The sequence below is a fragment of the Notamacropus eugenii genome, chromosome 6 (assembly GCF_028372415.1).
Source record: "Notamacropus eugenii isolate mMacEug1 chromosome 6, mMacEug1.pri_v2, whole genome shotgun sequence".
In the NCBI taxonomy this organism is placed as follows: domain Eukaryota; kingdom Metazoa; phylum Chordata; class Mammalia; order Diprotodontia; family Macropodidae; genus Notamacropus; species Notamacropus eugenii.
The window spans coordinates 11,562,875-11,707,053 of record NC_092877.1 but is presented as its reverse complement, the minus strand read 5'-3'; the positions used below and the strand labels follow the sequence as shown (position 1 = coordinate 11,707,053).

The window sequence follows — 144,179 nt, the reverse complement described above, 5'->3', positions numbered from 1 at the left end:
AATGCTGTTGCTTCTTCCATGGCTGCCTCCACAGCTCCCGCCTAGATCCAGGACTAGGGGAGAGCCTGTTCCCTTCTTGCCCTTTGTAAAAGCCCTCTCATCGACCTTTGAAGTAGTGTTTGGCATTTGTGGGTTGAGGGATCTGAGAACTTTTGCTGCTGCTGGACATTCCACCCCCAAGGCCTGTTCTCATCCTGTTCCTGCTGCTGGCAAGTGGCCAAAGCTGAGCTGGGCTTAGTGAGCTGTGCTCTGCTCCATGCCCTGTTCAATAGACCTTTCCTGTTGGCCTTCCAATTTACTTTGGGTTGGAAATCTCTTTTACTGTGTCGTTCTGTGACTTCTGCTGCTCTAGAGTTCATTGAGAGTCATTTTATTACAGATATTTTACGGTCTGTGGGGGAAGAGCTAGAGTATGTGCGTCTTACTACTCCACCATATTGGCTCCACCTTGAAGATTTTTTTCTTAGTTTGATTAGGAAGCTGAAGAGTTTGGTTATGACATTTCTTGGAGCTTTCATCTTGGGGTTTCTTTCAGGAGTTGATCAGTGAAATCTTTTTATTTTCACTTTACCCTCTGGTTGTAAGAGAATTAGAAAGATGTCATTCATAATTTCTTGAAATATAGTAATGACACTATTAAGAAGCAAGTTTTCAGATAGTCTGATGATTCTTAGATCTATTCTCCTTGGCCTTTTTTCCAGATCAGTTGTTTTTGATAGGAGATATTTTTTATTTTCTTCTTTTTTTCTGTTTTTCAATTTGGTTCTAGCACTTCTTGGTGTATCAGGAGTCATTGTCCTCTTCTAATCTAATCTAATTTTCAAGGAGTCTAATATTTGGAAGGTTGGAACTACCTGTACTAACTATTTATTATTTTTCAGATTCTTCCCTCCACAGCTTTAATTTTCTTTTAAATAATGTTGTTCAGAGATATAATTTCATTTGCATGAAATTTAAAGAGAAATTTAAAAAATCTTCTTCATTTTTATCAGGATTTGAGTAGAACTTTGGTAAGATTTTTGGTTTTTTTCGAGGTTTTACTTACAGATGATGCTGAACTGATGTCTCCTGAGTTTTTGTCTTAAGTTGTCTTAATTTTTTTTGTGTTTTCTCCTGATATCATCATCATCATCATCATCATCATCACCATCATCATCATAATTATTTGTGTCCTGCTTCCTTAAATGACACTTTGTGTCCTGGGGGAATGCTAGGTCTTTCTTTCATACTGATCTATGATTCTGGCTAATAATTTTTTTAAACCACCTCAGAAGAAGCTGATTAGTAGACTGCTCTGGGACAATTTACATGGGAAAGTCTACATGGAAGTGATCCATGGAAAAAGGTGTGTTCTGTAGTGATGTAGTACAGAACACACCTTGATCACTCCCCTCATTGCCCATTCTCTGAAAGTTTCTAAGCTCTGATTTGTGAATAGAATACAGCTAAAGGCACTGCTGCCTTCCATAGCCTTATCTTTTTTTTCTCAGTTACCACTTAAATTCAACAAGTCAAAATCTCTTGGTATTAATCCTAATCATTCTCCTGGTCTCTAATGTTTCCCTTGCCAATCTATTCTCTACATAGATGCCAAGCTAAATTTCATAAAATCCAATTATGACCATATCATTGTTGTGGTTTTCACTAGAATGAACTCTCATTCCTTAATTATCTCCTTTTTTAAGTAGTATTTCCATTAATTTTATATTATAGCACAATGAATGTATACACTTCACAATGAAGTAAATATCCACTTACTGTTAGGTGCAAAAATGTAATTATTAGGGATGCAATTAAAAATATTGAAGAACCTGATCTAATCTGACTCATTTATTTTACCTATAAGGAAACTGAGGTCCAGATGAATTATTAGTATTTCTAAGACATAAAAAAACACAAATGACATTTATAAGATCTTCTAACTATGCAAAATGTTTACATATAAGTCTCCCAACTGAGACCCCCCCCACTGATATTAATAGCCCCACTTTAGAGAGAAAAAGAAAACAGAAGCTTGGCAAAGTTAGATAACTTGATAATAGTAAAATAAATAATAGATTTAAGTGGCATAATTTGAATCCAAGTCTTCCTGACTCCATATCCATTATTTGCACATTATATAAACTGTCTCTCAACTCTGTATGTAGATATGAACACATTTGGGAGAATGCAACCTCCTTGAAGATGGGTAATATTTGGATTTTGCCACTGTATCCTCAGTATCAAGCATATGCTTCACACTTAGTAAGCACATGATAAAGTGTGCCTTGATAAAATGTTGTCTTGGATTGTATCCTCCCAATTGCACCTCCTCTAAATCTACATATGTCGGCTCATTTCCTTCTGTCATTGCTTTTGTGTCCATGTTTCTAACACTTATGTTAATATTTCTGATTTTCCTGACTCCTCTATTAAACTGTAAACTCATTTGTAACAAGGATCATGCATTTTATTTGTAGCTTTGCACACACCAGATGCCCAATATGTTATTGGATTTCTTCAAGAGGGAAAACTATCTGACCTCCTCCTCAGGGACTTTAGCAAAGTTGCAGAATATAAAATAAACCCACATAAATAATCTGCATTGCTCTATATTACTAACAAAACCCAACAGCAAGAGATAAAGAAATTCCATGTAAAGTTACCATAGAAATTATAAAATATTTGGGAGTCTACAATAATGTTAATGGGATGTATGTTAATGGGAGTTAAAGATCTCCCTGCCCATTCATAGGTCTCAAGTGAAGCACATTAGAGGAAGAACTTGTTTAAAAGGAAAGTTTGCTTATGGGGAGGTTTGTTTGCTTGAAGACTTTCACACCTTTTGTTAATTAGGCACTGAAACACATGGGTTGTGATGCCTTCTGGCTCTCTATATATTCTGAGATTAGCATTTTGCCTTGGGGCATAATCTTTGGAAGAAGGTTCCTGTGCTAGATGAGATGCTGGGTAGCCCTTAAGGAGCTCCCTAGTTTTGAAAAGTCAGATGTTGGTGCTTCTCTCCCTTTGGTAACTATGTACGTATATAATGGTCAGACAGTTGGATCTGTGATGCATGTATTGCTTATGGTCAGACAGTTAGAAGCCCTGTCTATTGGGTCTTTATTTCTCTGCTTGTATTTTCTCTGTTGTGTGATTAAATGTGATTAAAGAAGATTGTTGATCCCTCAAAAGTTGCTTTCCTTTTAGAAAAGCAGATCTAAGAACCTGTGCTAACAGATCATTCTGGATGTCAGGGTGCTTGCTGTTTCATCCACCTGCCAAAACAAATCCAGGAAGTATATGAACATAATTACAAAATACTTTTAACAAAAATAAAGTCAAATCTAAATAATGGGAAAACATCAAGTTGATCATGGGTAGTCTGAGTGAATATAATAAAAAATGACAATTCTACCTAAATTAATTTACATATTCAGTGCCCTACCAAACTACTAGAAAATTATTTTCTGGAGCTAGAAAAAATATCAAAAACCTGGAATAAAAAAGGTCTAGAATATCAAGGCAATTAATGAAAAGATATGCCAGGGAAAGTGGCCTAGCCACAACAGATCTTAAATTATATTATTAAGCAGTAATCATCAAATCATCAAATCCACTTAGTACTGACGAAGAAACAGAGGGATAGATAAGTGGAGTAGGTGAGGAACACAGGACACAGCAGTCAAACGTTATAGCAATCTGCACTTTGGTAATACTCCAGCTTCTGAGACAAGAACTCACTATTTGAGAAAAATGCTGGCAAAAACCAACATCTCATACTATATACCAAATAAAGTCCAAATGGGCGCATGATTCACACATAAAGGTTGATATTTATTAAAAAAAAGAAAAAGAAACAAGGAAGCAAGGAATAGTTTATTTGTTAGATTTATGAAGAAGGGAGGAATTTATGACCAAACAAGAGATAGATAACATTATGAAATGCAAAATGGATAATTTTGATTACATTTAGGTGAAAAGTTTTTGTACAAACAAAGCCAATGAAACCAAAATTAGGAGGGAAGCAGAAAACTGGGAAAAAATTTTATACAACTAATGTCTGTGATAAATGCCTCATTTCTAAAACATATGGAGAACTGAGCCAAATTTACAAGAATACAAGTCATTCCCTAATTTATAAATGGTCAAAGGATATGAACAGGCAGTTTTCAGAGAAAGAAATTAAAGCTATCTATCTATCATAAAAAAAAGTATTCTAAATCACTTTATTAGAGAGATCCAAATCAAAATAACTCTGAGGTACCAAATCACACCTATCAGATTGACTAACACGACAAAATAGGAAAATGATAAATGTTGAAGAAGAGAGTTCAAACATTAATTCTTTATTGGTGGAGCAGTGAGCTGATCCAACCATTCTGGAGAGCAATTTGACACTATTCCTGAAGGGCTATAAAAAGGTGCACACCCTTTGATACAGTAATATGGCCTATTGGGCTATATCTTAAAGAAATCATAAAAATAGGGATAAGACCCACATGTACAAAATTATTTATAGCAGCTCTTTTGGTGGTGGAAAAAAACTAGAAATCAAGGGGATGCCTATCAACTGGTGTATGTGAATATAATGGAATACTACTGCACTATAAAAAGTGATGAATAGACAGACCAGAAAAACGTGAAAAGATTTATATGAACTGATATTGAATGAAAGGAGCAGAATTAGGAAAACATTGTACATAGTAACAACCACAGTGTGTGATGACTGATTTTGAAATACTTAGCCCTTCTCAGCAATGCAAGGACCTGAAACAATTGCAAAGAACACACGATGGAAAATACCTTCTACATCCAGAGAAAGAACTAAGGAGTCTGATTGTAGAATGAAGCAGAACATTTTCTGTTTTGTTTTGTTTTTTCTTTCTCATGGTTTCTTTCTCCCATTCATTATGATTCTTCTATACAACATGACTAATGTGAAAATATGTTTAATAGGAATGTATATGCAGAGCCTATATCATATTGCAGGCCATTTCAGGAAGGAAAGAGGGAGGGAGAGAAAATTTAAAACTTATGGAAGTTCAAAATTAAAAATAAATAAGTAAACAACAGAAAAGTCTTAGGATAAAAAAAAACAAAAAAAGAAGCTTCCTACTTCAATATATTTAATATGATTCTACATGAATAGCCCATATCAGCATGTTTGACATCTTGGGGAAGGAGAAAACTATGTGGCACTCAAAATCTTATAAATGTTGAAAACTATATGCATAATTAAAAAAATAAAATACTATTAAGTGGGAAAAAAGAGAAAAGAAATGAAAATATTAGAGAATAGATTCAATGGAGATAGACAAAAATAATATTATGAAGCCACTTGATCTAGTTGTCTGGAACAAATGTTATGCATCTAAGAAGGGGATAGGATGGTAGAAGAAAGTGTATTAGGTTGATAAAGATACCAATGCTAGCCTTTTTATAGTACTTTAAGACCTTTAAAGTGTTTTACAAATAATATCTCACCTGTTCCTTAAAATGACACTAAATACCATTATCCCTATTTTACAGATGAGGAAACTGAGGCAAATAGAGATGAATTGATGTGTCAAGTGTCAATCAGGTAGTAAGTATTTGAGGCAGGATTTGAAGTGAATTCTTCCTGATTTCAAATAAAGTACTCTCTCCACTGTGCCTAGGCTTTACTATCAGAAGGCCTGAATTAAAATCCTACCTTTGGCACTTTCTCTCTTTGAGATTCTAGGCAAGTCACTTAACGTCTTTCAGTCTCAGTATCCTTATCCATAAAAGGAAGCAGTTAAACACAATAGTCTCTATGGTCTTTTCAATGAAATTCATAATCCTATCAAAGCTATGATGGCACTGAATTGTGGAGGACCACAGATTCCAGGCAAAGAAATTTGAATTTTACTGGAAGACTTTGGGGAGCCATTAAACATTTTTAACTTGCTCTATTTATTTTTATTTTTAAAATATAATTAATTAATTTTTAGTTTTCAACATGAATTTTTATAAGATTTTGAGTTTTAAATTTTCTCCCCCTCCTTATCTATCCCTCTCCCAAAGACAGTGTGCAATCTGATATAGTGTCTAATTATATGTTCCTATTAAACATATTTTCATATTAGTCATGATATAAAGACTACTAAGCATTTTTGAACAGGAACGAACAGTTTCTTTTGGTGTGGGGGGCAAACTGGTGGCACGGTGGATAGAGTGCTAGGCCTGGACAGGAAACTCGAGTTCAAATCTGACTTTATATACTTATTAGCTGTGTGACCCTGTTTGCCTAAGTTTCCTCATCTGTAAAATGTGCTGGAGGAGGAAATGGCAAACTTCTCCAATGTCTGTGCCAAGAAAACCACAAATGGGTTCACAAAGATTCAGACATGATGGAACAACAATAACAAATAAGCAGCTGTATATTTTCTTAGCCACTAGATGAATAAATTATACTATTAATGGAATTTTCTGGTGTGCCAGTACAACAGTCAGATTTGAGGAACTTAAATCACTGCAGTGAAATAAGGAACAATCAGAACCTCTGCTCTGAGATTTATATTTTTCCTTGAAACAAACAAAACTATTACTTGTACTTTGCATTCATAGAGAAATTTCATCTCAGAAGATGGAAATAATGATAGTGGAGTGATGCTAGTGAAAAGGGCAATCTGTAGGAAAGAAGAACTATGTCTTTTTCTCACCCCTTTTTTTCCAACCTAAGTCCAAAATCTCAGCAGTGTAGACTCATAATAACTATGGTCTAGCTTGCTCCAAAATCCTTTCAAAGTCTTTAATTGAGCTGAGTCAAATTTTAGTTATCATAATGATTTTAGACTTCATTTCAAAAGAGCCTGTGGTCTACTAACAGGGCTTCTTAGACGGTAGGTCATGACCACACATGGGGCTTCAAACCACAGTTTAAGGAACAATGTAGGGGTGATCCTGGAGTGGAAAAAGTATAAGAAGCTCCCGTACTAGAATTTGTCATTTATCTTTTTCAACACACTCTGATATGAGCAAGTTACTCAAACTCCTTGAATTTCTCTCCCTTTTCCCCTTTAGTTTCCTCATCTGTAAAATGGGTATAATAGTAGCACCTGCCTCACAAGGCTGAGACTCAAATATGATAATGTATGCAAAACATTTTGCAAATTCCAATGGCTATATGGATGCCAACTATCTATTATTTCCATCACTATTAGTTTCTAGATATGTAAAGATGGGAGACAGCAAGCATGATGCAGTCAATAGAGAACTAGATATGGGGTTCAAAGACTCAGGTTAGATTTCTGGCATTGTCTATTTATGACCTTCCTCTGAGTTTCAGTTTCCCAATCTGTTGAGGAAAGCTATCTACACAATAATCTTGAGAGTTCCTTCAACCCTGAAATGTGCCCTTTGATAGGATTCGATGCAAAATGCCATCCACATCCAGAGAAATAACTAGAGAGTCAGAAGCCAGAATGAAATAGATTATTTACTCTTTTGTTGTTTTGTCTTGTTTCTTGGTTTCTCCTATTCATTTTAACTCTTCTGTGCAATACGACTAATATGAGAATGTGTTTAATAGGAATGTATGTGTAGAACTCATATAAGATTACATCCCATATTGGGGAGGGAAAGGGGACAGAAGGGGAGAAAATTTAACATTTATGATTAATAATAATTTAAATAATTAATAATAATTATACAACCCAAGGTGTGAAGCATCTTGACCAAAATTACAAAGGAGCTAGGTATAAATGTTGGGATTAAGGTTCTATGATGCCAAACCTGGGATTCATTCCACTATACCCTACTGCCTCCCAAACTGTCTCTAGGATATCTACTAATCAGGCAATATATTTAAATACTTCATAATCTCTAAATATCTCTATTTACTGTTACACTGCTACTATTACAGACCTATAATAGTAGTTAGCGATTGTTATTATTATTATTCATAGTAATTTAGTGATTGTTGAAACTGAAAACAAATAAATTAATTTCAAAAAATGGTTGTTGAATTGATTTGTCAAAGATAGACAGCAAGAGAGTCAGAATTTAGACCAAAATTCTCTCACTCCAACAATAATTGATAATTGATAATTGATGGTGATGATGATGCTAACACACAATTAGAAAACAATAGCAAAAAAAGAAATACCCTTTGATATTTTGTGGACTCATGGATAAAATTGAACATGAGTCTGTCAAGATTCCATGAATAATGTATAAATATGATAATACTATTGGTATTAAAAAATATTCACCACTTTTAAAAAGGCAAGGGTCTGAATATATGGGTGTTAAAGGTAAGCACTTCTTTTCTCCCATTGTTTTGACTTTTTTAATGAATGTACTGGTGTGATTCTTACTACAGAACAATTCTTACGTTATCTTGACAATAAAGATCAGAAATGCTTTTATTGTTTTCCTCAACCTGTTGTTCTTAGACTTTCATGAGGTCTGTGGATAAATTTAAGGGTGTTCATGAAATGTAACAGGAAAGAGATAATCATATTTTTATTTTCACAAAAATTGGTTTCCTTCACAATCCTCTATGTTCTGTTTCATTCATTAGAAATTTTACTTCAAAAAGTGGCCCTTAGATTTCATTGGACTGCCAAAGGCATCCATAAGACGAAAATGTTTTAAGAGACAGCTTGATGGTGCCACAGATATAGTGTCAAGAAGACTTGACTTCAAATCCAGCCTCAGACACTAACCAGCTGTGTGACTCTGGGCAAGTCATTTCATTTATTTCTCTCTCAGTTTCCTCATGTATAAAATTGGGATAATGATAGCACCTAACTCCCAAGTTTAATGCAAAGATGAAATTGAGATACTATTTGTAAAATCCTCTGTAAACCTTGAAGAACTATATAATTGTCACCTATTATTAGTATTATATAAAATGTGAAAATTTTAAAATTCCACTTAAATATTTAGGGGCATGTGGTGTGAAACCCTTATCCCCTGAAAAGACATAAAGATGAATAAGGTAAACACCTCTAGCCTGGCACTTCTTCATGCCCTGTGGAGTTTATTAAGTAAAAACAAACAAAAAAAAAAAACACTGATTTTCTACGAGTACCTTTTTCATGTATTAAATTTAGTAGTGTTTTTATTTTATTGTATTTTTGCTACAGCTGGGCTGATTTCATGTGACTACACCATTATTGCTCATTATGCTCAGCATTTGCTTTATTGAACAAATCAATAAATCAATTAGGACCACTGGGCATGGAATAGCAATTGCAAGACAATTCAGAGGTTTAAAGATTGTATCTAAATTCCATTAATCACTGTTGTACTAAAAACACTGTCTGGCTACAGCTTTGACATCCAGAAGTGTAGTTAAGTTTAAGTCAGAAATGGCATGTGGGGTTTGAGGTACATCTTTTTAAAAATCTAGTGCACATATCCACATGCACTTCCAAGATTGGTAATTAAAAATAGACATTGTAGGCCTATCTCATTCCCCTGAGGGCTGGTATGACCATGATTGGTGCCTTTAGAAAATCTGAATATTTAGAAATTATTTAGGGGAATCTGATGAGAAAGACTGGAAAGACTCTAGGCAAAATCAATGTATCAAAGGAGCCGAGGCTATAAGACTATTTTAGTCCAAATCTCTCATTTTACCAATAATGGTGAAAAATATCTATGTCCCAAGGTGTGAAGCATCTTGACCAAAATTACAAAGGAGCTAGGTATAAATGTTGGGATTAAGGTTCTGTGATGCTAAACCTGGGATTCATTCCACTATACCCTACTGCCTCCCAAACTGTCTCTAGGATATCTACTAATCAGGCAATATGTTTAAATACTTCATAAACCCTAAATATCTCTATTTAATGTTACACTGCTACTATTACAGACCTGTGGTACTGTAGACAACAGCTACCAAGATATTCATTGAGTGGTAGATATGAATAGCATAAATCTCAAAGGAAGACAGGTTACTGAGTGATAGAAGAAAGGTGAATATCTGGAAGCAGCAAATAGAGACAACTGTCCCAAATCTACCAATGAGTTGAAAAGAATGAGTGAAGGTATAACCAGTACAGAAAAGGGTGGCCAGGAAGATAATGTCATCAGGAGGCAGCCAGGTTTCAGTAAGGGATTCAGGTTCAGAATCTGTAGAATGTGAAGAGGATAAGTAGCTGTGATGACAATTATCATTTAGTGGAAGGCAGCACTTCTTTCCTCAAAGGAGGTTGGAGATCAGGCTGGAGAAAAGCAAATTATGAGATGGAAGGCAGAAGGTCAGATTGGAGCCCCCATTTCATTATTCCTCTGCCCTCTGAAGTCTGAAGATTAGGCAAGAAACTACATAGGAGTAGATGGAAGTCAATACCACAAAGAAAAAGGTAGAAATCTCATTCATATTATCTTTATTCATCCCTCAAAAGACAGGAATTGTAGATGATAGAAGGGCTAAAATCAAAGATGATGTTGCCCTTCTTTGCACCAAAGATTCTCCACTGCACTGAGAGAAAGAAGTTATTTTCTTGCAACATCCTCCATTCTCCAGCTGACTTTCCTCAGGGGGCACATGCAACAGGAGATAGAAAGTTCTTAGTGAGAAGTTCTTCCTCTGGATACAAGTGCCTATCTGCTTATTATTCTTTTATGTTTATCAGATTATTACATACATGTGTAAGTCAATCATTTCTGTAATTGGATAAGAGCATTAAGTATGTAAAAACATCTTCTAGGGGTTCACTGGTATGGTACAATAAAAAGAAGCTGAATTTGAAATCAAAAGATCTGGGAGAATTTACTGTTTGTGTAACCATGACACTTACTCTCTAAAACCCTGTTTCTTCAGCTGTAAGTAAGAGAGCTGTACTATGTAAGCTAAGTGGACTTCTCCAGTTCTCAATCTATGGTCCTAGAACCAATGGAATGATCTTCTGAACACTAGGAGACAGGATGATAGGTACTTCATCCCGTTTCTCTGTGACTTTAATTTCTTCTTCCTGATCTCTATATTTTGCAGTTTTCATTCTATGTGTCTGGGGTTAGACTTAGAATTCAGGAATTAATAAAAAGGTTTATTTAGCCACTGATCATTTAACAGTTAACAAAAAGAAATTTACTTAACCATAGCACAGAAAGTAGATTTACTGAGGATATTCAAGTATTTAGCTTGAGTATATGGTTCCTCTTAGTCTCTTATTTCTATATGAAAAGAATCTAGTCAGCAGATCTGATTGAGCTTACTTTTAGATTTAGAACATCTGCCAAGTCAGAAAAATCCTGACACTTGGATCAATCTTTTATGCCTTTAAATATTGTCATCGATATGACCAGAGACTATTAGAAAGCCTTGTTGCCTTAAAGAGAAAATTTAGCCTAACTCTTTTCAGTGGGGGAACCTTGATAAATATTGGTCTTATCAAGCCATATAACTTTGAAGTACAATGACATTTATTAAAAACATTACTTCTCCATGTATATTGGAATTATTTCTAGCCTTCACAAAAATTCTGTTGGTGATCACAGTCTAATTACACCATCCTCTTCACCGTAGTCATAACAGTCCTCATTGTTATTATATCATTTCTTTTTTATGAGTTGCTAAGGCCAAAGTATTCATCACCAAGTGGCCTGTCATGTGTTAATACTTATGATAATTAAGTTGGTCTTCAGAAGGCCTACACAATCCCTTGCTAGCATTATACTTGAAAGATTCACAGTATGACTCAATCTGTCATAAGTAGAACTAATGCGGCTAAAGTTTTCAAGAATCAAGGGTCATGTTCATGTCATGATAACATTATTAAATGAGCATGCATATACACATACATGTGTGTGTAGCATATATGTATGTATGTTTGTATACACACATATAGATAGGTATGTATTCTCATGTATTAGTACCCCTTGCTTTTGTTTTGTTTTTGTACATTTTTATTACATGTTTTATTACATATCCCATAATTCCTAAACTTTTATGGGTAAGGGCTGTGTTTACATTAATATCTCTTAGGCTTGTTATGCGAATGAAATGAGATAATATTTGCAAAGCACTTAGCACAATCTGTATTGTTTTATGTTGAATTGGCTCAGTCCTTTCTAATTCTTTATGACCCCATATGGGGTTTACTAGGCAAAGACACAGCCATTTCCTTCTTCAGTTCATTTTACAGGTGAGGAAACTGAGGTTAGCAGGGTTAAGTGATTTGCCCAGGCTCACACAGTTAATAAGTGTCAGAGATCAAATTTGAACTCGGGCCATCCAGATTCTAGAGGTGGAAACAATATCTGCGGAACCCCCTAGCTACCTATGTATTTAATGCAGACATTCATGTAGATGTAGGTGTCTACATCTATATAAACTTTTAATAAACACTTGTTTCCTTCCTTCTGCAATAAACAAGCTCTCAATGAGACAGAGACACACATCTGTTGTCTAGAAAGGTAAGATGATCTACAAAAGTAATTGATTTAGAGATGAAAGTGATGGCAAAAACAATTAAGAATTTAGCATGAAAAACTTCAAAATTTCATAATGATGACTATTTGTTAAATCTGCAACTCCAAGAATGAGAGTTTTGATTAGGGGATGAAAAGAACCAAGGGATTTGGAAACATAGAGACTTGCCCTCCACTAGCTTAAAGATAACAGTAAAGAAGGCAGACCAGCAACAAGATGGGGGAAAGTGCAGAAAGGAAAGCAGGAGAATGCCACAGAGAAGCTTCCCTGTTGACTCCGTAGAAGTACAGAAGCCTTTTGCTCTGAGTGTCCAGAAGTCTGTCTTGTGGTCTTAGTGTGGGCTATCTTCTGAGTTCTGTATCACTGGGAGATGCCAAATATTGTAAAGCATATTCCTCTAAATTCCGCTATAGTAAAGCATATACCTCTAAAGACGGTATAATATTAAATCACTTTGATATCACTTCCATCTACAAATTATATGATTCTACGATATTTTAAATCCAATAAATTCCTAAAGGGTTCGAAGGAGGCGTAGCCTATGAATCTAACCCATATTTATGACATCTTATGATTGGTATATCAAGTATTGGTATATCAGCCTAAAAACAGGTATAAAGTATTATGCATCCATTGGCAAATCAACCTCTCTGAACCTCAGTTACTTCATTTATGAAGTAGGGATGATTCATTTTTTACTGCTTGCCTCCCAGAGTAGTAGGGGGAAAAGTCACTTATCTTAGAACTCTACAGGAGGCATCAGCTATATGGGGGGCCATGAATGAGCTTCTCTCAGGGTGGGCAGACCAGCATGTGTGTCAATTTGCCTTATTTGAGGCAGTGCCTAAGTTAATGATCTACAGTAATCTGTATCAGTTGGAGACATGGAATTTCATATGCATTATCCCATTGAGACTCTGAAACAGCCCCTGCAATGTATTTGCATACATATTCAGTTTTTCAGATTAGAAAATCAAGGCTCCAAAAGGTTAAATCCCTTTCTAAACACACATTAAGGCTTATATAGCAAGGGCTGTACCCCACATATGGCATGGATGTGTTGTTTTGTGACTCAAAAGAAAACAGAATATACGCACACACACACACACACACACACACACACACACACACACATACAAATACATACATATGTATGTGTATGTACAGTTTCTTCTCTCCCTACCCTTCTCCAAGGGAGAGTTTCATTCTTGCCAGGAGGAAAAGCAAGGGGTTGGAGTCAGAAGCTTTCTCAAAGAAAGGAGGCACTAGGTTAGAATTACACTCGTATGATACTTTAAATATTGGTAATCTACATGGTGTAGTTTTTCATCTTAAACTAAATTTGTGGTCACTATTTCTTAAAGAGGAAAGGAGGACTCCAAGACTTAGTTATAAGATTTGACTTCCTTCCCCTAAATACCAGTTCCCAAAATGAGCACATTTAAAAAAGAACAAAGAAATTCACTTATCTAAATCAGTGGCAAAACAGAAATCAGAGAAAAGATGCATAAAATATATACCAGACAGGATGTTTTCAGGGAGCTTTCTCATTTAGATTGAGGCTGTTGTGAAGTCATTTCAGATTCTTCATGATGCCATTTGGAGTTTTCTTGCTAAAGATGCCAGAGTAGTTTACCATTTCATTCTCCAGCTCATTTTAGAGAAGAGGAAACTGAGGCAAACAAGGTTAAGAGATTTGCGCAAGGTCACAGAACGAGTATCTGAGGCAGGATTTGAACTCAGATTCTCTTGACTCCAGGTCCCACACTCTTGCTGCTGTTCCACCAAGTGCCACCCTGGATGTTAGGTACCTCAGAGACAGAGAGAGAGAGAGAGAGAGAGAGAGAGAGAGAGAGAGAGAGAGAGAGAGAGAGAGAGAGAGAGAGAGAGACAGACAGAGACAGACAGACAGAGACAGACAGACAGAGAGACAGACAGACAGACAGAGAGACAGACAGAGAGACAGAGAGAGAGAGTGAGAGAGACAGAGACAGAGAGACAGAGAGAGAAAGAGACAGAGAGAGACAGACAGAGAGAGACAGACAGAGAGTCTTTGCCAAGATTCCCCCAGTATCTCCAATATAACAATTTGAGGATTGAGAATTGATGGAGACTGCTATCTCCAATCATGACAGTATATTTTGCGTGTTTTGTTTTTGCTTTAGTTTTACTTCTTACCACCAGAGTCTTATTTGTTCTTCACCCCCCTAGAGGGAGTTTGGCACCTTCCATCTTCACTCTCATAGCTGGAAGCCAGAAGTATTTGAAGTGATTGCAGAGCTCAAAGAGACAAGAGACTCTATGAGAGTCTTTCCTCTTTCCTCTTTCAGCTTTCCTCTTTCTTGTTCTCACCAACTCCACCCTTCACCTTACTCAGTGCATTGATCCCCACCAATGAGGAGAGTCCCCATCCATGGTCTTTGGACTCAGATTACACTTGCAAATGCCCTCTTTCTGTCCTGATAAAATGCTCTTTCCACTGAAGCCTGAGCTGACATGTTCTCTTTTTCTATTAGTTTCAAGAACTCTGGGTGGAGTGGGGCTCAGGACTGATTAGAGGACAGAGTAGAGCCATTACTATTCCTTTTTTGTGTGTCCATGCACTCTTTAAGGGGAATGGACATAGAATCACAAAACTGGAGTGAGAAGCAAATTTCAAAACCATTTAGTCAATCTGCTCACTTTCCAGGTGAGGAGAGCAAGGCTCAGGGATGATTATGTGAGTTGCCCAACCTCTCACACATTCATTAAGAAGCAGCTCCAAGACCAGAACAGAGGTCCGGTGACTTAGGTCTCACCGCTCTTTCCTGGCCAGGTAGAGAGAAGAAGAGTAGGTGAACTTCTAGAATCCTCTTGGAAAGGAGGTAGATGGATCAGAAAGAAAAGGCAAGCAACAGTTGGAAAGAAATCATTGGCATGGAGGCAGGGGTCTCTCCCAGTGCTGAGTCAGGAAGAACAAAGAGTGGGCAGCTGTGGGGCAGGTACCCTGGAAGTCATTGTGTGTGCTGCTCTGAGCTGAGCATCCATTGCAGCGTTTTGCCTTACACTTTCCACAAAGCCAGGCCAGAGGGTCGATCATGGCTCCATACAAAGGCCAGGGCCATGCCCAGCACCTGCTGCATAAGTCATGATCGCTCTCCCAAGAAACAGCACCCTGAGAGTACCTTCTGCAGGGAGGGAATCGGAAGGGAGGGAAGGACTCTCGTGCTCTTTGGGCCAAATCAGGTGGAGAACCCCAGCAAAACCAGAGACTAAGCTTCAGAGGTTGATCACAACTGTGTAGGAATTCTGTGTAAAATTATCTCAGGAAGGAGGAAAGGGAAGGAAAAAATTTAACAAAGAAAAGAAACAGAAGCTGGCTCGAGAGAGGAGAAACCCAATTCGGAACAAAGGCAAGGCAATTATAACCTCCTACACTGGGCCTCTGGGAAAGTGCCCATATCATCTGCCATGCCTTCAGTTTTCATCAGCCTCACCTTCTATAGGGGCAGTTCAAACACTTTCCTCACTTGTAAAATAAGGGTAATAATTGCAATTAGTTTATAGTTCTGCTGTAATGATAAAATCAGACAATAGATGTAAAGTGCTTTGAACACCATAAAACTCTCTCTATGTGCTATTGTAATGGATCAGTGGTCCATGTCTAAATATCGCAGGCTATTGTGGAGAAGACTGAAAGGCTGCCTCCAGAAGAACCATGCTTATGTGTGAGGTGAGTATATTCATGGACATGCTGTAACTGGTTCCAGATGGAACAATATGATTAAGAGGAGCCTTTTCCCCTTGAGTGTTTAGGTAGACATCTTCAACATATCCTAAGTCAGCTCCAGCCATGCAGATAGTTTGGCTAAAGTATTCATGAATTTCATACAGAACTGTATGTTAAAAGGGTACATGTGCATCCCCCCTTTGACCAAAAGGTTAAATTATAGACAGTGTTCCTCCTAAATCCCATCCTCCTAAACAGAAAGAGAATGTTATGTTCTAGTCCACAAGTCTAACAAAGATGGGAGATTTGGGGAATAATATCACCTTTAGGCATTTTCTCTGTAGGCTTCAGTTTGAGACTTAAACTTCTAGAGACAATGGGGAATTTCCTAAATAATGTGTTTCTTAGAACAAAAAGATGATAATGAAGAAGAATAGGAAGAAGAAAAAGAAGTAGAAGAAAAAAAGGGAGGGAGGAAGATGAAGAAACAGGAGAAGGAAAAAGAGAAGAGGAAGAAGAACAAGAACAAGAAGAAGAAGGAGGGGAAAAGGAGAAGAAGAAGAAGAAGAAGAAGAAGAAGAAGAAGAAGAAGAAGAAGAAGAAGAAGAAAAAGAAGAAGAAGAAGAAGAAAAGAATTGCTCATGTGGTCCCCAACGATAGAGAATCAATGAAATAGAATGAAAGGAATTGATCCTTGCCATCACTACCCCTCTCCCACTCTATTATCATGAGCAATTCAAATCCTGAAAGTCTATAAAGTTGGTTTCTGCAGGTCCAAAATCCAAGGGGAGTTTCTATCCTATTTAAGTGCCTTATTTTTTTACTTACGTTCTCTTCTGAGTCGTCCATATACTTGGCATTATCTCTAGGATGCAAAATATATTCAACACAGAATTCCCATGTGGTGATTTTGAATTTTTATATAGTAGTTGGGTCCATAGATTATACCCATTTATTGCTTTATTTGTGACTAACAGTTATAAAAAAATAAGCCTCACTTACCTTGATACTTCAAAAAAATAGAGTATTACATGAGTAATAGATTGGGAGCCAGAATTAGAGTTAAAAAGAATTAGGTTCCAGGCATGCATCAGACACAATAGTGTCATGCTCATGGAGAGGCAGCAGCCTCTCATTGCCCTGGTCCACTGTTGAAGGTAATACTTTAAAGATCAATTGCTGATTTATAATATGGAGACAGTTTTCATGACATGTTATTGTTGTTTTGTCAATTATTAACGTGTGACTCTTTGTGACCCCATTTGTTTGCCATTTCCTTCCCCAGCTCATTTATAGAGATGAGGGAACTGAGGCAAACATCATTAAGTGACTTGCCCAAAGTCACACAGGTAGTAAGTGTCTAAGACCAGATTTCAACTCAGACTCTCCTGGCTCTAGGGCCAACACTCTATCTGCTGCACCAGCTAGCTGCATCCATATCCATGCAAAGGAATAAACTGATAAAAGGAGAGATTTGGAACAAAGGAAAAGAATAGGGAGACCCCACGTGATTAAACCTTTTCTATCAGTGCAGATTAGAACTTCTTAGCAACTCAGACTAGAGTTGCCTAAAATATTGAGAGGTCAAGTGGCTTTTCTCAGGTCATATAACTACTATATTTAAGAAACAGAACTTGAACCCAGGTCTTCACAGCTTATCAGCCAGTTCTCTACGCAATGCACTGACCTATCAATCAAATAAAAGTGTTGGCACAACTTTAGGGGAAGATGGTACCTTAAAGGCACTTAATCAGATGAACACACTAATTGATATATCAGGCAACTGAGTCCCAAAGAAGCAAAGCAGCTTTTCCATGGTGACCCAGATGGTAGTTCTAGAATGAAAACTAAATTCTTCCTACCTACTCTGACTTCTGGCAGAGGACTCTTTCTACCACAATATAAATGGGGATTACTAATACTCTATGGCAGAGAACTGAAAATAGTCTCCACTCCAAGAGCATTTTGCTAACCTTGAAGGACAGCTGCTATACCGGGGCAAAGTATTGCAGCCAAATCTTAATTATCTTTGCTAATGGGAGGAAAGATTTCACAGGGAGAGATGAAATCTGCAGACAATTGGAAAACCTTATTATAACCATCCATTTCAACCTCCAGACTCACAGGAATCTTTAAGAGTTGCTAAGAGGTTTCCCAACCTGCTCTCCTTCTCCCTCTTCTCACCTTCCCTTTAGTGGGGGGTGCTAATGAGCAGTGAAGGAGTCCAAAGAATAGCTGGAGGGAAGAAGAGGAAAGTGAAGAGACCAGAGTATTAAAGAGGGATTGCTTGCTTTCACCTTGCAAGGATTAAAAATGTGCACACCTAGTTTGGCAACAGGTATAGACATAATTTATTACTATATTTTTGTGAATTGCTTATTTTGATTGTTTTGCATTGTTTATCTTTAGAGTAAGGGAAACAACACATGAAGGTACAGAGAAACAGGACAGATAATCAGGAATTCTGAATTTCGAATAAAAGGGTTGGCTCACTAACTGTGAAATATCCATTTGCTCCTCTAGACCAGGCAAAGAAGAGAAGTAGACCAATTGACCGCCAAGTCTCCCTCAGTTTGAAGAGCTTATGAGTCTAGGTTTCCCAAACAATAGGCCCTGAGATCCCTAAAATGTGAACTACATATGGGACACTACCTACTCTTTCCTCTTTTCCATAGGCTTCACCTGCCTCCCAGAGACATCCCTGATACACAAAAAGTAAAGAAATCCTGATCTCTCATCATAAAAAAGAGAAAAGGACCCTCACGTACAAAAATATTTATAGTAGCCCTTTCTGTGATGACAAAGAATTGGAAACTGAGGTAATGCTTATCAATTGGAGAATGACTGAACAAGTTGTGTGTAATGGTATTTTATTAGGTGGGTGGGGGGAAGAGTTAAAGATCTTCCCCATCCATTAACAGACATCAATACCTTTTGTTAATTACTACTGAGACACTGTATCAGAAGGTCCTGCTCTCCAGCTCTGAAAAGTGTATAAATTCTCAGGTAAGGTTTTACTTTGGGGTTTACTCATTGGAGGTGTTTGTTTGGCCAGATGAGATTCTGGGTAGCTGTTAAGGAGCTCTCTTGGCTTTGAAAACTCAGCTATTAGTGCTTCTTTCCTTGGTAACTATGTATTTATGTAATGGTCAGACAGTTGGATCTGTCTGTTGATCTGTGATATATGTATTCTTCATGGACGCCCTGTTTGTTGTTGGTCTTTATTTCTCTCTTTCCATCTTCTCTGAAGTTCAGGGTGCTGACTTTTCCCCCTGAACCAAGTGAATGATATATGTACTTAATTAAAGTAGATTGTTAACCTCTCAAAAGTTGCTTTCCTTTTAGAAAAACAGATCTAAGAACCTGTACAGCAGGCCCTCCTGTGTACGCTGGGGTCCTTGCTGTTACATTGTGGTATGTGATTGCGATGGAATATTATTGTGCTGTAAGAAATGATGAGCAGGGAGATTTCACAAAATTCTTGAAAGACTTTCATGAGCTGGTGCTGAGTGAAGTGGGCAAATCTAGGAGAACACTGTATACAGTGACAGCCACATTTTGTAAAGATCAGTTCTGATAGACTTAACTCTTTTCAACAATATAATGAACCAAGCCACTTCCAAAAGACTCATGACAGAATTCTAATCACATACATAGTAAGAAGTATGGAGTCTGAATGCAGATTGGAGCATATTAATTTTCTTTTCTGGGTTTTTTTTTGTTTTGTCATAGTTTTCCTATTTGATTTTGATCCTTTTTTCACGACATGGCTAATGTGGAAATCAGTTTAAAATGATTGCACATGTATAGGCTGTGTCAGATTGCTTGTCATCTTGGGGAGGGGGGAGGGAAAGGAGGGATGATAAAAAGAAGTGAAATTCAAAATTTTGTAAAAATGAACACTGAAAACTATCTTTGCATGTAATTGGAAAGATTATTGTTAAGGGGAAAAAAGAATTCCTGACCTCTGGTCTAGCTAAAGTGGGAGCTATATTGATCCTCATATAGGTTCTTCTTCTCTCTTCCATTTCTGTGCCTTTGCATATATTGTCCCACACGCCTGGAATGCTGTCCCTCAAGTTTGTGCCTTTGATTACCTAATTTTATTCCAAACTCACCTCTAGAGCTATCTTCTAGAAAAGCCCTTTCTTGAGGTCAGATGACAGTCTTCCTTTCCTCCTCACCACCCCAACTTGTCGTTCTTGTTCAGTCATTTTTCAGTTGTGTCTGACTTTTTGTGACCCCATTTGCTTTTTTCTTGACAAAGACACAAACAATGAAGTGGTTTGTCAATCATTCTCCAGCTCATTTTACAGATGAAAAAATTGAGGCAAACAAGATTAAGTGACTTGCCCAGCATCGCACAGTTAATAATTGTTTAAGGTCAGATGTGAAGTCAAGAAGATGAGTTTTCCTGACTCCAGTTCTGAGACTCTATTCACTTTGCCACATAGCTGTGCCCCCTTCATTTACCAAGTATTTATTTTGAATGTAATTGGTACATACTAATAAAACTTCATGCCATCTCCTCCAGTGGAATGCCAGTTCCTTGAGTTCAGGTAGTGTTTTATTTTTATCTTTGTGCTCATCTTCTAGCTCAAGACTTAATAATTGCTTGTTGATAGATTGAGTAAAAGATTCGAAATATAGAGTGGGATCAAAGAAAACTGCATCCTTTTGTTCTGACTTCCACTGACCTGAGTTCACAACAACAGCAGCTACAGCAACAATAACCACAACAAAATACTGTCTTTGATTAAGAGATTCTGTAGCAAACTCATGATGGAGGCAGTCCATGGCTACGATAAACAGATTTGCTTTATTCACCCTTAACCATCCCTTCTCTTCTCTTTAAAAGCTTTAAAAATATTTCTCACACCTATTAAATAAATAAAATAATAATGACAGATTTTTTGAAAAACCACGTTTTTTTTTTTCCCTGTAGAGCACAAAAGATGTAAATTAATCTCAGTTACCTTTCTCATCGAGATGGTTATAAATAAAAAGCACTATTTAGTAGTGAGGACTAAATGGAAATTCAGAATTGGGTTGCTGTATGTTAAAAGCAGTCTTCTCTCAGGTGCTCACTGACTGAGGTAAACTGCCAAATCTTCAAAATGTAGCTGTACTTCTCCCAAAGCTAATTCAATCTATCTGTTTATTCTCTTAAGAGTTTAAAATTATACTATCATACATTTGAAGTTTGAAGGGGCCATATAAGCTGTCCTATCCAACCCCTTCATTTTATAGCTGAGGAAACTGTAGAAATTGCCAAGTTAGATGACCTGCCCAGGGGTGCACAACTGATAAGTGTCTAAGGTAAGATTCAATTCCAGGTCTTTCTGATTACAAATGCAATTCTTTAATACATCTGTCACGCTTCCTTTCATAAATATTTGCTCAGCTCATTTTTCTCTTTAATTTTTCTCATGTTATACTTACACAGTGAATCTAATTTTCATTTTGTTACTTGCTAAATTTTCTCTCTCACCAAGTTAGAAGGCATCTCAGAATCCATTCAGTCCAAGTATAATCTCTTTAAAAATAAATATGATATTTTATTTTATCCCAATTACATGTAAAAACAATTTTAACATTGAACTTTTTGGGTTTTTTTTTTACTTTTGAGTTCCATATTCTATCCCTCTCTTCCTCCCTTGCATCTCCCTGAGAGGGTAAGCAAGCTGATATAAGTTATACATGTGCAATTATGTAAAGCATTGCCATATTAGTCATTTTGTGCATGAAAACTCAAACAGAAAAAGAAAGTGAAAATAGTGTGCCTCCATCTGTGTTCAGATGACACCAGTACTTGCTCTGGAGGTAGATAGCATTTTTCATCATGAGTCCTTTGGAATTGTTGTGGACCATTGTATTTCTGAGAAGAGCAAAGTCATTCACAGTTAATTAATATACAGTGCTATTGTTGTTGTATAAAATGTTCTCCTGGTACAGCTCACTTCACTTTGTATCAGTTTATGCTGGTTTTGGTTTTTGTTTTGTTCTGTTTTTAGTTGTTTTTTTTTTTTCTGAAACCATCCCACTCATCATTCCTTATTGCAAAATAGTATTCCAACGCAATCATGTACGACAACTTGTTCAGCCATTCCCCAGTTGATGGACAGCCCCTCAGTTTCCAATTCTTAGTTACCATAAAAAGAACTGCAATAAATATTTTTGTGCAAATAGGATCCCCCAATATTTTTTAAATTTCTTTGGGATGCAGACTTAGTGGTGGTATTGCTAGATCAAAGGGTATGTATGCACAGTTTTATAGCCCTTTGGGCATAGTTCCAAATTGCTCTCCAAAATTAGTCCATCCACACTTGAATGAGAATTTACTCTACAATATCTTCAGCAAGTAATTATGTAGCTTAGGTTTAAAGGCTATCTGTAATAACTATTTTGTCAAGAAATAGACTGATTACCCTAAAATCAACCTATTGTTTTTTCATTAGTGCTAATTCATAAGATTATAGATTTAGAACTTTAAGGGAACATAAAGATCTCTCTGTCTCACCCCTCCCATTTAAAGATGAAAAGGAAATTGATTCCTAGAGGATCAAGTTAAATGACTTGCCCAAGGTCACATAGTTGTTAATTAACAGAGTTGAGCTGCTTCAAAAACTTGAAGACAGTTATCGTCCCTCCAAGCCTTCTGTTACCCATGTTAAACATAACCAATTTAGAACATTTCTCACAATATAATCACGAGTCTCTTTGCTACTCTTTTATTCCCTCTCATGGATGCTCAACAGCTTATCAAATGCCCTTTTTAAATATAGTAGCCAGAGTGGAGCACGTCTCAGGTATTTCTTGACCAGGGCAGAATATAGGAAAAAATAAAATCACTTCCCTAGACCTGGACAAAATGCCTCCCCATATTCAGCCTAAATCTCATTAGCCTTTTTCAGATGCTCTATAAAAGTACTTCACTGTGTGGTAATCTTCAAAAATATCTAACAGTTAAACATAGAGCTCTATGACACAGAAGTTTGGACTCCTACCATTGTTTGGCCTTTGCAACCCTTTAAATTTCCCTTTGGCTAAGGGATGTTTATTATTTGACATATTCCATGACAGTAGTTAAAGAACGAAGTGAGGAAGGCACAAATCACAGGTTTTGGTCCAAACTTCAATACAGATTTTCCAGGTGCCTTTTGCAAAAATCTGACTTTTTAGAGAATCAATACCAACATAATGAAATGAAGCATCTTTTTGTAAATTTTATAGTGATATTCAGCCAATCAATAAAACACCTCACTTTTTAAAGTGCTCTGATCAAAATTTATTTTTAAACTGTTATTCAAATAGTCACAACCTAAGAAATATGCCTGTTTCTGTCCTTTAACAGCAATGGTTTTAAAAGCTAGTAAGTAATTAAACACGGTGTGTAAACTTAATAGCACTATATAAATGGTTAGGGCAGCTAGGTTGCCCAGTGGATTGCACACGAGGCTTGGAGTAAGGAAGACCTGAGTTCAAATCCAGCCTCAGACACTTTGTATCTGTGTGATCCTGGGCAAGTCATGCAACCTTATTTGCCTCAGTTTCCTCATAGGTAAAATGAGCTAGAGAAGGAAGTAGTAAAGCACTCCAGTATTTTTGCCAAGAAAATCCCAAATAGCTTCACAAAGAGCTGGACACAACTGAAATAATGGAACAGCAACAACAGACTCTCAAGAATTTTAAAAGGTTCTATATGAGAGAAGAACTAGGTCCATTCTGTTTGACTGTGAGGGCAGGAGCTTCCGTTGCAAAGAGGCTAGATTTGATGTTAGGAAGAAACTTCTGAACGATTTCAACAATTTTGCCCTGCAAATATTCCCTCTTCCCTCTGCAACCTCCTAGTCAATTGTGGATTTCAAATAAAGGTCAGGAAATTTTTTTTGGATTAATCAATAAATCAATCAACAAGCATTGAAGGGTAGGGGTTGGACTAGATGGAATTTTCTAATTCTGAGACTAGAAGTTCTTTAAAGAGGAAATTTCATTTATTTATTTTGAACATTAATTTAATTATTATTATTATTATTTTGTGGGAATATTTTCTGATTCTTTAAATACAGACATTTGGTTAATCGTGAATTTCTCTTCTCTGACTCTGTCTTCCCTCTAGCCTAAAAAGAGTGAATGTTGCAAAACACATCAGCTTCATGGTTCACTCCAAGACATCACTTATAAAAATATATCCCCTTAGGGTTCAATGTCCAATGTAGGTAATGGCTGCCTAGGAAGATGAGAAGAGGAAAACAGCATTTGCATTGTGAAGAAATGATGCTCCAAATACTATTTGTTTTCAAAAGCAAATAAAAGAGGTATTCTAGCAGACAAATCATAGGATGGCATGGTATCTGTTTCCTGTGGATTTTTCTTTTTTACAAGAAGCCCCATTGCAGTCAAATCAGAATGAGGACAACAGGGGAGGAAGCCACAAGGTTTTGCCAGTCAGATTATTGCATGGGACAAAGGGCAGGGACACTGCCTCCTTGACTAAGATTACAAAATAGTAAGCCTTTTTTTGTAAGAAAATAAATTTGACTCACTGGGAAGATATGAGAACTCCTTTCTGATGGCCAGTTGAATTTATTATAAGAATATATTCAGACCCAGCCTCTTCAGTAACCAGGAAAGCCAGGTGATGGCTACCTCCATTATGATTTACATTTAGGCAGTGATGCTGCCTAAACAGACTCTTTCAATTTCCTTATAACCATTAATAGCCTAATGGTTCTATGTGACCCACTATCATCTCTTAATGAAGGTCTATTTAGCTAAGGAGAAACAGGAAAAGGGGGCAGGAGGGAAAGATCAGGGAACACTGAGGATCTACACTGCAGTCAGTTGGTACTGAATTGGTATAAACAATCTGATCCTGACCTCAAGGAAATTAATGAAATGTTATTGGCAAATCTGTCCAAAGCAGAGAGTATCTTTTCTTTCTGCCTACTTATCATTATTAGTTATTTCACTTGAAAAAGGGAAGAGAAAAATTTCAAGCAAAGGGAGACAAAAAGGGAATATTTAATTTTGGCCTCTGCTTTAAAGAATACCCAAGGATCAAATTTATCAACTGAGGCCACCCAAATACTATTTCAGAGCTCTGTCCAACTGAGGGAAGCAGAAGATCCAATGCATATGAAGCTATTCAAAACTTTGAAAGCAAAGTATCTAATTTCAGCAACTGCAAAGAGCCAGGAGCAAGTTCAGCTCAGATAGTTTTAAAGGACACACACTATCCAGGGGTTTGAGATGCATCTTAAATCATTTCTCTTTCTCCCTTACTGTTCATAACCAACATTAGAATTCAACTGTCAAAGTGGCCAAGGATATTCATGATTTTATGCAAGAGGCAACAGGATATAGTACAATTTATTAGGGGGTGGGGGATGGATACAACAAAAACCAAATCAAAATATTGTACTATAAATTGGGGACCCTGGAATGCTATATTATCGTTGCTTTTGTTTGTTCTTTGTTTTTCAAGAGGATCAGTGATATCAAGAAGATGATGTCTTGACTTGCAAGTGAATTGGATTTAAAGAAGGCAGGGTTATGCAAAGTCATCAGCCTCTCTCCTCCAGAGTCATTGGGGTGCAGTGGTAAGACAGAAGTCAGGAAGACTCGTGATGGCCCTGGGGGAATGCTATATGGGAGGCAGTCGAAGGAATTGAGAATATTTAACATGGAGAAAAGAAGACTCAAGGGGTGCATGACAGGTGTCTCCAAGTATTCAAAAGCCTGTCTCATGGAAAGGTTAGTCTAATTATACTTGTCCTCAGTGGATAGGACAAGAACATCAACCAGAGGTTTCCAAGATGGCATATACTCAAGATGGCATATAAGACTCAATACAAGGAAAATGCCCTAACAAGTAGAGTGACCCAAGAGTGAAATGGGCTTCTTTGAAAAATAAGTACCAAAATGAGTATACAAAAATAAGTGCCAAAAGAGCCTGATCACCATTTATTTGAGGTGTTGTAGTAGGGTTACTTGTTCGGGTGTGGGCTGAGGCCCCTTCTAACTGTGAGATCCCATGAACTTATGAGTATCATCCTGTCACTGTGACTAGGCTCATTCTGGCTCTTGCATCAGGCTTTAACTTTGTTGGACCTCACTGTCCTTGTCTATTAAGTAAACACTCCAATTTTGTGAAGAGAAGACTGGATTGAGAATCACATGACCCAGAGTGCGGTTCATGGTCTGCCATTTACTTTTTGACAGTGCTTTGTACCAAGTTGTTTCTCCTGGACAGTCTAACTGTTATCTCTCCATTGTTTTTTCTTGCACATTTTTTTTCTGATGACATCCTTCACACAATTTCCCCTTTATAATTCTATATCTGTAATGTTATAGTCTGTTTAGGTCCACCATATGCTAGTCCATTGTCTTTTGAAATAAACCATGAAGCAAAGAAAGGCACTACAGGTATAGCACATGTCAAGCATGAGACAATCTGCCAACGTATGCTCAGAGAGAATTCTCATTGCTGCTTTCAGTGATCTGATTATATTCTGAGTTACCCCACTTTACAGATTAGGATGCTTGTTTAGAGTCACACATAAAAAGTAGGGAAGGGCTTCAAACCCAGGTCTTAAAGACTTGAATACTAGAATCTCAGGTACTATAATAGATATACTCCCACTGGCTTCCCAAGAGATGATTATTAAAATTTTAGTTTGAACATTTATGCCTCAGAAATCAGTATACATGTCTGTTCCTGGAGACTGGAAGGCCTGAGTTCAAATCTGGCCTCAGACACTTACTACTTGTGTGACCCTGGGAAGTCATTTGACCCTGAATGTCTTTCTAAAACAAAAATTCAAGTTGTTACTTGGGGGCTGGAGGAATGCACAGAGCAAAGGTTGTACCAGGGAAGTCCCCACCATAGCAGTGTCAAGCAGGAAGCCCAGGGTTGTCTGAGACAGTGACCCCACTGTGGAATCTCAGGTATACAGGTATATAAGCCCAGGACACAAATCCAGTGGAAGCAAGCGAGAGAGCCATGGAGCCCCAGATAACTGCAGCAGTTACTCCTGAAATTATCAGCCTGCAGATTACATGTCTGTAAGTCACCTACTTGAACTTCAAGGAGAAAAGATGGTAGAGTGATCAGTAAATGCTCTACCTCTCCCCTTGTTCACTTTGAGAAACCAATAAAATATTTCCCCAGGAAAATCCTGGAACAGTGGGATCAGCCAAATGGGCCATGAGGCTAGGAAAATTGTAAGGGGGGGGGGGCTCCCTCTTGCCATGGCTGAAGGGAAAAAAATGCAGGACCTGAGCTGACCCAGACAGTCCCATCTCAGCAAAACAGGAGGAGATCCTGAGCCCCAAGGGGGGGGGTGGAGCCTGCAATCATCAGCACCAGGTCCCCAGGCATGCCTCTGCACAGCCAGGGAAACAGGGAAGACACTACTGCAAACACTAGCTTACCAACCACTGAGCCTGTCTGCGCTCGGAAGAGGAGATCTCCTGTGGACAGACAACACCTCCCTCACTTAATTCAATTAGCTCCAAGGTAACTCCAGGGAAACTCAGACTTTATCTGACCTCTACTTTGACACATCAGCCAGATCATCACCAGGTAGGCTAGAGCATTCTAGCTTCTAGTTGAAAGAACCAGAGGTCACAATATACAAAGTCTCAAGTTTAAACACAAGAACGGTGGGACAGAGCCCCTTGTGCCCCTAAAGCAGAGATCCACTTTAAAGCTCAGGAAAAGGGTGATCATCATGACCAAGAAGCAAACCAGAAAAGTTAAGATCATAGAATCTTTCTTTGCGGACAAGGACCATAAAACAAATACCAAAGAGGGCAACCTTGAAACTGTATTCCCTTGTGAAGCTTCAGAAGGGAATATGAACTGGTCTCAAGCACAAAAAACATTCTTGCAAGAGCTCAGGAAGGATTTTAAAAGCCAAAGTAAGGAAATGGAAGAAAAACTGGCCAATGATTTTAAAAACAGGAAAAAAAATCACAGAAGAATTTAAAAGGAAAATTGGACAAATGGAGAAGGAAGCACAAAACCTATCTGGGAAAACTGGACAAATGGAAAAGGAAGTACAAAAACTAACTGGAGAACATAACTCCTTAAAAGGAACAACTGGACAGAGGGAAAAGGAGATGCAAAAGTTAACTGAAGAAAACAATTTGATAAGACTCTATGAGACATCAAGAATCAGTCAAACTTAATTTAAAGAATGAAAAGATAGAAGAAAAAGTAAAATATCTGATTGGAAAAACAACTGACTTGGAAAATAGATCCAGGAGAGAAAATCTAAGAATTATTGGTCTACCGTAATATCATGATGAAAAAAATAGCTTGGACAATACCTTCCAAGAAATCATCATAGAAAATTGCCCAGAAACCCTAAATCTAGAGGGCAAAATAGTTTTCCAAAGAATTCACTGTTCACATCCTGAAAGGGAACCAAAACTAAAATCACCAAAGAATAAGGTTGCCAAATTCCGGAAGTATCAAGTGAAGGAGAAAATACTTCAGGCAGTCAGAAATAAATCATTCAAATATCAAGGAGTTATAGTCAGGATCACAAAGTATATTCCAGTTTCTATATAGAAAGATCTAAGGGCTTGGCATAAGACATTCAGTAAAGCAAAGGAGCTGGGACCACAACCCAAGATCAATTACTCAGCAAAATTGAGCATAATATTTCAGGCAAGGAAATGACTATTCAGTGAAATATGGGATTTCCAGGCCTTCCTGAAGAAAAGGCCAGAGCTTAATAGAAAATTTGATCTTCAAACGCAGGTCTCAAGAGAGCTATAGAAACAGGAGAAAAAAGACTTGCTATTCAATATGGGAAAACTGTTTACATCCCTATAAGGAAAGATAATACTTGTTAATCTTGAAAACTGTATGTTTATTATGATATATTAAAAGGTTATACGTAGATAAAGGGAGTGGGTATAAAGTAAATGATGTGAGGATAAAAATGTCGTTTAAGGGTGCAAAGGGATTGCAATGAGAGATGTGAAAAGAAGGAGGCATTAAAAGGTAAATTGCATCAAAAGAAGAAATACAAAAATATATTACAGTAGATGGAAAGGGGAGGGTGTTGAACATTGTTTGAGATTTGCCCTTATCTGATTTGCTTCAAGGAGGGAACAACAAACTGAGTTAAATATAGATATCTAACTAGCTCTATATGCAATAGGAGGGGACGGGGGAATTAAAAGCATAAATGGGGGGAAAGAGGGTGGAGGAATGAAAAAGATAGTAAAGGGAGGGAACCTGAAAGAAGGAAGGGAAGACTGAGAGAGGTAGTGTTCAAAAACTAAAATTATTGTTGAGGGAAAGGGAGAAAGGAGAGCCAAAAGCACAAAGGGGTGAGGGGAAGAGGATGGAGGGAAAGACCCAGATAACAATCATAACTGTGAATGTGAATGGGAAGAATTCTCCCATAAAGTGGAGACAGATAGGAGAATGGATTAAAAATCATAATCCAACAACATGTTGTTTGCATGAAACACATTTGAAATGAGGGGATACACATGGGGTAAAGGTAAAAAGGTCGTAGCAGAATATATTGTGCTTCATCTGATGGAAAAAAGGCAGGGGTAGCAACCCTAATCTCAGACAAAGCAAAAGCAAAAATATCTCTAATCAAAAGACATAAGGAAGGAAATTTTGTCCTGCTAAAAGGCACCATAGACAATGAAGCAAATCATTACTAAACATATATGCTCCAAGTTGTATAGCATCCATATTCTTAGAGGAGAAGTTATGGGAGTTACAGGATGAAATGAACAGCAAAACTATACTAGTGGGGGCCCTCAACTTATCCCACACTTAACTGGATAAATCTAATTTCAAAATAAACAATAAAGAAGTTAAGGAGGTGAATAAAACTCTGAATAAGATAGATATTATAGATTTCTGGAGAAAATTGAATGGGGATACAGAAAAATATAACTTTTTCGTCAGCAGCGCATGGCACATAAACAAAAAATGACCATTTATTATGGCATAAAACCTCACAATCCAGTTTACAAAAGCAGAGACAGTCAATGAATGCTTCTCTGCTCATAATGCAATGAAAATGACATGTAACAAAACGTCATGGAAAGATAAACCAAAAATTACTTGGAAACTAAATCATCTAATCATAAAGAATGAGTTGGTTAAACAAAAAGTCATAAAAACAATCAACAACATCATTTAAGAGAAAGACAATAATGAGACAAGCTACCAAATCTTATGGGATACTGCAAAAGCAGTTCTTGGGGAAGTTTTACATCTTTGAATGCCTACATGAATAAAATAGAGAAAGAGGAGATCAATGAATTGGGCATGCAGTTGAAAGAGCTAGAAAAAGAACAAATTGAAAATCTGAAAATAAATACCAAATCAGAAATATGGAAAGCCAAAGGAGAGATTAATAAAATTGAAAGTAAGAAAACTATTGAATGAATAAATAAAAGTAAGAGTTGCTTTATGAAAAAAATAAAATTGATAACTCTTTGGTCAATTTGATTTAAAAAAGAAAGAAGAAAACCAAATTGCCAATATCAAAAATGAAAAGAGTGAACTAAACTCTAATGAGGATGAAATTAAAACAATAATTTGAAATTATTTTGCCCAACTTTATGTCCATAAATTCGACAATCAACATGAGATGAATGATTGTTTTAAAAAATAAAATTGCCCAGATTAACAGAAGATGAAGTTGAGTACTTAAATAACCTCATCTCAGAAATGGAAATTGAACAAGCCATAAATGAACTCCCTAGGAAAACAATTCCATGACCAGATGGATTTACAAGTGAATTCGAGCAAACATTTAAAGAACAGTTAATTCCAAAGCTATACAGACTATATGGAAAAATTGCCGAAGAAGGAATAAATTCAAATTAGTTTTATGATACAAATGTGGACCTGATACCTAAGCCAGGAAGAGCCCAAACAGAAAGAAAATTAAAGAACAATTTCTCTAATGAATATAGACGCAATAATTTTAAATAAGATATTTGCAGAAAGAATACAGCAACATATCATGAGAATAATACATTATGATCAGGTGAAATTTATACCAGGAACGCAGGACTGGTACAATATTAGGAAAATCATTAGCATTACTGATCATATCAACAACAAAGCTAACAGAAAACACGTGATTATCTTAATAGATGCAGAAAAAACTTTTGACAAAATATAACAACCATTCCTATTAAAAACACTGGAAAGCATAGGAATAAATGAAACTTTCCATAAAATAATAAGCAATATCTACCTAAAACTATAACTAAGCATTATACGCAATGGGGACAAGTGAGACACATTTCCAATAAGATCAGGGGTGAAAAACGGATGTCCATTATCACCACTGTTACCTAAAAGGGTTACAGCTAGCTGTAACAATAAGAGAAGAAAAAGAATTTGAATGAATTAGAAGAAATTAGGCAAAGAAGAAACTAAGTTTTCACTCTTTGGAGATGATATGATGATATACTTAGAGAATCCCAGAGAATTAAGTAAAAAAAACAACTTGAAATAATAATCAACTTTGGCAAAGTTGGAGGTTACAAAATAAGCCTACATAAATCATCTGCATTTCTATATATTAATAACAAAGCCCAACAGTTAGAGATAGAAATAAAAATCCCATGTAAAGCTATGACAGACACTACAAAATATCTGGAAGTCTACCTGCCAAAACAAACTCAGGAACTATATGAACATAATTACAAAACACTATTCACACAAATAAAGTCAGATCTAAGTAAGTAGAAAAACATCACTTGCTCATGGGTAGACTGAGCCAATGTAACAAAAATGACAATACTACCTAAATTAATTTACTTGTTCAGTGCCAAAACAAAAAACTAACAAGATAATTATCCACTCGAGCTAGAAAAAACATTATCAAAATTCATCTCAAAGAACAAAAGGTCCAGAATATCAAGGAAAGTAATGAAAAGAAATGCCAGGGAAGGGGGCCTAACTCTACCAGATCTCAAATTGTGTTATAAAACATCAATAATCAAAACCACTTGATACTGGCTAGAAAACAGAGGGGTAGACCAGTGGAATATGTTAGGTACTCAAGATAAAGAAGTTAACGAATACAGCAATCTACTGTTTGATAAACTCAAGCACCTGGCTTCTTGGATAAAAACTCCCTGTTTGACAAAAATTGCTTGAGAAAACTGATTAACAGTGTGACGGAAACTGGGCATAGACCAATACCTGACACTGTACACAAGAATAAAGTTCAAATGAGTACATTTTCCAGGTATAAAGACTAATACTGTAAACAAATTAGGGGAGCAAGGAATAGTGTATTTGTCAGATTTATGAAGAATGGAGAAATTTATGACCCAACAAGACATAGAGAACCTAATGATGTCCAAAATGGATAATTCTGATTACATTAAATTGAAAACTTTTTCCATAAACAAACCCAGTGCACCCAAGGTTAGGAGGGAAGCAGAACACTGGGAAAGAATTTTTGCAACTAGTGTATGTGATAAAGTCCTCATTTCTAAAATATATGGAGAACTGAGTCAAATGTACAAGAATACAAGTCATTCCCCAATTGATAAATGGTCAAAGGAAATGAGCAGAGAATTTTCAGAGGAAGAAATTAAAGCTATCTATAATCATATGAAAAAATGCTCTAAATCACCACTGACTAGAGAGATGCAAATCAAAACAACTCTGAGGGACCACATCATACTTATGAAACTGGATAACATGACAAAACAGGAAGATGATAAATGTTGGAGAAGATGTAGGAGAGTTGGAACACTAATTCGTTGTTGGTGGAGCTATAAGCTCATCCAGCCATTCTGGAGGGCAATTTGGAACTATGCCCAAAGGGCTAAAAAAATGTGCATACCCTTTGACCCAGCAATATTTCTTGCAGGACTGTATCCTGAAGAGATCATAAAAATGAGAAAGTGTCCACATTTACAAAAATATTTACAGCATGTCTCTTTGTGGTGGCCAAAAACTTGAAATCAAGGTGACACCCATCAATTGGAGAATGGCTGAATAAATTGTGGTAAATGAATGTAATGGAATACTATTGTGCTATGAGAAATGATAAGCAGAAAGACTTAAGAGAAACCTGGAAAGACTTACATGGAATGATGTTGAGTGAAAGGAGCAGAACTAGGAGAACTTTGTACACAGCAACAACCACAGTGTGCCAGGAACTTTTCTGGTAGACTTAGTTTTCCATTACAATGTAAGGCTTAAAAAATTTCCAATGGACTCATGAGGCAAAACACCATCTATATCTAGAGAAAGAACTATGGAATTGCATTGCAGAGAGAAATAGACCATTTTCTTTTGTATTATGCTATGTTTTGCTTTGTTTTATGGTTTCCCCTATTCATTTTAATTCTTTTATGCAACATGCACTTAATAGGAATGTATGTGTCAAACCTACATATGGTTGTACATTGTCTCAGGGAGTAAGTGAGGAGGGAATAGAAAAAAGTCTAAGATATATGGGGATGATTGTCAAATACTGAAAACAAAGAAAATAATTCAATTTTTAAAAAAGAAAGAAAAATAAGGGCACCAAATTACCAATAACAAAAATAAAAAGAGTGAACTAACCTCCAATGAGAAGGAAATTAAAACAATAATTACAAATTACTTTGCCCAACTGTATGCCCATAAATTTAAAAAATCTAAATCAGATGGATGATTATTTTTTAAATGTTTATTTATTTATTTTTAGTTTTCAGCATTCATTTTCACAAAATTTTGAGTTCCAAATTTTCTTCCCATCTTTCCCTTCCCCTAATCCCAAAAAGCTTTGCATTCTGATTACCCTATTTACTAATCTGTCCTTCCTGTCACACCCCTCCCTTCCCTTATCCCCATCTTCTCTCTTTCCTTGTAGGGAAAGATAGATTTCTATACCTCATTACCTGTATTTCTTATTTCCTATTTACATGCAAATACATTCTCAACATTCATTCCGAAAACTTTTGAGTTCCAACTTCTCACCCTTTCTCCCTTCCCACCCATACCCATTGAGAAGGCAAGCAAATCAACATAGGCTATAAATGTATAGTTTTGCTACAGACTTCCATAATAGTCACGCTGTGTAAGGCTATCTATATTTCCCTCCATCCTATGCTGCCCTGACCCCATTTATTCTATTCTCTCTTTTGACCTTGTCCCTTCCTAAAATTGTTTACTTTAAATTACTCTCTCCTCCCATTTGCCCTCCCTTCTATCATCCCACCAACCCACTTATCCCCTTCTCCCCTAGATTCCTGTAGTGTAAGACAGATTTTCATACCAAATTGAGTGTTATTCTTTTCTGAAGCCAAATGTGATGAGCGAAGCTTTACTTTTCCCCTCTCTCCTCCCCCCACCTTTCCACTGCATTGAAAAAGCTTTTGCTTGCCTAATGTATAAGAGAAAATTTGTCCCATTCCATTTCTCCCTTTCTCTTCCCAATATATTTCTCTCTCATCCCTTAATTTTATTGTTTTTAGATATCATTACTTCCCATTCAATTCAGTTGTACTGTCTGTGTACATGTGTGTGTGTGTGTGTGTGTGTGTGTGTGTAATTCTTTCAAATACCCAAACACTGAGAAAAGTTTCAAGAATGACAAATATTATCTTTCCATGTAGGAATGTAAAGAGCTCAACTTTAGTAAGACTTTTATGATTTCTCTTTTCTGTTTGCCTTTTCATACTTCTCTTGATTCTTGTATTTGAAAGTCAAATTTTCTATTTAGCTCTGGCCTTTTATCAAGAATGTTTGAAAGTCCTCTATTTAACTGAATGACCATTTTTCCCCTGAAGTATTATACTCAGTATTGCTGGGTAGGCTATTCTTCGTTTTAATCCTAGTTACTTTGACTTCTGGAATATCCTACTCCAAGCTCTTCAGTTCCTTAATGTAGAAGCTGCTAGATCTTGTGTTACCCTGATTATATTTCCATAGTAGTTGAATATTGAATTGTTTCATTCTAGCTGTTTGCATTATTTTCTCCTTGACCTGCGAACACTGGAATTTTGCTACAATATTCCTAGGAGTTTGGGTTTTTGAATCTCTTTCAGGAGCTGGTCAGTAGATTCTTTCAATATTTATTTCACCCACTGGTTCCAGAACAGCAGGACAGTTTGCCTTGATAATTTCATGAAAGCTGATATTTAGGCTCCCTTTCTCATCATGGCATTCAGGTAGTCCCATTGTTTTTAAATCGTCTCTCCTTGATCTATTTACCAGGTGAGTTGTTTTTCCAATGAGATATTTCACATTATCTTCTATTTTTTTCATTCTTTTGGTTTTGTTTTGAATTTCTTTGTTTCTCACAAAGTCATTAGCTTTCATTTGCTCCATTTGAATTTTTAAAGAGGTATTTTCTTCAGTGAGCTTTTGAACCTCCTTTTCCATTTGGCTAATTCTGCTTTTTAAAGCATTCTTCTCCTCATTGGCTTTTTGGACTTCTTTCATTAATTGAGTTAGCCTATTTCTTTTTTTTTAATTAATTAATTTATTTTTATTATTTTTTAACATTTAATAATCACTGCCATACAACTGAGATCTTATCCCCCCCACATCTACCACCCACTACCCCCCTCCCTCCCCATGACTGCATACAATTCTGTATAGGTTCTACATATACTTTCCTACTGAGTACATTTTCACTATAGTCATGCTATGTAGTCAGACTAAACTAAATAGAAGAAATCATATAACAAATCAAAACATGATACACAAAAACATACACATACACAAACATGATCTGCTACATTGTGCGAATGACTTCCATATTTCTTTCTCTGATTGTGGAAGGCATTTTGCCTTAGAGAACCACCATTGGGATTTGTTTTTTAAGAAGTTCTTGCATTATTATGAAATTCCAAGTCTACCAGAAAAAACTCTCGCACACTGTGTTCGTTGCTGTGCACAAAGTTCTCCTGGTTCTGCTCCTTTCACTCAGCATCAGGTCATATAAGTCCTTCCAGGCCTCTCTGAAGTCTTCTTGTTCATCATTTCTTATGGCACAATAGTACTCCATTACATTCATATACCATAATTTATTCAGCCATTCCCCAATTGATGGACATCCCCTTGACTTCCAGATTTTGGCAACTACAAAGAGTGCTGCTATAAATATTTTTGTACATGTGGGACCCTTTACCATTTTTATGATCTCTTGGGGATACAGTCCTAGTAGTGATATTGCTGAGTTAAAGGGTATGCACATTTTTCAGCCCTTTGGGCATAGTTCCAGAGTTAGCCTATTTCTAAAGGTTTTATTTTCTTCATCATTTTTGGTTCTCCTTTACCAAGCTGTTATTATGATATTCCTGCATCATTCTCATTTCTCTTCTCAATTTTTCCTTCACCTCTCTTACTTGATTTTCAAAATCTTTTTTGAGCTCTTCCATGGCCTAAGATCATTGCATATTTATTTTGGAGGTTTTGGATGCGGAAGCCTTGACTTTTATATCTTCCTCTGATGGTAAGCATTGTTCTTCCTCATCCAAAACAACGGAAGAAAATTCCTGTTCTCCAAGGAAGAAGTCTTCTATAGTGTTGGTTTTTTTCCCCTTTTTAAGGCATTTTCCCAGCCTGTTACTTGACTTTTGAGTCCTTTGTCAAGAGGAAGGTATACTCTGGGGACCTGTAAGTTCTCAGTTCCTCCAATGTGGCATAATCAAGGTAGAGGAGTTTGCTCCTCCCTGGCTTGTGCTCTTCTCTGGGAGCTACCACAAGCTTTTCAGTCCAAAATCTTTGAAGCTCTTTTTGACGTTTGTGGGTTGAGCAATCAGGGAACCACAGATGCTGCCAGGGATTCTATCCCTGAAACCTTCTCCAGTTCTGTTCCTGCTGGTGCCATATGGCCAAGGCTGGGCTGTGCTCTGCTCCAAGACTGGTGTGATAAAGTTTTTCTGCCCAAAAACTTCAAGCGGGTTTCCCTCTCCACAACTGCCTCCAGCTCCACCACACCAGTGCACTCCCCCTCACCCCAGGACTGCCACTAAGGGCTGAGATTCAGATCAGTGGCTCTATTCCCCCAGGGTCTTTTGGCAGAGGACTCCTAAAATGGATGTTGTGCTGTAGTGATCGCTGCTGCCCTGGTGCCACTGAGGCCAGACCACGTTCCTTTCTCATCCAGGTGAAAGCATTTTCTCACTGTCCTTTGAAGCTGTCTTTGACGTTTGTGGCTTGAATAACCTGAGAAGTGCAGCTGCTGCCAGGGATTCTGCCCCTGAGACCTGCTCATGCCATGTGGCCAAAGCTAAGCTGGGCTCTGCTCCAAGCCCGGTGCAATTCCTGTCCCCCTTCCAGGATGTCTTGGACTGAAAATATTTTCACTCTGTCTTTTGTGGCTTCTGTGGCTCTAGAATTTGTTTAGGGTGGTTTTTACAGGTATTTTATGGGCTATGGGGGGAGAGCTAGAGTAGGTGCATCTTTCTCCTCTGACATTTTGGCTCCACCCCCGAGATGCATGATTATTTGGAAAAACATATGAATTGCCCAGATTAGAAGAAGAGGAAGTTGAATACTTATATAACCCCATCTCAGAAAAAGAAATCAAATAATCCATCAATGAACTCCCTAGGAAAAATCTCTAGGATCAGTGGACTTGTAAGTGCATTCTAGCAAACATTTAAAAAACAATTATTTCCAATACTATATACAGCATTTGGGAAAACTGGGGAACAAGCAGTCCTACCAAATTATTTTTGTGATACAGATATGGTGCTGATACCTAAGCCAGGAAGAGCTAAAACAGAAAAAGAAAACTATAGACCAATTTCTCTAATGATTATAGACACAAAAATTTTAAATTAGATATTAGCAAAAAGAATACAGCAACTTATCATGAGAATGATAAATTATGATCAGGTAGGAGTTATACCAGAAATGCAGGGCTGTTTCAGTATTAGGAAAACTATTAACATTATTGATCATATCCACAACAAAACTAACAGAAAGCACATGATTATCTCAATAGATGCAGAGAAAACCCTTGACAAAATGTAAGACCAATTCCTATTGAAAACACTGGAGAGCATAGGACTAAATGGAACTTTCCATAAAATAACAAGCAGAATCTGCCTAAAACCATCAGGAAGCATTATATGCAATGGTGTTAAGCTAGATGCATTTCTCTTAAAATGAGGAGTGAAACAAAATTGTCCATTATCACCATTGCTATTCAGTATGGTACTAGAAATGTTAGCAATCAGAAAAATAAATTGAAGGAATTAGAACAGGCAAAGAAGAAACTAAGTTATCCCTCTTTGCAGATAATATGATGGTATAATTAGATAATTCCAGAGAATCAAGTGAAAAAAAATACTTGAAATAATCAACAACTTTGGCAAAGTTGTAGGTTACAAAATAAACCCACATAAATCAACTGTATTTCTATATATTACTAACAAAGTCCAATAACAAGAGATATATAGAGAAATCCCATTTAAAGCTAGGGTAGACACTATAAAATATTTGGGAGTCTCCCTGCCAAAACAAATCCCGGGTCTATATGAACATAGCTATAAAACACTTTTTGCACAAATAAAGTCAGATAAGTGCAAAAACTTCAGTTGCTCATGGGTAGGCCAAGGTAATATCATGAAAATGACAATTCTGCCTAAATTAATTTACTTATTTAATTTAGTACCATACCAATTAAAAAAACACTCCCACCCTGAGATAGCATATAATTTTATATAGGTTCTACACATAGATTCCTATTGAATACATTTTCACCTTAGTCATGTTGCATAGAAGAATTAAAATGAATGGGAAAAATCCTAAAACAAAACAAAACATAATACAAAGGAAATGGTCTGCTTCATTCTGCAATCCAATTCCACAGTTCTTTTGATGGGTGTGGAAGGCATTTTGCATCAAGAAACCACTGGGAATTTTTGAAGTCCTTGCACTGCAATGAATTACTGTCTACCAAAAAAAATTCCTCACACACTGTGGTTGTTGCTGTGTACAAAGTTTCCATGGTTCTACTCCTTTCACTCAGCATCAGTTAATATAAGTCTTAACAAGACTCTCTGAAGTATTCCAGTTCATCATTTCTTATAGCACAATAGTATTCCATTACATTCATATACCACAATTTCTTCAGACATTCCCCAATTGATGGGCATCCCCTTGATTTTCAGTTTGGGCCATCACAAAGAGAGCTGCTATTAATATTTTTGTATATGTGAGACACTTTTTCATTTTTAGGATTTCTTGGGGATACAGTCCTAGAAGCGGTATTCCTGGGTCAAATAGTATGCACATTTCTGTGGCCCTTTGGGCATAGTTCCAAATTGCTTTCCAGAATGTTTGGATGAGCTCACTACTCTACCAACAATGAATTAATGTTCCAACTCTCTCACATCTTCTCCAACATTTATCATCTTCCTGTTTGGTCATGTTAACCAATCTAATGCATGTGATGTGGTATCTCAGAGTTCTTTTGATTTGCATCTCTCTAATAAATAGTGATTTAGAGCATTTTTATATGACTATAGATAGCTTTAATTTCTTCCTCTGAAAACAGCCTGCTCATATCCTTTGGCCATTTATCAATTGTGAAATGACTTGTATTGTTGCACATTTGACTCAGTTCTCCATATATTTTAGAAATAAGGCCTTTATCACAGACTCTAGTTGCAAAAATTCTTTCCCAGTTTTCTGCTTCCCTCCTAATCTTGGTTGCATTGGGTTTGGTTGTGCAAAACGTTTTCAATTTAGTGTAATTAGAATTATTCATTTTGCACTTCATAATGTTTTCTATCTCTTGTTTAATCAAAAGTTTTCCATTTTCCATTAATCTGATAAATACTGTATTCCTTGCCCTACTAATCTGTTTATAGTATCAGCTTGTATACCTTTACGAAGTACCCATTTGGCCTTTATTCCTGTGTACAGTGTCAGGCATTGATCTATGCCCAGTTTCCTCCACACTGTCATCCAATTTTCCCAGTAATTTTTTTTTTTGAACAGTGAGTTCTTATCCCAGAAGGTGGGGTCCTTGGGTTTATCAAATAGTAGATTGCTATATTCATTGACTACTGTGTCTTGAGTACCTGGTCTCCCCTCTGTTTCTTAGCCAGTAACAAGTGGTTTTGTTTATTGCTGATTTATAATACAATTTGAGACCTGGTAGGGTTAGGTCACCTTCCCTAGCATTGCTTTTCATTATTTCCCTTGATATTCTGGACCTTTTGTTCTTCCAGATGAATTTTGATATTATTTTTTCTACCTCTAGAAAATAATAATCTGGTAGTTTCATTGGTATGGGATGAATAAGTAAATTAATTTAGGTAGAATTCTCATTTTTATTATATTGGCTCAGCCTACCCACGAGCAACTAATGTTTTTCCACTTAAATCTAAACTTATTTGTGCAAAAAGTGCTTTGTAATTGTGTTCATGTAGTCCCTGGATTTGTTTTGGCAGTTAGACTCCCAAATATTTTATAGTGTCTACCCTAGTTTTAAATGGGATTTCTCTTTCTATCTCTTGCTGTTGGGCTTTGTTATTAATATATAGAAATTCAGAAGATTTGTGTTGGTTTATTTTGTAACCTGAAACTTTGCTAATGTTGTTTATTATTTCAAGTAGTTTTCTACTTGATTTTCTTGAATTCTCAAAGTAGATCATCTTATCATCTCCAAAGAGTGATAATTTAGTTTCTTCTTTGCCTATTCTAATTCTTTCATTTTCTTTTTCTTCTCTTATTGCTACAACTAACATTTCTAGTACCATATTGAATAATAATGGTGATAATGGACACCCTTGTTTCACGCCTGATCTTACTGGAAATGCATCTAGCTTATCTCCATTGCATATAATGCTTGCTTAAGGTTTTAGGTAGATACTGCTTCAGATAACTATTTTCTAGAACTAAAAAATACATCAAAATACATTGGAATGAACAAAAGGTACAGAATATCAAGGGAACTAATGAAAATAAATGCTAGGGAAGGTGGCCTATCCCTATCAGATCTCAAATTGGATTATAAAGTAGCAATCATCAAAACCACTTGGTTGGTACTGGCTAATAAACAGAGAGTTAGACCAGTAGAATGGATTAGGTATTTAAGACACAGTAGTCAATGAATATAACAATCTACTGTTTGATAAACCCAAGGTCCCTAGCTTCTGGGATAAGAGCTCACTGTAGATGAGTAGACCTGAAAGGCACACAGCAAGCTCTCACCCCAGAGATGATACTCCTCCCATGAACCCTCCATAGCAGGCATTGTGGAGCCCATAGAACTTGGTCAGACATTGACAATGCAAAAGACATCCACTGAATTCCAAGTCACTGCCTGCTGTTTTGACCTTTGTCTTGCCAGTGGACTTCAATGACTCTGAGAGAGAGGGCAAGGCTGATGCCTTGGTGCAACTCTGCTTCACTTAAATATAATTCCTACTTGAGTCAAGAACATCACTTCATGGTGCCATTGGTTTTCTTCAAAAACAAAGAGTGAATAACACCAACAACACCTTGAGGTCCTACAACTGTCTCAAAGTCAACATGACTAAAATCCGGTTCACTATTTCTTCCTCTATATCTACCCTTCTCCCTAACATGCCATTCTTCTATGTTCATTATCAATGAGTTATGATCTATTATACAGTCTCAGGACAGCTGAGTAGAGGAACATGCATAGAGTCAGGAAGACATGAGTTCAAATCCAGCCTCAGACAGTTAATAGCTGTGTGACTCTGGGCAAGTCACTCAACTCTGTTTGCCTCAGTTTCCTCATCTATAGAATAAACTGAAGAAAGAAATGGCAAATGACTGCAGTATCTCTGCCAATAAAACTCTAAATGGAGTCAAAAACGTTTGGATGAGATTGAAATGACTGAATAACAACAATAACAAATCTATAAACTACAAAATTGAGGGCTCGGGAAATATGGCACTTCCTTTAAGAGGATTATCTGAGATCCTCTAGCCCCAATGACTTTAGGGTCATGGGAATATAGAATTAAAGAGGACCTTAGAAGTATTCTTGGCTTTGAGGCTGGTTTTCTGTCTAGACTACCATGTTGTTTTTCTGATAGGTACAGAATTATTGCTATCATTTGCTTCCTTTATTTTCTAAACAGGTTGCTTTTACGTACTCTGGTTCAATGTATATATACTATTGTATCCTCTTTTGAAACCTTATGAAAAAGTTACATTAAACAATATGATTCCAGTTTTACAGATTATGAAAATTAAAGCTCAGAGAGTTGAAATGATCTGTCCTAGTTCCTAGAGCTCATAAATGAAAGGCTGCTTGTCCCTTCTGATTCCAAGGCAATGTTCTTTGCACTTCATCACATAAATACTTCGTGTTACAAGAGTGTTTGTTTTCTTAGCGTATGTAATTTTTAGTTCCTGAGACTTCTTGAAAAACAAACTGTAACACAAGGTCATCAAAAATATTAATAACCTGCCGCTCCATAGTACCCTCAGTCTTAAAAATCTAAGTAAAAATGAATATATCTGGAGATTTACTAGTGGGCTTCCCTCACCCATACAATAAAGATTCATCCCTAAAGAACAGTTAAAAAGCCTGCTTTACCAAGGAACAGCACCTCATTTTCACACTAAAAAGGAGAGCACACTAAGAATCAGAGAAAGGAAACAAAATGGAATTCAAAGAAAAGAGAAGAGGCTGAGATAAGCTTTACCAAGCGAAGTTTGGTCAAGGAGCATTTTAAACCCCTACTATGGGTCAGGTACTGTACTAAGTACTTGGGGTAAAGCATTAAGCAATGATTGAATTAGGAGATTGTATTTCACTGGGGTATGGGGATGGCAATGTGTAACCAGAGAAGTCTTCCTAAGACTGATAAGAGTTTAAGGGGTGTATGACATGATCTAGAAGAACTACCTGGCACTCAATTTTCACCTGTGGCTCCAGGAAGTTGGGGCATATCCCTTAAAATCATCTCTGCAGACAAGCAAGCTAAATGTGGTTAAGGATTACCAACAGGCCCCAAACCCATGAGTTGGGGACTGTGTACCCCAAGCACATGAAGACTTCCCCCAGTAGAAGGAGCAGATGAGAATGATTTGTTCCAGTGGCTCTGAGGTTGGCTGAAACAGGTGTTGTGGAGAGCTTAGAGCTTAGTCAAATATCTAAGACACAAAGGTCATTCATTTTATGTTGGGACATCACCAGTCATCTTGACTTTTGTTTTGCCACTGAACTCTGATGACTGTGGAAGGGAAAGTGAGACTGAAGACTCTGTGCAACTCTACTTTCCTTCAATTCAATTCATGCAGGAGTCAACAAATCACTCCATCATGCCACTGGTCCTCTTCAAAAAAGAAGGAAAAAAAGCGATTTCTAATGAGCGGTTAGCAAGAATGAAACTTCTAATCCACTGAGACTTAGACTGAATTAAGGGAGGCTTACAGTCTAAGAATATGGGACAATATTCTCATTTATTCTGGTTAGAGCACCGGTGGAATATTGTATTCGGTTCTGGTTATTGTATTTTAGAAAAGACTGTAATATACTGAAGGGAGCTCAGAAGAGGATAATAACTACTAACTGATTGATTAATTGAACATTAATGGGCCTTGTACATGCTGTATGATGATCATTTGAAGGAATTTAGCATGCTAATCCTGGAGATGAAAGGACTATTATTATTGCTGTTATTATTTGGTTTGGTTTTGGGGAGGGGACACGATAACTGTCTCCAAGTATTTATAGGACATACAAATAGGATCATAGACTTAGGTTAGAAGAGTCCATACAATCTATTAGTCCATTCATTATGATTGACTGTTTGTTTGATTTTGCTTGTTTGTTTGCTTTTTTTTCAGATTTGACTACTTTGTGGAGGAGAGAATCCAACTTGCTTTGCTTGGCCCCAGAGGGCAGAATTAAGAGAAAAGGGTAGAAGCTACAGAAACAGAGCTAGAATCAGTGTCAGAAAAGACATCCTAACAATGTGAGCTGTGCAAGTCTGGAGTGGGCACCTCAGGAATTGGGGTTGGGCCCTTCCTTGGAGAACTTCATCTAAGATTAAATGATTAGTCATTCAAAAGAATCATAGAAAGAATGATAGAATTATAGAATCATAATCATATATCTGGAGTTAGAAGAGACCTCAGAGATTTAAGTATTTACCTTAGGTGTTGTGATAAGGGATATAGACAGTGCAGTGGATAGAGTGCCAGGCCTGGAATCAGGAAGACCTGAGTTTAAATCCAGTCTTAGCTACTTACTAACTGTATGACCCTGGAAAAATCATTTAGACCTGTTTGCCTGAGTTTCCTCATCTGTAAAATGAGGTGAAGATGGATATGAGAAACAACTCCAGTATCTTTGCCAAGAAAATCCCAAATGTGGTCACAAAGAGTCAGAAATGATTGACAAAACTGTTCAACAACAAGGGGTGAGGGAACTCACTTTGTGTTAGATTGGGAGGAAAGGGAGTTTGGGGATTTATAAGGTAACTGTGTGACCCTATGATTGCCTCAGTTTCCTCAACTGTAAAACAAATAACACCACTTACCTTTCAGGGATGAATGGGAAAGTATTTGTAAAACCCAATAACATATAGTAGGTGCCATATACGAATTCTATCCATTGAATTCAGGTTGTGTATTCCTAGAGAAAAATTTTGGAAATCATCATTTAGCTTTGATCTCTCTGACTTTCTTTATCTAGAATTTAGATTAACTTCCTAAAAGTCAGAGTTAAAAAAGCTTTACTTAATCATTTCTAAATGAGGCCTATTTTGGACCCTATTCTGGACATTATTTTTTAAATGACATATCACAGTTCACTCTCCCAACACATACATACATACATACACACACACACACACACAAACACACACAAACACATTCCACAACTACAAGGATTCTTAACCTAGGCCATATGCTATCTGTCTTCTCAAACTACCCACATTTTTACCCAGGTACACATTTTCTCTGCTCCACGGACAACTGTTAGTACTTTGAGAGAATAGATGCAGTTGGGGGTGTGGGTGGGGACTGGGGACCTGGATAGTAGGCATGCGTATTAAATTTATTGGAAGTTCAATTTTAAATTTGTTGGGGATACATTTCAGTCCTATCTTTTAATTCAGTTCATTTCAGTACTCCTCAAATATTGTTTGGGAAAAGATTTTCATAACCTTACATGAAGATAATATCTTGGCCTAAAAAGCTGGAGGTCAGTACTTTACTCTTCCTTCCTGCCATCTCTCCTCTGGGTTGGAGATACCTTCCTTGTTACTGCAAATATGTAGACTATGATAGAATTCAAGATGGTTTAGCTTGGGATGTCATTACATTACCCTGCTTTTCATATATTAATGCCCTTTTTTCAGGATTTCAAAGGAAATGGGTCTTTGTAGAACAATATCTGCTTGTCTCTCTAGTTATCCCTGAAAGGAAATTAAATCATTATTATTATTACTGGGTGGTGTTGTTCATTTACTCAACTGATAGAGGCCTAGCAGCTTTTGTATGGGATTAGGTGCTTTAATGGATTAATACAAGCTGACTGAATGTAATGAAAAGAAAAGCCAGAGACTAATTTTTATCAGCTTGGCAGGACTGAGACCAGATTTTTGTAGGACAGTAATGCTATTGTCTGTAGCAGTCACCTAAACAAAAGAATATATTTGGCAGGTTAAAATAAATATCATACTCATGAAGGAAATAGACAGAGATGGGAGAGAGATGGGTAAAAATAAACAGAAATATAAAATATGGAAGGAAGAAAAGAAAATAGAAGGAAAAAGGAAGGAATGAAAGAAAGGAGGAGGAAGGAAAGGAAGGGAGGCAGGAGGGAAGGAAGGAAGGAATTTAGTGGCAAAGTGAAAGAAACAGGTATTTTTATTTTATCTCAGAAATCAATATTGATCAATTTAAACCTAATACTCAGAGAACCTCCCACATTTTTTACATCTATGTGAAGATATCTTCAGCCTGACCAAGAACATATTTATAGTTTTGAAAATAAAATACCACAATAATAAAAGTTCAGATAATTCAGGGAAAGAAACTTGAATTTTAAAGAAGTATTTTTTTTGTATTTTACCAAACCTGCATATTAAAACTAAATTATTTATATGACTTAAAATAATAGCAAAATAAACAAATTTAGAGAATAAAAGTATTAGTGGTTTCCTATTCCTATAGAATAAATTTCAAACTTCTTAACTTGTCATTAAAGATTCTTCACAATATGAAAACTGGCTCAATTGTGTTACTTTGACCTTTCGCTTTATTCCACATGAACCTTTCACAATAGCTAATCTATGTATTGTCACACTAAACCCTGTTCCTTATTGTCCACCACAACTTTCCCATTCTGGCTAAATTTCTGATTTATGTATCCTTAAAGATCCATCTGACTGTCATGTCCTATATAAAATCCTTTCTGGCTACAGAAGCCCATGATCATTCCCCTACCCTCCGATTTCTGAATTCTTATAGTACTTATTATCTGACCATTTGGAGTAGTCTTTTATATATGCCAGAATAGATTATAAATTCTTGGAAGAAATTGTAATTTATAATTTATTATATTACCCACAGAATATGGATTAAACCCAGCTTTAAAGAAAATAACAATACTAGAATTTCCTTAAATTCTACAGGAACTTTCAGAAAATTTTCAAGGGCTTGTGTTAGCATCCAGTGGAATTTATTGCAAAAGATTAGAATACTGAATCCTATTTTTTTCATCTTCCCCAATGTGTAGAAATTGAGTCTAACTGGTTGTTTTCTTTTCTTGCTTTAAGTCTGGAACCTGAAGGGAAAACGTATATTTCATCACTACATCCCTCTTGAGCTTCAATGAGAAGACACAGGTGACTGTGAGGTTCATATATTTATCAAGCCCTGCTCCCCCATCCAGAAGGGGAAAAAATGGAACAATTAAGCCAAACTTTCAGTGTACCATATTCATCACTCTCTTCTGTCTCTGTTTTCAATAAGGTGAACTTATTCAATTATAGTTTGTAATGAAGGCTGTAATGAATTCAAGGTTGACTGATTTCTAACCGTTTAAAGAAAAATAAATAGAAAGATAATGGAAAGATTCTTAAGTTTTCTCTTTTAACATGAAGCCCCTTTCTAGTCCTTCATTCATACTAGGGTTTACCATGTTATGCCCAAACTATAAGAATGTTGATGAGAATCAGAAAAAAATAGAATATCATACGAATTCCTGAGAAGCCCCATCACAGAAACGGAGATTTGAAAATTCAGTTGTTCATCTGATGGCAGAAGCTTACATTAAAAGCTTCAAAGGACATTGGAGACCAGTAGTTTAATAGTAATTTTACAGATATGGAAACTGAGACCCAAATAGATTAAGTTACTTCCTCAGAGGTACATAAATATTAGATGGTAGAAGCTTGATTTGAGCAGATAGTTAAGCTACATAATTAAAACCAAAAAGTATATATGAATGGATGAATAAAAAATAACTTATTTAGCCCTCATTATATTCCAAGAACTATGCAAAGTACCTACAAACAATATACAAAAGTAAAGATATTCCATGTCTTCAAAGAAGAGGAAGCACACAGCAGAAGGGCATCTTTGGTCCTGAAATTTACAAGTATGGTCGAGAAAGTAGATTGACACACTCCACTCAAGAGCAGTGGCACAGATGATTTTGATCATGGTTAATGCTTCCAGAAACTGAAAGAAGATGGGAAGAAGTCTAATTGACACAGAAAAATTGTTAAGTTTATGGAGTAGAGGTAAAGTACTAGGAATGAATTGAGCATGGAGTGTTTCTGAAAGTGTGGTTTGGAACAGGAAGGTGCTTTTTTTGTGGGAGTGGGGGGAGGAGGGATGAGGAAGAGGAGAATGTGAATTTCTTCTCTGGGTATATGCACACACATACACATGTATGCACATCCATATTTGTAAACTATTAAACCACTGGTGTCTCAGGTTCTTTTCATCTATCAATGTAATATCCTGTCATCAGACGAACAGTTGAATTACCAAATCTCCACATTCTTATGACAGGACTTGCCATGACATTTCAAGGAGAACAGTAAAATGAATGGGTATGATTTTCTAGTGTCCTGATCTTTACCAGCATTTATATAGTGTGGGCATAATAATGATAATAACATAGTGAGCCCCTAGTATGAATGCGAGGCTAAAAGGAGGTTTTATTAAAAGAGAGAAGATAGAAACTTTTCCATTATCTTTCTATTTAGTTCCATCTCTATATTGAGGAGGGAATGCATTGGAGGTTTGGGAAACAGCCACTTTGGAGATACATAGAAGGGAAATGGAATATTAAATGCAAGAACAGACACAAAACCTAGCTTGGCTGACCTATCCAGTGAGGGATAGTGAGCTCAATTTATAATAAAGCTGGATAAGTCAGGGCTAGGTTGGGAAGGACTTTAAATGGCAACAAAGAATTTATACATGATTCTAGAGGCAATAGAATACCACTAGATTTTATTGAGTAAGGAAGTTACATTGTCTGACTTGGAATTTAGGAAAATCATTGTCAATGTGGAGAATGCACTGGACATGGGAGAGGTGAAAGAGAGAGACAAATTAGAATGTAACTGCAATATTTCAGGTGAGAACAAATGAAGGTCTCCACTAGGGTGGTGTACTGGAGAGTCTAGATTGAAAAAGACTATTGTTACGGAGATTATGAGGAAAGGGGAAGATATTTCCATTTACCAGTAATTTACTAAATGCCCACTATATGCCAGAAACTATAGGAGACACTGGCGATACAAAAAGAAAAAAAATTAACTAGATAAAACATAATAGTAATCTGTGCCCTGGACCATGCAACCTAATGGGGAAAAGTAGTATGGGCACAGATAACTAAATAAAAATGCAGCCTGACACTCAAAGTCCCTCCTCCTCCCAAAACTCTCAGCTCAAACTTAATAGGTCTTGTCTCAGGAAGGACCTCCAAAGGGTTTAGTTCTTTCTCATTTGACTACTTGCATCAAAGTGGAATTTAATCTAGGAAAGTCCACAGATATAGCTCGTCTAGTTTTCAACAAATATCATCAAAAGTACAGAGCTGTGAGACAGAATACCATGTTCTGGGAAGAACACCATGAAGAATACCATGTTCTGTAATGATCTAGTAGGACCTTGGACCAAAGAGTCAGAGACACAGAACCACGCAGAATAAGCCTGGAAATGTGGGAAGTTGCTTCTGTTGGTTTTGTTTTACTTTTCCCAGTGCCCATTTCTCCAAGTTGACTTCATCTAAACCAATAGGCTGTAGGCTTCCGTGCTGTGCCACCCTTTGGACTAAACCAGCCCAGTGGTTCCTACTATTACTTCCATTTGGTTTTTATTTCATATCTTCTTTGAGTTCTATATAACCATGTGCAGAGCAGGACCTTTAATAAGCCTGGAGTGCTCCACAGACTCTTGGTACTGAGGGGAGTGTGACTAAGGCAAACCTTTTCTCACACAAATTGTTTCCTAGGTTTTCTTGCTGTCGCTTTGCTTGTTTTTGGATAATGCCTTACACAGAATTTCAACCAAATTTAAGAAAGAGTAATACCTATTGTTGCCAAAGGCAGCTATTTGCAAATGATACTGTGATTGTAAGGTATAGAAAATGCTCCTTAATTTCATTCACAACAATAGGAAGGAGCTTGATCTTAAGTTTGACGATGAGCAGGAGGCAGAGAATACATCATGTAGCAAGAATGGGAAAAAGCAACTTAACGACCTAGGGCTACATTGTTACCCCCCAGAAAAGAAAACATCCTTCAGGCCCTTCCAAGGACCTTTCAGAAAGCATTTGTGGAAAAATCTGCAAAGGAATTATACAATAATTGGGCATAGAGAAGCTATGGACCGCAATGCTGGAGGGAAAAAAAATCAATGAGCATACAAGTACTTATTACATGCTAGGTACCATGCCAAAAGATAAAGAGAGATAAAGAGCAACAATTCCCGCCCTTGAGGAGTGTATATTTTAATAGAGGAAATAGTAAATAAAAAGGTGAATTTATATATACATATATGTGTGTACATACATATACATGTGCAAAAACACACACATATATAGACATATATGTATAAGTAGATACATAGATACAAAGTAGAAGAGATTAATTTAGAAATAGGGTTCTTAACCCTTTTGAAATGTCATGGACCCCTTTGGCAGTCTCATCAAGTCTATGTAGTCTTTCTTTGTGTAAGATTTTTAAGTAATTGAAGGAAAGAGTCTGGTAAAAGTAAAGATCTATTCTTATCCCAAGTTCACAGGGCTCTTGATATCTCTCTCCAGACTCTTTAGGAGTTGGTCCTGAGTTAAGAATCTTTTACTTTTTAATAAACAACTTTAGGAGTGATAGCACAGATCTATCAATATATCTTGATTAAAGTCAGATAACAGAATTAAAATCAGCTGTAAAAACAAACAGTGATTTTTTTCTCCTGGTATCTAGAAGCATAGTCTGGTTACCAAGACATGGATAGTGTCTTTGGATTTCATTCTGAAAATTGAATCTCATAGCCTTATCAAAATGATTGGTATCAGTCACCTCTCATGGAACTAAAAGATTCTCACTTAGCAAGAGATTTTTTTCCTATAATAATGGGAAACATTGAGTCACGTATGAGGCTAAGTGACATTGTCACCTCAAAATGCATAGCTCTTGGTTTCCTAAAAGCAATTGTTTTTCATAACTAGGATGAGATATTAACAGGTCTGTATCAGACAACGTATCTTTGAATATTTGCAATTATCTATTGTTGACATTTTATATTTATCCCTCTTGCAAAATCCATTAGCTTGCCATGTTTTCAGGCAAAAAAAAGAAAAAGACAGACATGAAAAAGGAAGAAAAGAAGGAAGGAAAGAAGGAAAATCCATTAACATAAAAGAGTCACAATATTAAGATAGATATTATTGTAGTAATAAAAAATGAAAAAAATGTGACAGTGAAGGAGATTGCCTACTAAACATTTACCAAGCTCTCTTGTGGAAAAATAAAATGAAATTCTGTCTTGTGGCCATGTTCTCCAAGATGAGGGTGCTCATCTCTATCTCTCTGATGAAATCCTATTTTCCCATTTTTAAAGATGATCTATATTTATTTCTCTTCTTTCTTAGAGCCAAATAATAAGGAGCTGTTTCTTCCTCCTTTCTCAGACATTCATGACTCAAAAGAAAGGACCTCCAAGGAACGAATTTTCCTCAGCTTGAATATTTCCATATTTTTTGGTAAAACTTTAGGGAAATGTTTTGTTTTGCATTGTTTTGTTTTCTTAAAGAAATCATCAGCACCACCTATTGGTGGAAATAAAGATTAAATTATTATTAGTTCATAGTAGATTGGAGTAAATGTGCATCTAATGGCATAATGATGTCTTCAAGGGGAAGGGTCATGGAATTCTCTCCAACAATCTCATGAAAATTAGAACTGTGATGATTTAGAATGTGCTTGACAAATGGTCATCCTTTGTCCATACTTGGGGGAAAAACTGCCATGAAGTTACCATGTAAGAAATAACCAAGGGAAGCTGAGTATTAGAGGCACAAGTGAGGAGGGAAAGCGGTCCAAAGGCATCAGGTGCTTCAAGTTGGATTCTGCTGCCCCTTAGTAAAGCTTTTTTTCTCTTCTTTTCTTTCATTTCTAAAGGTTTCCTCTTAGAATTTCTGTTCATTACTGACCACATTGAGAGATTGGATCAATGTGGAATCGTATCCTCATAGCCCCATCCTAGGAAGCACATGTGTCTATAAGCAACTCCTGAGTTCATCTATCATGTCTTCTCAGTTGGGAGGGACCTCAAAGGCCATTTTATCCACCTCAAAATTCACTAAGTCAATGCACAACTTTTATGTGAAGACCTCAAATGACTAGGAATTCACCATCTCCTGAATTAGCCCATTTGCTTCAGTGTCACACTAATCGTTCCAGAGCTTTTCCTCACCTCACGCCTAAAATTTGCATCTTTTCTGCCCCTTCCTCCTAATTCTTCCATTTGTGACAGGCAAATTAAGTTTAATGTCACATCTAGTTGACAGCTTTTCAGATACTTAAGGATGGCTATCTTGCCCACTATATACAATCAATCAGAAAGCATTAGACCTACTGGGGAGCTCAATATGAATAGTGAACTGATTCTTACTTTCAAGAAACTTGAATTCTAAAAGGGGGATAACATGAAGATATATAAGTAAATATAGGATACTTATAAAGAAAATAAATTGGTAAAATGTCTAAATACGTCATTTAAGAGTGAGTGATGGAGGATGAGATCAGAAAACACTACCATCTACTGAAGCTAAATATTGACAGAAGAGAGTGACTTTGTGATGAAGTTGGAGAGAAGGGTAGGTCTTAGATTTAAGTTGCAGCCAGTTTGAAGGCGTGGAAAGGGAGATGGGAGATGACATGGCATGTGTGGGTAACAAAGAACATCACTTTGACTGGATCACAAAGTGTAGGATGGGATGCATAATACAATTAGGCTGGAAATACAGGTTGCAGTTAGTTTCCAAGGGCTTTAAAAGCTAAACAGAAGATTTTAGATTTTATCCTAGAGGCTATGGTGAAGCATTGGAGTTTATTGAGTCAGACAGCTCTCCAGGCTAAAAATACTCATATAATACTGTGCCAGCTTATAGGAAGAACTGTACCTAAAATATATGAAGGAATAGGTGTTCATTCCTAGAGATAACCAGAGAAGAAGAAATCACAATATCCTTTGCAAATAGCATTGAAATACTGAATTACTAGGAAAACCATAATTCTAGCATATGCCAATAGTCATATCAGGCTGACTGTTAATTGAATGTTTAACTTTCTTATTTTAGTGATTCTAGAGTCATAATGGTATAATGGCTAGAGAACCAGTCTCAAAGCCAGGAAATCTGGGTTCAAGTCTTTCCTGTAATACATAATGTTTATGTGACCCTGAGCAAGTCACCTAACCTCTTGGTCTTCTAAGCAACCCTCTAAGTCTATAACTTATAGAGAAAGTGTCAATCAACTTTGGTAAAAAAGATGTTTTCCCCATAGGAATTTCAGGTATAAGTGAAATCATGGGTCTAATCATTATCTTTACTCTTTAGTGTTGATATATTTAAAATTATTGTGAGCAACATTATGTTAGAGACACAGAACTGAAGGTCAGGAACATTGAGCTTAAAAACTGGCCTGGCCATTTAGCTTCTGTCATCTCTTCTGGCCATCATTTCAGCCCTCTCCAGTCTCTCACATTTTTCATTTGTAACAAGTCTAATGGCCCTCACCTTCCTCTTGGGGCTTATTGCAACATTTGTAATCAGTCTTAATTAATGATTATAAAGTACCTAGAAGATAAAAATGCAATACAAGTGTTTGTACATTAAATCTGATGGATCTCCATTAAATACACTTAAAATAGATGCTAAGTTGAGGGCAACAGGACTTCAGTTCAATTATACACTGAATGAAGGCTGGCATTAGGCCTATTATTCATTTGGGGGAATGTTTGATTCCAATACAGACTGGATCCAGACTGCCACAATATTTAATACTTGTGGTGTAATTAATGTCTTCTGGAATCCAGCATACATTGAAACCCCTGCTCTGCTCTGGGGCAAACTTAGGGAATTGTTTGTTTCTCTCTGAAAATCCTGTATTAGAGAGTTGGATCAGAACAACCAACCCTTTCTTTTCCTTCCATATTCTTCAGTTTACAGCTTTCCTCTGCAAAAACAACAACAAATTTAGTCCTCGCAACATGCAGAAGGAAAAAAGTGCTTTATAAGAAAATAGTGCTTTTGGACACACATAGCCCCAAGTAGCATCATAATGAAAGAATAACAGATCATTCTAGACTGATCTAGGATGCTGAAGCTGAACAGGACCATAAACGCCACTCGTGTCCATTTTATAAATGAACAGACTTAGGCTCAGATAAATGAAGTCATTTCTCAAAGATCACACAGTCAATGTCAGTGTAAAATAAAACTCAGAACTCTTAACTCTGAAGTCCAGTGCTTTTTCTATTATCTCACAATCAGGATGGTCTGTACACTTTCATACACACACACTCTATTGCATACACACACACACACACACACACACACACGCACATATAATCATAGAAGTTCAGATTGGAAGGAACTTCAGAGATCATATCCACCTGGGTCTTGATGAGAATTTCTTCTATAATATTCCTCTGAAATAATCATCTCGCCTTGACTTGAAGTTCACACCAGTGAAAAGGAACCTACTGTGTACCATTCCACTTATATGATAATTATTAGGAAGTTTGTTTTTGTTTATACCAAACTGAAACTTACTTTGGACCTAGAAGAATGTCTGATTATTTTTTCTTCATCTTAGCCCTTTAAACATGCGAAGACAGGTATTATGTACCCCTGTTTTATCTGTCTCCTTTCCTCCAGGCTAAATATTCAGCTCCTTTAATAGTTTGTGGTAAGACCTCCAAGCTCTCTGTCATTCTGCTGGTCCTGTTCTAGAGCCTCTGAAGATTTTCAGTGCTCTTCCAACATTTCACCCAATATTGAACATAACTCCTGATATGTTCTGATCAGATAAAAGTAGAAACTTTTACATTCCTCTAAATTTAGGTCAAATTTACATATTCTCTTTTGTCTAATGTATCACATGTCATCTCACAGCAACTTGAAATGAAATTTAAAAAAACACAAGATCTTTTGGAGGTAAAAATTGATTTTTTGCCATGTGTTTCTCCATTTCTGACTTGTAAAATTCATCTTGATTCCCTACTGTAAGACTTTGTATTTAACCTTAAATATTATAAAAATTATTTATATAGAAATGGAAAATAGAATAACAATCAGACATAGTTATACACTATATTTATTTCCTAAATTAATTTAGCCATATAAATCAATTCTCAAAATGAGGAGAGCAAATGGTATAAGAAATCACCTCAGATATACATGTACATATAAGCAAAAATTTTACATATGTATTTGCATGTATGTGTATATAGAGATATATATGAATGTTTGTGTATCCTACCAGACGGATAAATATGAAAGCCAAAGACAAATATTTGAAATGAACATTCATTTGTCAAACTTGATTGAAAATAGTGGATGTTTATGAGCAAGATGATCTCATAAACAGCAAGAAGAATTGTAGGAAAAAAATGCTACCCTCCAAAAATATGCCAAGACTCCCAACCAAGTCAATGAATAACTCCTATGAATAACACACTGCAAGTTGTACTTAAAAAACCGTAAAAATGGTAGAAATCTGTAAAGATTTCTATTAAAAAGATTGTATTCATTTGTGACAAAGGAACTATCATCACAGTCTCCATACGCTTTATAAAGTGGTGGAAATGTTAACAAAGATAAAAATAGAAATAATGGTGGCCCAGACCAGGTGTACAGAAAGGCTAGTTATTGTGAAGACAATATAATTCTGAGAATGGTTAAAAGTCAAGTTTCAAGAAATAAGAAAGAAGTAAGGCAGGTAACAATTGCTTGAATAGAGAAAACCAAATAAAGAGATTAGTATACAAAATACATATAAGAATGTTAATAACTAAAGAATTGAATCATTACATACCTTTCCTGCTCTACAAAATCTTTATGAGAATAGCCAGGATTTTGTTCTATAAATATCATTGTTGAATCCTGACCCTATTATGCAGTGTGTTCCTTTTCCCTCCAGCTTGGTACCATCTGAAAATTTGAGGAACACAAGATTTGTGTCTTTATTCAAGTCATTGACAGAACTTTAAATTGTACAGGACTAAGATCACATCCTGGGTCACCACAGTAGAGACTTCTTTTCAAGTTGACAAGTATCAATTAGTTCTTTTGATTTGCATCCATTTAATCAACTCCAAACAAACCTAACTATATTATCATAGGCTAGGGTACATATTTTAATGTTTTCAACATGAATAGTACATCACTTTTTTGGGAGGAAAATCTATGATAAAAGACAGAAAATTCCATTTTTGGTGGTATCCCGATCTCTGAGTTCCAGTCCTATAAGAAGAAGGAAAGGATCCTTGTCTGGCACAACCCGGTACTGGGTAAGTTATATTGTCTCCTTTCTTTCTAGAGGTTCACTTTTTTTTTTTTTAACATTTCTGCTAGAATGTTATTGAGAATCAAAGCCCTAGTCATTCTATTTAACTTTGCTAATTCAATTTCCTCATTTTTTGTTGAATTGTTACAACGTTTGTTCTTCTTCAACGCCATAATATTGTTTCAGTTCTCCATGATTTCTCAAGTATCACATCACAACACCATGACTCAGGAACCACAAACATCACATGTTTGTTGTAATGGAACAACTACTGACTTGGAATCTGTAAAACTTAGTTTGAAAACAATCTCTGATGCCTGTTTTAGGATGCTGGTAAGTCACTTAAGCTATGTGAAACTTCAGAAAGAATAGGTGTACCTAACTTATAGAATTGTTGTCAGAACCAAATTAGATAATTAATAAATGAATGCATGAATAAGCAAATAAATAAATAAATGATTTGCAAATTTTAAAATGATATATGAATATTATTTGCCATTATGGATCTAAGATGTAGCTTATGAGATCCATGTGACTCAAAATCATCAAAGAAAGTGCGTGCTCCCTACTGCACTATACCATGTTAATTTTATCATTCTCATTACTGGAACAAGATAACCATTGGTCCCAGCTAAAATGTTGTTTATTCTACTTTTCTTAAGTATCAGCTTTTGCTTAGTTTCCCTCACCTTGACTTTTCCAGGTTGAAGATCATTTTTTGGTATTAATCACAACAAAGCATTTCTAATTCTTCATCATATTCCATTATCATAAGCATGGCTACCACAAGCAATTGTATATCCTGTCCTTGCACCTAGTGTTTCCTCCAATCTAGATAAATTTTCTTCTTTACATCTCTTTACCATTCTCATTTTATTGTGGACTTTAGTGCCTCTGACAGTAGTCTTACTAGACCATTCTATGTGTCTATAATGATTCACTGTGAGGTGTCCTCTCTTCCATCTTTTGAATATGTCTCTTAATAATCTATATTAATAAGTTCACTGTGCATGCATTCCCTTCTTCTCCTCATCAAGGTGGTTTGTCTTTATGTCTTCGGTATTTCATTCTTAGGAGCTTCCTATTTCTCATGGGATAATTTTCCCAAGTAGAATTTTGAAAGGGTAACAATGGGAAACTTTTGAAATCTGCCATCTTAAAATCTAAATTGTATGTCATACTAGGATGAGATTTCCTTTCTTTTTCCCTTCCTATTCCAACATGGGATAGTAATTTCTTTTCAGTGATCCCATAATTTCAAACTAGAAAACAGTTCTTCCATTTTAGTTATTACCAAATCCTGAGTAATACTTGTACTTAGTATTTCTTCTACCTTTTAAAAGATATAAGAGTTAAAATCCCAGGGTCCTCTAAAATACAAACTTTTGAGGGAGAGAATAATAAAAGTATTTAGAAAGCTATTTCCTCTAGCAACGCAAATTCTTACTCAGCCACATTTTATCCTGTATGATTCTAGCCTAGGTCTTTCCATGAACCATTCATGGAGGATATACTTACCATGTTGGAAGCCTTCTTTTTTGGTTCATTTAGTATTTCATTCATAGCAATGAATTACCTGGGCTGGCCATGTGTTATCTCTCATCTTTGCTACAAGACTTGTCCTTTGCCAGTCATAATTTCATAGCACGGTTACATTCCTTGGCAATATACCATAGTATGTTAAAATCTACTTCATAACTTTCACATATTTTTACTGCGTTTCTGATTCTTCTAAGAACATATTGTTCTTAGTTTCATAACTTATAACAATTTTTATAATTATGTATTTTCTTTCACCATTTTTAGTGTCAAACAATAAAAATATTTACCTTCACCTTCTAAGATGTATGGCTAATATTCTTTGTCTAAATCTGCATGCTCAATATTACTATTTGAACTATGTAAAAAGAATCGACATGTAAGAGATCACAAGATATATATGTAGTGATATGAAGCTCCTGTGGCTCATACTAATGATGTTAAGGAATGAGATTTCCTCGCTTGGTTTCTATGTTTTATGATTTTATTGGATCACTGCGAATCCCAGTTAATTATTACCTTGAATTTATAGCTAACCTAAAAATGGAAGGTTCAACTACGGAAATAAACTGAAAGGTAAAAAGAAAGAGACAGCTTATCATACTCCCTCATGTTACTAAGTTTGCAGTTTGGGCACATTTCTCTTCCTGAATACATGAAAGAAGACAAGGCAAGCTTAAGTGAAGCACAATAGATATGATACTTTGCTACATTAAGGATCAATGAGCTTATCAATATAGATATTCCCTTCATTAAGAAAGATTTTAGTAGACAGACTTTAGAAATCAATACGATTGATAAGTTCATTATCCTGTGGCCATCCTGTTGATAAAAATTTCCAAAATTAGATAGGTCAGTCTGTAGACAAAACATGCGACCATTCTCTCTACGTTCCAAGTCAACTTCGATCCATAAAAGTTGTTTATAGTTTGATTTTCCATTTGGTGCTTAAGTTTCCTTCCTATTCCAATATGGGGTAGTAATTTCTTCAAAATGATCCCATAATTTCAAACTGGAAAACAATTCTTCTATTTTAATTAAAATTCCAGGGTCCTCCAAACTACAAGCTTTTGAGGAAGAGAATTCAAATGAAGTAAGGTAGTTTTGTGAGATAAGTAAGGTTGTGACCTTTGTAATTTGGGCATTTTTATCATTTGAAAATGGTAGGAGCAAGGGTAGTTCTGGAAAAAAAAAAGCATTGCTAAAGCAGCAAATATGGGGGTAAAAAGATATTTGTTCAGAGTATAGATGATTCAAGTGTCCTATTTGCCAACATCTAATTCACATAGGACTGATATAAAGAAGTTGAGGACGATGTCTGGAAAACCCTGACAGAATTATTTGTTGACTATGAGATCACATAGTTGAGGTTTGACAAGGAGAAATAGGGAGCTTTTCTCATTTATAGGGAGAGAGATGTGAATCATTTCACAAAGGAAATTCTTCTTTGAATCAGTATAGTTGCAAAAACCATATGTTAAAGTAGACAAGAACAAAACTTAGAACAGGGCCTATGAAGAATCATTAAAAGTGGAACTGGGATAGTGGTCTAGATTGATTTGGAATTAGACCTCAGAGATTTCACGGCCATCTGATCCTTTGAAAAGTAAATTAGAAGAACAAGGCTTTGAATTATAATCTACTACTTGAAAAAGCAGTTTGGAGGAAGAAAACTTGTTTTTCTTTTCCATGGACCATCATTAATTGACCAAGAATAAGAAATCCTTTTCCCAATCAAGGGTGCAGACTTGTGAGGAAAGCTCATTCCTCACCATCATTAGCATGAGCCACAGGAGCTTCATATCACTAAATATATATCTTGTCATCTCTTACATGTTGATCTTTTTACATAGTTCAAATAGTAATATTGAGCATGCAGATTTAGACAAGGAACATTCCAACCTTAGGTTATATTGCTTCTACTGAAAGATTTTAAGACTGCTTCAGCAGTCTAGAAAAGAAAAATAAAGAGTCACCCATGGATAAGGGGTCCCATGGAGAGGTGGAACATTCCCACTCTGTAGTAAATTGTTTTAAAGATTATCACTGAAGGGAACTTCAAGGCCCTCAATTCAGTGTTTTGAGTTACCCAAGACACAGAAGTCACATAAGTAAGTTTGTGGTCGCTCTCCCTTATGGGCACCATGGGCATTGTTGGGAGTGTGACCCAACTTTACCAGTACAATATTATGTTAAATTAGTGTTTCTTTTCCTTCTGTTCAGTAAATGTTTCTGTCTAAGAGTTAAAGGTACAATCTCAGATGAATGGACAAGTAAAAAAGCTTACTAAAGGAAAGTTAGGACCTACAACATATTCTCCACTTGGTTATCCCCTAGGACTTGAGAGGATGAGGTGTGGTAGCGTAACCATCCCCTCTGTAACTCTTGGACCTGCCAAGCAATAATGTGCTATGGGGTCAGTAGGTAGCCTACAGAGAACCAAGGAACAAGCAAAGAGAATACGCAGATAAAGGAATGTGGGCTATGGAAGTAGATGGAGCTAGGGTATGAAATTGGTTGGTTGAAATTCCATTTACGTCTTTATTGAATAAAGCTTGAAAATGACAAATTTCTCCATAGGCATTCAGTTGTTATGACCTAGAATATCAATCATAGCAGTGGTTACTAGTTCTACAGAAGTTTAAAATCTGGAAAATGCTTTCTCCATGCTATTACTCGTCATCTAACTAAATTTCATCAAATTCAAAAGGTATTTCTTAAGCACCTACTCCATTGCAGGTATTGTACTTGGTAATAGAAATAAAATGAAAACCATAAAACAACCTTTTCCCTGGAAAAACTTGCATTCTATGGGAATGTATGTGGTAACTAAATTCCAAACACATTCCAAGCACATACAAAGGTAATGAAGGAAGGAGTGCTAAAGACTTGTGTTGAGGGATGCAGGATTAGGAAAGGCTTTTTAGAAAGGGGCACTTGAGCACAAGTAAGATGGAAGGAAGAATACCCAGAAGCAGAGGTGAGAAGTGAAGTCACCCCACCTCATGAAGAACACCTGAGCTTAAATCTAGCTTCAGATAATTAATAGTTGTGCTAACCTGGGCAAGTCACTTAACCCTGTTTGCCTCAGTTTCCTCATCTCTAAAATGAGCTGGAGAAGGAAATGGCACACTGCTCCAGTATCTTTGCCAAGAAAATCCCAGATGGGGGTCACATAGAGTAGGACACAGCTGAAGCAACTAAACAACAACACAGATATAAGAGATGTTGGAGAGGGACAAACATGTGAAAACAAATTGGTTATGTGGAGAGAGGGAAATCAGAAGACAATTCTTAGCTAGAGGTGAAGTAATACTAAAGACAAAAAAATATTTTTCAAGCCTTCCTGAGAAGGTATTTAGAGTTTTCTTTGATCTAGAGACAAATGAGTCCACACACTCACAGGGATGGGAAACCTGAAATCTTAAGATCACATGTGACCTTCTAGGTCTTTGGGTTCAGCTGTTTGACTGAACCCAAGTTTTACAGAACAAATCCTTTTATTAAGGGGATTTGTTCTGTGCTATTTGCATTCAGTCAAAGAGCTGCACTTGAGGACCAAGAAGGTTCTATGTGATTTTGAGGCTTCAGGTTCCTTCAGGTTCACCCCTGCTATAGAAGTGTGGTACTTGACACTTGTCTAGGAAAAGGAAACAGTACAGTGGTCATGATTTAGGTCAGGAAAAAATGTATGAGCACATCCTTTTGAAGGAGTTAACTAGATGGTTACCAGGATAACAAAATGCAAGTCATGTTTCACCTTACATTTACCAAGCAGAGTTTTTTAATTAACACACACTAGCCCTGCATGAAGGAAATTGCCCCAATGGATACAAAATGAGTATATACAGAACAGAGAATGTGGTTTTTATTTGGCCTTTGGTGATCTAACAATAACAGTTACATTTAAATAACTTTACTTTTTTATTTTTAAAGAGTTACTATAGAAGTATATTTCAAATCAGCATGAATTGGTTAAGTACTTACTATGTGAAAAGAATTGGGCAAGGTACTAGGATTAAAAAACATTTTTTTAAAATTAAAAGATAAAAATTAAACCGTCCCTGCTTTCAATAGAAGTTATATTCTACTGGAGGGATGGAGCAATATGTACACAGGCAAGCAAATGGAAAATATGTACAGAAATTTAAAACAAGGTATTTTTTGTGGATTGATGAATACACATACTGACAACTGAAAGGTCTATTCTTTTAAAAGAAGAATCCAATGAAAAAAGTCTCATTAGAATTCATTCTTACCCACAGTTACCTCCAGCACCATCAATGACCACAAATGAAAAAGTTTGCTTCAGGGATAGTAAAGGAGGGAGGGACAGAGAGAGAAAGAAAAAAAAAGAGAGGAATAGATAAAGGTAAGATTATCACATTATATATATAGATCTCAAATTAATTTTAGAGGACTTTAGACCAATCCTTTCATTTTATAAATAAGAAAAATGAGGAAAGAGAAGAAAAGTGATTGTCCAAAGTAATGTAGGAAGTCAAAGTGAGGGTAGGATTCACACTTTGTTCCTGTGACTCCAAGTTCAGTGCACTATCTGTTGTTCCAAGACAAAGGTATGGAATAATGGAACGAAAGAGAAGAAAAGATGAAGAGAGAGAGGCAGAGAGAAAAGAGACACAGAGATTGAGTCTATTTAAATAGCATTAGTAATACTCAGTGACAGTTAAATTCAACTATGGGAAATTGGCATACAATCATTGATTTATTTCCTTTGAGAAACTGAAAATTGATTAGCCCATTTAAATGTCCATCAGGTTAGTGAAGCAGAAATTTTAGTTCCATTAGACTTCTTTTCTCTCTCTAAATACTTGATTTTTAAGTGAGTCACCAATATAGGATGCTTATTTATAACACTACAATCATTATTGCTTTTGGAACAACTGTCTTGAAGTACATTCTGCTAAAACATAATGGTGAGGAAGGAGAGTGGATCTTCAGAGGGTGCCTTGCAATATTCAATGGTTGGTCAGAAAGAACACTGGGGACTTCTGACCATAGTGTCTACCTGCGAAGAGCAAGTAGAATAACTTTACAATGCCTAAACCAACAGAAGCCTAAGAATCTCATCAGGCCAAAGAAGGATTCAGAAATCCAATGACGATCTATGTTAAATGGCTTTTTCCATCCCAGAACTGCACACAAACACAGAGGTAGCAAGAAGTTCACTGGCAATAGGAAACAGATCTTTCCACAAAGCAAGTGCCAGGGCAGAGAAACAATCTGACAGCCTTTCAGTATTGCCCAGAGAGGAACCAGAGATGGAACTTGAAGTGATACAGATCAGTATTGGGTGAGCAGTGCTTAAAGTGGGATACCCCATGGCAATCTCTCTCCACTCCACTCCTTTCTTGTTCCCCTCCTGTCTCTCTCTCTCTCTCTCTCTCTCTCTCTCTCTCTCTCTCTCTCTCTCTTGTCTCTCTCTGTCTCTCTGTCTCTCTCTTTCTCTCTCTCTCTCTGTCTCTCTCTCTCTCTGCCTCTCTCTCTCTCTCTCTGTCTCTCTCTCTGTCTCTCTCTCTCTCTTTCTCTCTCTCTCTCTGTCTCTCTCTGTCTCTCTCTGTCTCTCTGGCTCTGTCACACACACACACACACACACACACACACACACACACACACACACACACACACACACACACACACACACACACCCCACTGTAAGCATCCAGAAGGAATGAGCTCGTACCAAAGAACCACAAAACCACAGTCAGGATCGCATACAAGACAGGATAATATCTATTCCCAAAAGCAGAATAGAGATAGATTTATAACCAAAAATAACTGTGAATATAAAAACAAGGAACAGAAATAAACCTTCAGAAAAATAGAGGACTTCCAAGCATATCTTTTGAAAGAAGAAAAAACACTAGAGCTGAGTAGGAATTTAGAAATGCAAACACAAGAGTAAAAATAATCCTAGAAAGGGTAATTTATTTCAATAATTGTAAGGGGCTGTATGGTGATGCTAAGTTAACATTCTCATAGAAGGAAAGGAGTCAAGTATCCCTTAAAAACCTAAATGTTTTAAAAGGCTTTGAAGGACTTAAATAAGAACAAAACAGCAATAGAGGGATAGACTGCTTCTGTCCTGAGGATTCTGAAAGTGGAAAAAGAAAAGAATGATAGAAGGCATATGTTCATGTAGGAAGAGGGAAGAAGGGACTGGAACTTGCTTTTTGTCATAATTGGGATAAATGAGGAATACATAAATAAAGAGGAAAGGATAGGAAGGACAAACAGCAGGGGACCTGAACTCTGAAACAGACAAAATAATTTGTAAGTGCATTATAAAGACAAAATAAATGTATTGCTATGCAGATTTTCTTATGGAAATGCATAAAAATTAACAGTATGTAAGTAAATGTAGGAAGGGGCAGGTTAAGAGAGAGGATAATACTGGGGAGGAAGTAGTCACAATCATAACTTGGGAGAGGAAGGGCTAAAAGGGAAAAACAATAAAAACAAAGATGTGAAACTCAAGGGGGTAGCCATCAATTGGAGCACGACTAAACAAATTATGGTGTATTGATATAATGTGGTCTTTATTGTTATAATTTGAGACTAGACCTCCCTACCTCATCCAGGACTAAAGGTCACTGGCCACTTATGACTAGTCTCACAATTAATTGAAACAGGAGCTTGTATTTATTCTTATTCTGACCTGGACTGCTTTGCCCATCAAGGAACCCAATAGCACCCTTCCCTTTCCTCCTCCAGGAACTCAACATTCTCTACTTAACAAAAGCTCTGGATTTAATTTTACCTTAGTCCACTGTAGACCCAACCTCATGAGCTCAAATAATTGACCATCTTCATCCTTTCTGGTAGCGGGGATTATAAACATACAATGTCTAAACTGTAAGAATTTTTAAAGAAATAATTTTTAGAAAATCCTGGAAAGTATGAACTGACACAGAATAAAGTGAGTAGAACAGTGAGTAGAAACCAGCAGAACAATTTATATAACGACAGCATTGTAAAGAGAATGAAAAGAAAACAAGAAAAATAACTCTTAAACACCTAAAGATTGATCAAAATAATGACCAGCTATATCTCCAGAGAACCAGTGTTGGCGTATGTTGCTCAAGTCTTGACAGAGAAAGATGAGGGATCTGAGGTACACAATGAGATACAGATTTTTTTTTAAATGATCACTGTGTGGATTTCTTTTACTTGACTATGCTTGTTTGGTCATATTTTGTTCTTTATTTGATTTTGTTTTTTCCTCTTTTAGTTAGGAGGGAGCTGGTAGAAATGAGAATTCAGAAATAATGATGCAAAAAGACAATCCATTCATATTCTTTTTAATGCAGAGAGCAGAACAAGAGAAATTTCAGTAGGAAACACAAAAAGAAAAGTTTTGAAAAAAATCAATACTAAGTGTTGTAAACTTTTTTAAGCAAGTGATATTAACAGAGACATAGTTTTCTCTCTACTTTTATTGTGTTTTGTGTTGTATATGGAATTCATTTTTGATTAACTTCAGGACAAAAAATAAAATTGTTAAATTTTAAAGAGTAAAAGCACAGAAAGGTTGATATGGTTGACCTTAAATTGGGATTAAGAGTAGTGTTCTTAGTACTGAGATTTTTATAAATAAAAGTATTCCTGGGCACATCAAAAGACAAAATTCTGATGGCTCCCTTCCCTAAGTTACCAAATATTAAAGAAGCCACTATTTTTCAATACTGTGAGACAAAAGTGAAAGGACATTAGAATTTGGGGGCCATGCCAGTAGTGTAACAAAGGTAACTATAAGATAGATAAAAATTACCCTATACCCCAAAGTTGTAAATTTACAGAAATCCTTACACCAGCAGATTCTCTACACATAAAATATAAATAAAAATCAGGAGTGATTTAGCTTAATTCTAACTGACAGCTAGAAGTTTTGGTACCTAGAACCAAAGGTATGAATCAGTGTTCAGAACAAACAGCACTGAATGCACTCTCAAGTCAAGATATTTGACATTAGAAGAATCACCGAACATTTATTAAATGCTTTATGCACTTGGTGATAGGTTAAGCACTAGGGAAATAATGAGTAAAGATCAAACAATCCCTGCCCTCAAGGAACTTAATTATGCAATTTTTTAAAAAATATTTTAAAGTTTTGTGCCCTCCAAATCATGGTGCTTTTATGTAAACCTCTATTCCAGTTTTATATACACACATATACATATATATATTTTTTTTTCATACACACATACACATATATACATATATGCATATATATAAGCTGGGGCCCATATATGTGTTTATGTGTGTGTATGTATATATTATATATATATATGTATATATGTATGTATGTATGTATACGTATGTGTTTTTGTGCATGCTTGTGTGTGTGTGTGTTAGTGAGAAAGATTTCCCAGGGTGGGATATTTTAAAATATACAGATACCATGGTCAATGATGATGATGTAACAATATTAAAAATAATGATGATAATAATATTTAAAATAAATAGTTTTCATATAATAATTTCAGTTTGGTAAAGTATTTTACAAATACGTTATTCCGCAAATGGATCTATAGCTTTCACCAGATTATGAAAGGTTTCCATGATATAAGACATTTTAAGAAAATCTGTATTAGGAAATAAATAACATGATCAGAATGATTCTTCTAGGTAATCTAATCTAATCATTTTGCTTAAACATATCCCCTACAAGGGACATGGCAAGTGGTAGTCCAACTTCTCATTGCAAGCTGCCGTTCATGTCTTCAAAAGATAATTGAAAATGAGAGTATGAAAACCTTACAAACAAATGTAGAAAAGGAAAAATGTTAAATGTATCTCTTATTGATTACAATACAACAAAAATTACATTTAATAAAGGGCTGTTGAAATGATTAAAATTTAACTGGAAACTAAATCATGTCATGATAAAGAATGGGTTGACCAAAGAACAGATCAGAGAAATAATCAATAATTTCACTAAAAGTAATTACAACAATGAGACAACATGACAAAATTTTTGGAATATAGCCAAAGCAATTATTAGGGGAAAATTTATATCCCTACCAAGTTTCATCAACAAAGGAGAAAGAGAATAATGAATTGAGAATACAACTGAAAAAAGAAACAAAAAATAGCACTAGAAACCAACAAATTGAAAACCTCAAATTAAATGCCAAAATAGAAATCTTGAATATAAAGGAAGAAATTAACAAAATTATATGCAAAAAACCCTGAAATAATAAAAGTAGAAACTGTTTCATTAAAAATAAAATAAAATCAATAAGTCATTAGCTAATGACTACAGAAATAAAGAAGAAAACCGAATTACTAGCATCAAAAATTGGGGTAGAGAGAAGTAAATCGACCAACAAAGAAGAAATTAAAGAATTTATTAAGGAACTATTTCAATGAATTATATGTCAATAAAATGGATAATCAAAATCAAATGGATGAATATTTACAAAATTAGAAAATGTTCAGATTAACAGAAGAAACAGGACACATTAAATCAGTTTGGATGGGCAGGAAATGGAAAAATAATACATAAACTCCCAAAGTGAGAAAACAGAACATATGGATTTATAAGTTAAATATATTATATATTTAAAGAACAATTAATGTTAATGCCACATAAATTCTCGGAGTACTCAATAATCTCTAGGGTGACTTCTACTTCAAAAATACAATCCCTTGAGAAAGAAAACCAATCACCAATCTAAAAATAATTTTTGAAAAATATACCTAGAGCTGGGAGGGACAACAGAGGGTGTCTAGTTCATCTCTTTCATTTTCTAGATGAGGAAATTGATGTGGAGGGTAGTTAAGTCCAAGGTCATATAAATTGGCAGCATCACAGGCAGGATTTGAGCCAGGATCTCTCACTGTAGGGTCAATAGTCTTTCCCCGTATCATGTTAGAATGATGATAACCATATCAGGAAAGAGAATACCATTTTAGTTCAATTTAGTAATAAGTTTTTAAGAACATACTCTGTTTCTAGTGCTGGAGAGACAAAGCACTGAAGACAGAAAGACAAAAATAAAACCTTCCCTCACCTCAAGAAACAGCATTCCACTCGAGAGAAACAACTTATGCATTCAAACAACAACTTATAATACAAAATGAACCCTAATGAACCATATTTATGGTGGTGGGAAGAATTCTAACAATTCCTGAAATTGGGAAAGACTTCTTTGTTATACCTTTCCCACATTGTTTTCATTTTTTTTTTTATAGGTGTTTAAGGTCTTTACCTCAGAGAGATACATAACTCCAACCCAGGGACATAAAAATAAATGAAAATTACCTAGGATTTAAAGCATGGGTAAATTGTTATTGATGATGTTTAGGGGTAGGGCTTTTCTTTAAAAAAGAATACAAATGTTAGAGATAGATGATAGGGAGATAGATTGATTGACAGATAGACAAACATGGGACAAATAGAATCTGCTTATTAAACTGATTTAATTTCAGCCAATCTGTGAGTAGAAGAGATAAGTTTGATATTTTCCAGACATGCAAAACTTCTAGAGTATATTTCCTTTCATGAATTAGAGTCTCTCTTAGGAGTTAAAATTTCTTCTGATTAAAAAAGACAGCAATTTCCAGATGCACTCTGTGCAAGGCACATTTTTGCTGATTTAAAGTTTAACATCATTGAAATGATCCAGTTGATTTTATTATGGTAGATGATGCTATCAGTGTGTGACTTGTCAGGGTGCCATACCCACCTCCCTATTCCCCACTCCCCATCCCAGTAAACTAGCTCATCAGGCTGGTAGCTGCTCCCTATCATTCAGCATGTCAATGTCTAAATGCTACCACCTATAAATTAATCCTTAGCAATTATAAAAAAGAATAATGAATGCTTTCAAATGTGTCATATGACCTGAAATCATACTGCTTCTAGGACTGAAGAGCTGTATTTAATGAAAGTATTTCCATAGGAAAGCTTCACATGTGGTCCCAGCTGCTAAGTCTGCCAGTGGATCATACGCATTGTGACTACAAAGTAGTAGGACTTATGTTCAAGTCTATTTAATGGAAAGCAGTTTCCTTAATTTAAAATCAGGGTCTACACATTTAGATGGAATAAACTGGTGCCTGTAGAAAGAGAAGACGCTCTTGCTTTCCTTCCTCTCCTCTCTGTTTTTTTCTAGATGTAATGAGTCATTAGGATGAAATTCTACATAGGTTGTCTTTTTCCTCAGTACATCTTCAGCTTCCATACCCTTGAAGACATATCTTCCTCCAACCTCACTCTACTTTTTGTTCTAAAGCAAGGGTCCTTAACCTGGGATCTGTAGGTAAAACTATGAACTTAGATGGACAAAAAAATACAATTTCATTTTCACAAATCCCAGAATGAGATTTAGCATTCCTTTCAACGATTTGAAATGTTGTTGTGATAAAGGGTCCTTACGTTTCCCCATGTTGCCAAGGGGGTCCATCAAACAATAACAAAAGTCTAAGAACCCTTTGTCTAAGAAAACAAAGTATCAGATAGATATTTTAACCCATAAATCCACGAACAAATCAACAAAGGTACTTTATTGAAGCACCTCCTCTATGGAGCCTTTGCTAGGTTCTATGAGTACAAAGACAAAAATGAAATATTTCCTGTCCTTGAGAAATATACACTTTATGTAGGGAAAAGCACATACACAAAGGAGGAAGGAAGGAAGGAAGGAAGGAAGGAAGGAAGGAAGGAAAGAAGGAAGGAAGGAAGGAAGGAAGGGAGGAAGGAAGGAAGGAAGGAAGGGAGGAAGGAAGGAAAGAGAAATATAAATAATATATGATAAATGAAAGACTAAAATAAGGCAATTTTGATTCTAACATAGAAATACAACATAAAGGGGAGAAAGAAAGGATGGGAAACTTCCACAGCAGGAATAAGGCAACTGGGGAGTTGGATAAGAGGTAGAGAATTTAGAAGTGTGAGAGAAGTCAGGCGTGATCTAGGCTAGGAATTCACTAATCTGGAAAGTAGCCCTGAGGGTAGAGATTTCTCTAGGATATAAAATGGTGTCTGTACAGGGTGGCTGATGAGGAGACCTGTTCCTACTTCTTGGGAACTTTATCCTGATATCAAACCTAAATTCATGCCTGTAACTCACACCTATTGCTGCTAGTTCTTCCCTCTGAAATCAAAGAGGAAAAAATCTAATCTCTCTTTCATATAAATGTCTTTTAAGTAATTGAAGACAGCTAAATTCTAGCTCCTGACATTACTTTTCTTTATGTCTACCATATAAGGACCAGCCAACTTTAGGGTAAGATTGCTCATTAGCAGAATGCTGACAATGGCTAATTTTTTCCAGATCATACCGATTCATGAAGACCCTCAAATTTCGCCTTCTCCAGGAGTACTTTCTCGTGCCCTCTTCCTCCACTGCTGGTGCCTTCACTTTGAGATTATCTCTCATTTACCCTGGAAATATATGTATGCATACATGCATGCATATATGTGTGTATGTATGTACACATACATATATACCTATATATCTATATCCATCTATTTTTTTCTTTCTTTTTATCTGTCTATCTACCTAAGTATCTACCTAAGTATCTATCTATCTATCTATCTATCTATCTATCTATCTATCTATCTATCTATCTATCTATCTATCTATCTACTTATCTATCTATCTATCTATCTATCTATCTATCTATCTATCTATCTACCTACCTACCTACCTATCTATCTATCTATCTATCTATCTATCTATCTATCTATCTATTATCTATCTATCTATCTATCTATCTATCTATCTATCTATCTATCTTTTACCTGGTTTGTTCTTCCTTATTAAAATGCCAGCTCCTTTAGGGCAGTGCCTGCTTTGTTCTGATACCTGACATCTAGCAATCACTTAATACAAGCGTGGTGACAGATTGCTGCTAAGCTAAGGAAAGTTGTGATCAGCATTGATGAAGGGTGTGGCCATCTCAATGAAATATTGATCTTTTGAAAAATAAACATAGTGCCTTACATTAGTTGTTCTTATTAAATTAATGTATTCGTGGTTTTCTGAAAGATGCAATAGGCATTCTGTCCATGTCAATAATCCTGTTCCAGGAATCAGTGATGGGCAGATTCTGTTTCTCACTTCTCATGTGATTTTGGGAAAATTCCCTGACATATCTAACTTGATTGATTTCTTTAAAATGGGGAGCAAAAAATCAACCATGCAATCTTCCTCTGTAGGTTATTTTGAGGATGGAATTCTAATAAAGCACTCTGATGTAGTAGGAGGTTGACTTACAAAAAAAAAAAAGAAGAAAGAATGAAAAGAAACTACAGAAAGGTAATAAGGTAAATACAAAAAGATAATCAACCAACTGGATTCAAATCCCAGCTCCACCATTGTCTTCCTTTGTGGCTCAGGCAGATCATGTCATCTCTTGGGGTTGCAGTTTCCATCTGAAAAATGAGGAAATTCAACTAGAAATCTGTTAAGGTCCCTTTCAGATTTAAATGTTCTGATCCTACAATTTCATTAGCATAATGATTGGGACAAATAGTCATTATGCTTTCTTAGAAGAGAATAGGTTTTATGCTCAGATTTAAATATCTATAATTATAAATGTTTTATTCATGATCTTTTTTTTTAATTCGCTGTACTCTCCAATGACTCCCCCAATAAATCCCACTACCACCCCACACTTGTAAGGAATTATAGTTAAGTAAAACAGATCATCAAAAATCGTTCATGTTTGACAGTATATGCCTCATTCTGCACCTGGAGGCCTCCAGCTCTCACCCAAGAGATGGGAGACACACTTCACTCTACCCCAAAGAAAGGAATTTCAAAACCTAAAATCCTCTAAGCTAAGTTTCATTAAGAGGCAAGATATCTAGGATAATATAGGTCATGGTGTCATTCTATTTAAGTCTATAATATCACTTCTATTTCTTGGTGTCAGGTTTTACAAAGACAATGACAATTCAGTGTTCAGCAGTGGGTGTCTGTCAGCGATCAGTCTCGGCAAGTCATGATCTGTCACTGCTTCACAGAGTTCAGATATCTTTCAGTATTATTTTCCTTTACATTACTGTATGCAGTATCTAAACTGTCCTCCTGGATCTAATTGATATAGTCTATATCTTTTCATAAAAGTTGGCACAATAATACTCCATTACACCATACATACATATATATATACATACATACATATTTGTATGCAAACATGTATTCATATATATATATATACATATATACATGTAGATGTACATATGCATATTTGTATATATGCATATGTATATTTCTAATCTCTGTTTCCACAACTAGACTCTTTCCTGAATTCCAATCCTGCATCACTAACAGTATGTTAGACAGCTGATTCATTCGTTCACTTAATAAAAAATAAAGACATAGACAAAGAAAAATAGATGATCTTGTTTCAATATACTTGGTTTCCTTTGAAATCTTATGTATTTTATTTTTAGTCATATTAAAACCATTCTGAGAAGGAAGTTCATAGGTTTCAGCAGGATGTCAAAGGAGTCCATTTTATACACATACACACACACACACACACACACACATAATGGTTAAGAATCCCTATATTATATTTCTATGCCAGAATGAGTGGTGTCCAATTGCTTCAAATCCTTTTCATGTTCAAATATTATTATTGTTTCATTAAATGGTTAGGAGAAATGTTTTATATCTATATTTGTCATGAGTTCAATAATAAAATAGATCATATTGGGTACAATCTAATAAATTTTACAAGAAACAATAACAGTCTTTAAAAGCTAACTATAAGTGCCTTCAGAGACAAATGTAGAAGCCAAACTCTACCTCTTCATCCCATCCTGTATTCTCCAGTCATGATATAAGAATTGATTCTTAGACTCTGAATTAAAGCACTGTGTTGACTCAATATAAACTGAACTAGTGGGAACCTATTCCCTGTTCTGTTCCCTGTTTGTTCATCCTTCATTACGAAAGAAGACCATGCTATCAGAGAAATAATGACGTGACTTGCATTTGACTTTGTTTTGAGTGAGGGAGGGCTGTGCAGGTCACCAGCCTCACTTCTCCTTCAGAGCCATCTAAATCCAGTGACCAGATATTCATCAAGATGACTGGAGATGACCCAGGATGAGACAATTGGGGTTAAGTGACTGGACATTCATTAGCTGTGCGACCTTGGACAAGTGTCTGAGGCCATATTTGAAGTCAGGTCCTCCTGACTCCCGCATTGGTGCTCTATCCACTGCACCATCTAGCTGCCTTCACCCTATCCCTTTAACGATGAGGAAGGAGGCAGTGTAGAAATATTTACCAGCAGTGTGAATGACTGAAAGTGACAGTCACTCAGAAACAGAGGTAGAGTAGAAGGAATTTTATATAGCAACTACCTGCCAGGGAATGTCCTAAGAGCTTTACAAACATTATCTAATTTGACCTGGTAACTTATGGAGACCACTCTGAAACTTTGGAAATGTTACTGTGTCACAACTCAACATTAGTTGTGATTTAAAGAAAAAACATAATAGTAATAAGTAGAATGTACAATGAGGGAGGAAATGGGGTAAAGGAGGGAGAAGAAATAAATGTATTTCTCTTCATTTCATCGCTCAACTGACACTGTTCTTTACCATTTTCCCTACAATCCTGTTGGTCATAACCAAAGAGGTTCTTTTTTCAATTCACTTCTTCTTGACCTTCGACAGCATTTGACATTGTTTATCTATTCAAGTTAGATACTTTCTCCCCCCTGAGTATTCATTGCTTTCTCCTGTTTCTCCAATGACCCAACCATATTTCAGTCTTTTTTGATTGACTGTCATCCGCAACTACCTGCTTAACAGTATATTTGACTGAAGACTTCGAGTGGACCCTTTTCTCTCTCTTAGAGATGTCATCAACTCTCATTGGTAAAATGATGTCTCTCAGTCTGTATTTTCAAAACCAGACTCTTTCTTGACTTCTAATTTTGCATCACTAACAGCCTGTGGGAGAATTGATTCATCCATTCAACAGTCATTTACTAAATACCTAAATCTCTGGACACACAAATATAATACACAGTCCCTGCCTTGAAGGGTCTTATATTCTATAGTATAATATCATGTATATACAGACAAGCAAACATAAAATAGAAACAATTTTTATTTTAGGGAAGGCAGGGGAAAATTAACAACCAAGTACAAATACAGGTATAATGAAATTTTGGAAAGACAACAGCCTTAGAAGTCAGCACTCAGATTCAATTCCTGTGTCTGGTACATATTAATTGTGCAATCATGAGTTTCACTTCCCACATCCATGAATACAGGGGTTGTATGAGATAGCTTCTAAGGTTTCTTCCATGTCTAAATCTATGATCCTATGAAATAAAAGGTGGGAAACAACTAGCTAAGCAGAAGAGGAGGAGGGAAAGATATGATGGTCAGAATTTACCACAAACTTAATGAGTCATCTCTGACATGACATTGTTTAAGATGAAAGTATTAATAATAAAAAATATACAGTCAAATAATATTAGAGGTGATAATGACTTTCAAGGGATTTAAATTACTGTTTTACAAATAAGGAAATGTCTACATAAGCATCTCAGAATAAACCCTTTGCTCTTTTTGAATTATATTCCTATTAAAAGTATAATTATATTTCTAGCTACAGGGCTTAAAGAAAGATATAAAAACCCTGGAAATCATTCAGAAGAATCATAAAAATCACAAGAATTTTAAGATCTATGATCACTTAGACATAAGTTTAACTATTCTGGCAGACTTCCTCAGATCCTTACTGAAACTCATATTATGGATATACAATCCAAGTTTATCAGAAATAAATGGCATTCTTACTTGTGTATGTGTGTCCACACACATATATGTATAATATGTACACACAAAGTTGTATATACATATATATACATATAAGATTTGATATCTCTATGAGCATGTATATTTATGTATTGTATATATATGTATATATATTGCAAACCCAATTAGTATTATATATCATTCATCACATATGATATTACATATTTAATATTACAATTCAAATCTATATATTTTATATAAACATATTAATAGACATATATTTAAATATATTGAATAAAATATATTAGGCAATATATGTGTGTATGTGTGTCTATATATAGACACACACATACGTACTAGTCGACTGACAGTTTAGAAAGGGGTGAAGGTTTCTACTACTCTCCTGAATACTGACTTAGTAAACACCCACACATAGACCAGGAGTAAGAGAAATAGGAAGTTTAAGTGAAGCCATTATGTTTTCGATAAAAGAAATTTCTGAGTGTGTATATATATATATATGTACGTATATATACACACATGTATGTATACATATAAACACAATGTATGACCTTTCATCTTGTTTTTCACAAAAAAATGCTTCATTTTAAACAAATCCATGATCAATTTAAGTTCTCAGGAAATCGTAAATGAACTTATGTAAAGTCTCTCATTAGGCTAATATTATTAATAATGTTAATAATGTCACATCTTCACAGAATTTTTTGTTTTGTTTTGTTTTAATCTACAACTAGTGGGGGAATAGCAGCTCTTATTTAACTCATAATCTTTGCAAATTGTCTCTGGGTCAATACTATATTAAACTGATTTACCCAGAGTTACAGGCTTTTAAACAATTAACTTTTAATTTTTAAACTTTTAAACCAGTTTCCCTGTCTCCTTGACCAACTCATCACCTAACCTGACACCCTGCCTTTTTAAGAAATTGTGTCTGTTTGTTTGTTTTCCTGAGTAGAGCCTCTGAGGATTTGTAAAAGTGTCTTCCTTGCAAAATCCCAGTGATTTTGATGTGTAGGAGGCAATGCATCTAAGGAGCTGAAAGAGATGAGTGACTTGCTTATGATTATAGACCTAGTAAGTGTTTTAGGCAGAATTAATATCCAGGTCTCCAGGCTCTGAGTCAAGTATTCCCTCCATTATGTCATGATGTAAATAGCAAAGTACCTCCGTATAACTCTGGAGAACAATTTCACTTTGACCGAAAAAGTCGTTTTAGAATAAGAGTTTTTTAATCCCATTAAATTCTACATGTAATATGAATTTCTTAAATCATCTTTCTCTTTCTAAATTGTGGAAAGCTTAATAAATAATAATTTTTGTTCAGATTCATCTCTGATTCTTGAATTATAGAGCTGTTCCTGAATATCAATAAATTCCTGCGATGCAGAAATTCTACTTGGTGGTAGGAACAATCTGTCATTGTTTATTATAGAGGTAAAGATTTTTTTTTATTTCCATTGTTAATTGTAATTGGAATGGAGTGAAATAGGATAAAATCCACAGCTAAAGGAGGAAAAGAGGAAGGGAACAAGGAGGACATCTGAAGGCAACTTATCTAAGGCTGGAAAACAGATTCAGGAAGGGCTTACAAATGTTCTACCCTCACCACATTATCTACCTTGGCTAGAAATCAAAGAGCTTGGTCTAGTATTCACATAACTCAAACTAGAAAAGACAAACGTCCAATCCTCAGAGATAATTTCTCACTCAAGAGCGAAGAAATTAAGAATGGTATTAACTCTACTAGGTTAACTTGTAAAATTTCTGTAATTTCACAAGAGTATTAACCTGTCTTTAAATTAAATCTGAGTATGTTTTTCCTTCAGTTATTAGCAGTAAAAATATGTTTTAATAATTAAGAATATTCTCAGGGTTGGAAACATCAATAGTCACTTACTCTCATCTATGCCTATATAGCAATCTTTTCTAAAGCATCTCGAGAGAGTGGTTATTCAGATTTTTCTTAATAACCTCCAAAGATGGAGAATTCATTACTTTCCATATATCAAATCATTCCACCGAAGCAATTATTTTCAATTTCTTCCTATTACTCCTCATAATTCATAGAGATAAAGATACAGTTGTATATAAATATGTGTGTGTACACACACATGCATATACACAAATACATATAATATATACATATATACACAGATGCACATATACATATGTGTATAATCTTGTGCATACACACACATATATACACATACATACATATATGGAGGGTTCATGAAAGGTGTATGTCGGTGTGGGTGTGTAGTGTATATGTGTACGCATGCACACACATTCTTGCAAAGGTATTACACAGGAGACAAATAGAGACCTCCATCCCTTTAGAAATTCATTCCCCTTATATTCATTAAGCACCTGCTACTTTCCGGAAGCTTTACTTAAGTTCTAGAAAAAAAAGACCAAAGACAGTTGGGGCTTTCAAGGAATTTGCAGTGTAGTGGGAATGATGACATGTAAATTACTATGTGCAAACAACATGTGTATGGGATATATTGGGGGTAGTTTCAGAGGGAAGGTGTCAAGATTAAGAAAGACCGAGAAAGAGCTCTTGAAGAAGAAAAGACTTGAGCTGAAACTTGAAAGAAGCCAAGGAAGGTGGGAGGAGAAGAAGAAGGGAGGAGAAGCATTTCAGCTGTAGGGGATAGTCAGTGAACAAGCTCAGATTCCAAAGCCAGAATATTTTTTTTATTTGACCTGGAGGTAATAAGGAGCAGCCAGAATTTAGTGAATTAAAGGGGAAGGAGTATGATAAGACTTTTATTTTTAGGAAATCAATTTGATGACTGAGGAAAGGCTGGATCATTCTGGGGAAAGACTTGAGATAGAGAGAACAGCTAAGAGACTATTGCAATAGTTCAGGCATGGGGAAATGAAGTCCTCCATCAGAGCAGTGGCAAAGTCAGCTGAGAGAAAGGTCTATTACTGAAGTTATAAACTACAGGATTTCATAACTAGTTATGGGAAGGGAGGGGACAGTGAGAGAGGATTCCAGAATAATAGGTAGGTTGTGGACCTAGGTGAATGGAAGGATGGTTATACCATGGGTAGTACCAGGGAAGTTAGAAAGAGGTTTTGGGGAAAAGAATGATTGTAGTTTTGGACAAGTTGAATTTAAGATATCTATGGGACAACCACCTTGGCATATTTAATGGAACAACCAGCTTGAGTTGTTTAGTGGGCAGTTGGAAATTAGAGATTTGAGGTTGGAAGAGAGGTTAGGCATAGCCAGATAACTCCAAGAGTTATCTGAGTTGATGTGATAAATGAAACCCTAAGAGTCAATGAGATCACCATGTGGAATAGAATAGAGGGCAAAGAGGACCAGCAGGACCCAATAAACATCTATCTTCCTGTATGCTCACTGAAAGGAGACAATGTGGTCGAGCAGATGGAAATCAAGAAACAAGGCATCTGTTCATTCAACAAGAATGTATCAAAGTACAATTATTTGTATGCTGTTATATTAGGAATTCTTAATCTTATCTTAACTTCGAGACCAGTCTCTGGCCTCAGGGAAATTATGTTCTAGCAAGGGAAGTCACTTGGATGATACACACACACACACACAAAATATACACACATATATACACATATATGAACATGTATATCTATATGATAATTATTGAGAGAGAAGAAATAAGTAGCTGGGAGGCATTAGAAAAGCAGCGGTAGAGGGGGAGATGGAACAAGCATTTGTTAAGTGCCTACTATGTGTCAAACATTGCGTTAAGTGACTTTCAAATATTATCTCATTTAATTCCCACAGCAGGTCATTGAGGAAGGTACCATTAATACTCTCATTTTATAGATAAGAAAATTGAGACAGAGGTTACCGAGACAGAGTTAGGTAAAATTCACAAAGCTAGTCAAGGTAGGAGTTTAGATCTCAATTTAGGTCATCCTGAGTTCTGGCATAGCACTATCCATTGTGCTGCTTAGCTCCTCTTGTAGAGGATGATAATACTGGGATACACATTTCTTCTCCATTACGTGGCTCAAGTTCAATAAGGGTAACACACATTACAGAAGAGAATAGACAGGTAGGTAGTTTAAAATCAAGCCTGCCTGAAGGCAGGTGACTGAGGTATATAATTTTTCAAGACTAATTCCATCTATCCATTCTAAGGCATATTTGAACATCAATAATGTATTAAAATAACCACCATTTTTTTCAGTACAATTGTCATAATTTTAAGAGCATAGATCTGTAAACATATTTTTAATCAGTCATAACATACTATCTTGAGGAGCAATTTTTACGGCAAACAAATGAAATTGTCAACCAAGGATTACAGCAACATGGTAGAATTTAATAAGGAATATCCCCTAAGTCCAGGGGGGAAAACTATCTTGCAGAAAACAATAACTTTGCTTAAATTACAGGAAACAACCCCAATGGCAAAAAAAAAAAAAATTGACTTTGACCTAAATGTTTATTTTACACCCAGAGATATAAAGATATGAACATGCTCCTTTGTATATCTACCTATGGGGCAACTAGGTGGTGTAGTGGACAGAGCAACAGACCTGGAGGCAAGAAGACCTATGATCAAATCTGGCCTCATACACTTACTAGCTGCATGATCCTGGGCAAGTCACTAAACCCTGTTTGCCCCACTTTTCTTATCTATAAAATGAACTAGAGAAGCAAATGTGGAAGCACTCAAGTATCTTTGCTAAGAAAACCTCAAATGGAGTAACAAAGAATAGGGCATGGCTGAAACCAGTGAACAACAAGAAATACCTCCCTATCACCTATTTATTTATCTATCTTTAACACACATTTAATCTCTTTTGGAGACTTTTAGAAAAGATTTCGATAGTCATCTCTTATGGTAGTAAACAATGATTTGTTTATTCCACTACAAAGAATTCATTGATCATAGACCTTAAGAACAAAATAAACCATGCATTCCAATCTCTAGCAGGAAGACATTATATTCCTTCCTACATTATATTCTCTGGTGTTCTTACTAGACCATTTTAAAACACTGTGAATGATTAAGCATCCAAAACTTCCCTTGAGAGCCAAGTCCACAATCAATAGAGCTATATGTTAAATCATAGTATGGCTCCAAGCATTTCAATAAGTAAGTATTGATGTATCCTTACCTCTTTAGTATAGAAACATATATTAAATAAACTTAGTGCTCTATGGCTACGTTGACAGGCAAAGTGGAATCTTAAGCATTTCATTGGAAACTCAGGCAACTGTTTGAATCCAATCTGTATAGTTTAGGTACCCAGTTCCACTTTCCTTAAAGGGAATCATCTTCATCCTTTTATATTCACAAATGACAAGGGGGATCAAGACGCTATTTTCAAAAATGAATCTATATCTCTGAAAGAAGTGGGTTAGCTGTACATATTTAATTTAATTTAAATAAGCATTAATTAAGTCTCTGATAAAAATAAGAAACTGTGCTAAGAATTGCAGGTACAGAGATAAAGATGCAAACTACTCCCAATTCTCAAGGAGTTTATACTCCTTGCATATAAGAGGTGTGTGTGTGTGTGTGTGTGTGTGTGTGTGTGTGTGTGTGTGTGTGTGTTGCACAAAGCAGCGGTGGGGGAAGTAATGCCATGTGCACGCATAAGTAAACACAGGCAATTTGAGGAATGAGAGAACACTAAAACCTTGTAGTGGGTTGGGGTGGGAATTAAGACAGAGAATGGGAAAATGGGATGTGAATGGTCCTGGAGAAGGGAACGATTGACCATAATAAAACTACAGTTTGCTAAGGCATAATTATAGTAGAAAGTTCACTTCCTCAAAATGTCAGATTTATAAAAGGAAGTGGGCAAGAGTCAAGAGACAAGGCAGTCAAATACAAGTTGTTTTTTTTTTAATAAATTTTTAGATTTTATGAACAGATTGTCCTTCGCTGGGTAATAATATACAGAGAATAAATATACATATGTAAAGCCCTTCCCATTTGTCTTGGGTGTTTTAGAGTTTTGAAGTCTGGAAAGCACCTGAGATTCAGTCCCCCTGATGTCTGCTTAGGTCTTGTCTGTGCCTGGGTGGCACACACTAGATAGTATTCTGTTCCCAATGTGGCACAATAGATGCTTCCTGTTGACCTTCCAGGGCGTCTTGGTCTCGAGATTTGCTTCACTCCATCATGGTGTGTGTTCCGCAGTGCCAGAATTTGTTTAGAGTCATTTTTACAGGTATTTGGTTGAGTTTGGGTGGAGAGCACTAGCAAGTCCATGCTGTTACTTCTCCATCTTCCACAAATTAATTTCTATCTGAATTATTGAAGAGTTCCCACATCAGAAATATTGAAAAACCATCAAAATCTAAAGTCATTGGATCATAGAATCATAGAGTTAGAACTGGAAAGGGCCAGAGGTCATCTTAGTCAATCCTATCAAGTAACAAGAAAGCAAAGTGAGGCTTAGAAAGTGGTCCTTCTGGACCTAAGGCTTAGTATTTCATTCTCTCCTCCACTTAGTGCTGCTTCGAGATCATCAAAGAAGAAGTTGAGGGGAGGATATTACTACTTCATTTTTCATTAGATATTCATTTTTCATATTAGAAATAATTTGTGATTATACAACAGGGTGTGTGTGGGGGGTCACAGGTTTCCATGTTTCTCACCCTTAAGTGTGTATGAAATAATAAATTCTTCATGTCTGGGATGCTTTCCCTTCTCAACTATCTATTGACTTGGCTTCCTTTAAGTGCCAAGAAAAACCAATCCTTTGCAGGAAGCCTTTCCCAACTCCTCTTAATTCTAGTGCCTTCCCTTGGCTAAGTACATCCCATTTATTCTGTTTATAGCTTTTTTGTATATATTTGTTTGTCTTTTCCCTCACTGGAGTATGAGCTCTTTAAAATCAAGTATTGTTTTTTGCCTCTTTTTATATCCCTGGCATTAGTACAGTTCCTAGCATATAGCATTTATCTAACAAATTTCTGATGATTGATAAGGATGAGAAGATTAATAAACATTCAGTCACTATAAATACATACACATCAGTGCAATGCAAGAATGCCTCAGTGGGTATACTCTAGAGCTAGATTTTAAGTAGAATTAAGCCCTGCATCTAATTAATTAATTAAGGGAGTGAGAGATATCTGAAAGAAGTTTTACCTGAAACTTCAATTGGGAAGATCTCAGTGGTTGACAATGGTAACAAGGGGATGGTTTAAACTGACTGAGTCTCAGAAACACAAGACAGATTCCATATGATATCACAAAAAAGGGACAGTTGGGTATAAGAATATGTGGAAGACAATATCTCCTCAAGAGATAATAATATCATGCAAATCATATGTTTTGCAAAAGACTTTTTAGATATAATCTCACTAGAGTCTCCTGCTCAGAAAATGCCCATGGATTAAGGACTCCATTTTACAAAGGTAGAAACCGACACTCAGAGAGATGAAGGGATTTGCCTATGGTTCGAAAACTAGTATCAGACACAAATTTATAATGATTTCCTGCATATGAAATACTTTATATTTTGGTTTTGTCTTTGAGGAAAAGAGGTATTTATACTTTGTGAATTTACCCTTGAAATAAGCATGCATATTCATAGTGGCTTCTATAGGTATTGCACTGGCAATACAGAAACCAGAATGGAATCAGTTGGTGGAAAGATTCGAACACAGAAGTTCATTTAGTAGAAAATGTGTGGAACAACCAGAGCATCAGTATTACACGTGGATTCTAACTGATATAAAAGAGAATATTGATGATTTGGAAGGAACTTAGGAATTTTGAAGAAGAAAGAAAATACTATTAGTAAAGTTGGCACTTGATTAAACAATTCATCCACCTCCTTTTCCCCATCCCTCATTCCAGTGGACCTAATTACAGATAAGTAAGAATTAATGTGTCAACAGAGCTATTCACACTCAGTGATCCCTTTGGGAACTATGAGTTCCTTTCACTGACACAAGCAGAAGCATCTAGTCCACTCTAAACAAGTCTCTGGACAAATCTGTACCTTAAATCATTTCATGCTTATGTATACATATATATATACATATATGTATATATATATTTGTGTGTATACATATATGTACGTATATATGTACACCTACTATTTCTTTTAATTCTTCTAGAAAAGTGAATCTAGAGCTTCCCATAGTAATAGTATTGAGAGAAATCATTATTTTTTCTCTCTCAAATTAATAATCAATGTTTGAATTAGAACCAAGGATAATTCAAAAGCCTGTAGGTTGTTCAGTCTCTCAAGGACATTGCTCATAATGATATCGAGTTAACTTCCTCCTCCATCTCATTCAGATCTCACCAAGGCGGGGAAGCCCATTATGTTCTACTCAGGTTTGGATAGGGATAAATTCATTGATTAGATTGCCCAAGATTGGGCAATTTAAAAGTAAATGACATAATCCAAGTTACATTCCCTTAGCCCCTTACTAGAATAGGTCTACTCTCATTAATATTCATTCTCTCATTAGTTGCTAACTAATTTGAGTCGATTGCCACCCTCAGGAATGCCAAGTCTTCTAAGAGCATATAAACTGTGAGCCCATTGCCATGATTTGTCTTTGTCACTGAAGAGTGAAACTGACCCATTTGGTTGGTATTACACTAGCATTATCAATAAAATTATCAATTACCCAGAAATTATGTTTCTTCAATTTTTTAACATCATAGTCTTAAGTAATGTGAATAGTAAAATTATCCATCTTTATGTATAATTCAGTTCTCTCCTGATTTAATATGATCTTCCACTTAATTCCCAGGCTGTCCTCTTTTACAGCAACTATGAACCACTCAAGGTTCAGAGAATTCAGGATCCCAAAATAAAACCAAGTAAACCTTAGAAGAGGTTACATTGTTCACATTAGCCAACCTTTACCTAAATACAAATCAACATATTTGAGAAATAACCAATAATTCTCTTCCCAAAAAGCTAGACTAAAGGAGAATCCATTTATCTCTTGAGGCTTCCAATTCCATTTTCACATGCATGCAATTGGTCTGTTTGATTCTCTATGCCTTCAACCCATATGTCCTAGTTTTGCTTACTGGGATCAAGCAAGATTGGTTTATAACCTCAATCATATGAGAACCCTTCAAACACACACACACACACACATATACACACACACACACACACACAATTATTATCTCCACCATGTCCTCTATTTTCAAAGCTAAGCATCTCCAGTTCTACTAAGCAATTTTCATTTGGCATAAACTCCAGGTCTTTAAACATGTTGATCATAATCCTATGAACCCTTACCACTTCTCAATGTGATGTCTTGAAATCAACACAATACTGCAATCATGTTACCTTCCTAGTGATAGTATCTGTTTTTATTCCCCATTTTTGAATTCCCAGTGCTTAGCTCAGTATTTTATATCTAATGGATGCTTAATAAAGCTATGGAGGTTAAACTTTGAGATCTTTAGTTGGTATGAGGCATTTTCATAAATAATTACTCTAGGTCCACCTCATGCGACAATAGCTAGGGGGAGGCAGAAAACTTTCCTCTATGTGAAACAGTGGTAAGAGCATATCTCTTAAGTTAGAGGAACTGGATTCAAATTCCGTCCCTAATACTTCTTACCTCTGTAGCTTTGAACAGGTAGACTGAACTCCTTTGCACTCAGTCTCCTCATCTATAAAATGGGGGGGGGGGGGTTCAACTAGATAACTTGCAAGGTCTTTTTTTATCTCTGGAGCTATAATCCTATAATCAACAGAATTGTGCAACATTCTGCCATTGCAAAGGGTTAGTCAAACATCCAGCTGCTGTAAATAGGCTCTTGGATACAACTTGATAGTCAGTGGGGTTGTTAAACAAGTCTTTCCTCAGAAAAGCACTCAATTCATTTCACACAAAGAGAGAAAAAAATGCTTTCTGGTATTAAAAATAGTCCCAAAATTAAAACAAAGAAAAAACCTCTTCACTTAACTTTCTAGCTAATGGAGTGACTTGAAAGGCATCAAATAGCCAGCCTACCGCTGCTGGTTCTGTGGACTGAGCTGTCAGTTACAGGTTCAGAACTGGATCCTGTCTTGGAGTAACAAATACACAGAAAATAATTTAAAACATTGGTGAGAGCCATTTATGAATCTGGAAGTATGTATTTCCTTTGGTTTGTTTAGCTCCATTAATTGTGAGTGGTATGTTAACCTCAGATGACTGAGAGAGATGACCCTCCTGTATGAGCTGAGAACATACTATTCAGAGCTAGATGAAGAGGCTAGTCATAAATCAAGTGCTTTACAGAGGAGAGAGAATTGTGCATTGGACAGTTGCTTCATCTGCCTTCCTTTGTAATGTAAAATACTTGAGAGTATTTAAATTAGGCTGCAATTTTCTAAAAAGGGAAGAAATAAATAAATAAAATGAAAACAGCCTGACCAATTTCTCCTGGTTAAGTTGGAAACACAGAGGCTCTGCCTTTATTCCCTGGGTTCTCTCTCCCTTGCTGATGTGCTATTTAACACAGCTGGGGCTCTATAACCCTAGAACATGTTAAAGGTGAAATCTAAAGGTTACCATGGTAACTCCCCAGGGTACATTCTTTTTCAGTGATGGGGGATGCCAGGTGCCTGGAAGAGGCAGGAAATTAATCAATTATATAAGATTGATCAGAGGTAAACTCTTCACTTTCACTGCTAAGGATCCTAAGCCACTGGGAGTCAGGTAGGTCACCAAATCTTGAAATTATTCATTATATCAATAGATCAACAAATTTTAACTGGTGATTATATATCAGTCACTTTGCTAAGCATAGAAAAGGGGAGAAATGTCGTTGTACTTACATCATCCTACAAGTCCTTGAAGGACCCAAATATGGGGGAAAATGTTGGAGAAATAGTTTAAGCACGAAGACTATTGAATAAGTAATATTTCTAGTCAGTAAAGTTCATTCTAAGAGTAAAGACCTAGAATTCAGACCATAAGAATGAAGACAATGTCTTTTTTATTTTAATTATATTTTTCCCTTCAATTATGAGTAAAAAGAAATAGTATGTTTTATTTTGGTTTTGAGTTCTAAATTCTGTCCCTCCTGTCTAACCCTCCTCCCACCAATGGTATGCAATCTGATATAGGTTATACATGTGTCATCGTGTAAAACATTTCCATTTTATTCATTGTAGAAGAAAACAAAGAAAAAAAGTGAAAAATAGTATGTTTTTGTCTATATTCAGGTGCCTTCTTTTCTTTCTCTAGAAAAAGATGGCATATTTCATCATCAGTCATTTGGGATTGTCTTGGATCATTGTGTTATTGAAAATAGATAAGTAATTCACAGTTGATTGTCATACAGCATTGCTGTTACTATAAATAAAAATCTCCTTGTTCTGCTTACTTCACTTTGTATCAGTTCATGTAAATTTTTCCAGGTTTTTTCCTGAAATTGTCCTGCTTGTCACTTCTTATGGCAACATTTTATGCCATTACAATCATATACTACAACTTTTTCAGCCATTCCCCAGCTAACAGGCAACGAAATTTTTAATTCTTAGCTCCCACAAAAAGAACTGCTGTAAATATATTCATTTTTAAATCTCTTCAGGAGAAGGAAGTAGTAGAGGTATTGCTGGATCAAAGCGTAGCCACATTTGATAGCACTTTGGACATAGTTCCAAATTGCCCTCCCGAATGCTTGCATCAGTTCATAGCTCCACCAATAGTGTATTAGTGTTCTACTTTTCCCACATCCCCTCTCACATTAATCATTTTCCTTTTCTGTCATATTAGCCAGTCCAGGGGGTGTGAGGTGATGCCTAAGAGTGATTTGAATTTGCATTTTTCCAATTGGTAGTGCTTTAGAGCATTATTTTCATGTGACTAGAGATAGCTTTAACTTCTTTGTCTGAAAATTGCCTGTTTATATTCTTTGACCACTTATCAATTGGGGAAAAGACTTGTCTATTTTTTGTTTATAAATTTGACTTAGTTCTCTAAATACTTGAGAAATGATTACTTTATCAGAAATAATTACTGTAAAATTTCTCAGTCAGGTTTCTGCTTTACTTCTAATTTTGGTTGCACTGCTTTTGTTTGTACAAAAACATTTTTAATTCAATTTTATATAATCAAAATTATCTATTTTTCATTTTAATACTCTCTTTATCTTGTTAATTTTTTTTCTTGTCCTAAATCCTTCCCTTCTCTATAGATCTGACAGGTAAAGTAGCCCACGCTCTCCTAATTTGCTTGACTGTGGACAACTCTTGAAAAAACTGTGAAGTGTATAGGCTATGATTTTGTTCTTTTTTTGCTTCAATACACTTCTTCCCTTTCTTCTGGGTGGTATTTTCCTCACTCCCTATCTGTCCCTCTTGCTCTCCAGGTTCATTTTTCCTAAGCTAGCATCCTGCACTCTTAATACAAGTATTCAACATCTTCTCCTAACAGAATTCACTATGTACAAATTTTTGAGTGAATTCCACAATTATTATGAAGCATCTACCGTGTAGATGGCCCTATGCTAGGTTTGGGGTCTACAAAGATAGAACTACGAAACTCTCCCTACCCTTGAGGTGATTATATTCTATTGAGAGATAATTTTTACATCACTTTTTTTTTAAAATTTTCAGGAGTCATCATTGGCCAGGTGTTGTAGGATGCTTCATTGCCCTTCAGTTAATTTGAAAGTTTGATTCTTTGGTAGATTGTGTCCCAAGGATTGTGACTAGGATATTATTGATGTTAAAATGAAAAGTCTTTTCATTGACACAAATGCAATCTATATCACTCTCTTTGTCCTGTTTAATTTGAAACATATCTACTGTTTATCTATGATGGCTGACCAAGATATATGGGCTGATGAAACAACAAACATTGTCAGAATATAACAGATAATTCAAAATGGTATAGCAAGTGGAGTAATAGATAAAGATTTAAGAAAAACCTGGATCAAAGTGCCATCTCTGGCATTTATTTCCTTCACTAGATTTATTAGCATGGACAAATTACTTAACCTTTCTGAGCCTCAGTTCCCTCATCTGCAAAATAGGAATAAAACTAATCTTTATAGTTCTTACCTCACAGGCTTATCACAAGACTCCAAAGAATTCATGTACATAGAGTATTTTGAGTCAGTTATTATATTTTCCTTAAAAATGTATAAAAATAAACTATTATTCCAAAGAACCATATTCCAGTCTATAGGCATTAGAGGAAGTTTGATGTATACTACATTTTTATCTGACTCCATCATGCTGGGTAAGGAATTGGGCTATGTAGCCAAAGGAGGTTGGGTTTAGAATGATGGAAAAAAAAGAGTGTTTTTGAATGGTCCCTAAGGAATGGGACTTACAAATTGAGAAGTCGGGTGTGCACCACTTGGATAATGTTGGAGGCCTTGTTGTATGATTTTATGAGTTTGTTCTCAGCAGCCCACAGGGAAAGTAGATGAAATACAGTACCCTCAAAAAGATAATGGATTTGGAGTCAGGGGACTTGGGAGTCACAAGCTGACTTTGCCACTTACTACCTGTATAACCTTGAACAAGTTACCTTAACTCTCTGGGACTCAATTTACTCCTCTATAAAATAAAAAGGACTATCATGTAAATAGGTTTGCAAAATGCTTTCCATTTATCACTTAATTTCCATTTATCATTAGCCATTTATCACTTCCTCACAATAACCCTCTGAAATTCATGCTATTATCATCCCCACTTTATAGATGAGGAAAATAAAGCCCAGAGAATGGAAGTGATCATCAAAGGTCACAATATTAAATAAAGATCTGAGAAAGGCTTTGAATTCAGGTCTTCTAAGTCCCTAAGTCCAGCACTGTATCTGCTTTTTTAACTTGCTTCAACTGATGTTGGATTACATCTAAGGTGCCTTGCACCTACAAATATTTGATCCCATGATCTGACAAGAGACCCTACAAATCCCCTGATAAAACATATACACAGTCTATTAGTTGTGTGACCAATATAAGAAAAGAGTGCATCCTGTTTTGTTCTGTGCTTAACAGTCACTCTCATACATACAGACAATAACACTGTCAGTGGTGTCATCTTTGACTCTGAAACACAATAGGATTCTTTGAATCTAAGATTTTAGAAAAGGAAGCTGCTTAAAGCGATGTTAAATGGGATTCATTGGTAATGGCTCACCTTGCATTCAAAGTTAATTGGATAGCTAAAATCCCAGCTTACTTTTAATATGTATCATTTTTTAAATGTCCCAAGATAAATCTTCAAATTTAAAAACAAAAATAAGACAAAAAGAGATAGAACAAGATACAAAATGATATATTTCCTGATCTCTGGATTTGGATTTCCCTCATTCTAGCAATAAAGCTTTATTTTTAACCCATTTTCTCCCCTACTGTGCTTATATATAAATGGTATTCTTTCTCATTTAATCTGTTTAAGCATGGTGCTCCATCCATTATTTCAGTTCACTCTATGGCACAAGTAATATTTGCAAAAAGATTGGTCATCTAAATCTATGTGTAAATAAACACAAATCATCTATGACCTAATTCCATGTAGTTTCACTGTTTATTCATGACCCATTATTTCATTTTTTTTTATATTATACCTGAAGACATTAGGATGAAAATTCAAAAGTGGAATGGAGCATCTAAACAGCCATGTGCAAAACAAAATAGGACAGGTGGTATAGTGGACAGAGCACTGGGACTGAAGTCAGGAAATGTGCACTCAGATACAAGGCAACTCATCTCATTTTTCTGAACGTAGTTTCTTTTTCCAGAAAATATGCAATATAAGTTCTAAGGAATGAAAGGCAGGAAGGTGGAATGAACAGGGGCCAGGATTGGAATCCAAAAGATTTGGGTCCTCATGGTGCTCTGATACAGTCTGTGACAGTGGGCACACACTTAATCTCTCAGTCCTCTAAGACTAAATTCTAGATGACTTTGGTGGAAAAAGTTTCTACACTGACATTGCCCCCATGGATGACATCACATCACAGGTGATTTAAAATTAACCAGGAATAAACAAACAGACAAAGAAATAAAAAACAACAACAGCAAACTTCCATTGCCTACCTTGGAGTTTGGGGATGAAAATGCATTGAATTTCTAAAACATTATAGAAATGAATTGTTTTTCTTGTTAATCAAGATATGTGAAAAATATTTTCTTAAGTCCTTTTCAAATACTCTATTTCTTATACCCAATATCAATTGTCCTCCCCATACTTCCCCCAGATAAACAACATAATTTTTCTTTTGTTAGAAATATGTAAATCAGGAAACAAATAAATGTGTTTTTCAGTAGATAGAGCTTGAGAAAATAGGTTCAAATTTTTACTTTTGCTGCTTACTATGTGATGACTTTCGGTACATCATTTTGTCTTCCTGGGTCTGAAGTTCCTTGTCTTTGAAATGAGGGGGTTGTACTAGACTGTGTCTGAGATTCCTTCTGCCTCTACCTCTGATTTTTATTTGATGTTGTAATGTATTCATACATAACTTTTCAGGTGATGGAAAGATGTGGATTCTAATGCAGAACAACAGTCCACCACGCAAGTAAGAATCTACTCTTTGGAAAACAATTTGGAGGTATATCATATATTATTTATAAAGAACGCGGTAGAAAGGAAAGAATACTAATTTTGAAGTCAGATGGCTTCCAATTTGAATGCTGATTATATTATTTTTCTACCTCTGGGATCTTGTGTCCATTTCCTTTCTGTCAAATATTTCATTACTTACAAAATGAGAAAAGTTGGATTAGGGGTTCTATACAGTTATTTTCTACTATAGTTTCATTCATTTGATTGTTAAGCTATGATTCCATGATTAGGTGAAATACCTTCACTTTGTAGAAGATAAAATAGAAACTCTGGGAAATTGTGACTTATCCAAGGTCACAAGACATTGACCCTTGTATCTAAGTCTTCATCTAATGTCAATGACTGTGTGTGTGTGTGTGTTTGTGTTTGTAGCTGGACTATAATCAAACTGATTATCTTGTGTCTCACTTAGAAGGTTTTATAGAGTTGTATTCATTCTTAATTTATTTTTATTATGATACTTTATTATTATCCTAACAGTGAGAACAATCCCAAAGTAAGAAAAGTAGCATTTCCTGAAGGCAGGAGGGTTCTCCCTCACTTGGGATCTTTATAGAAAAATTTCATATCATTTGTCACATATGCTGCAGAGAGGAATTTTGTTCAAGTTGAACTGTATTGAATTTTTAAGTCTCTTCTAGCACAAGAATTCTATGATTCTGTGATATATCATTTCTATATTCCAATATGTGGACTCTATATAATAAATTATAAGTAGTCTTTTCCTGTATTAACATCTTATTTTATTGCTTATAACTTATACAAGTTACATATTAATTGCATATTCCCCTTCTTTATATTTTCAATTTCATCAGTATTTATTTTGAGGGATACACACACACACACACACACACACACACATATACACACATACATATATATGTGTATATATATATATATATATAATTTTATGTATTTTTGCTTTCAACATTCACTTTTAGAAGGTATTGAGTTCCAAAGTTTTTCCTAATCTCTCCCCTCCACCCACCCCAAGGCAGCAGTGCACATTCTGATTACCTGTTCTCCCAATCTACTCTCCCTTCTATCACATTCCTCCCTTCTTTTATCCTCAGACCCTGTATTTCCTTGTAGGTCAAGACAGATTTCTATATCCTATTGCCTGCATGTCTTATTTTTTGTTGCAGGTAAAAACAATTTTTAACATTCATTTTTAAAACTTTGAGCTACAACTTCTCTCCCTTTCTCCTTCCTCACCTATCCCCCCTGAGAAGGCAAGCAATTTGTTATAGGTTATACATGTTCAGCTATGCAAAACACTTCCATAATAGTCTTGTTGTGAAAAACTAACTATATTTCTCTCCATCCTATCCTGCACTCACTTATTCTGTTCTCTCTTTTGATCTTGTCCCTCCCCAAAAATGTTTACTTCTAATTACTCCCTCCTCCCATTTGCCCTTCCTTCTATCATTCTTCCCCCATTTATCACCTGTTCCCTACTTTCCTGTAGCATAAGATAGATTTTCATATAAAACTGAGTGTGCATGTTATTCTCTCCTTAAACCAAATGTGATGAGAGCAAGGTTCCCCTCCATTGAACAAGCTGTTTTTCTTTTTTCTTGGCCTATTTTATGTGAAAGAAAATTTTCCCCATTCTATTTCTCCCTTTCTCCTTCTCTTAATATATTTCTCTCACCCCATAATTTTATTTTTTTAGATATCATCCCTTCCTATTCAACTCACACTGTTCCCTCCGTCTATATGTAAACAATCCCTACCACTACCCTAATACTGAGAAATGCCTCAAGAGTTACAAATATTATCTTTCCATGTAAGAATGCAAACAGTTCAACTTTAATAAGTCCCTTATGATTTTTCTTTCCTGTTTACCTGTACATGCTTCCCTTGACTCTTGTATTTGAAAGTCAAATTTTCCATTCAGCTCTGCTCTTTTCATCAAGAATGCTTGAAAGTCCTCTATTTCATTAAATGACCATCTTTTCTCCTGAAGTATTGCTTTCAATTTTTCAAGGTAGGTGATTCTTGGTTTTAATCCTAGCTCTTTTGAACCATGGAATATCATATTGCAAGTCATTCAATCCCTTAATGTAAAAAATTGCTAGATCTTGTGTTTTCCTGATTATGTTTCCACAATAGTCAAATTGTTTCTTTATGGCTGCTCACAATATTTTCTCATTGACCTGGGGAATGAAATCTGGAATTTGACTAAAACATTTCTACGAGTTTTCCTTTTGGGATCTCTTTCAGGAGATGATTGGTGGATTCTTTCGATATCTATTTTACCCAGTGGTTCTAGAATATCAGGGCAGTTTTCCTTGATAATTTCTTGAAAGATGATATCTAGGCTCTTCTTTTGATCATGGCTTTCAGGTAGTCCAATAATTTTTAAAGTGTCTCTCCTGGATCTATTTTATGGGTCAGTTGTTTTTCCAATGAGATATTTCACATTTTCTTCTATTTTTTATTCATTTGGTTTTGTTATAATTTCTTGATTTTTCATAAAATCATTGGCTTCCATCTAAATGCTCCATTCTAATCTTTAAGGAATTATTTTCTTCAGTGAGCTTTTGGAACTCCTTTTCCATCTGGCCAATTCTGTTTTTCAAGGCCTTCTTCTCCTCCTTGACTTTTTGGATCTCTTTTGCCATTTGGGTTGAGCTATTTTTTAAACTGTTATTTTCTTCAGCATTTTTTGGGTCTCCTTTAGTAAGCAGTTGACACATTTTTCTTAATTTTCTTGCATCACTCCCATTTCTCTTCCCAATTTTTGCTCTACTGCTCTTACTTGATTTTCAAAATATTTTTTGAACATTTCCATGGCCTGAGACCAATTTATATTATTCTTTGAGGCTTTGACTTTGTCGTCTCCTTCTGCTTGTATATTTTGGTCTTCCTTATCACCAAAGTAAGATTCTATAGTCTGATTATTTCCCATTTTTGCACATTCCCCAGCCATTCATTTTACTTTTGAACTCTTTGTCAAGGTAGTTCTCTGATTCCAGTGGGGTTGGGGAGTGTACTGTCAGTTCCCCTCACAATCTGCAGGCCTAGAAATAGCTACTGCCACTCTCCCTGCTGTTGCTGCCATGGGCTCCTCTATCCCTACTACCCTGAGCCTGGGGTGTGATCACTCTACTCTCTCATGCAGGTTCCACAGGTTTTGTTTTTTTTTTTTTCCACTGACCTTCCAATTTATCCTCTGCATTTTGGGGTCCTGAAGTCAGGAAACTGCCACAGGTACAAGAGATTCAACCCCCCCTGCCCCCATACCTACTAAGGTCCCATTTTTGCTGGCATGGCCCAAGCTAGACTGAACTCTGCTCCCAATGTGGTGTGATAGACCTTTCTGTCGACCTTCCAGGCTGTTTTGGGCTGTAGATTTACTTCACTCCATCATTCTGTGGGTTCTGCAGCTCCAGAATTTGTTTAGAGTCCTTTTTAACAGGTATTTGACTCAGCTTTGGGGGAGAGCTCTAGAAAGTCCGTGCTTTTTTACTCCCCATTCTGTTCTTTCTTAAAGGCAGAATCACCAAGTGTCAGAATATGAAGGGTGCTTAAACCATGAAATCTCGTTTTCAATTCTGATAACCCTTATTTACTGTATGAGTTTGGGCAAGATGCCTATGCCCTCTGAGTCTCAGTTTCCTTATTTGAAAATGAGAGGGCTTGACTAAATAATATTCCATTTTGTGATCATTTGTACAAGAAAATAGAATTGTGAAAATTAGAAGAAGTTTTAGACCAGAGTTTATTAGAGGTAGAAGAAAGAAAATTGTATGTCAGAGTCTAAACTTGGAGTCATGATAGAGTTGAGTTCAAATTCCTCCTTTGTCTTTATAAGTGACCCTGTGTAACATCCTTAATCTCTGTGTGCTTCACTATCTTCATCTTCAAAATGTGAATAATAAATTCTGTAGTACCTCAGATAGTTGTCAGTTCAAATGAGACAAAATCGTAAAATACTTAGCAAACTTTAAAGCCCAAGGTAAGTTCCAGGAATTATTACTATACTTATCATTAGCAAAGAATAGAATTTTTAAGCTTGAAGAGACATAAGAACATAGGAAATTAGAGTTAGAGAAAGGATTTAGAGTTCATGTCCAAACCCTTCTTTTTACAGACGAAAAAAAATGTCTACAAGATCACAGAGACGGAATACCTAGCAGAGATTAGAATGTATTATGTATTAAATTATCTGTGACAACAAGTATAGACATATACTAGAGAAAAATTTGGGCTAATTATTAAGATGGTTTTTAAATATTAATATCATTTATATTAATATTTTGCCTATAGATATGATTAACACATATAAACCTCTCTCAGCTAGACCTGTGTTCTAACGATTCTAATACCTGTTCCTTGCCTAATAGTTATCAGTGATGTGGCCTTTAAAATATGAACTTCAAAAGGTTGAATGCAGGTAGAGTTTCTCCTATGTTTTAAAGAAAGTTCACACATGTCAAGAAAGCAATGGCCCAATACAAATCCTGGCAATTTCCACTTGAAACATTGAATATCAAAACCTGTTAATGGGGTACAGGCAACTAAAAACATGGAAATAACTTACATTCCTAGAGGAATTTAAGGCTTACAACAACCTTTTTTACCAACCCTGGGAGAAAGGAAGTACTCTGTTTTATAAGTGAAGAATCTATGATTCAGAGTGCTGAAGTATTTCCCTGTGATATTAACTTAGAATAACATATTTAACAGGTATCAAAAGTAGAACTCAATCCCAGGACTCCTGAGTCTAAACCAATTGCTCTTGCCATCATGCAATGTGGCTAATTATAGGTTCAAAAGTTTAGGGCCCATCCAAAATAAAGATTTACTTTTGAGATGGGTACTTTAACCAAATCAGTGAACACCAGATGGCATCTAATCTCACTATGCAATGAAAGTTAATCTCACAGTTGATGTTGTTCAGTCATTTCAGTCACATCCAACTCTTTCTGACTCCCTAAGATACTGGAGCAGTTGATGATTTCCTACTCCACCTCAATTTACAGATGATGAAGTGAGGCAAACAGGATTAAGTGACTTGTCCAGGGTCACACAGCTGGTTAGTGCCTGAGGCCAGCCCCACAGACCACATACGAAATGAGTGGTTCTCCAAACTTTGACTGAAGACTACTCATGATGGTAGATGACCCTCATTAGAAAGTCAATTCTTTCTACTTAAGGGTATGTTGCTTTTTGTCAGAAGCATTTCTATACATTAAAAAAGATACCTCTGCTATTTCTACTGAGTTTCTAGTTTTCCCTTCTAGGGACAAATAAACAAGTCTAATCTCTTTTCCACATGACAGCTACTCAAACCTTTACAGATAGCAATCATTTCTTCTAAATCTCTTTTCTGGCCTAAACATCCTTTGTTCTTTTAAGTAATCCTTATATAACAGTTCTTCTGAGGGGTTTGAATCAACTGCCTTGGGAAAGGGGTTCTAAGTCATTAAAAATAGTTGTAGTCATGGTAGAGAGGAAATGAAAGTGATCACGGTATTGGAATTGTAGGATAGAGTTTTCTGTAGAACTGTTTTTGGTTTTGAGAAAAAGAGAGAGAGAAAGAGGAGAGAGGAAAGAGGAGAGAGAGAGAGAGAGAGAGAGAGAGAGAGAGAGAGAGAGAGAGAGAGAGAGAGAGGAGAGGCAGAGGAGGCAGGCAATAATGTAGACATCAGAAGCAGCTATAGAAGACGCTGATTTCCAGGAGACTGACTCTAAGTCTTGTGGAGTCTGGAGACCTTGCCTTTCCTCAGTTTGCAGTCCAACTTATTAAGAGAATACCAGGAGAGAGTGACTGAGTTAAGACTTTTTCAAAAACTATTGGAGCACTGGTGAGCCTACATTACTCTGATGCTCTCTCCTCTTTCATTCCTGTGTAGACAATACATAGAGGATTTCATTGCTAAGTATTTGATAATTGAAATTTTATTTCCTTTTTTCATATCTTACTTTATTTTATTTATTTAATGTTAGACTGGTATTTCCTATCTCGCTCTGGTTGGAAGTGGAAGAGTTAACTCTTGTCCTGATTCCCAGTAAAGACTGGCAGGTCAAGTTGAACTTGCTCATTTTGCATTTGTGATACTTTGCCCCAGCTTCCACTTTCTCAGCAGCAGGTACTACAGGGATGTGCCTCTGTGCTCTTAATATACACATTCTTCTTAACAGTGTAAAGCTTTTATGAAAACTGAGCAAAAAAAAATAACAACCAGATCTAAAAAGGCAGAAATAACAAACATGTTTTGTAAGTCCTAAGGTAATAGAAACATTGATTAATAAAATATGCCCAAAAGAGAGAAATGGACAAAGGAAGTAAGTAATAGTATCCTCAATGTCAAAGAACAAATTAATAGAAACATACTAAAGAGATTGATAGGGTAGCTAGGTGGTATAGTGGCTGGAGAGCCAAGTCTTGAGTCAAGAAGACTCACCTTCTTGAGGTAAATCTCAGCCTCAGACACTTACTGGCTGTGTGACCCTGGGCAAGTCACTTAACCCTATTTCCTCATCTATAAAATTTATTGAAGAAAGAAATGGCAAACCACTACAGTATTTCTGGCAAGAAAACCCCAAATTGGGTCATGAAGAGTCAGACATGACTAAAGAAAAATTACTTAACAGTAACAAAGAGATGGGTTAGCAATGAGGCAACATGCCAAATTTTATGGGATATTTTTGTAAGTCATCTTCAGAGGAAAATATATACTTCTTAAAACTTATATTAATAAAATGGGGGTGGTGGTGAAGAGAAACAAGGCCAAATGCTGAGCATGCAATTTCAAAAGGGAGAAAGTAAGCAATTTAGCTAATCCAAAGCAAGTAAACATAATAATAATCAATGAATGGGTAGAGATACTTGAAATAATTTTAAAGTATTATATGGTAGATAAACAACTAAAAGTTGTATTATTTTTAAAAAAGATGAATTCCAGTAAATTATCAGTTGATGAGAGACAGAGAGAGGGACATTGAAAAATAAAGACAGATAAACACAGAATGAATGGAAAATTCGAGGTAATAGTCCCCTTGGGAAGACTTGGGCTCAAAGCAATGACTGGAAGAATTGGATTCCTCATAGCCTTGGAAAGAGAGCTAGCCTTGGCTAACTAGAGTTCAGGATCTACACACACACACACACACACACACACACACACACACACACACACACACACACACACACACACACACACACACACACACTTATACACCCTCTACTGAGGGAGGCATAGAATCCTCACAGCTAGAATGAGTTTTAGTGACCGTAGTCCAAATCTTTGAGTTTTAGGGTTCAGAGAAGATGTCTTACCCTGCTTTGTAGCATCATAGTTATAGATCTAGGGCTGGAAGGGATCTTAGATGTAATCTAGTCTAACCCCCTCATCTTTTAGTAGAGGAAACTAAGATCCCAGAAAGGATAAATGTCTTCTCCAATTCACATATGGAATTAAGTAGAATTGCTGGGATTCTGGGACAGCCATGGGACCAAGTAGAGAGATTGCTATGCCTGAAATCAGGAAGACTAACCTCAAATACTTGTTACCTGTGTGACTTTGAGAGAGTCACTTAATTCTGTTTACCTCAGTTTCCTCATCTGTAAAATAAACTGCAGAAGAAAATGGCAAAGCATTTCAATATCTCTGCCAAAAAAACCCCAAATGGTGTGATAAAGAGTCAGATATGACTTAATCTACTGGACAACAATAAGCTGAGAGTACAATGTAAGTCCTTTGGGCCCAGATTTATGCCTTTCCCTGCTCTAAATTAACGTAATAATGAAACAAAGTAGACTACTCAGAAACTAACATCCAAGTACAATTTGCTGACAATTGCTTCGTAAAGACTTGAGAGTGTGTTTTTGTGAACAATGGAGTATTTCAATAGTAAACAAATTACATTTGGCAAAGAAATGAAATATTTTGTTTTTTTTTTCTGTTTTCTTTTTTTACTGTGTATTTATAGTCATAGGAAGGGAAGTTCAGAGGCAATAAAAAAAACTGGACATAAGAGATAATAGTAAAAACATGGAGGTGGGGGAAATGATTTCTGGCAAGATAGTCTGACCTTTATGAAGAGAATTGACCTCCAGTCATCTCAGAAATATATCAAAGACATTGCTACAGAACTAATATATATTGGAATAGGAAAGGCACTGGACCTTAAGATCAAGGCTATTCCTGGGAGTTACGGCTCTGCCAGTTGCCAGTTGTGTAGCTCTGAGTTAATCAGATCTGCCATGTGAGCTTCCATTTCCTCATCTGTAAAATGGGATTGATAATACCTCTACCATCTACGTCAGTGGTCATAAGGAGCAAATGTCAAAAAATATGGAAATAACCTTATAAAACACTTAAAAAATTCTCAAATCTTAAACTATATTTCCTAGGGATATGATGAAAACCTTATCTAGTTATCTCTCAGTGGCATCACTATGAACATCTTGTCTTTATTTAAAATTCCCTGCGTTTATAAATTGATGTTTCCTTCATAGATATTTCTGAGAATCAGTATGGTGTTGTAGAAAGGGTCTCAGAGACAAACAGTCTAAGTTGCCTCTGGACAAGTCAATTTCACCCTATGAATTTCAATTTCCTAACTTAGAAAACAGGGGAGGGAGGGGAATAATAATTTTATTATCTATTTCAACCTAGTCCTTGTGAGGAAAATAGTAAACTTTCAAATGAAATATCTGTTCAAAATTCCAGAAACCACGAATAACAGACTAACATGGGGAAAATGTTATAAGTATTCTAACTATCAACAAAGCATCCAGAACCAAGAAATCCTATATTACATGGCCATAAAGTAATATTATGTTAGTTTACTATTGATTAACAGAGGAAAGCAAAAAAAAAAAAATTTAGTTGTAAGATTATAAGCAACAAATCCAAAAATGAAACCCTGTCCAATTGGAAAGAATAGCTAAGAGCTATTGAAGGCATAGAACTTATCATCTCCTTCTGGAAAGTGCTTCTATGTGCATAGATGATGTTGAAATAATGGATAGAGTATATGGCGTGGCATCAGGAACAAATCACTAAGTATGGCCAATATTATTAGTCTCATTTTACAAAGAATGTAAATGAAACAAAGAGACACAAATGACATAGAGTTGGTTGGTAGCACGTTAGATGAAACCCCAAGTTTGTTGATTCCTGTGTTAGAAGGACTAGATGGTAGAATTTCACTATAAAATATCAAGGTATGCAAGTTTCAGAGATGTATAACTTATCCTAACTTTACTTCAAGACAAATAGTTGGCACAGGGAATCGAGTACTGGGCTTCAGAGTTAGAAAGGCCTGAGTTCAAATCCTGCCTCAGACACTTACTATGTGATCCTGGACAAGTCACCTAACTTTTATCTGCTTTTATCACCATTTTTAAAACAAATTCTTTTTCCTAGGGTGGTTGTTTAGATAAAATAATATTTGTAAAGCACTTTGTGAACCATAAAACACTATATAAATGCTACCTAACATAAGGAATATTGTAAATCATGCTTCACAGTGCAAAGGAGAAAGGCATGGGAATAAAAGATTTTACAGTACCCAGAGGGCTTAGGACTGAGGATTCCAGAAAAGAAAAAGGAACCTAGTATAAAATTCAGCTCAAGATAAGACTAGAACAACAGATTGAGGGAAAGGGGTGACCAGTGAGAAATACGGACAATTAGATGGAAAATTCCCCTCACAAATCAAAATACTATATACATGTCTCTTTACATATGTGTATGTATATATTTGCATGTGAATGTGTACTGCACACTGGGTCTGTGATTGTTCTTGAACAGAGAAAAAAAAAGAAAGTAGAAGAAAAGGAAAAGAGGAGGCCTATTCAATGACAAAATGACTTCAAGGAGACACTTTGCAGCACATATTTCCACAGTAGAGAACAAGATGGAATCCAGGCTCCCCTTATCTAATTTAAACACCTGGAATCACTGAAAGAACACAGCCACTTAAACTGGAGAGAGCCCCTCAGCTAAACAAACATGTGACAGTCCTTGTTAATCACAAAGACCTGTTGTTTCAAAAAGAAAATGAGGAGAAAAATCACAGACTTTAGGAACTATCCCTAAATCCTATAATGATTAGGAGGCTAAACGGACCACTATTTAGCAATCACTCACCTAGGGCAATGCTAGGAGATTTTGATGGCAACCACTTTGATTTAAATAGGTCACATTTTCTGATTTAGAAAAATCATTAAAATCCAAACTCTTACTAACTTAAACATTTTAACCTTGAAATGTCTTTTTTTTTCCCTTCGTAGATTATTTGTAAGTTTTCAGCCTGGGCTCTCCTCCTTTTCCGTACGCAGAGAAGTGGTATTGTGGGTTGAATGTAGGAATTATAGTTAACAAGAGCAAAGTTCACATATGCTCTTGATCTTTTATAAGCTATGTGACTCTTGACATGTCACTTCCCCAATCTCAGCCTCATTTTATTTATCTGTAAAATGGATATATTACTAGTACCTAGCTCAAAAGGCTGTCATGAACATCAAAGGAGATGCCATGTAGAACACTTGGAAAGCTTAAACTGATGGATGAATGTTAGCAAATACGACCAAGGCTGTATTTATCACATCGCTTCCATGACTTTGTGGCTACATACTTCCAGAGATAGTTTTCAACATTCAAAGAACTGAATCTGTCAATAGAGTATGCTGTTGTTGGCAGTCAACAGTTGTCCCATTTGTCAGATGGCTCCAAGTACTTGTGGTTCAGTCATTTGTTTCAGTTGTGTCTGACTCTCCATGACCCAATTTGGAGTTTTCTTGGCAGAGACACTGGAGGTTTGGTCTCTCCTTCTCCAACTCATTTACAGATGAGGAAACTAAGGCAAACAGGGTTAAGTGACTTCCCCAGAATCACACAGCTTCTAAGTATTAGATTCTAACTCAGGAACATGAGTCTTCCTGAGTCCAGGCCTGGTATTCTCTCTACTGCACCATCAGACTGCTCTACTAAGCTTAAAATATTGGAGTAGTGAACTGAGGTGGCGAATATTATCACTTGTCTTGTCTTCCATGAAAACATTTATTTTTATTTAAAACATATTTCATGGCAGTTCTTGTGATAAGTACAAATAAATGCACTGAAATAATCCTATTAATAATAAAAACAGCAATAAAACTAGTAATAAATAGCATTTATGTAGCTCTTCCTATGTGCCAGGACCTGTACTTGGCACTTTATAATTAGTATTATCTCGTTTGAGATTTCACTGAGATCTCGAACATATCACTGAGATCAAGATGAGGGGAATTTGATATGAATAGTATCTTCCAAGGGACACACACACACATACATATATGCATGTATGTGCATGTATATGTATGTACAAATACACATATACATGCATATATAATTTCAATATCATAATAGTCATGGAGATAGTGAAAACTATGTTTGAAAATGATTCAAAGGTATTACTTCTTAAAAAAAGAACAAAAAATGTAGATCAGTTTAATAGCAAAAAGCAATAAAAAAAAAAACTAGAAGCAATCAAACAAGGAGCTCACAGAAAGCCTAATCGTGCGCTACTGGGAGTTGAGGTTCCTGTTTGATGAGAACTGCTGGGCAAAGAACAAACAGGATAATTGAAAAAATAGGAAAAAGAGGAAGGAGAAGGAGAAGAAGAGGGAGAGGGAGAGGGGGAGGAAGAGGATAGCAAAGAGGAGGAGGAGATGATGAATATAGAAGGAAGTGTATCAGAATATTAAAAAAATATGAACATTCAAAACCTTTAAAGGGACAGAGGTGAATTATAAAAAGCAAAACAGAAAATTTCAATCACATGACATTAAAAATACAATTGTACCAATAAAATAAAAGTAACTACAAGGAAATGATGAGCTATCAATTGGGAGAAATTAGTATAAGGTGCTCTGATAAAAATCTGAAACCCACATTACAGGAAATTTACAGAAGATAGAGTACTGGACCTAGAGTCAGGAAGACTTATCTTTGTAAGTTGAGATCTGGCTTCAGATCCTACCTGTGTGACACTAGACAAAGTGCTTAACTCTTTTTCCCTCAGTTTCCTCATCTGTAAAATGAGCTGGAGAAAGAAATGACAAACCACTCCACATAACCACCCATGTGTCCGTGGGCTATCTCTTGGCACTAAATCTTTTTTGTTCTGTTTTAATATAATATATGATTTGGACTAAATATGGTGCAGAGATCTGCCACTGTTGCGAGGTTGCCCAGGAACAGCCTTGTGAGTAAACTTTCCAAATAAATCTATATACTGGCATAAACTGCTCCTTCCTCAGTATCTCAGGTGATACCTATTCAGTGAATAGGCCTCTTTAAGAAGTAGTCAGAGAATGGCCCTTTTAATGAGTAAAAGAAAAAAAATAACTAAAAGAAGCAGGGAGCCAAAGAGAAACTGTTCCAATTGATAATCACTCTAAGTCAGCCATTAAGTGAAACATGGGCATTGAAAATGACAAGCATTTTCACTAGAGGCCCCTCCATGTGCTCTGCCTGAAACTATCGCTTAGTGTCCAGTAAACATTGTATGTGCACCCACAAGTGTCCAAGGACAAAAAGTGACAAGACCTTCAGAAGCCTTGAAGTCTAAACCCTTTGTGTGATTAGAAAGGAAACTGAGTCCTAGAAAGCTGGATAGCTCAGTGTAAGGTCACTAGTAAGCTCTGGGGATTAAAAATGTCAAGGATTTATAGAGCTTTTGAGCCAGGCTCCCTGTGTGACCATAGGAGAAACAGAGGTGTAGGGAGCTTCAGGGATCTGTATGTGATCAAGGACAATTTCCTAGACCTAGAGGTAAGAAGGGCTTCATGCTGTTTAGACTACAAATCCCCCTCCCAGGTATCTTCCTGTATCTGAGGTCTAGTGACCCAAATGACATTGTATAATCATCAAGCAGGGTCCAAGGATTAAATGTGACTAATCCTTCAGAGGCTTTAGAGTCCAAGCACTTCATATGCTTCTAAGGGAAACTGAGTCCTAGAGAAGGGCAAGGTGTTCCATTGTGTCCTGGGCCATATCCAGTCTTCCTAATGAAGACTTGTTCACTGGATCCAGATCACTGAGGAGGAGAAAGTGTGGTTGGTGACCTTGCACAACCTTCTCTCACTCAAAACAAAATCCAGTGCAAGTCATGTCATCATTTCTGTGACATCATGGTCTTCTTAGAAAACTAAGGACGAATGCAACAGCAACGTTTTCAAAATGGTGGGACCATTATTCTAGACACTGCACCCTTACAGTAGGGAATCTTTATGATGAGAATACAAAAAAAAAAAAAAGTAAAGCAAAGAAAAACCCTCTCTTTAAAAAAAAAAAACCAAACCTCAATGACTAATCATGTTCAGTTTGGAAAAAGGTCTTTTTCCATTCTTTTCAGAAAAATCCAAGTACTTCTTGCACTCTCCCAACCCCCAGTAATGAATGACTCCTAACTCCACGTTGCTTACATTTTGTAGTCTATGATCCTTTTCTCCCTAAATAGATTCCTGCCCCCAATGATACCTGTTAACCTAGTATTATCTAACATATAAATTAAATAATAGTGTCCTAAACAACTTGCAACTTTTACAAAACACTTGAACAAGAGAGATTCTCACAAATTGCTTTAAGAAATTATGTCTTGCCCTGGAGCACTTTCCCAAAACAAAGGGTTTTGAACAGATATTTTAATCTAGTTTCAAGACAATCCCACAGCACAGATTGGTCTGCAAAAGGAGACTGAGATTCCAGGTGACTTCATGTCCAAGATTTTCAATCTGATGGTCAGTAGAAAAATGTTAATATCTTAGTAACTGGTTTTCTGATGGGGAAACAGGGAATGGCACAGTCATTGTCTAAGGTTGCATTTTTAATGAATAATTTATAAAGGGAGAAAGGAGGAAATAGCATCCTCATCTCCATACTATAAAATCTAGTGGGAGTGGGGGTTAGAGAGGGAAGGATGAATATGGTGAAATCACTATATCTTTGTTAATATATCATGTATCCACCTGATTACATAAGGAAACCAACTGTTTATTGAATGGTAAATCTGCATTTCAGAACAGACAATATTTTTCTTTAGACTATTAGAAAAAATAAACAGACATGGTACTAGCTTACTTAAGTCACATAGTAAGAAAGAGATCTCTGTGGAAATATCAAGTCATAAAACTTCATGATATAATAATAATAATAATATTAAATGTAAATGTTAAATGTAAGTGTTAAATTAAATAATAATGTTAAGGTAAAAATAATGTTAAAATAATAATGTTAAAAATTATAGTGTAGTAACGTTTCCAAAGCTCATTACATATTATTTCATTTGATTATAACCACAACCCTGTGAAGTAGATACTATATTATCTCCATTTTACAGAAGAGGAAACGGAGGCTTAGAGAGGTTAAGTGGCTTTCCCAGGGTCGCATAGCCAGTATGTGAATAATTAAGAATTGGAACCCCAGTCTCCTGACTCCAAATCTAGCATTTTATGAACTGTGCCATTTAGCTCTGATAATATAATTTATTTAATTGTTGTCCTTATATCACATTGTAGGGTAGGAAAGACCCAACCATATAAGGCAGGGTAGGGTTTGTCTTCCCAGGACGGTGTCCTGCAGAGAGCTATCTATCTATTTTTAATTTCATTCACAAGGATGATGGTGTTGATCGTGGGACACTTTCAAGTATCACCCAAATCACACTCTATAAATTAAATTTATGAATGATTAAGTAGTAAATATATTTATATTTAGGAATGATGTAAATATTTCACCAACAAGTTCAATTTTTCTTCACTAAAAAATAGAACAAGAAAGATAGAGTTATTGTAAGAATTAAGACCTCAGTTAAACTGGAGGACACTGTCATCTGCTGTATATAGATTATTGTTCCTCATAGCTAAAACTAGGATTGGGTGACTAGGCATTTCACCAAAGGTACCAAAATTTAGAGGGCACAAAAATTAATCACACACAAACTTTCAACAACTTAGAAAAATTGAGTTTCTCATCTATTAGCCAGAAAAAAAATATTTAAAATAGGAACCTATATCAATTAATTCAACTTCCAACTCAACTTAATTTGTCTTAATTGCTTTTTATATTCATTTTGCATCATGAATTACAAATTTGATTTGAGTGCACCTTTTGTGTTACTCATCTAGAGGTTGCACAATGGTTAGTGACCTCTCTATTACTCACCCATAAATGCTGAAATGATCTATCAAGTATTTGAAATACTCCCTTAGAGTTAATCTCAAATCTTCTTGTTATATGGAAAAAGTGTTAAAAAGTTGACTCAGGCCCAAGTCATTTCTCCTCCCTGGGGAAGCTGATCCAGCCAAGTTGTATCTGTGTGTTTTTGTTTGTTTTAGTTTGTTTTTGTTTTTGTTTTGTTGTTATTATTGGTTTTTTGCTGTCCCCTCTTGTTTCTGGTTTTGTTTTGTTTGGGACGATAGAATTTATAGGGATATAGGTAATTGTGATGCTTAAGGTTGTGTTAAGATTGATTAACAAATAAGAGGGTATTTAAAGGATCCACTGATGGTCTTTGTATAACAGGGAGAGTGACTTTTGCATGAGGAACCTTAATTTTGATTGTCTCCAGTGAGTCTTGATGAGGTTAAGTCATATCTGTGTGTGTATGCATATGTATACATTCATATATAGGTATGTGTGTGTACATACACGTGTATGCATTTGTATGTATGTGTGTATATATATATTACCAGTAATACATGGAGTACACAGTTGGACCATAGTTTTACAGGTAGAAGGTCATACTTTCTAAACCCTTAAGCACACAGATGAGTAAATTGGCTCAAAGAGGAAAAAATGACTTGTCCAAAGTTACATTAGTATTAATTGGTTGAGGCAGTGTTTGAACCAAAGATCCTTTGACACCAGGTATAACATTCTCTTTCTACCATCTTAAACTATAGCATGCAATTTATAAAGCGAGGAAGGTGCACAAAATGTCATACTTCACTGAAAACTAGCACATTTTTGTCCTATTTTTAATTGTCATTCTATTCTCCTCCCCACTTTGGTGTACTTCAAGTGATACCTCCAAAGTTACTCTTCTATTATACTTTTGTCTGTCTCTTTTTTCAAAATTACGGCTGGATCTGAAATTCAAGAGTTTGGGTTCAAATCTCATATCTGACAATTGCCTATTTTGTGTCCTTGGGAAACTCTCAGGCATAGTTCGTCATCTACAAAATTAGTGGGGGTGTGGAAGGTGTTGGGGAGAGGCTGTACCAGATGGTTGTTAGTCTTATAAACCTATGTTACTGTGAACTTTCAACCCCAAATGATCAAAGGATGTAGGGCTTGGGCAATTTTAGAAATGGCATGGACAGGGTTAGGAGGTAATTTTTTTTTATTATTTTTTTAATGTTTAACAATCACTGCCATAGAATTGAGATTTTATCCCTCCCACACCTACCCCCCACTATCCCCCTCCCTCCCCACGACTGCACACAATTCTGTATAGGTTCTACATATACTTTCCTATTGAGTACATTTTCACTATAGTCATGCTATGTAGTTGGACTAAAATAAATGGAAGAAATCATATAACAAATCAAAACATGAAACACAAAAACATACACATACACAAACATGATCTGCTACATTCTGTGAATGACTTCCATATTTCTTTCTCTGAGTGTGGAAGGCATTTTGCCTTCGAGAACCACCATTGGGATTTTTTTTTTAAGAAGTTCTTGCGTTATTACGAAATTCCAAGTCTACCAGAAAAAACTCTCACACACTGTGGTCGTTGCTGTGCACAAAGTTCTCCTGGTTCTGCTCCTTTCACTCAGCATCGGGTCATATAAGTCCTTCCAGGCCTCTCTGAAGTCTTCTTGTTCATCATTTCTTATGGCACAATAGTACTCCATTACATTCATATACCATAATTTATTCAGCCATTCCCCAATTGATGGACATCCCCTTGACTTCCAGTTTTTGGCAACTACAAAGAGTGCTGCTATAAATATTTTTTGTACATGTGGGACCCTTTCCCATTTTTATGATCTCTTGGGGATACAGTACTAGTATCGATATTGCTGGGTCAAAGGGTATGCACATTTTTGTAGCCCTTTGGGCATAGTTCCAAATTACTCTCCAGAATGGTTGGATGCGCTTGCAGCTCCACCAACAATGAATTAGTGTTCCAACTCTCCCACATCCTCTCCAGCATTTATCATTTTCTTGTTCTTTCATGTTTGCCAATCTTATAGGTGTGATGTGGTACCTCGGAGTTGTTTTGATTTGCATCTCTCTAATCAATAGTGATTTAGAGCATTTTTTCATATGATTATAGATATCTTTAATTTCTTCTTCCGAAAATTGCCTGTTCATATCCTTTGACCATTTATCAGTTGGGGAGTGACTTGTATGATTATGCATTTGAGTCAGTTCTCTATATATTCTAGAAATGAGGCCTTTATCCCCAAGCTTAGCTGTAAAAATTCTTTCCCAATTTACTACATCCCTAGGAGGTAAAATTTTGATGAAAATGTGGTGATGAAAGAAAATATCTCACCATTTCTTAAAATCACAGATCTCATAGATTTAGAATCAGAAACTTCCTAGAAGGCCAGCTATTCAAGGTCTTTTACTTTATACCTCAGGAAAATGAGGCACAGTGCAGTTAAATTACTTGTTCATGGTAATACAGATCATTACTGGACTTGAACCTATGTTTTTGACCCTACATCTATTACTCTTCCCAGTATTCTTTCTTGTGTGCTGGCTTACCAACTTACAGTTAACCAAAGCCCATATGTATAAGAAGCTGACTAGTTGTAGAGAGGAAGTAATTTGTAGGTTTCCATGGCTGGTTCTCAAGTATCTTTCCTTTTGGAACTAGCTTCATCACAGAAGCTAAACATTGCAGAAACCAATGGAATTAGAGAACTAATTTCTCCCTCTTTAGCCAATGCTCATTAAGGTGCATTACTAAGATGATTGGAGAATCCTCTGCTGTTGGCACGGCAGAATGCCTTGTGTAGTGAGAAAAAGAAAGCATTTCATTTTTCAACTCAGATCAAGCAGGAAACAAGAATGTGTTTGGAGAGTTCATTTGAGTCTCCTTTGGTTCTTGCCTAAATAATCAGCATCCAGTTGGGCACAAGTCACAGTGTACGCTGCCAAACCACCTGGCTCTGGGATTCTGTCTTAGCTTGCTAACAAATTATGGACAATTCTTAATGGTTGTTGGTGACTGACAACATGAAGATGTAGGAAATGATGAACAGCATCAGCCATGAAGTCATTCAGAACATTCAAGGGCCCCCAAAGCATGGCATGTCACACCTTTGAGCAATAAAAAGTCAAACATTGATTTTGCCGTTTCAGAGTTCTAGCATCAGTTCAGTTCAAAATTTTGTATTCTGTGAAGTATTTTTATATATACTGGAAGCATTCATTTGTCTTTTTGAAAATAATATTCTTTTCTAGATGGGGCAGTAGATGAAGTGCTTAACCTGGAGTCAGGAAGACCTGAGTTCAAATCTGACTTCAGAAACTTCCTGGCTATGTAACACTGAACAAGTCATTTATACTGTGTTTGCCACAGTTTGCTTATCTGTAAAATGGGGATAATAATAACATCTATATTGCAGGTTGTTGTGAGGATCAAATGACTTAATAATCAGGCCTGCACAACCTGTGGCCCAACAAAGAATTTGGGGAGGTCCACAAAAAATGTAGAGAAAAACATCTTCTACATTTTTCAAGAGTTGTTCAAAATACTTTAGTGGGAGGTTGTGAAGGTCTAGTTAATAATTATAAAATGCTTAGCATAGTGCCTGACACATTGGAAGTGCTACAGAAATGGTTGGTATTATTAGTATTATTTTATTAATCCTCAGATCAATATGGCTCCTAGCAGGCACTAAACAGTATTTAATCTGCATTATTTGGGTTTCAGAATTCAAACCAAACTTTTATTAAGCATGTATGACACTGTACTAGAAGTTAGATATAAAGATATTAAAATAAATCCCTGCTTTTGAGGAGCTTTGGAAATGAAAGGTCCCTAAACCTTTGTCTATTACAAAGGTGGCAAATGAAGTATACAAATATTATTCTGATATTGCTGAATTCCTGGTATTAGAAGTAACTGAGAAAAATCTAAATAGTCACATTTTAGAGAAGGGATTTCTTTACAGGATGGGAGAGTGGAATATGGAGGATATGGTGGTGGAGTGAAACAAGTGATGGGTTATTAGACTGAGTAATGGATCTGAACTAGAAAATCTTGGTTTCCAATGATAACATAGTTGTTCGGGTAACCTGAAGACTTATTCAATTTTTCTGGTCTCTTTCTCTTCAAAATGAAGGGCAGATGGTCACTAAGTGCCTTCCAGTATTAAAGTAATATGACTCCCAAATCAAGTCAACATTAAAAACCTACTGTGTGTCAGGCAATATGCTTAGTGCAAAGTCCCTTTTTAATTCAATTTAATATAATTCAACTAGCATTTATAAAGAGCCTAATCTGTGTCATTCATTATTCAAAACAATTAAGTAAAAAAAAAAGAACTTGTCCTTGACTTCAAGGAGCTTACACTCTTACACTAGGATTCTATTTGTAATGTGCTTCATAAAATCATTAAACAAAGAAGAAAAAACAGCAGAGTATGGTATCCATACTAAGAAGAAGAATATTTATTTTTTCTTAAAATATTCTATTCTATCTAACATCTGGTTTGGCCATTTTTCTCATTGAATTAACTGATTTCCTTTGCTTTGTTGCTTTCATTTTGACTAAGTAAAATACTCCTGTCCATTATGGCTACAATAAACAAGTCTGGTGCCTAAGAAAAATCAACAAAACATCAAGGAGAAATAACATGAAAGGTGCCGTCAAATGAACCCTTCAAGTGTGGTGGGATGAGAGACATAGTGGGGAAATACCTTGGACCTCAGGATATAAGACTTCATTCTGGAGAGACACCTCCCCAAACAACAACAACAACGACACCATCCTCATCATTGTCCTCATCATCAGGAATAAGAACAATGATATCAATAATTCTGCTCCCATGATGAAGGACTTAGAGAAACTAGAGTATCATTTGCTGGAGGGGCTGAAAGAAGAAGACACAGGATGGCAAACCTTAAAGGGAATGGTTCTCCCCTGCTCATTTCTCAAGGAAGAAGGAAGTATTTATGCCTGCTGCCATTTTGTAACTTCACAATTAAACTATTTCTCGCTTACTAGGTGGAAAGCTAAGATACTTCTGCTTGCTGAAGGCCTACAAGTATCAAGAATTCCCTTAAAGTTCCAAGGCCCTGGAGAAAAGTCACACTGTCCTATCCTAGTTAGGCTTCTCCCTCCTGTATCCCCCCAAAGAATTAAAACACAAAAAAATCTTCAAGGTAGAATTGGTCTCATAGAATCTTTCTTTCATTCCATTATCAGTTTGAGGCCATGGATTAGAACAAACTTTGCCATGGACTTTTTACATAAACTGAGAGCTTGAAGGCCCCTTAGGAGTCATCTGATCTGACTGAACCTTTGAAACTGAAGTTCACAAAAGTTAATAAACTTCCCCAAACTTACATGTGACCTAGCAGGGAAAGAGGTAACTGTCCCCACTGTATGGATTAACTATATGACAATCTATGGAATCATTTCAGTGACTCTAAAATCAGTTTTGCCTCCTCATTCTTCTAGCTTCTTGTCAGAAAATAATGGTTTTCTGTATGGGAGAGGCCTTAGAATTCATCTCTCCCAACCCCTTCTGCTGGTAGAAGAATCTGAGGCCCAGAGAGGTCATGTATTACCCAAGCTCACCCACATGGCAGGGACAGGATGTAATCTCAGGGCCTGGGATCATGCATCCAGAATTCTAACTTTACCACAGTATCTGATCTCCCATAGTATGTCAGGTTAGCCATAGAATCTCATGTTCACACCCGAGACACAATCATCAGAGTCCCATATTCATATATGAAGATACATCATGTTTTCACATATATATGTGTGTATATAGTATAATAAATATATACGTGATATTTTTTAAGAATCCTTTTTTCTCAAAACAGTACAAACATAACAGTAGACTGAAAATAGAAACCATCATAATAATGATTAATCATGACTGACAATTTGAGTGCTGTTGTCTTAAAATACACCTGCGTCAAAAGGCTCCCTGCAGTTAAATTTCTGTTGCTGAAAGGGAATGCCCTCATTTGCATCTCCTGCAGGCAGAAGATCCTGGGGCCTGGTAGCAGATCTTTGCCTGCAGGTTTAGCAGGGGCTTCCACCCAAATATCTTACTGGGTTCAAGGAAGTTAACGTGGATTGCAGATTTCATAAACAAAGTTGACTCTTGTTATCACACAAGTTCATCCGCCTCTGGGTTGAAATAGGACAGCTGTTTAATAGTTTAGGATGGTACTAGGCAGTGGAGAAGGGAGGGAAAAGAAGAACAGCCTGACTCACCAAATGTGTGTTCCTTTGCAGTCACACAAACATCAGAATTATGCAGATAAGTTGGATGCAATAGTGGGGACCTGAGAATTGAATGCCGAAGAAAACAACTGATTTGTAAAGAATTCGTAAATGATTACGTTAATAATGTAATCATTACTGCAGCACATCTCTTTTTGGAAAACATGAAGATAATCACTACCTTTTAGCCCAAAACCATATATTTGAATGTTTTGCTATCTTTAAAAATGATATATTTTGTTTTGACACAAGAGGCTATTTCCAATGAATAACTGCCTCCTGCCACACACACATCCTTATAAGATCAATTAAAATTCAGTGAACATTGTAAGTGCTTACTATATGCAAGGCCATTTACTAGGCATGAGGATTGTACAGACAGTAGAAAAGTCTACTTGGGAAATGTAAAATATACAACTAGAACTTAGTTCTGGGGCTTACTCTACAAATTCCCATTTTGACAATCACATTAAGTAAATAGAGCTTCTCTACTATCTCTTTAGGGTTCTAGGGGGTAAATCCCCTCCCCTTTAGGGGGTGGGTATTTTTATTTTTTTTTTTAATGCTAGTCCATCAAGTCCTCATGCTTCATGCCCCAACCAATAAATCTCTAATTATTATCCCTCCAAATACTAAGTGGTTTTACCAAATTTTAACAAGGACCAAAGTGTAAAAAAATCTCCCAAATGTAACAAACACCTGCCTCCACACATTCATTCTTCTTGGTGAGACACTGGACTTCCATTGGAGGCAGGGGTCACAAATTATTTCTCACCACCTAATTCACTTCTGTTTAACATAGCCATTGGTTGAGTAGCTTTCTTGTTCACATCATAATGTCTTACCTGCTGGGTCAAGCACAATGGTTGCTCAGGGCACTAAGCTACTGAAGCTAATAGCAGACTCTGCTGTGAATTCCAGGTGATATGACCCTAATCCCTCTTCTTCTCTGCTACCCATTCACCTAAGATCAAGAAGAGAAAAAAATAACATATGGATGAGGAAGCCACCACAGGGCTAGGTATTTGTAGAGACTACAGCTGGAAGGAGAGATAAGGCAGCTTTCATCAGATAGCAATCTGCTATAACTTCTGCTACTGTGACCACCCCCAAGCCCCCAGGTTTTTTGCTACCAGCTAAGTGGCTTTTCATACCATGCAGGAAGCCAAAAGGAAGACTTTGAGGATAATTGTGAAAGCTTTGAAGGGAGAATAGGGGGTAGGAAAGAAGCAAACAAAGAATGCCAATAAAGCTTCCATCATGAATTTTAAGTTGGAGGACTGGAAGGAAGGAAACAAATACTTATTAAATATCTACTGTGTGCCAGGTGCTGTGCTAAGTGCTATATAAATATTATCTTATTCAATCTTCACAACAAGTATTGTTGTGAACACTGAAATAGTTCAGACTATTAGTATTTCCATTTTATAGATGAGAAAACTGAAGCCAAATTCAGAAAATTGAGTTCAGTGAGTTGCCCAGAGTCATAAGGCTAGTAATTATCTGAGGCAGGAATTGAAATCAGCTGTTCCTCATTACAAAGCACAGAGTTCTATCCACTGCTAGATATATTTGGGTTTCAGTTATCCATCAGAACAAAAGATACAGGCTATGAGATGGGGCCCTCATTGGTAGGTTGCTTTATTGCACAGGCCTCTCCTTACATAAACAAGTAAAACAAAGTGCATAAAATTGTACAAATTATATTAACAAAAATGGTTTCTTTCTTAAAAAATATTGTGGTCTCTTGTTTTTACATCATCTTCATTTCCAAATATATTCTTCCCTCAACTGCTACTCAGAAAGCCATCCTTTATGAACAAGTGTTTATTAATTGTTCACAGAAAGATGGACTTATGATTTCATGGTGGAAGGAACATTTCAGATCAGCAATACAAAATAAAGTCTCAGAGAGTTTTTTAATGACTGAAAGGCTGAGAAATTTGCCCAAGATCCAATAGGATGTTGGCAGTGTTTGTCAGAGGTGGAAAAAGAATCTAGATCTTCCTAACTCCCTACACGATAAACTATAATCACTCAGTTTTGAAAATAGATGCAGGACAGTAAATTCAAAAGGAGGAGGATAATTCAATCCATATAGAAACTGACTGTATTTGACTCAGAAATCACGATCCTTTCTCAAATAATCAAAAATTTGCTGAGTGTCTATCATGTCTAAGGAAGGAAGACTGGCAAGCTGTCAATTAATAGGCCAGGCGTGAATTATTAAATATCCGGATTAGGATGGTTTTATTGGGGTTGAAAAAGCCAGCAACTTGAGAAACATTTCACAGATACTTCAAAAGATCAACAGTATTTACTATCTGGTTAAATATATTGGACAATTGAGAGTAAAGAAGTAAAGAATAAGTAGCCATCTTAAGACAGGAAAATGGTGGTGATTGAATCAAGGGAGCTAAACTGATTCATGAAGGAAAGAAAAATATCCTAGGAATAATAACCTGCCAGAAACTGGAGATATATGGAATTGGAACACAGTTGAGAGATGTCAGCTTTGAAGATGTAGAGCTGAGAGACAAGATCAGTTCAACACAATGCCAAGAAAGGGGCCTGAAGATTGAGCTAAGGTCTATGAAGTGGTAACCAGCTAAGGTTTATAAAGAGGATTCAGCAAAGTGACAGAGAAGAATGATTGGATAAATACGAGGAAAACTGGGGAAAGTGTAATGTCCTTTAACCAAAGGATGACTAATTTTGAAAGAACAAGTGGATTAAAGGGTCAGATGCAATAGAACAAAAATGCTGTGAAATGTTGCAAACAGCATGTATGCTACTTATCCTGTTTTATTCTCTAAGTTATTAGAAATGTATGGAAAAAGTACTACAGTAGAGTAGACAGTCCAATGGATTGAGAATCCGTAGGCCTGAGATGTTGTTCTATATTTATCACTAAATAATTGCATTTTAAGTAATGTAAGATTTCTGGTTCTAGATCTTCATATGTATAAAGAGGGCACTGGATTAGATTCAATTCAATAATATCTCATTAAACAGTGGATAGAGTGTAAGTCCTAGAGTCAGGAAATCTCATCTTCCTGAGTTCAAATCTGACCTTAGACAGTATCTTTGTGACCTTGGATGAGTTTCTGCATCTGCAAAATGATATGAAGAAGGAAATGGCAAACCGGTCCAGTATCTTTACCAAGAAAACTCCAAGGGGGTCATGGAGAGTAGGACATCATTGAAAGGACTGAACCACAACAGATGACAAGAAAAACGTCACCTAGAATATATGAAGAATGAGACTAGGTAGCAGGTTCACAGATAGAAAATCAATCATGATACTGACCTAAAGGTACTTTTATTTTAGTAGAAAGATTTGATGTGAATAAATACAAGAGTTACATAAATATACATGTCACACACACATACAGATGTACAGACAAAAGCAATGTGATATTTGGTTTGTTTTATGGGAAACGAGTATTAGGAAGGCCTCCTACAGGGAGAAATGTCCAAACAGAGCCTTATATGGAACTAGGAATTCCAAGATGTATAGATGAAGCAGAAGGGTGCTCGAGGTCCAGCAGATAAACACCAAGGCCCAGAAATGGAAGACGGTGCTGAGTACAAGGAACATGTTTCATAGCAATATAGATATTGTGAGAGGAGGTACAGGGGAAAAGTTTACAAAGACACAATAGGGCCAGAAGGGCTTTCAATGTCAAGTAGCTGAGTTCTTGCTTTATGTCAGGGAAAGGAAGAAGTATTGATGCTTTTTTAGTAGGGAAGTGATATACTTAGATCCAAGTTTATTATACATCATTCCCCTTCCCAAAATTTTATTCCAGGAAAACCAGCCATCTTGTCCACAACAATCTCTCTCCTGTCTCTGGGCCTTTGATCAGGTCAGCCCTCATGCCTAGAATATTCTCTCTCCTCACTTCTGATTTTTAGAAGCTTTCCCTCCCTTCCAAGCCCAGCTATATTCCATCTCCTACATGTCAGACATTTCTTGTATCTCCAAATTACTTATGCTCTCTCTTCTTTTCATATTCTTGTACTTTCTATGCATATATTTTACATCCAATGACATATATCCATGCCATTCCCCGAATCTAAATTCCTTACAACAAAAATTATTTCTTTTTTTCCTTTGAAATATTTTCTCCTAGAACAATGTCATATAAGTACTTAAATATCTGTTCGTTAATTAATCACAATATTGTAATTGTAGACAACTCTAACGTACTGTCAAACTCGGATTAAATATCATCACAGTGCCTGAGAGCAAATGAAGAGACATACTTTCTTCCACTGCTTAAAGAGGTGGGGGAATATGGGTGCAAAATATTGCATCCTCTCCAAATCACTTGCTTTGGAAGTTAGTTTTGCTTATATATTTTTCTTTGTTACATTGGAGGGTTCTGTGAGGGATGGGGCTGTATCTAACAGTGCCTGCCAAAACAAAAAGCATCAGCAAAACTTAAAATCCATTTGTCGAAACCTCATGAGGTCTAGTCATTATCAAATAAAGTGTTTTCTTTAATGCTCTGTTCAATTCAGATGGAGGAAAGAAATGAACAAAAAGAACCAAACCAGAAATCTTACTCCTGAGAAATGTGTTGAAGAACTCTACCTGTGGGAGAATGGAAGCAGAAAACCTAGAAGGCCAAGGGGAAGAGGAGGAATGGCATTTGTAAAGTATAGAAAATAGATAAAGATGTTAGAATGAAAAAATGGGAAAACCAAATTTAAAAACAAAACGCAACATCTCTTCTCCAAGTTAGATTACATTTCCTTTCTTTTTTTGTAAGGCTTCAAACTGCTTCCTGAGCTTTTCATTTTATTCTAATTGTCATCTTAAAAAACAACTCTAATGAAATTGCTGAAAGCTTTGGGAAAAAATAGAGAGAAAGCTGCAAGGTGCTAAAACCATCCATTATTACGAGACTGTGGACTGTAAACATCAGACAGGGCACTCATCATTGCAGAGGCAAATTGAATGCTGAAAGAGGTTTGCTTTATTGTCTCTCGGATTTAAAATTGATTGAAATGCATACACAAATGGAAAAACTGTCAAAATGCAGGCAGTGCTGAGTTGATAGCTTGCCTTCAGATTTTGACCTAAAGTTTTAATGCAATTGCTTGTAGGTGGGGGAGGAAGAAGGCATGTTTTGAACTGAGATCTGGTGGTCACTGTAGACAATCATTTCCTCTGTATTGATTGGCCATGAAACAGAACACAGTGTGTTTGCTGTAGTTGATGAAATTGGTACTGATGCCACCTTGCTTCCATGAACATTTATTTTTATTCATTTATTTTTTTACTTTTTACAAAGGACAAAATATACAAGTCTGAAGGGTATTCTGTAATGAAATTTGAAAAGAGGCTGAATTGTTTTTCAAATGATGTTTCAAGACTAACGGAAGCAGCATGGAACACTAGAAAGTGTACTGCCTGGCTCAGGAATCAAAAGACTTGAATTCAAATCATTTTTCCACCACTTGTTGCCTATGCGACCCTGGGCAAGTCACTAAAGATACTTCTAAACTTCCTCAACTATGTAATGTGTGATTAGATTCCTTCTAACTTTAGATGTGAGGCCCTCTGGTTCTAGAAGTAGAATCCTATGACTGCCTCATCTATAGAAATTCCCTTATCCATACATTCCATTGGCAGTGGAATTCACCACTGGCAGCTCCAATGGTGAGATTGCCCAAGACATTGTTTACCAGTGCTACTGTCAACAGCTTCCCTAGCTGCCTCATGATCCAGACAGAAGAATTGCTGCCAGGGAAATTTTCTAAAATACTGATTCTATCCTACTATTATGTTACTGAAGAGCTTTAAGAAGTTCTTCATCTTTTGCATGTGCCATGGACACCTTCAGCACTCTGATGAAATCCATGTATCCTTTCTCAGAATGGCATATTTGAATACGTGTAATAAAATGCATAGGACTGAAAAGGAAAGCAATTTCAGTGATATGCAGCTATCTCTATTTTTATCATCTCTGTCTCCATTTCTTTATATCTATCATCTATAGCTACCTATATATCTATCATCTGTCTATATATCACATATAGGGTGTTCAGGGAGGATTAACACATCTGATGTGAGGTCTTTTCAAGCTCTTTTCAGGGATGTTTATTCATCTTTTGTGTCTACCCGGTACTCAACTCTAATTTGTGGCTCCAAAGAAACTGTAGCATGTGCAACAGCCATACACCAGTAAGCCATCTCTGCAGATGGGCTAGACCAGGTTGAGGATAACCAACAGGCCTGAAATCCATAGGTGAGTTATGGGGTGTCCACCTCAATCATATGAAGATTTCCCCTGCCAGAATGCTGAATGAGAACAATTTGTTCCTATGACCATGAAGGTGGCTGAAGCAAGTGCTTAGAGTTTGGTCAGATATCAAGGATGCCAAGGTCATCCACTGCATCCATGGCAATCACCAGTCATCCCGACTCTTGTCCTGTCACTGGTCTTCAACGACTCTGGAAAAGAGAGCGAGGCTAATGTCTTAGTGAAACTCTACCTCATGTAAATTCAATTCATGCATGAGTCCAGATATCACTCCATGATATCATTTTCCTCTTGGAAATGAACAAAGAAACCAGCAACAACAGCATTTCATCTAAATCTATATGGATTTAAGTTCATGGATCTCAGATTAAGATGCCCTATCTTAAAGCCACAAAACATTCTGATCCATTTGCCATTCCATACTCTCAGCAAAATAGCATCAATCACACTGATGATTTTTACAGACAATTGCCAAATGATTGATCAGACTAGGGAAAGGTCAACTTCACCTAAGTATTGAGAGAAATGGTCCAAATCCATTCCAAAAAATATATTACCTGCATATCAAAATGACCAGACCAAGTTGTCTGGCCACACAACCTTTTGTGAGATCAACCTTTAGTTAGTAATATTTATAAAATGTAAGATCATGTCATACCTCTGAAGAGAGTCCAGACTACTTAGTCTGGCATTCAAGAAATGCCAACCTCCATGACATCTATGGCAGGAAGGTTCCCAACATATTTTGGGAGCATTGTCTGTTCATAAAACAGAGATAAGTTGTGATATCCTCTATACAACTTGTTTATAAAATCCAGTTTGAAACAGTTTTTCATTTAACTTTTCTAGTAATCTATGGTATTCTTGTGTTCTTATAGAAATCTATCCTTTATTATCACTAATGTATTATATACTATTTGATATTCAAGTAAATATATTCCTTCTTTTTTATTATTTGCTTCATAAGGAAAGGTATCATGTCTTAATTATAATTTGCTTTACATTGCCTCCACAAAAGTACTTGCCATATCTCTCTGTACTTATAATTTACTTCTTTTGGAGTGGAAAGACACCTGGACTTGGGGTCAGAAACCTGAATTCCATCTTTGCTCTGTTATTTATTATCTGTATGGTAGATATCCAACAATTTTTAGAGTTTCCTTCTTATCTGTCAACTGAGGAAATTGGACTTGAAGGGATCCAAGATGTGTAATCCAATGCGCCTATGAACATTGCAGTAGTGATTAAAAGGAACTTCCATTTTACTTTAAGGAGTAAAAATGTTTATCTGACATAATTAAAATATTTTGGAGTCAGATCATCAAGTCAAAGTGGGCTACTTGAAAAAGATCCCTTGAAGACAGCATATTATTTTGAAAGCTGCCAGTACCACCGTTAACAGCCACAGAAGCACCAACTCCATAACCAGTACAAAGCCCACCACCCCTTCACTACCCCTGACAGCTGCAGCCCCAGCAGCTCCAGCATCAAAACAACCAAATTTACAGCAGTAGAAGGAAAAGCAGCAGCTCCACTAGCAGCAGCAGAGCCTACAAGGGCAGCAGCCTCATCAGCAATACTGACGCCAGCAGCACCACCAAGTTCAACTCTACCACAAACTCCACCCCCACCACAGCCAGCACCAGCTCCACCACAGCAGCAGCTATAGCACCAGCACCACCAACAGCTCCAGTACCATCCGTTCTAGTAGGAGAGAGGATATAGGAGACAGAATATAAGCACCCTCTTGCCAAAATGAATACCAGATGGCTGCAGAAAAACTACCTGCAGACCATGACCATACAATTTGCTGTGGAGGAGGTCATCATGGAACCTGTTCTGTTGCCCAACATTTCTCTGGGATTCTAGATCCACAATATCTACAACGGTGATGTGAGAACCTTGGAGAGCTCCCTGTAGTGGTGACAGGAGAGGGTCAGCTAGCCCCTAACTTGAACTGCAGAGGGCAGGACATGTCTATGGCTGTCATTGGAGGAGCCATGTCAGCTCTGTCTGTGCAGATGGAGATCATGCTTGAGCTCTACAACTTGCCACATGTGGGTTATATTGGGCCTGGTGCCTTTGTAGAGGAAGCATAAGAATAAGAAGAAAATAGCATCAGACAAAGCAAGAAAATACAGGATATCAAAGAGAAAAGCATGATCAACAGTAAACAAAGTTGCAGAGATGTCAACATGGATGAGGATTTCAGAAAGTTCATTTGACTTGACAATTAAAGGATGATGGGTGATTTTGGAGGGGCCAATTTAAGTTAAATAGTTTAGGTGCTATATTGGAGAGGATATAGAAGAAAGGAGAGGAGAGGAACAGGGGATGTTAAATATAGATGAATTTGTCAAGGAATTAAGCCATGAAGTGGAGAAGGGATAAAGGACAATAGCTACCAGATCGGTGGGATCCAGTGAAAGTTTCATCAGGATGAGGGAAATAGACCTGAGAATATTTGTAAGCAGCTAGGAAATAGCCAGGAAATATGGAATGATTACAGATTTTTTCAAGAGTGGAAATGATGAGGGGGAGGGGGAAACTGGTGGAGATGGAATGGGATAAGATCAAGAGTGTATTGAGAGAAGTTTGCATTCACAGTGAAAGACGTTACTTCTTCATATAATATAGAGATGAAAGAGATGGTTAGGGAAGCCATCTTAGTGATTTTTCTTACGGGGGAGAAGAGAAAATGGAACTCTCATGTAAAGAAGGTTGTTTTTCGTGAAGTATGAGACAAGGTTATAACTGAAGAAGATGGGTGCAAGGAATACTGTTAGATATGTGAAGACTTGAACTAATGACATCAGTAATAATAACAAAAGCTAACATTTACATAGTATTTCAAGATTTCCACAGTTCTATTCATGTATAAAATGCCTAGCACATAATAATCGTTATATAAGTGTTAGGTCCTATTTTTACTACATATGGTATCCACTTATTTCTCACAGTAAGGCTGATTGGCAGATGCTAATATTATACTCCTTTTATAGAAGAGGAAACTCCCTTTGATCCAGAAATACCACTTCTTGTCCTGTATCCCAGAAAGATCATAAAAATGGGAACTGGACCCACATATACAAAAATATTTATAGCAGCTCTTTTTGTGGTAGCCAAGAATTGGAAATTGAGGGGATGCCCATTAATTTGGAAATGGATGAACAAGATGTGGTATGTGGATGGAATAGAATACTATTTATTGTTCCACAAGAAATGATGAGCAGGTTGATATAGGAAAAAACAATTGAAAGGACTTAACATGAACTGATGCTGAGTGAAGTGAGCAGAACAAGGAGAATATTGCACACTAACAGCAATATTGTGTGATGACTAACTTTGATAGACTTAATTCTTCTTAACAATGCATCTGAGACAACTTCAAAAGACTCCTGATGGAAAATGGCTTCCACATCCAGAAAAAGGCACTATGGATTCTAAATGCAGATTGAAAAATGCTATTTGCTCTCTTTCTTCTTCTTACAGTTCCTCTCATGAGTTCTAACTCTTCTTCACAACATGACTAATCTGAAAATATGTTTAATATGAATATATATGTAGAGCCAATGTTAGATTACATGCCAACTTGGGTGAGAGGAGGGGAGAAAATTTGAAACTCAAAAGCTTATGGAAGTGAATATTGAAAATTAAAATAATTAATAAAAACATATTCTCAATTGGACAGTACACTAGAAAGAATAACTGATACGGAATCATAGGTCCTAGGTTCAAATCTTGATTATGCCACTTATTTGCTGTATAACATTGGGCAATTCACTTAACAAATCTTATACCCTCTACCCTCCCACTACCTCTACCTCAGTTTTCTCATTTTCAAAATGAGGACATTGATGTAGAGTACCTTTAAAGTACCTTTAAAGAGGTCTGGATCTTTTGATGTATTTTAATATGTATATATATATATATAATTTAGAAATATGAAAATATATCACTTTAAATATCATCAGCCCCTATAAAAACTCAGGGAAAGCATTCTTCAAATGTATATGTTAACATGACTTTAGATGGCAGAAAATAGTTATCAGCATATTTTGAGGGGGAAATGAAGAAAGGTGGAAAGCTGTTTAATCAGTACCTAGATAAACAGGTCAAAATACATGATATTGGCTGAGTTTCATGAACTTTTCTCCCCCTAGTCCTAATTATCTATAATCATAGCAATTCAAAGTCTCCATTTCTGCTTCTATAGCATTCCAAATAATGGGTCCAAAAATGGACCACAGATTTCTTCTTACAAGCCGCAAGAAATGAGTGAGATGACTATCTCCTATACCTGAGAATACATTTTAGATAAATTTGTAAATTTATTTTAAATGCAACTCCAAAGTCTGACTTTTTTGTCTTATCTTCAGAAAATTATGACTGGCATTTTTAGAGCTGGAAAGAACTTGTAATAGGTGATCTGATACAACTCCCTCATCCTACAGATGAAGCTTAGAAAAATTAAGGCATTTATTTAAAGTCATTCCTAGTCCATGGCTGACCTTGCCTGGACCTATGGCATTTTCTTTGTACTATGATATTGTTCATGATCTTTTGTGTATAACTATCTTCATTTAGTCGTATTTTGTTCCTGAGTACTGCAGCAGAACAATTTTTCTTGGCATATTTTTAAAAAATAACTATCTCTAAGAAAGTGACCTTAGGCTCTAATGAGATCAATAATATTCTGATGCTGAAATATTTCCATTTCTTATGCAAAAAAAATCTACTACTCTCTGCCATAACAGCTAGAAATCATTTAACAGAATTGTTTAGTAATGTCACTTATATTTTCCTGGAGGGAAAGCGTATAATAGGTTGTTTTACATGAAAGCAAATTTTCCAATGCAATAACGGCAAGGAGAAAACAGATAGAAATTAATAATAGAAAATGAACATTGGGGAACACTACTTTGAAATATGTAAAAAATAGATGTTAACATAATTTAAAACATACTTTATCTTAAATAAAGCATTCAAATTTATGAAGTTATTAGGGTTATTAAGTCTACTTCTGAAAGTCCACAATAAAAATGCATATTCTATAAAAATAGACTTAGTAAAGAGGTGGAGAATACCTACAAGCATTACAAGGTCATGCTTTCCATTCTCTTCCTATCTTAGATAATGTCTAGGATTTCTTAGGTTGCTTGTTAAAGGGTGACACATAGCACATATTGATAAAGATCATTTTATCTCCCACTCTGGGTGGTTGTCTTAGGAGCATAGGATTTAGAGTTGGAAGAGAACTTAAAATTTATGTCACCCAAGCCCCACATTTTGCAAACTGGTAAACCAAAGCCCAGACTGGGGAAATGGCCTCCCTCAAATCTCATAATAATAAAATAGCTTTAGGGATTTGAGCAACTTTAAAGGTCATTTAGTCCAATTGATTCACTTTACAGATGACCAAACTGAGTCTCTGACCATTTAAATGACTAACCAAGATAACATTAGTAGTATGATGGAAGGCGCATGATTTAAAAGCAAGTTTCTCTCTCTCTCTCTCCCTCTTTCTCTCTCTCCCTCTTTCTCCCTCTCTCCCTCTCTCCCTCTGTCTCTCTCTCTCTGTCTCTGTTTCTCTTTCTCTTTCTCCTTCCCTTTCTCTCTCCATCTCTCTCTGTCTCTCCCTCTCTTGCACTTTTCACACACACATATGTATATACATGCAAATATATGTACGGGAATTTATATATATGCACATGTATGCATATATATCTATATCTGTAATTCCACTGTAGACGTGTGTACACACATTTGTGATTACATGTGTACATATGAGCATGTATATATTTATATATATTTTCATTCATACATTACCAATGTGTGTGCATACATGTACATGTCCTCTCTGCAGAAGGTAGGTGGCGTGATTCATCTTCAGTCTACTACACTCATCGAATTACTTTACATTGTTCTGAGTTCTAAAGTCTTTCAAAGTTGTTTTTCTCCATAATATTTTCTTTGTGTGCATTGTTCTCCTTCGACTCACCTCATTCTGATTTGGTTCATCAAGGTCTTCCTAGTGTCTTCTGAAATTGAATATTTCATCACATATTATAGCACAATAATATTCTATTACATCCATATACAATTTGTTTGACCTTTGCACCATTAGATGGACACCTATTTAATTTCCAGTTTCAGATTATTATGAAGAATTCTTTCACGCTTTCTGCAATCTCTTCGGAATGTGGGCCTAATAGTGGCATAGTTGGGTCAAAGGGCATATGCAATTTAATAACTTTGACAGCATAGTGACAAATTGCTTTCTAAAACTGCTGGAACATTTACAAGTTACAATAATAATGTATTAGTTTATCTGTTTTCCTGCTGCCTCTCCAACTTTTTTTCATTTTACTGTTTTGTCATTTTGATAATCCTGTGTGTTTGAAAGAGAACTTCAGAGTTGCTTTAATTTATATCTCTATTAGTAATGATTTGGAACAATTTTTATGGCTTTTAATATCTTCATTTTCTTTCTTTGAAAACTACTTATGCATATCTATTTGATCCTTTATATGTTAGGGAAGTATTTTCAGATTTATACATTTGAATAGCGTTTATTTATCTATCATTATTTATGTATACATACACACATGTACAGTACTTTATCCAAGAAACTTACTACAAAGATTTCTTTGGCAGTTCTTCGTTTCTCTCCTTTAAAATGAATTAGCTTTGTCTAAGCAAAGACTTTCGAATTGCCTACAGACAAAATTGTCTATTTTATTTTCTGCCATTCTCTCTATACCTTCTTTAGTTGTGAACTCTTCCCCTTTTATAAAGATCTGAAATTTAATTTCTTCCTTCTTTACTTTGCTTATGGTGCCACCTTATGTGATTATGGAATAGATCCAGGTGGAGTTTTTCTTTGTCTATGACATGGGATATTGGCCTATGTACAGTTTCTGTCAAACTATTTCCTAGTTTTTAGAGAAGTTTTGATCAAATACAGAGTCCTCTCCCAGTAAAAAGGGGTTTAGGATCTATCAAAGACTATGTTAGTGTGTTCATTTGCTTCTATACATTGTGCACCTAATTTGTTTCATTGATCAACCTCTCTATATTTTAACCAGTATAGAATCATTTAAATTATTATGCTTTGTAGTATAATTTGAATCTGGAAAGACCCCCCCCCCAGAATTATTTGTGATACTAATTGAGTCAGAATTTGAGGTAAGATGGCAAAGAGACTGCATGAATTGCACAGGTTTGTTTGTTTGTTTTTTTTTTAGTCAAGCTATAACCAATAATCAGCAAACATTTATTAAGCACCTATGGTATACCAGGTAATATACCAAGAACTGATTTTACAAATACGAAAAGGAAAGACAGAATCTGCCCTCAAAGACAGAACTTACGTTCTAATGAAGTAAGAAAATACACAAAAGGAAGCTGAAAAGAAGCGGCTGTGAAAAGTGAAGAGAAGCTATCTGAGGCAGGGCATCATGAAATTCAGTCCAGCTGGTGGAAGCCCTCTTTAAAAAGAGACTAGGGGAAAAGTCTTTTTCTCTGCCCTCCAATCAGATGGGTAAAGACTACTGAAGGTACTTATATGATGTGAGTACCACATATGATGAAATCAGGCAGGATGATGAGTTTCCTGATGATGATGCTTCCTGAGACCATACGGGAATGAGATTCAACAGAATGACAGCTGGTAGCAAATGGTGAGAAAGAATTCTTAACAAATCTCTTTTGGTTCATCCTAAATTCCCAAACAGCTGGAACAATCCTGTAAGACTATGATTCACTGAGTATGCCCATACAGAATCCAAACTTCATGAAGACAGTATAGTGCAGTAGATGGCAAAAGGGCTCACCTTAGATGTCATAAGACCTGGGTTCAAATCCCAGCTTTGACACTTTCTGTGTGATCTCAGGTAAGTTATTTTAGGTCTCTGATACTCCTTACCCATCTGAGTTTCCTTATAGTTTCCTTATCTATAGTGTGTGTGTGTGTGTGTGTGTGTGTGTGTGTGTGTGTGAGAGTGTGTGAGAGAGAGAGAGAGAGAGAGAGAGAGAGAGAGAGAGAGACTAGTTCATGAAGAATCTTTTCTTCAAAGCCTACTGCTCAAATTTAGTACCTATGCCACCTTGGACTAAAAGGAAGAAAGAAAGGAAACAAGCATTTATTAAGCATCTACTATATGCCAGGCACTATGCTAAGCACTTTCCAAGTATTACCTCATTTGACCTGGGAGGCAGGTGTTACTATTATCTCCATTTTAAAATGCTGAAACTAAGGCAGACAAAGGTTAAGTGACTCATTCAGTGTCACTGAGTTAATGAATTTCTGAAGTTGGATTTTTATTCAGTTATTTCTGAATCTTGACTCTATCCATTCCACTACCTAACTTTCTCTAAAGTGACAAATCATTTTGTCTCCCTTGGTGTTTACTCACCTATAAAATGAAGGGGTGAGACGTGACAGTTTCTGAAGTCCCTTCCAACTCTCAACATACAACCCTAGGATCTTTCCAGCTTTATATGATTCTAAGAATTAGGTTCTGCCAAGGGGTAGTCCTTATTTATTTCCTGAATGCAATGTATAGAACACACAAATTATTTCAGGCTAATTTTATACCACTCAGGAAAGTGTTTCCTCATTAGAATTAATTCCTTTGAATAGGTGATACTGAGATTTACATAATGTGACTTTATCAGTAATGGACAAGTGAGAATTAAAAGAGTAAGTCTGCCCTTACCATTTTTCACCTTTTACCCTGGATGCTGGTCAGTATCATTCCTTTGGGGGATTCTATTTGAGTGTATTAGGAAAAGCTGCACTCTCTTTACATTATCCCTTTTACTTCTTACACCTGAGTGCACTAGAAGAATGCTTCCAAACTTATTTTTGTAATGAAGATGGTATATTATCTGTGGCTTCATTTTTTTAAAGTTACACTGCTTTACTTGTGAGTCATCCTTTAAGGAATCATGCCAAAGATTGTCAATTGCCATTGATGTCATTGATATTATCAATGGACTGTCAATTCAGCCATATAGATGAAGTAAACAGGTTTCAACTACACATGCTTTGTAGAATATCTGAAATAGCTGGTGCATGTTATGTCTGTGTGGTGGAGGAGATGGAGTTCTTGAACTTTAGGATCTACCTCTGTCACATGCTCACTCTGTGGCCCTGGACAAGTTCTCCAATCTCTGAGTGGTCCAGATATGACTTTAAGAATGTAAGTTGCAGAGATGATGCTAGTATTCAACAATAGAATTAGTTGTGCCAACACTTATGGGACTGTAGTTCTTGAGAGAGTGGGATGGGCAAAGAGGATACCCTCTACCCCATTCAATAGAGGCCAACAAAAAGTCTGGGTGAAGAAATCTGCAGATATGAAGCTTTGACTGAGGAAGAAGTCAAATACACTTTTGTAAAAGTTTGTTCCATAAGAGAAATGTAGCACAGACCTGTATCTGTACATTCTGTTTTGCAATAATGAGCTAGTGAGTGAACCGATGAACCATTGAACCAGATAATGAATCAGTGTTGAGCCTGATTACATTTTAAATGCATGTTAACAGTTTAACCTCTATCAGAGGGAGGGCTGAGGAAGTCGAAAACGATTTGTATGTTGGGTTTGAATAATCTATAATCGTTATACAACCAGACGCATCTCTGGACGGTTTATACTTTTGTTTAGAAGCATGTAAGAAGCACTTTGCCTGAAAGACTGTTATGATTTTCGCTTTTAACTTGTGTTTCAGATACCATGGAATAACCTGGCCTGTTCTTATTCTGACAGTAGATCCTCCTCCTTCCCCCCCAAAAAAGGCAGAGATAGGGTTGGATGTAGGAGGAGATATCATATGGAATTGTTTTCAACTATTTATTTTAATGATCCAAAGCTTTTCTTTGAAACAAAGGTCCTATCTTTTTTTTAACGTGCTTTCAGGGATGTTATAAGCCTATAAGTCATTGAACAATACAATCTCTGAGGAATTAAAGGTAAAGGTCATGCAAAGTGCAATAGAGAGAAATACTAGAAATACAAGTAGGCTGTGAAGATATCACCGACCAAGAATTACACAACTGAGAACCAGTATCATAGATGTCATTGGAGAAATGCATGATCAGTTGCATAGGGGTGCAGGGTGGGGACAAATCAGTTGAAAGAAAGTCAGAGAGAGAGAGACAGAGAGAAAGACAGAGACAGAGAGACAGATAGAGAGACAGAGACAGAGAGATCTGATGGACTGCATAAATAACTGGTGAATATAAACAATGTCAAAATACGTAGGGAAAGCCCAAGCATTTTGGGAGAACCTCCTATGCAGTTCTTATGGGAGGAAATGAAATACAATTGGACATTATAAACTCTTGTGAATAGATTATAATCTGTAAGTCTGGAACACAGTAGGCACTTAATAATGGCTTGTCAATATATAGATTGAATATTCAAGATCACTTAGCACAGTCCCCTCAGCTTACAGATGAAGAAGTCCAGCTTTTGAGTGGTAACAGGACTCGTCCAAAGTCGACACAAGAAAAAAGCATCATGAGCAATAATAACAGCTGTCATTTACAAAGGGCTCAATGATTTGCAAAGAGCATTGTACACATTAATCTGTTCCTCATAAGAAATTATTGTAAGCCATTTCAGACTTAAGAATTGTCAAGAGGAGATTACAGCTCCACAGAACTTACATAAAACTAGGTTAATTACAAGGGAAATGAACATGCATGTGAAACCCACGATCAGTGCCCAGTTGCTTTATAGGGCAACAGACAAAGAAAGTGTCTTGCCAACCTTTAGCGCCCAGGTTAACTTTGGCAATATCATCATTCAGTGCAAGTGTGGTATCACATTATGTCACCCTATCTCACTGAGCAGTCCCAATAAAATTGTGTATCACTATGGTTCTAGGAATTACTGTCTAGGATCCTTGGATCTGTTCTGGAAGTTATTATCTAACACCTGGAAACTAGAGATTGCCATGGCCATGGATCCTTGAAACTATGCCCTAAAAAGAATTGCAAAATTCTCCTTACTTAAAGTAGGAAATAGTGTTCTGGGTTACTAGGCAAATTTGCTACAAAGATTTCCTTTTTCTTCTCTTTTTTTTCCTAGTGAGTTCAGGTAGGTGGAAGAAATTGAAAATAAAGAGTTGATAATTGAAGTGGGGGGGGAAGAAAGGGGGTTGCTCAGTCATGTTTTCAGTCATGTCTAACTCTTCATTACCCCATTTGGAGTTTTCTTGGCAGAGATACTGAAGGGATTTGCCATTTCCTTCTCCAGCTCATTTTACAGATGAGTAACTGAGGAAAACAGGGTCGAGTGACTTGCCAAGGGTGGCACAGCTAGGAAGTATCTGAGGTCAAATTTGAACTAAGGAAGATGAATCCTCCTGACTCCAGGCTTCATACTCTGTGCACTAGAGGGCCACCTAGCTACTGTGTGTATATATCATACTTTCTTTAAATCCGGTTCAGAGAACTCTGGTAATGTGTTTGTTTTCCCACATTTAATAATTATCTGAGATTTGATTCCAGTCTATCACTCTTTTCATCATGTGATACTAGCCCAAGAAGCCCTGTTGTTTTGGGTTGTTTCTTGTTGTTTTTGCTTTTCTAACAAAAGTAAGAATTTTGGTTGGATACTCCATGGAGTAAGGATGGTTCCATTCTTTGTACCAGCAACCCCAGAAACTAGTAGAGAGAATGGGAAAGAGTGCCACTCCACTCTGGGTAGGTTGCTGTGGCTGGTTTCATCTCCATGGAGAAAGATACTCCAAAGTCACCTTATCCCACCTCCATTACCCTGACTTGTTTTCTCTGTTGCCCCCCCCCCCATTAGACTGCAAGCTCTTTAAGGCAGGAACTACCTTCTGTTTAACTGTATCCCCAGTTAAAGCTATATCCCCTAGCACGGGGCCTAGCATATAGTAAGTAAATATGTAGCATTGGATTAAGGCAGGCATAATAAAGACTTGTTGATTAATTGATTAACAAACTTAAAATCCTTCTACTAATAAACAGAGGTTACTGATCTGCCACTTAGAGTCTCAGCAGGTTGCCTGAGGCATGAAGATATGAAGAGAATATATTATAGTCGGACATGGAATATGAATCGGAAGCCGGATTTGAACACGTCTTCTTAAATCTACACCCACTAAGTTATATCCTCCTCTCACATAGTGACTGTATATTTGTTGGTTTCTCTTCCTTATGCATATGTATACATGGCAATGCTATAAGAGCAGATGTTTCTGAGCAGATGCATTAAATTTGTGGGAGTTAGTTACTGCCTGTTCTAATGAAATAACAGGCCTGGCCTAAAACATGCACATGCCTGAGCATACGTATACAGACAGTGAGAGCTCCAAATGGCCTCAGACCATCGAATCAAACTCGTCTTTCTGAGAGAATACCCAAAGCACCTGTGAGTTGTCAGCATCTCACAAGGAGTGGCTTGTGATGTTGGGATTGGAACCAAATTATGGTTCGAAATCTAACATTCCTTCTACACTATCATGCTATCTTAACTAGATAAGGCTCAGAGGCATTTATATTTATAATATAAGCACAAACATGTTATAACACACATGGAGCAGTATAGGTTTACACACATATCATGGTTATATGTGCATGCGTGTGTGTATATATAGACATATACATATACATACATGCACACATATAATTTATATACACTTATATAAATATATATAAATATGTGTATTTGTGTGTATATATACATGTATACACACACAATTTTACATACCTCTAGGTAAACACAGATATATACAAATATGCTTGAAAAAAGACCAACTATTTAAGATCTTAAATCCAACTGGGACATAAAAATACGCATATATACATATGGGTGTGTATATACACATATATCATATATGTATATACATGGAAATGTGTGTATATCTGTATGTTTGTGTGTACACACACATGTATGTATATCCTACCTACATATACACATGTGTATAGACATCTATACCTAAACACATACATATATACAAAAAATAAGGATTTAGGAGTTCCTGAGTTCAAGCTATGATACCCAACACGTAACCTCTCTGTGCATCAGTGTCCTCATCTATAAAATGGGAATCATAGTAGTACTTGCTGCTCAGATTTGTTGAGGAGAACAGATGAGATAGTATTGTAAAATGCTTGATAAACTTTAACATTTAAATGAATGAATATTAATGTTGATTAATTAATATTTTAATGAACGTTAAATAAATGAAATTAAATCTATGCCCACTAATTTTGCTGTCATTAAGATACAATTATATATGCATGCATTAACCATGCAAATCATTTTAGACTTACTCAAAATTATTTTTCATAGAGTTTAAATGGTGAGTATGCATTTAAAATGTAATCAGGCTATGTGTACATATATACATATGAATGTATTCATATATATACGTATACACACATTTCAACTACTCCAATTGAATATTAATAAAATTCATGAGATCCTGATGAATTTTTACTACTGTGTAAATGAGCTCACATTTGGATTCTTTTACATAGGTCAAAGAAAATCATAACAGGAGCTAATAAGTGTTGACTTTCTTCTGAGTGCTATCCTCTTCTTCCTTCTTCCTTCTTCCTTTCTATAGTTTTCCATCTTTCTGTTTTAGAAGTGATATGGAATTTTCAATAATGTCTTTAATCACATAACTAGAGTTGAAGGAGATTAATTTTCGTATTATTGCGCAAGAGTTCCCATGATGGAGATTAAGTAATATGGATAGCCTCACCTACAATGTGACAAGAGTTGAGTTCACTTAGAATGGGGCTTATGCATCTTGGATTACTAAGAGATTAGGCTAAAAATGAAGGACACTAAGAGTCAAGTGGGGAAAGAAAAAAATAAATGAAATCAATTGATAAAATAATTTGACAGAGAGGAAGCTGAAGAGAATGATAAATAAAGAAGTCAATTCAATCCTGAAGTAATGTTTGACTGCCTATTATGAGTAATTTAAATTAATTACCAATTAGTACAGGATAGCTGAATAAGTCACAGACAGACACAGAAGAAACAGTTTCTAATTCCAGACCTAGCTGTGTATCATCAGTTACCTCATGTAATTTTCAAATTTTGGGGTCAGGAAAACGGATATAATAAATGCTGTGCTAGATGCTATGGGAAATATAAAATATGAGTCTGGTAATCTCTGATTTCAATGACATTACAATCTACTGGGGAAGAAAAAATGAAAGAAAGAACTGCACATAGCTTGTTTACTCAGTAGGTAATATAGGGTTGAGAGGAAACGAGAGAAATTTGGTACTCAAAGTAAAAAAAAAGAATGCTAAAAAAAAATAATATATTTTTAAGAAAGATACATGAAGACAATTATACAACGAGCCAAACTGAATATTGTTGAATGCATAGGGGTGTGTGTGTGTGTGAAACAGTGGTTGTGAAGAAGTCAATAGGGACCTTAGATGCCATTAAATAACATCCACTAACTTTACAGTGAGAAAACTGAGTCACAGAGACATAATGTGCCTTACCTATGATTACACAGTTGGTAATCATTTAAGGCATATTTTGAACTCATGTCTCCCTTACTTGAAGTCCCATAGCCTACTGACTATTACTTCTTCCATTCAATGGGAGAGATCTCTTTTGGAGATATCAAAGTGAAGAATGAAGACGAATTTTGAAGAATTTGGTAGTCAGTGGACATAAATGTAACAGGAGGGTGGGAGAGCACTTCAGGAAAGAAAATTATCACATTCAAATTTAGAAAGTCACAAAATAGTCTAATGCAGTCACGGAACCTCATCAAGGAGATCAGCTCAACTATAATATAAGGCTAATATTGAGTGAAGAATAACAATGATAATAGCATTTCCAGAGTTATTCCAGCTGTGCCAAGGACTTCATTATTTCAGCTGATCCTTAACAAGGTCTGGAGAGTTAGGTGCTACCTCTATCCCCACATAATAGATGGGGAAACTGAAGCACAATGGCTAAGACTTGTCCAACCATACAGGCGAAGAAATAACTGAGGCAGAATTTGAACTCAGATATTCCTGACTCTAAGTTCATAATTCTCTCCAGTGTAGTGCCAAGTTACCTAGGGAATGGAAAATAATGGGAGAAAAAGATGGACAAGTAAGTTTTGTGCAGAATTACAGACCATATTGTAGATTCTTGGTCTTCTCTAAAAAAGGAAGATGGAAAAAGATAGATCTGTGAGGGAAGCCAAAGCTTCTTAGCTGCAGTTAAGATTTTCTCTGTTCCATTGGAAAAGTATGCAGATGTGACTTCATTAATACAGTGCTACTAATTTTCATGAATTCCATTAACATTTAGTTGAAATAATCTATGTATGTAAATTGTAATAGATGTATATATGTCTATATCCCCTGATTATATTACAAATGCATATTTAACATTTAATTTCTATGAAAAAGAGTTTGGGAAAGTAAAACATGATTTTCATATTTGGTATGTGTATAATTATACATGTATATGTGTACATGGATTTTGTATGTATATATGTAGGTGTATGTAATGTGGGTATGTGTTTATGTTTGTGCATGTTTATATACAAGTGTTTGCATTTTCACATGTACTTATATATAGCTGTATTGCGTTGCAATGTGCTGTGTATGTTCATATATGCATATGAATGTTGTTTACCCATATATATGTGCATAACAAGTATATGCATGTGTGTATGTGTGTTTATAATTTTCTAAGTATAAATACCCATAATGTGGATGCATAATGTGTGTGTATATGTTCATACATATTTTTTGTAATACCCTCTGTGCCACTTCTAGGGAATTTTGTGCTTAGTTTGTTAAAACTGCTTTACATTAACAATGAACCTCTCTCCAATGCCTCTCTGGGTGATCTTCAGCCTCTGTTTTCCAAACATTTCATAGCTGTAAAAACCCAGTGGTGAATATTAGTCTGATAAAAAGAGAGGCCTTGGTTTCAGGAAGATACTGTGAGGTAGTCGAAATCACCTTTCTTAATTTTTCTAAAGCAACAAATAACATTTAAATAGGTCTTTGCAATTTGTAAAATGGTTTATATACCATTATATCTCTCAATAGCCCTGGTGGGTCATCATTGTATAAGTTGAGGTTATTGATACTATGTGTAGCTTTGGAAAAGAATCAGAGAATTCAAATAATTTATCCATAGCCATACACTTACCATGCATTGGACATAATGTTTGAACCCAGGTCTTCCTGATTTGGAGCTCTACAGGAGATGATGAAATACAAGTTGGCATGAGGGGTTAGCAATCACCTTCAGAACCAAAAAGACTTGGATTCATATTCTGCCTCTGAAATATACTGTCTATGTGACTTTGAGCAAAGCACTTGCTTCTTAGTGCTCTCTTAGTTAATTAGGTACTGGTAAGTTTCATCAGTGGCATTTCTCTACACCAATTAAACCACAGGTTTAGACCTTATCTCATTGAATTCTCAGAATAACTTTGGGTAGTAATACTTGCATCATGGTCATTAGTGGATCAATATTAGAGTTGAGGGAACTGAGGCTTAGAGAGTTTAAATGATTCTCTGATGGCCATGAAAACAGAAACTGAGGAATGTGAACTCAGGGCTGTCTGACTCCAAGGTCAAAGCTCTATGAATAGTACTATGCTTCCTCTCTAGTGAGTACGGTTTTTGTTCGCATCATTTCTTTGACTCTTAAATATAGACTACATTCATAAATTCACAACTCATTTCTCAAGTTTCCATACTTCCTTGAGTTCCCCCTTCCCCCAAATGTTTTCTTCCTATAGCCACAAAGTTATGCCTGTTCTAGTTTATTTTCCAAATATTCATCTATGCAATGGTAAGTTAACAGAGATCAGCCTGATTGACAACCCTACTCATTTCCTTTTTGGTTGTGCTTTTAATTCTCCTGACTTCACCACCACCACTTAGCTACCATCTCACTTTCAACCTGTCCTCCATGCCTAGGATGTCCTCATTCTGGAATTCCTCCCATCATGACAGCACTCTTCTCCCACTGGTAAGTTATTCTTATGGAACTCCATTTGGGAATGGACCCAGGCTGAAGATTTGTGCCTATAACTCTCCACATTCCATCATCATGCCTCCAAGTAAGTCCTTCTCTTTCTCCCTCCCACTTTTCTTCTCTCATCTGTGTGTCCTCTTCCTTATTAGAATATAAGCTCCTTGAGGGTCTGAATTTCTCTCGGCCTGTATTTGTAACCCAAGGGCTTAGCATAATGTCCAGCATATAATAAACGTTTAACAAATGCTTGTTTGCTAGAACTTTACCAATTGTCCATGCTAAGCAAAGAAGAGAATACTAGCAAATGGGAGCAAATCATCACCAGGAAAGGTAAAACTAAGGATCACACAATAGCTATCACAAATACTCATCCAACAATAACTTATTAAACTTCTACTACATTCCAAACACTATGTTAAATGGAACAGAATTCAATCCAGTCTGAGATGGATTGTATCAGAGAAATGGATGTGTAATTTTAGTGGTACATGTGGCTCACAGGAAAATACATGCCCTCTACCAATCAAGGTTGTATCTTCTCTGTGGCTCTTAAACTTATTTTCCTAAAATGATGAGAGGTAAAGTAACTTGCCCAGGTTTACAAAGCGTGGATCTGTTAGAAACAGGACTTGAAACCAGGTCCTCATGTCTCAGCTTGGCTCTCTGTTCATTAAACAATGTGTTCTCTCAATTATGGAAAATATTGGCATTTACATTTTCCATATTACAAAGTACTTTGTATACATTATTTCAATGGCTTCCCTTCACAACAGAATTATGAGTTAGGTAGGGAAAGGATTTTTATCTCAACTTTAGTAAAAACTCAGAAATAATCTAAGTTACTCATGCTGAGATGTCTAATGAGTCCCAAAGCAAGGACTCAAACGAAGGTCTCCTGACACCAAGCCCAGAATTATCTTACTTTCCAATATGAATGGCAATTCTAAGTGCATAAAAGTGTAGGAGGCTGGATTTGAGATTCATACTTCTTATTCCAGGGCCAGGATTCTATCTACTCTAATTCTTCAATAGATAGATCAGATAGATAGATATAGATATAGATAGAAGAGATAACATAGATAAATAGTTCGTATATGTGCTGGTCACTTGGGGGTTCTCTACCGCCAAAGGCCAAAATGGCTAGAGAAGAGAGCCCAGGACTCTAAGGATAATCTATATCAACTTCCCAATTTTCCTAGGTTCAGCCCAAGTCTTTCTAAGCATAGGCAGTATATTGTCTGGAGAGGAAATTCATCAGCTTTCTCCCAAGCTCTGAAAATGCAAATGACAACCTTTGTCTAGAAGGTACATTTTCACAAAGAAGGGTAAAAATCAACATCATGCTTCTTCAGATGTGCTACTGTTCTCTAGCTGGCTAGAGTTCTGTTATTGGTCTCTACATATTTATATGTCTTCAATAGTATGAGCCTTAGCCTGTAACTCAATTTATGTTTCCAGGACTTTTACAATATATAGAAAGAAAGAAAGAAAAAAAGAAAGGAAGGAAGGAAGGAAGGAAGGAAGGAAGGAAGGAAGGAAGGAAGAAAGGAAGGAAGGAAGGAAGGAAGGAAGGAAGGAAGAAAGAAAGAAAGAAAGAAAGAAAGAAAGAAAGAAAGAAAGAAAGAAAGAAAGAAAGAAAGAAAGAAAGAAAGAAAGAAAGAAAAAAGGATGGATGGATGGATGGATGGATGGATGGATGGATGGATGGATGGATGGATGAAGAGAATAGCACATGGCAAAGTAAGGAAGTAGTTTTAAATGCCTGACTACCAGAAAAAATAGAAGCTGAAAACTCACCTCTAAGAGCTCAGAGCTCAGACAGAGTACCAGGTTCTGATCTGAAGGAGATGAGGGTGATGCCCAAAGAACTGACTTTAAAGTAAGAAGACCTATTCATTTGAATAAAGGATCAGAAGCAAGTTAGGAATTTTTTTTTCTAAGCCATAGAGTTTTACTAATAGAATATGAATTTAAAGTACTTCAAAATCACATGACACCAAATAACATAATGAGTTTTATAAAATAATAATAATAATACACCTAAGCTCTAAGACAGACTCCTTCAGATACCTCTGAAAACAGATTTTGGAGGGGCAGAATCCAATAGGAGACAGACAGTGGCAGATGTAGAGCCCAGAAAAGACTGGAAGGTCGATGAGAGGGATCTGTTGTGTGGGATTGGAGGAGCACACAGCACACAGTGCACAGTGCACAGGCTGTACCAGCTCCATCCCTGCCATGGCAGGGACAAGATGAAAGCCCTGGGAGGTCTGAGGCAGTGGCCACACTGTGGAATCTCAGGTATATCAGCCCAGTAGGGAGTCCAGCAGAACTGAGTGAGAGCCATGGAGACCCAGGGATCTGTAGCGTTTGCTCCTGAGAATATCAGCCCACAGACTAAATGTCTGTAAGTCACCTATTTGAAATTCCAAGAGTGATCAGTAAATGCTCTACCATTCCCCTTGTTGACCTTAAAAGATCAATAAAATATTTCCCCAGGAAAAAACCCTGGAACACTGGGGTGAGCTGAAGGGGCAAACAGTCTCTTAGCCTGTGAAACTAGGAAAATTAAAAAAGGGGCTACCTTTTGCTGTGGCTTAAGGGGACAAGCACAGAACTGGAGCTGTCCCAGACAGCCCCACCTCAGAAAACTGGGAGGCAATCTGGAGTCCCAGTGGGGGGGGGAACCACAAATACCAGTACCCCAGGCATGCCTCAGCACCCCTGAAGAATCAGAAAAACACTTGCACAGATGGGTTCACAAACTACTGAGTTTGCCTATGCTCTAGCTCAGCAGACATGACCTCCTGTGGCCAGACCACCCTTCCCACACACTTAAAACAGGTAGCTCCAAGGTTACTCCCGGGAAACCCAAAAATACTTCAAGTGGCCTTTGTTTTCCAAAACCAGTGAACTCAGCACCAGGTAAGCTACAGCATTTTAGTTTTAGCTGAAAGAACCAGAGGCCACAATACACAAAGCCTCAAGTTTTAGGAACAAGTTCTGTGAGACAGAGTCCCCTGTGCCCCAGATGCAGAGACCTACTTTAAAAACCAGGAAAAGAGTGATCATCATGAGTAAGTAGCAAAGCAGAAAAGAAAAGACCATAGATTTTTATATAGGGACAAGGGCAAAAACATGAATGCCAAAGAGGTCAGCATTGAGAATGTACACCCATCAGAAACTTCAGAAGGGAATATGAACTGGTCTTAAGCCAAAAGAGCATTCCTGGAAGAGCTGAAGTAGGATTTTAAAATCCAAATTAGAGAAATAGAAGAAAAACTGGCCAATGATTTTTAAAATATGAAAAAAATAATGACAGAAGAATTTAAAAGGAAAACTGCAGAAATGGAAAAGGAAGCACAAAACCTAATTAGGAAAATTGGACAAATGGAAAAGGAAATATAAAAAGTAACTGGAGAAAATAACTCCTTAAAAGGAACAATTGGACAGATGGAAAAGGAGTTACAAAAGTTAACAGAAGAAAAAGAATTTGATAAAAATTAGAATCAGGCAAGTAGAAACTAATGATTCTATGAGACATCAAGAATCAGTCAAACAGAATATAAAGAATGAAAAGATAGAAGAAAATTAGACAGAAAATGCCTAGAAAATTAGATAGAAAGGATAGAAGAAGATGAGATACAAAATATCTACTCTGAAAAACTACTGACCTGCAAAATAGATCCAGCAGAGAAAATCTAAGAATTATTAGTCTACCAGAAAGATATGATGAAAAAAAATCCTGCACAGTATCTTCTAAGAAATCATCAAGGAAAACTGCCCAGGAGTCCTAGATTCAAGGACAAAATAGTCATCAAAAGAATCCACCGTTCACCTGCTGAAAGGGATCCCAAACTAAAAACACCAAGAAAAATCATTGTCAAGTTCCAGAACTGTTAAGTGAAGGAGAAAACAACTCAGGCATCCAGAAAGAAACCATTCAAATAATGAGGAGCTACAGTCAGGATCACTCAGTACCTGGCAGCATCTACATTAAAAGATCAAAGTAAGTAGAATATGATACTCCGTAAGGCAAAGGATCTAGGAATACAACCAAGGATCATTATCCAGTAGAGTTAAGCAAAATATTTCAGGCATGGAGATGGACATTGAAAGAAATAAGGGATTTCCAGACTTTCTTGAGGAAAAGTCCAGAGCTCAATAGAAAATTTGATCTTCAAACACAAGTCTCAAGAGAAACATAAAAAAGGTAAACAGGAAAAAAAATGGTTATTCAATATGGCCAAACTATTTTACTTACCTCTAAGGGAAGATGATACATGTTAATCTTGAGAATTGTGTATTTCCCATGATATATAAAACAGATATACATAGATAGAGGGAACAGGTATAAAGTAAATGATGTGATGATAAAATGTGATTTAAGGGTGCAAAGAGATTGTAATGAGAGATGTGAAAAGGAGGAGGTAGAAAGTGGTAAATTACATCACAGGAAGAGGAACAAAAATATGCTACAGTAGAGGGAAAGAGGGGAAGGAGATGAGTATTGTTTGAGATTTACCCTCATCTGATTTGGTTCAAGGAGGGAACAACAGACTCAGTTAAGTATAGAAATGTCACTAGCTCTATAGGCAATAGGAGGGGAAGGGGGAAAGAAAAGGGAGCAGAGGCTATAAAGAAGTGAAGAATTAGTAGTGGGAAAGGAGAGTAGAAGGGAGAGGAACTGAAAGAAGGAAGGGAAGACTGAGGGAGGCAGTGGTCAACAATTAAAACTATTGTGGAGGGGAAGGGAGAAAGGAGAAATAAAAGCACAAAGGGAGGGTAAAGAAGATGGAGGGAAAGACACAGATAGTATTCAAAACTGTGAAGGTGAATGGGAGGAACTCTCCCATAAAGTGGAGACAGATAGCAGAATGGATTAAAAATCGTAATCCAACAATGTGTTGTTTACAAGAAACACATCTAAAATGGAGCATACTCACACTGATGTAAAAAAAAAAAAAAAGCAGGGCTAGCAATCCTAATCTCAGACAAAGCAAAAGGAGAAATAGATCTATTCAAAAGAGATAAGGAAGGAAACTATATCCTGCTAAAAGGCACCATAGATAACAAAGTAATAACATTGCTAAACACATATGCTCCAGGTAGTATAGCATCCCAATTCTTAGAGGAGAAGTTAAAGGAGTTATAGGAAGAAATAGATAGCAAAACTGAACGGGATTTATCGGGGCCGTTCACCCAGAGCTGACAGGTTTATCTGACCAGCAGGGCCTGTGGACCCTGAAGGAGCTCACCGTGAGTAACGATGAGGCGGGAAGCAAAGATGTAAGGCAACTCCATTTATTCAAACTAGCTCAGGTACTTATATAGTATCATGTACACCTTAGTTACGTAAGCAGCACAAGCAAGATTAAACTAGTTTAAGCAAGTTTTGCTACTGCTTTCCAGCCACGTTTCAGGAAGTATCTGGTGGTGAACAGGGGCAGAACCCTTCTTCCCAGCGCCATCTTGTTCATGCCTTACCAATCTCCCCTCAGATTACCTGAGCTGTGATTGGTGTATGCCATCCAAGAGAGCTGAGGGGTGGCAATTCTCTTACACAAAACTATACTGGTGGAGAACGTCAACCTCCCCTTCTCTGTACTTGATGAATCTAAACTTAAAATAAACAAGAAAGAAGTTGAGGGGGTGAATAAATGTCTGGATAAGACAGATATGATAGATCTCTGGAGAAAATTAAATGGGAATAGAAAGGAATATACCTTTTTCTCAGCAGTACATGGCACATGTAGAAAAATTGACCATGTACTAGGACACAAAAACCTCACAATCCAGTGCAGAAAGGCAGAGATAATCAATGCCTCCTTTTCAAATCATAATGCAATAAAATATATGTAATAAATATCCATGAAAAGATAGACCAAAATCAATTGGAAACTAAATAATCCAATCCTAAAGAATGAGTGGGTTAAACAACAAATTATAGAAAAAATCAACAACTTTATTCAAGAGAATGACGATAAGGAGACAACCTACCAAATCTTATGCGATACTGCAAAAGCAGTTCTTAGGGAAAGTCTTATATCTTTGAATGCCTAAATGAATAAAATAGAGGAAGAGGAGAACAATGAAGTGGGCATGCAGCTGAAAATGCTAGAGAAAGAACATACTGCAAATCCTCAAGTAAATACCAAATTAGAAATACTGAAAACCAATGGAGAGATTAATAAAATTGAAATTAAGAAAACTATCGAACTAATAAATAAACTGAGTTGGTGTTATGAAACAAAAACCTCAAACAATTGATAAACCTTTGGTCAATTGGATTAAAAAAAGAAGAAAACCAAATTATCAATATCAAAAATCAATGGCTGAACCCAGCTCCAACAAGAAAGAAATTAAATCAACAATTAGAGATCATTTTGTCCAACTGTATTCCCAAAAATCTGATAATCTAAGTGAGTTGGATGAATATTTAAAATATATATAGATTGCTCAGATTAATAGAAGAGGAAGCTGAACGCTTAAATAACCCCATCTCACAAAAAGAAATTGAACAAGCCATAAATGAACTCCCAAGCAAAAAATCTGCAGGGCCAGATGAATTTACAAGTGAATTCTATCAAACATTTAAATAGCAATTAATTCCAATACTATATAAACTATTTGGGAAAAATTGCCAAAGAAGGAGTTCTACCAAAATTCTTTTTATGATACAAATATGGTTCAGGTACCTAAAACAGGAAGAACCAAAACAGAGAAAGAAAATTATAGACCAGTTTCTCTAATGAATATAGATGCGAAAATTTTAAATAAGATTTTAGCAAAAAGAATACAGCAACTTATCACTGGAATAATACATTATGATCAGGTAGGATTTATACCAGGAATGAAGGACTGGTTCAATATTAGGAAAACTATTAGAATTATTGATCATATCAGCAACAAAACTAACAGAAACCACATGATTATCTCAATAGATGCAGAAAAAGCTTTCGACAAAATACAACACTCATTCCTATTTAAAAAAAAACACTGGAGAGGACAGGAATAAATGAAACTTTCTATATTATAATAAGCAGCATCTACCTAAATCCATGACCAGGCATTATATGCAATGGGATAAGCTGGATGGATTTCCAGTAATATCAGGAGTGAAACAAGGATGCCCAATATCACAACTGTTATTCAATATGGTACCAGAAATGTTAGCTGTAGAAATTAGACAAGATAAAGAAATTGAAGGAATTAGAATAGTCAAAGAAGAAACTGATTTATCACTCTTTGCAGATGATATGATGATATATTTAGAGAATTCCAGAGATTCAAGTAAAGAACTACTTGAAATGATAAACAACTTTGGCAAAGTTGCAGGTTACAACATAAACCCACATAAATCATCTGCATTTCTATATATTACTAACAAAGCCCAACAGCAAGTGATAGAAAGGGAAATCCCATTTAAAGCTACAGCAGACACTACAAACTGTCTGGGAGTCTACCTGCCAAAACAAATCCAGGGACTATATGAGCACAATTGCAAAGCATTTTTTGCACAAACAAAGTCAGATCTAAGTAGGTGGAAAAAACATCAGATGCTTGTGGGTAAGCCAAGCAAATATAAGAAAAATAACAATTCTACCTAAATTAATTTATTCAGTGCCATACCTATCAAACTACAGGATAATTATTTTCTAGAGTTGGAAAAATATATCGAAATTCATCTGGAAGAATAAAAGATACAGAATATCATGGGAACTAATGAAAACAAATGCTAGAGAAGGTGGCCTACTCCTACCATATCTCAAATTGTATTGTAAAGCAGCAATTATCAAAACCACATGGTACAGGCTAAGAAACAGAGGAGTAGACCAGTGGAATAAGTTATGTATTCAAGATTCAGAAGTCAATGAATACAGAAATGTACTGTTTGAAAAATCAAAGGACCCCAGCTTGTGGGATAAGAACTCAGTGTTTGACAAAAAATGCTGGGGAAATTGGACAACAGTAGCGGAAACTGGGTGTAGACCAATGGCTGACACAATACACACAAGAATAAAGTCCAAATGGGTACATGAACTAGGTATAAAGATTGATAGTATAAACAAATTAGTGCTGCAAAGAATAGTGTATTTGTCAGATTTATGGAGAATGGAGAAATTTTTTGTTAAACAAGAGATAGAAAACATTATGAAGCACAAAATGGATAATTTTTATTATATTAAATTGAAAAGGTTTTACACAACCAAATCTGATGCAATGAAGATTAGGAGGGAAGCATGAAACTGGGAATAAAATTTGCAACTAGCATCTGTGATAAAGGCCTCATTTCCAAAATATATAGAGACTGAGTCAAATGTGCAAGAAAACAAGTCATTCCCCAATTGATAAAAGGATATGAACAGAGAGTTTTCAGAGGAAAAAATTAAAGATATCTCTAGCCATATGAAAAAATGCTCTAATTCACTATTGATTAGAGAGAGACAAATCAAAACAACTCTGAGGTATCATATCACCCCTATCAGATTGGCTAACATGACAAAACAGGGAGATGATAAATGTTGGAGAAAATGCGGGAGAGTTGGAACACTAATTTGTTGTTGGTGGAGCTGTAAGCTGATCCAACCATTCTGGAGAGCAATTTGGAACTATGTCCAAGTAGATTTTGTATGCACAAATACGTGCATACTCTTTGACCCAGTAATATAGCTTCTAGGACTGTATCCCAGAGATATCATAGATATGGGAAAGAGTCCCACATGTCCAAAAATATTTATAACTGCTCTCTTTTTGGTAGCCAAAAACTGGAAATGAAGGGCATGTCCATCAATTGGGGAATGGATGAACAAGTTGTGGCATATGAATGCAATGGAATACTATTGTGCTATAAGAAAAGGTGAACAGGAAGACTTTAGATAGTCCTGGAAAGACTTACATGAAACTGATGCTGTGCGAAAGGAGCAGAGCCAGGAGATCTTTGTACAGAGCAACAACCACAGTGTGTGAAGAATTTTTCTGGTAGACTTAGTCCTTCATAGCAATACAATGACCTAAAAAGTTCTCAATGGACTTTTGAGGCAAAATGCCTTCCACATCCAGAGAAAGAACTATGGAATTGGATCGCAGAATGAAGCAGATTATTTTCTTTCATGTAATGTTTGGTTTGGTTTGATTTGATTTTATGGTTTCTCCCATTCATTTTAATTCTTCTATTCAACATGACTGTGGTGAAATTGTATTTAATAGAAATGTATATGTAGAACCTATAAAAGATTGTAAACCCTCTCTGGAAGGGAGAAATCTAAGATATATGGAAGTGATTATAGAACACTGGAAACAAAAAAAAATAATTATTTTAAAAAAAGAAAAAAAATAATAACAATAACGGTACTTGCTAATATACATACAGAGCTCTAAGGTATCAAGTGCTTTACTTGTATTTTTGTATTTGAACCTCATAACAATCCTGTGAGTTAGATGTTAATATTTCTACTGCATAGATGAGAAAAATTAAGGAGATTTGACTTGCCTAGGG

General features: G+C 36.2%; 1 long non-coding RNA gene across 1 annotated transcript; it reads right to left on the bottom strand.

The window, feature by feature from the left end:
- Positions 1–70,964: 70,964 nt before the first annotated feature.
- Positions 70,965–111,454, bottom strand: LOC140511627 (uncharacterized). The gene is made up of 2 exons (XR_011969595.1): positions 111,382–111,454; positions 70,965–71,046 (listed from the first exon to the last, which is right to left on the bottom strand). It is a non-coding gene; the product is annotated as an uncharacterized lncRNA (long non-coding RNA).
- Positions 111,455–144,179: the final 32,725 nt, after the last annotated feature.